The sequence below is a fragment of the Phascolarctos cinereus genome, unplaced genomic scaffold (assembly GCF_003287225.1).
Source record: "Phascolarctos cinereus isolate Bilbo 61053 unplaced genomic scaffold, phaCin_HiC Scaffold_4;HRSCAF=312, whole genome shotgun sequence".
NCBI lineage: Eukaryota > Metazoa > Chordata > Mammalia > Diprotodontia > Phascolarctidae > Phascolarctos > Phascolarctos cinereus.
Window position 1 is genome coordinate 358,312,151 of NW_027555847.1, and position 144,179 is coordinate 358,456,329.

General features: G+C 39.3%; 4 protein-coding genes across 9 annotated transcripts in view; 3 read left to right on the plus strand and 1 right to left on the minus strand.

Moving 5' to 3' along the window:
- Positions 1-2,888: 2,888 nt before the first annotated feature.
- AMACR (alpha-methylacyl-CoA racemase) lies at positions 2,889-18,894 on the plus strand. 5 transcript variants are annotated; one of them, XM_020995453.2, is made up of 7 exons: positions 2,889-3,092; positions 4,388-4,513; positions 6,233-6,506; positions 6,917-7,060; positions 11,744-11,904; positions 15,089-15,275; positions 18,230-18,894. In XM_020995453.2, exons 3-7 carry the CDS (start codon positions 6,263-6,265, stop codon positions 18,637-18,639), a joined length of 1,146 nt encoding a protein of 381 aa, XP_020851112.1. In that variant the 5' UTR covers positions 2,889-3,092; positions 4,388-4,513; positions 6,233-6,262; the 3' UTR covers positions 18,640-18,894. The 5 variants fall into 5 exon arrangements, 4 of the variants coding, with proteins under 4 accessions (XP_020851112.1, XP_020851102.1, XP_020851096.1 ...); XM_020995443.2 differs by lacking the exon at positions 4,388-4,513 and having other exon boundaries at positions 2,889-3,154; XM_020995437.2 differs by lacking the exon at positions 4,388-4,513.
- Positions 18,895-20,143: 1,249 nt separating this feature from the next.
- Positions 20,144-81,591, plus strand: SLC45A2 (solute carrier family 45 member 2). Its single transcript, XM_020995462.1, is given in 8 exon segments — positions 20,144-20,583; positions 21,433-21,594; positions 21,597-21,611; positions 45,891-46,231; positions 55,070-55,213; positions 67,560-67,683; positions 74,358-74,563; positions 81,344-81,591. Coding segments are annotated over 8 exon segments (1,596 nt in total). The 5' UTR covers positions 20,144-20,201; the 3' UTR covers positions 81,566-81,591.
- An 8,015-nt stretch (positions 81,592-89,606) lies between these two features.
- On the minus strand, positions 89,607-93,071 carry RXFP3 (relaxin family peptide receptor 3). Its single transcript, XM_020995420.2, has one exon. The coding sequence runs from the start codon at positions 92,259-92,261 to the stop codon at positions 90,858-90,860; it is 1,404 nt and encodes a 467-aa protein (XP_020851079.1). The 5' UTR covers positions 92,262-93,071; the 3' UTR covers positions 89,607-90,857.
- A 37,731-nt stretch (positions 93,072-130,802) lies between these two features.
- Positions 130,803-144,179, plus strand: part of ADAMTS12 (ADAM metallopeptidase with thrombospondin type 1 motif 12) — a 534,685-nt gene continuing 521,308 nt past the window's right edge. For both annotated transcript variants that reach the window (XM_020995368.2, XM_020995376.2), the window contains exons 1-2: positions 130,803-131,113; positions 142,739-143,109. In XM_020995368.2, the coding sequence (XP_020851027.1) occupies positions 130,987-131,113; positions 142,739-143,109 (498 nt within the window). In that variant the 5' untranslated portion in view covers positions 130,803-130,986. The remainder of the gene's footprint in view (positions 131,114-142,738; positions 143,110-144,179) is intronic.

The following is a 144,179-nucleotide window of genomic DNA, read 5'->3' on the forward strand; positions in this document are numbered from 1 at the left end:
TATTTATTGCCACCATTTTGCAGATGAAGAAACAGAAGGTCCAGAGAGATAAGTAATTTGGCTCAGATCACAGTAAGTTAATATCAAGGCAGGATTTCAGCTCAGCTCTTTCTGGCTCCAAAGAGAAGGGCTCTTATCTATTGCATGCTGTTTGTCTCTATGGCCAGGACAAAGGTCTCCTCATCCTTTAACCTTGTTCAGCCAGCTAGGTTATTCAACAGTTAAGGGCCTACTAGATGCAAGGTACTACACTAGGAGCTGGAGACATAAAACCAAACCCGTCCCTGCTCTCAAGGAAATCATATCGATTCATAGAGTTAGGGCTGGAAGGGTCCTCGGAGGTCACCTAGTCCAATGTTCTCATTTTACAGATGAAAAAAATGGGGCCCAATTAAGGATAAGCAACTTGCCCAAGGTCACACAGGCAGTAAGTATTAAAGGTAGAATTATTTATTTGTCTGTTCAGTCATTTATAGCATTCATTTTCTAAAATTTTGAATTCCAAATTTTCTCACTCTAGCCTTTCTCTACCCCTTACTAATTTTACATGTGAAGCCATGCAAAGCATATTTCCACATTAGCCATGTTGAAAAAAAAAAACCTAAAGCATACAAAGAAAATGGGTAAAAAAATGGGAAAAATGGGGAAAAAAAAGTACTGGCATACCTTGGCAATACTGCAGGTTTGGTTCTAGGAACACTACAGTAAAGTGAGCTGCACAAATTTTTTTCTTTTCTAATACATGTAAAAGTTATGTTTACACTATACTGTAGTCTATTAAAGTGCACAATAGCTTTATGTCTAAACAAATGTACATACATACTTTAATTTAAAATATTTTATTGCTAAGAAAGCTAACCATCGTCTGATCCTTCAGTGAGTCATAATCTTTTTGCTGGGGGGGGTCTTGCTTCGATGTTAATGGCTGCTGATGATTAGGGTAGTGGTTGCTGAAGGTTGTGGTGGCTTTGGCAATTTCTTAAAATAAGACAATAATGAAATTTGCTGCATTGATTGACTCTTGCTTTCACTTGAACACTTACAGGCAATTGTAGGGTTTTAATTGGCCTAATTTCAATATTATTGCACCTCAGAGAAGGCCAGAGGAGAGGAAGATCAAGAAAAGTAGGTTTCTATTCCCCTTTCAGGGGAGCAGTTATAATACACACACACACACACACACACATACACACACACACAAACACACGACATTTATCTATTAAGTTCATCGTCTTATACACCACAATTTGTGGTGCCCTAAAACAACTGCAATAGCTAACATCAAAGATCACTGATCCCAGATGACCATAACAAATACAATAATAATGAAAGAGTTTGAAATATTCCAAGAATTATCAGAGTCACAAAGTGAGCACATGCTGTTGGAAAAATAATACCAATAGACTTGCTTGATACAGGATTGCCACAAACTTTCAAATTGTAAAAACCACAGTATCTGTGAAACGCAATAGAGTGAAGTACAATAAAATGAAGTATGCCCCTATGTTTTAATCTGTACTCAGAGTTCATCAGTTTCCTCTCTGGAGGTGGATAGCATTTTTCATCATGAGTCCTTTAGAATTGTGTTGTATCACTTTATTGATTAGAACAGCTAAATCTTGCACAGTTGATTATCATTATAATATTGCAGTTATTGCGTAAACGTTCTTCTGGTTCTGTTCACTTTACTTTGTATCAGCCCATATAAGTCTTCCCAGGTTTTTATGAAGCCATCCACCTCACTTCTTATAGCCCAGTAGTATTCCATCACAATTATATACCACACCTTGTTCAGCCATTCCTCAATTAATGGGCATCCTTTCCAAATCTTTGCAATGGCAAGATTACATTTGACTATCTGTGTCACTCATTTTGGGATTTAACATACACCCGTAGCTGATATTATTTAACCATTTCACGTAGGTGTCTCATCTTCCAACCACACTGTAAATTTCTTAGTGAAGGGCAATTATCTATGTATTAAACCCTTACATCCCTGAGCATATCTTGTACAGTGCTAGCACACAGTCAGTTCTTGAGTACTGGTTGAGTTGAACTGATTCAAGATGAAGTATGGTCTAATAGAAAGAGAAGTGGATTAAGAGTCTGAGGCCCTAGGTTCATAGCCCACCTTTGCCACTTACTACCTACATGACCTTGAGCAAATCACTGCATCTTTGCAGGCCTTTGTTTCCATTTCCATAAAATGAGGGAGTTGTGCTAACTGGCCTTTAAGGTACTTTCCTGCTTTGAATTTATGATCTTATGAATTATGCCAATTACAAGTGTTCCTGCTCTGACAGTAACCAGCTGTGTAATATTGGACAAGACACTTGAGACTGAATAAGCCTCAGTAACTTCATCTCTAAGATGAAAATGCTGATTAGATGACCCCTAGGTACCTAACATGAACCCTTAAGTCCTCTCTACTATGGTTTAGTGAAAAGAGCTCTGGATCTAGAGTCATAAGACCTCAGTTCAAATCCCTCCTCTGATACCTGAGTGACCTTTTTAGCAAGGCACTTAATATCCCTGGGTCTCAGTTTCCTTAAATGTGAAATGGGGAAGGGTAGACTCTGAGATCCTTTCCAGCTCTAGATATATAATAGTTCTATTTCTTAGCCTTTCCTACACCCTTCCTTGTAGGACAAGATAGCACTCGATTTAAAATTTTACCTGATCTAACCGTTGCTCTTATGTCATATAACTCCATGTTATATGACTGTGGTGGCAAAATATAGGAGTGTCTCTGTACAATCTTGGATGTGGTTCTGATTACATAATTTTGAGAATAAAGCTTAGTCAGGAAGGACTATTTTGTTGGCAGTTAAGAAAAAAAAAAGTTGTGAAACCTGAACCTTTGACTTCAAAATCAAAGTCCACGAGAGTAGATAGGAACAGGGCTGTGCACTTTGGAAGAAGGTGCTCAGGCTTACGTATGAAGCAACTGAGTTCCAGCATAAATCTTGGATCACGATTGCTCTGAAGACTCAATCATCTCTTTGAAAAAGAAAAAAGATCTCTTCGGTCTTACATCTGCTGGACAATCTCCGGGAGTAATCCCAAGTCACACGAACTTGAGAAGCGACAAGGTAATGCTGACTGGGCACTACGTCATACTTGACATCAAACAAAACCTTATTTAACCCCCAAAGTAAGTAATGGTGAGGGGAGGGAGAGATATTGTCACAAACTAACTTCAGATCTTACACATCCTGTTAGACTTCCACGGTAGGAAAAAAACAACTCTAGTGAGACTCTTTAAGTAACTTGCACGACATATAGTAATGTATTCCTTAACCCTTTGTGCAGGTAGGAATTTATGTGTGTGGAATGTTGCTTATGTTGCCACAGACCATTGATATTTTTGTTTCACTGAAAATGCTGAAATGCTTTTATTCTCTTTTAAAATTTTGTTACAAGGGAGTACTCTGGATAGAAGGGAGAAGTATACATTCATAAATTAGTGAAGCAATAACAAAGATACAAAGTCTTTTTCTTTTTTTAAGGAATGCATTGCCCAGTATGATGCACAGGATAAAAGAAAAAACAGTTGTAGTTGTTAATAATCCTCTTGGCCATTTTTCATTAAGCAAAGTTTTAAGGGAGAATATGAAAAAAACTAGTTATTTGTACCTGCAGTTAAGTAGATACTACTTTGGTGAACTCTCATTTACCTGCATAATTTCTTCCCAATATTTTATAGTAGAGATGAGGTAGTATCATCTATGTTTTGTATGCATAGGTGGGGGGAAAATCCACACCAATGATGACAGAATCATAGGAACACGGACTTAGAGTGGCAAGAGACCTCAGATGACATCTGGTCCGACCTGTCACTTTACAGATGCCAGACCTGAGGCCCAGGGAAATGAAGAGAGTCAAAGCAGCTTCTCTGTGTGAGAGAAGGGAATTAACCAGAAGAGAAAGCTTGTGCTCAATAGCGGGGTGGGGGTGGGGGAACAAACAGATGGGCATGAGCAGAACTAGAGACTGAAAAATCTGACAAGATCAGGGAGAGGGTATATGTTTGTGGTCTCAGAAGCCGTAAATATGGGGTCATGATACATGATATGGATCATCTAGAAAGCAGACGGAGGAGAGAGGGAAAGAGAGAAAGGGAGAGAGGGAGCGAAAGAGAGGGAGAGAGAGGGAGAGAGAGGGAGAGAGAGAGAGAAAGAGAGAGAGAGAGAGAGAGAGAGAGAGAGAGAGAGAGAGAGAGAGAGAGAGAGAGAGAGAGAGAGAGAGAGAGAGATTTTCCTTAGTTGTGTTTGGACTAGAAAGGGTCCATCTTGTCCTTTCTGATCAAATATTTTAACCCCTCTGTACCTGTGCCCTGATATATGAGAGCTGTGTTATCACACTGTCCTTTGCTCTGATTCCACAGGATTTCACAAACCAATCTAGAAGAAAACTTGGGAAAGCCAATGGTTCTTCGCATGGGAAGAGGGTTGGTTATTGAGTCAGAGCAGCTGGGTCCACAGCCCTGTTCTTAGTAGAGGCAACATTTAAGGTGTGACCTTGAGCAAATAATTTAATCTCTGTAAGCCTTAGTTCCCCAACATATAAAATGATCTCCATATAAAACACATATAACATATAAAAACATAAAACAACATATAAAAACATCTAGCTTGGAGTAGATGACCTCTAAGGTCCCTTCTACCCAGTGACATGCTGAAAAATGTTTAACAACTAAGTCTCTGAAAAAATTGATATATAACTATAACACATTTTAGAGTATAATGTGCATTATTAACATTTTCTCCATGATGTCCCTAAATCTACACAATTGACAAAACAATAAATCAATTTGTAGCCCATATTTGTAGTATATGCTGAATTCTGAGATGCAAATGCTCATACTGAAAATTCAACAGTCAGGTAGCTGGCTCTAGCACACTCATGCTTCCACCTTCCACCACGAATCCTCTACTTTCATTCACAAAGAACAATCATAATTGCTATAGTGATAGGGAGTTTCATCTCTGCCCTGGGAAAACATGAGATTTGGGGAAGACCTCTGAGTGGAATGGATCACAGAGCAGATCTCTCTGAATTTTCTTCAATTTATCTGAATTCTCTCTTGTGTCAACTACCGAATAATTTGGTATTTACTGTGGTATGTCTGAGAATTACAAATCCAGCCAGCTCTTATTTATCTATGGCAACAGAAGAAGAGATAGCATGGTAAAAGAAAGCTTGCATTGACTATGAAGTCAAAAGACCTGGGGTCCAACTGCCCTCTGATGCTTTCCTACCTTTGTGACTTCCCTCATCTGTAAAATGAGAGTTATAAAGCCTCTGAGGACTCTTCTAGCTCTAGACCTCTAAGAGGTACTTACTGTTCCATTCCTACTCATGCTTCACTGAGTGACGTAGGTGCCTGATTCTGATTTATCTATGCTCTGACAAGTCATGCCAATCTGAAGTGTACTCCATGGCCATTGGACTATGGTGCAATTGTGCTAAGGGCAATGAGACTAAAGATTTTTAAATTTTAGGAAACAGCTTCTGACTCATGAAGTCATGTTGAGGTTTTGTGACTGGATTGTAATTGCATTGGTGACATAAGAACACATACGGATAAAATCAATGATCTTTTGAAGCAGAGACAATATAGCAGAGGTGACAGTACAAGGTCATGGCCTGGACTTGGCATTAGGAAGACTTTAGTTTGAATCTTGCCTCTGACATGCTTGACACTTGGAGCAATTCACTCAACCTCTCTCAGCCTCAGTGTTCTCATCTGTAAAATGAGGACATTCAACCCTCACTGGGTTGAATAAGATCCTTTACATATATAAAGACCTTTGCAAACCTTAATGTGATATACAAATTGTTACCGTTGAAGAAAACAACGGGTGTGGACAGCACCTGTGATTTCATTGGTATTTGAAGCTTCTGGTAAAGAATTTCCTCTAGCGATGCAGAAGGGCACCTCCTCAGAAACTTTTAGTTTTAGGGAGTTGTCTAGACTAGATGGAAGGGAGGGGAGGGGAGGAGGAGGAGGGAGGGGAGGATGAGGAGGGAGGGAAGGGGGAGTGGTTAGGGAGTACGTATACTCGACCTCTTCAGAATGGTATCTAGCTTGACCCGAATAAGGGCGCTGGGCTTCACTTTCGCCACTGCGCAGGCGCCCCGCCACTCCGCGCAGACGTACTAAGAAGGCAGTTTTGGCTTCATGCTCGAGAAGCCCCTCGGGTCGCTTAGGTGCTGCCCCTCCCGGCAGGAGGCGCCCTCGGTCCCCGCGAGGTCATCTATGGCTCTCCAAGGGATCCGAGTGCTGGAGTTTGCCGGCCTGGCCCCAGGCCCCCTCTGTGGCATGATCCTGGCCGATTTCGGGGCCCAGGTGATGACAGTGGACCGGCTGGGCCCCGGCAACCCAATGTGGATGGCCCGAGGGAAGCGATCCTTGGCCTTGGACTTGAAGCAGCCCAAGGGGGCGGCCGTAATGCGCAGGCTCAGCCGCCAGATGGACGTGCTGGTGGAGCCCTTCCGGCCAGGTGAGAGCTAGGGCTGCCTCCCTCCCCTCCTCCCCCCGCCTCCACCCGTCTCCTCGTCTCCCTCGTCTCCCCCCCACCCCACGCCCACCGCTCCCGCCCTGCTGCTCGTCCTCGCTTCCTCCCTGTCCCCGGGTCTCACTCCCTCTCCCGTTCCCAGCTCCACCCCCATCCGTGGGTCCTCCTCCCTCTCTACTCCCCTTTGGGCCCCTGCCCTTCCTCTGTGCCCTCCTTCCCCACCCCGCCCCCCACGCGCCTCTACTGCCCTGCCAGATAGGTTTCAAAAACTAAGTCTTTGGAAAGCTATAAATAATTTTTAGTCCATAGGGCTGAGCCAAGCTTGAGTAAACATAAATAACTGGTTTTTCTTAAAGTAGTTAAGCAAAAAATGACTTTGTTTACATTCTACTTAGGTGTAATGGAGAAATTTGGTCTTGGTCCAGAGGTTCTGCAAAAGGACAATCCAAAACTTATCTATGCCAGATTGAGTGGATTTGGTCAGTGTGGAAGATTGTCTAAAGTAGCAGGTCATGATATCAATTGTCTGGCCTTGTCAGGTATGTTCGGGAATATCATTCAATTTTTATTTTTTTACATTGTATTTACAACCACTTGAGGTCTGTGGTTTAGTTCATTTCAGCAAGAAATTAAAAATAAGATCAAGTATTAAATCTTCAACAGCCTTGATTAGAGAAATATTTGCTCAATAAGGGAGATTGATTTGACTTGTGAGATGACTAATTCCAAACTTTTCTGTAGGCTCCCAGGGCCATTGTTTTTTGTCTACAGGATTATCCTATTGGTAAACATTGTAGGGCATGAAATAGACACAAAAAAATTTCCTATTTCAGCATTTTGACAATTACTACTCTTAGATAAAAGTGAGTGCTGACCAAAGGAACTCTTGCATTCCCTATGATATCATATTGACATGTTCAGCTTTTGAGAGCCTGCATGCTCTAATGGAAAGCATTCCTTCTGGAGTTGGAGTTAGGAGGGCTGAGTTTAAATTCCAGCCCCAACACCATTGGCAGGTCATTTAACCTCTTTGAACTTCCTCAGCTTTCTCATTTAAAGTGAGGATAGTGATACTTACACTACATGTCATTTTATAAGAAATAGTGTGCTTGTCTTAATGTAAGAAAAGTACTCTATAAATCACAAGATACTATGTTAATGTGAACTGTTAATTAATTAATTAAGAATTAATTAAGAATTAATATTCTTCCCCCACATGCACAGTTTTCACATTTACTTTTACATTTGATCATTTTAATGTTTTCTGGTATTCATGTTTTGCGTCTCTTTTATAAGGAGGAAGTGATTATCCTTCCACTGAAATCTCATGTCATATCCTTATTGAGGCATGAAGTCATCCTTGGTTTTCAAAGGCTTAGACAAATGGACATAGACTCCTGCAGGTTCTACAAACCAAGAAACTTTAATAATAATAATAATAATAATAATAATACCTAGCATACAGTACATTAAGGGATGCAAATTGCTTTATACATATTAATTAATTTTGTTTCCATAACAACCCTGTGAGGTAGGTACTGTTATTATTCCTATTTTATAAATGAGGAAACTAAGGCAAACAGGGATTAATTTATATGCCCATGTTACACAGCTAATGTCTGATGCCATATTTTAATTCAGACTCCAGATGTAATGCTCTATTCAGTGTGCCACCTACCTGCCTCAGTAGTACAGGCTTAATAGCAGAGTATATGTCTACTGTCCAAGAACTACTCTAACAAAATACAGAAAAGGAGGTGGAGGATACTCAGAATTATATAATTCTTAAGACATCAAAAGAAATGTATTTAACTCTTGTGTCTCATAAAGTACAGTTTTTGTATACTTCAAGTAGACATGTTTCTGGATGCATTAAACTATATCCATTTTGACATTCTTAGTACAAGTGAAGTGAGAAAACATGAAGAATTTATAGCCAAATGAAAGGTCAACTCAACAGAACCTCCGTGGAAAAGCAAATAAAGAAGTTCACCTAGTTGATTTTATTTTATGCCCAGTTGAAACAAAATAACATAATTTTATTGGACATTTAATCCAATTTAGACATCTCATTTTGCATTTATTACTGACCATAAGCAGATGGATTATCCTGAAGATGACTGTAACTTATGTGCTATTATAGCAGAGGATGAATCGAGAATTTCTCTGAAAAACTTGATGAACTTCTCCAGACTAAGACAACAGTTACTTTTCTGCCTTGTGATTTCAATGTGAAAAAGAGTAGAAAGACAGTAAAAGATTTTAGAAAATATGGTTTATTATCAAGAAATAACTTTGAATTTCTATAGTGCTTTCAGGTTACTCTCCTAACAGTGATCCTATGAGATTGACTATAAAGGCATTTTATCTCCATTTTACAGATCAGGAAACTGATGCTTAGAGATAGGTGGACTTTTTGTGTGACCCTTGGCAAGTCGCTTAACCTCTCAGTGGCCCAAAGAACTCTAAGACTATACATTGTAGAATATTTGAAGGTCTGCATTGGCAGAAGGAATTTCCCCGTGAAGAGTGCCCTGTACCAGTGAAATTATAGGTCCAGGCCCTTTCTCCTATCCTTATGTGTTCTTGAAGAAATACTTCATTTTACTTTCTTTTTATAGTAGTAGGAGATTATCCATTTGCAAAAATCCTCTCCCAAAACCTTATTATGGCATAGAGATGATTTGAGGTGTTTTTGATAACTGTGCTTTAGAATACAAGTTGTGTCTGGTGTGTTCTACCAAGCCATAAAGGTTTCACATGTAGGCTTAACTGAAGCTTATGTTCACTGTCCAAAGACCAGCCCACAGAGACCCAGAAATTATTAGCTAGCACTCAGTCTCTTTGTTGAGTGAAAAGAAATGGCCACTTATGGCAGCATGATTTTTAGAACATGATGTTACTTTTAAAAAAATAGTATTTTTTCTCCTCAATTACATGTAAAAACAATTTTTAATATATATATTTTTTAAGTTTTGAGTTTCAAATTCTATCCTTCCTTCCTCCCTCCTCCCCTTCCTAAGACAGTAAGCAATCTGATACAGGTTATATATGTGCAATCATGTAAAACATTTCCATATTAGGCATTTTGTGCAAGAAGACTTGAAGAAAAAAAAAGAAAGTGAAAAATAGTATGCCTTAGTCTGTATTAAGATAACAGTTCTTTCTCTGGAAGCGAATATCATTTTTCATCATGAGTCCTTTGGGACTGTCTTGAATAAATTTTTCATTGTATAATATTGCTGTTACTGTGTGCAATAGTCCTCAGGTTCTGCTCACTTCACTTTGTATCAGTTCATGAAAGTCTTTCCAGATTTTTTTGAAATCATCCTGCTTATTATTTCTTATAACACGATAATATTCCATTACATTACAATCATGTACCACAGCTTGTTCAGCCATTCCCCTATTGATAGGCATCCCCTCAATTTCAAATTCTTAGCCACCACAAAAAGAGCTGTTATAAATTTTTTTTATAAATAGTTTTTTCCCCCCTCTCTATCTTTTTAAAATCTCTTTGGAATACAGACCTAGCAGTGGTATTGCTGGATCAAAGGGTATGCATTGTTTTTTAGCCTTTTGGGCATAGTTCCAAATTAATTAACGGAATGGTTGGCTCAGTTCACAACTCCACCAACAGTTCATTAGTGTCCTAGTTTTCCCACATCCTGTCCAACATTTGTCATTTTCCTTTTTTGTCATACATAATGTTACTTTTGAAACATTGTGGAGGAAGATATTAGAAGGCTTCAAGCAGTACTGGTTGCTTAATAAGAAGAGAAAACTGGTAGGCAGCTAGGTGGCACAGTGGATAGAGTACTGGCCCTAGATTCAGGAGGACCTGAGTTCAAATGCGATCTCAGACACATAACACTTACTAGCTGTGTGACCCTGGGCAAGTCACTTAACCCCAATGCCTAACCAAATAAAACAAAAAAAAAAAAAGAGAAAACTGTTGAAGAGAAATCTACTGAGAATTCAAATCAGGATTTGGTTAAACCAATCTTCCAGTGTTCCAAGGATCTATAATTTTATTGTGTGATGTCTGTTGATGGATACTGAATTTTTTGCACAGAACCCCTCTGTGACTTAATGGAGTCTTTGAGAGTTGCAGTTGCTTAAAAATTCATCACTTTTTTTTGCCATGTGTCACAGTTAGCTCAGGTAGTTCTCAGAAAAGAAACATAGGCTGGCATTAGGCCTCTGTACTCAAAGCGTTTCCAGTTTGACTAGCACCTGCCAGAATTTATATTATACTGCCATGATTCTTGAGAACTAAGTGGATCTCTACACTGTGATGAATCACTGGAGTGACACTTTTAATGAAGGAAGCTAACCTTGGAAGAATCATAACTACAAGCATATTTAAAGCCATGGGAAGATACATTTTAGGGTATAACGTATTACCAGTGATGAGAAGTAGAATAAAAAACATTATTGAAGTTATGGATGATTAAAAAGGGAAGTGGGCCCATCATATAAGAGTGAGGGTTCACAGTAGGACACTATCAGTGCTTCCTGGGTGTCCATGAAGTATTAAATCAAAAGAAGGCTGATTGTGCTTTGGCTCAGTACTCTGGAGGGGGGAAGGGAAGGGAACAAACATTTATTAAGTGGCTACTATGTGCTAAGTGCTTAATATCTCATTTGATCCTCACAGCAACCCTGTGAGGTAGGTGCTATTTCCATCCCCATTTACAGTCGAGGAAACTGAGGCATATGGAGGCTATATAGCCAAAAATTGCACACGAGGAGAAGTAGGGTTGTGAGTTACACCAGGAGAAATTTTAGTCCCTGAACCTATAAAATCATGGATTTGTCAAGATTACTACATTTGATCTTAGCCCAAATGGGCCAAGAAGTGAGGCTTTATCCAAGAAATGGAGATTTTCCTACTGTCCTATGGAATCTATGAGATAGTAATATTCATTAATATCCTGAACCCTGTGAGTAAAAACATAAAAGCATAGCAACACAAGCAACTGGATTAGGATTTGAGAAAACACAGGCTGATTTATAAGAAATGTTAGGAAAACTATACTCTACTTGTCTTTACAAATGTAGGAAAGAGAAAGTTTTCCCCTGAATTAAAAAAAAATCTATTTTTTAGAGGCTAAAATACTTTGGATTTTAAAAAGTTAAAATTTTGATTAAAAACAGGTCTTAAATTGATAGAGTAATTTATCTTAGTCTCCTGACTTATTTTCTTTTTAAATGTATAGGTGTGCTGTCAAAATTAGGCAGGAGTAGTGAGATTCCTTATGCACCACTAAATCTTCTGGCTGACTTTGGTGGTGGTGGTTTGACGTGTGCATTGGGCATTGTGCTGGCTCTTTATGAATGTACACAGTCTGGCAAAGGTCAGGTCATTGATGCAAATATGGTAAGTTTCCATCACTGAAAATGAAATACCTGCTAGTTGTTTTCAAGTGTATTTTTTTGACATTTGAAGCAATGTTCAAATTTCTCAAGATGGCCTCATGTAATTTGATATACGTGCTAAATTTATCCTGGTTAACATTCTGGTTAATATTTAGCTCTGGTTAACATTCTAACCACTTGACTCCCCTCATTTATACTTAGCACTCTAGCACTTTTCCCCCTCTTTGTCTCTCCAGATTAGACTATCAGGTTTCTAACTTCTAAATTAGATTTAAATCATACCTACCTTCAGAAAATGCTTCTTGACCAATTAGGGGGATAGAGGGTGTTTGTTTAACCAAATCACAACAGATTCAAGTTCTTCTCCACTATCCTGTTGGAAACATTAATCTTTGTCTAATATGTCTCTGTTCTAGGTAACTGTTATACAGTATTTTAATGTACTATTTACAGAAATCTCTTTATCTCTTGTTTCAAACTCCTGCTATTTTCTGCTTAAAAATGTTTTTTAAAGTCATTATGAGAAAAGGTATAGTTTTTTTTTAAAACTAGTTGACCAAACTATAAAATGATGTAGGGAAAGTATAAACGGTAATGAAGTTTAAGTATTTGATGCAAATTAGGTATCATAACAACTAGCTTCAGATGGAAAACAGCAATGGTTAAGAAAATATTTTTTTCCTAATTGGAGGAAAAAGTAATCATGGATACTTTATTAGTCTGTTAGGATTCTGAGACCATCTAGTCCAACCCTCTCATCAGTGCTTGCTCTTATTCTACCGTTTCTTTTTGCTTTGCCATAAGATGATTGGAATACAAAGAGTAAAGAGAGATTATCATGGAAGCTTCCTAGTTGATAAGAAATGTCAGCAAGGCTGAATAAGGTTGTTCCACTTATAAGCTAACAGGCAGTTAAAGGTCTGTTCAGCTGGAGAGAGCTCAAAGGCTGAGAGAAGCTTTTTTTTTAATAGTTGTCTTGAAATTATAAAGCTTATTTAGACCATGGATAAAACCCTAGAAATCTTCTTCAAGTTATATCACAGATATTTCCTAATGTATGGCTCCTTTCCTGCCAATGAGCCTTTCCTTGCCACAAAGAAAAAAACATATTTAAAATCGCCTGAGCAAAACTGTCCATCAGTGTATGAAACATTGTACACACCCTGGCCACCACTTCTTCACAGAAAGGGAGGTGCATTTTACCATTCTCTATGACGAAGATTCATCATTACAATTACTTAGGTCTTTTCCTTGTACTATTCTTTTCATTTCTATTACTGTAATGCTGTTTCATGGGAGCAACCTATGAAACAAAGAAAAATACAAAATGGGCCTTGATTCCCTTTCTGCTTCTACAAATGGCACAAAGAGTGCTAAGAATCCCAGAGTTTTTTAGACATTCTAGAAATGTTAATCTAACTATTGGTATTCGTGGTACAATAGGAAATGTGTTGGATTTGATGTCAGAGGACCTTTATTTGAATCCCAGCTCTGCTATGTATGTGATGTCTGGCCATTCACTTCATTTTTCTGGCCCATATCTTCCCTAACTATCAAATGAAGGAGTTAAACCTGATCGAGGTTCCTTTCAACTCCAAATCTATGATCCCAGGAGGTGATTACATGAATCTATTGGAGGGGATGGAACAGCCAAAGGAGAGAATACTGAGAGCAGAACCTTGGAGAATGCCTATGTTCATGTGAGGGAGGAGGTTGAAAAAACAGTGAAGGAGATGAAGAAGGAAGTTTAAAAACAGGCTGAGAAGGATGAGAATATGTCATAGAATCCAAAGGAGTAGAGATTACCAGTAACGACTGATATTTATCTAACACTTTAAGGACAACAAAGCATTTTTTAAATACATTATCTCATTTGATCCTCACAGCTCTACCAAGTCAACACTATCAATAATTTTCCTTATTTTATATATTAGTTAAGTTATTTGCCTAAGATCACAAAGCAAGTGAGTGTCTGCAAACTAAATTTGAACTCTAGTTTCCTAACTCCATTATGTCACAAATGAAGTAGAGAGACAAAGGAGGGTGAAGACTTGGAAAAGACCATTTAATTTGGCAGTTAGAAGGTCATTGGTGATCTCTGAGAGAGTAATTTCAGTAGAATGTCAGGGACTGAAGCCAGATGGCAAGAGGTTGAAGAGTGAGTGGGTGAAGAGGAGTGGAGGCAATAAGTATGTATTTCTTTGTCAAGACATTTGGCTAGCAGCAAAAGGGAGAGGAGATTGTGAAATGGTAGTTGGAGAGTGTAGAAGGGTTTAGGAAGTTTTTTGTTTATTTTTTTTTTAGGATAGAAACAGATGGAGGAAGGAGAAATGGAAGATAACAGATAGGGGATGATCAGTAGAGCAAGGCCCCATAGGAGGTAGGATGGAATATGATCATTGTCACAGGTAGGAGAAATACTTCTTCTGAGAGAGGATGAGTGAAGACATGGAAAAGTTTGGAGGTGTGGAAGAAGAATGTTGAAAGAATGAATTTGGAAGGTCTTGAATAAAGTAGGAGGCAAATTATCTGCCGAGAATATGGAGGTCAGAAGTGTGTTTGGGGACTCTGATTATTCATTGTTGGTATGAAGCTTCCCAGAGTGGCTGTATTGTAGGGACACCAATAACTTTGCTATAAGATTTCTTGAAAATTCAGGGACTAAAGTCATAACAGCTAAAAACATAAAGAGATGTTTAGGTTACCTATAGATAGCCTTTAGGGGTGTTGGGGCCAGGCGATATTCCTCTTTAGTGAAATAATTCCCTGGCAGACTAACCATAGCTTCATGATTCAATAAGGAGGTAATAATGCATGAGAGGCAGCACGGTGAAGTGAATAGGCACCTGGCTTGGAGTTAAGACCAAGATTGAATCATGCCTCTGACACTGTGGCATGTACTAGCTGTGGGACCTTGGGCAAGTCACTTAAATTTCTCATCTTAAGTTTCTTCATCTGTAAAATAAGAGGTTAAACTTGACCTCTAAGCTCCCTTCTAGCTTTAACTTTAAGTTCCATTAGAAAATGAAATCTGTTTTCCTAATGTGGAAAGTGTTTTTATACCAACTCTTGGGAACAACAACAACAAAAATCTACTGAAGTTAATTGTGTTCTTTACATTGTGAACAATCTGTATTAACTATTTAATTTGTAAACCAAATGACACTTGTTTTACTTCTTTCCAGGTGGAAGGAACAGCATATCTAAGTTCTTTTCTGTGGCAGTCGCGAAATGCCGGACTCTGGAGCCAGCCTCGAGGAAAGAATGTATTAGATGGTGGAGCACCTTTCTATGAAACGTACAGGACTTCAGATGGGAAATTCATGGCTGTTGGTGCCATAGAACCTCAATTCTATGCACTGCTGATTAATGGTAATGAGTTTTTGGAAGCCACTGCTTGCTTGTTTGTCTATTTTCGTAAGTGTGTTGGCAGTATAACTGAGATCTTCTTTTGAGTCTGGGATTATTTGGGTGACCTTTGAAATTTAAAATGTTGGTTTCCTGTGAGTTTGTATTCTGAGTAGCCAACATATGTTATAATTTACTTTAAAATTTAATATTATAGCTTATGTTTTTCCCAATGAAAAAAAAATCTACATTTGGTTCTTGTAATCTTTATAAATTTTGAAGGACATGTGGGTTAATATTAAGACCCTTTTAGGTACTTAAAATATCCTTCATTCAATTCAACATGCATTTATTACTTTTTCATTAGTGTGCTAATGCAGCAGGGTAGAAATACAAGCTTATCATGTGACTTCTTATACCCAGTAGATGCCTTTACTCTTTCTTTATAACTGACCCACTTCTTCAAATACCTTTAAACAATTCCTGATTTTATTTGGGTGAGTACCCTCTTTACCAACACATATCCAAACTCTTCCTCCGTGCCTTAGTAAGTCATAATATATGAGTTGTTGTGACCAAAAGGAAAATCATTACCTAGTAAGCAAGCTTTTGGTGGTCAACCTATCTGAATTTAGCTGGGTTGCTACTCAGATAATGGGCATGTAGCTTGTCACTTCATGCTAGGACTTACCAGAAATTATACCCTGCTGGCATTGGAATAGTATTGTAAAAGAAGTCATCTACTCACTTAAATATTTCCTATTCTTTGATAGACCCCTGGAAGTATTTGTAAATATGATGGTTCATCAATTTATAATCACGTATAGAATTCCAGTTACAGGATTTTAATAGTGGTACATGTCATTGTAGCCTTCTTGCAATTCTTAACAAGTTTCCCATTTTCTTATATTAGTAATCCTGTGCTCTTCAAATTTTGCTCACTAACTGAGTAATTGTGCTAAAGGTTATTTCATTCATATGTATTAGGATCTTTCTAAGTTAAATCTTGTTTCAGAGATAGATCAATTCAGATGTGTTTAAAAGGACTACACACTACAGTATATATAAGATGAGCTCTTTTTTAGCATAATGTATTTGTCTCTTTTAAATGTATGGCTTTAATATTACATTACATTACGGCACAGTGTATAGATTGCTGGGCCTGGAGTCAGGAAGACTTGAATTCAAATCCAGTCTCAGATGCTAACTAGTTATGTGACACTGGGCAAGTCACTTAACCCTGTTTGCCTCATCTGTTAAATGAGCTGGAGAAGGAAATGGCAAACCAAAGTATCTTTGCCAAGAATATGCCAAGTGGGGTCACAAAGAGTTGGACACGACTGAAACAACTGAACAACGACAGTGATAACAACATTACATTAGTTTAAAAGTAGAATATATGGATCAAAGTTATTAACTTGTAATCTGAGGAATGCCAGGGATCATAAAAATACTTTAAAACAATTGTTATCGCTACTAATTTGACCAGCTTCTAGATGAGAAATGCAAAAAGGAATATAGTAATTGGTGTAAGCATATGGAGTACTTTTCAGCAAAAACAGAACTGGAAATAGATCATCTTCATTTTAAATTCTAGGCCTAAACTACATTCCATCACACACTTTGGAGCCAAATGAATATTCAAATACAGTATATCTGTATTTGTGGCTCTGTAATTATTAAGATGTGCTATCAGTGTGTGTGTGTGTGTGTGTGTGTGTGTGTAGGTATGTAGGTATTCATTTGGCTCCAAAGTGTGCAATAGAATGGATTTATTTCTTTCTCCCTTTTAAGTCTTGATAAATGATTGTTTAGCAGAAAAATTTTTCTTTCCATTAATAGTTTTCTGAGAAATATTTTAAAATCAAATTTTTCTAAATATTCATTTCAAAATTCAATCTTTGTTAATACCATGGAGGGAAGAGATGTCTATCTATATCTGCCTATCTATCTATCTATCTATCTATCTATCTATCTATCTATATCTATCTATCTATCTATCTATCTGTCTATCTATTTATCTATCTATCTCTCTTATCTCTCTCTGTCTCTGTCTATCTGTCTTTCTTCTCTGTCTCTCTGTCTCTCTCTCTCTGTTACCAAGATTACTCCCCTACTGCCTCCTCAGAGAGCCATCACTTATAACAAAGAAGCTTAGAAAAAAGAAACCAAAAGAGAAAGAAGAGGGAAAAAATCAGCAAAACCAATCAATACATCAAAAAAAAATCTGACAACATATGCAATGTTCCACACCCATGGATACCACCATCCCTCCCATACATACTCCCCATCTCTACAAAGAGCAAGGTGAGGGTGGGGATAGGTGGTTTCTCCTCATATTTCTTCTTTGGAGCAAGCTTTTTCTTTGTGATTTTTCAGCATTCATTTTTGATAATTTTGTGGTGGTTCTTTTTATTTTACATTATTGTCATTAAGTATATTATTTTCTTGTCTCTTCTTCACTTTCTATCATTCATATAATTTTTTCCATTTTTTTTTTGCAATGTTCATAATTGCTTATACATTAAATTCTTGGACAACAGTTTGCTCAACCATTCTGGAATTGATGGAAATCTATTTTGTTTCCCTTCTTTGAATATTACATATCATTTTGTTAAATATCATTATACATATTAACTAAAAAATTTATACGAGAATTAAACCATAGACAATTGTCCTGTTACAAACAAATTTTCTTTGAAATTAATATCAAGGATGACATTTTACTTCTGCAAACAAAGAGAAAACTAAGGCTAGACCAGTTGAACACTATTCTTTTAAACAAGACATAATCATAAAATGTATACCGTTGGCTCTCTTGTCATTTACTATATTCTCTTGACCCACTTGAGACAATATATATTGAATCTTATTTGGGGTAGGGGCAGTCAGCTCATGGTCCATTTCCATTAATGATATGGCTTAATCACTACCAAAGCCTAGTCAGTGAATAAGAATGTCTTATTTTCTTTCATCAGGACTGGGATTAAATTGTGATGAACTTCCTGATCAGTTGAGTATTTCTGATTGGGAAGAAATGAAGAAGAAATTTGCAGATAAGTTTGCAGAGAAGACACAGGCAGAGTGGTGTAAGATTTTTGATGGCACAGATGCATGTGTGACTCCTGTGGTGAATTTGGAGGAAGCTGCCCTGAATGAACATAACCGAGAACGGGGCTCTTTTATCACCGATGAGGATCATAACGTGAGCCCCAGACCTGCTCCTTTGCTTTCAAGAACACCGGCTGTTCCCTCTACCAAAAGAAATCCACTGAAAGGAGAACACACTGAAGAGATACTTCAGGAATTTGGGTTTAGCAAGGAAGAGATTAATCAGCTTTATTTGGACAAAATCATTGAAACAAGTAAACTAAAAGCTAGTCTATAAACTCATAATTATAGAGCTTAGTAAGTTTGAAGAATTATGATACAGAATGATAATTAACACTTTATACATGGAGATTGGGAATTATGATATTACATTTGTTGGGATATCCTAATCAGGCAATAACTAGTAACTGAAAAATTATTTTGGTTGCACAGTCATGATAGATTTCACTACAGATTTTTCCATGGAGACTTTTGGCTTAAGAATGTTGTATTTTTAGGGTAATGCTCACAATAAATGATTGTGTGTAAGAGATGCCTTATAACTCATCTTTTGAATATATTTGTTAATGTTAGAACATGAAAGTGCTTTTAATGTTTTCAAGTGAATGAAAAGTCATTTTGTAAAATGTAAAAATCTTATTTAATAAAGTTCAGTGATACCTTAAGACAAAGGTAGAAGGAACCCTAGAGAGTAGTCCCAGGGGCCCCTGTGCAGTCTATTTTGCACCTGGGGCACCTTCCCTCTTTTAAAGTAACTGAGCAAAAAAAACAACAACAACAAAACCTACTCCATGAGTATGCAGAAAAGAATTCATAGGCTTTCCTTAGTTCCCACCATTAGACTCCACCTACCTGCCTAGTGTAAAGAGAGATGCCCTCAGGATGCTTTTCTACTACCACCTCCACTGATTCCTTCAAGAGCCTTCTACTGCCTCCTTGTATCACTTACTTCTGAACCCACCGTTTCTTGCCACCCCTATCTCCCACCCCCAAATACACATCTGCTTTTCCTTTTTTTTTTTTGGCTGCTCCTACAACTTCCTTACTAACCTGTACTTAATAAATACTGTAAACACTATGGAACCATATGCCATCTCATGGCATGTCTCTGTCTTGAATTGGAAAAAGCCCTAAGCTACAGACTGATGGCATACATGGTCATGAGAAAAACTTTTGGAGGAAGCACTTCACCAAACACAAAAGTTTAGTTCTCCAGCCATAATTCAAAGGTTGTCATGGAGATTATAGGAGAAGGTGATGGACTTCAGGGAGTACCATCTATTTCATTTTTATTTCTAGTTAACTATACTGACCTTTGTTGTTAGAAAGGGAAAATATTTGAGAAACCAACTTTCTAATGTTTCTGCTACATTTAGCCAATTTAGTGACCATAACTTTGAAGCCTGTAGTTGGGAAAACAATCCATTATTTGGTTTTTTTAGAGGCCTTTTAGCACAAAGTTAGTATAAGAGGAAATTTTTTTTTGGAGGGGGGAGGTTTAGGCATTTTGATTAACATTTTTCTTTTTTTAAGTTGGGAAGTGACTATAGGGAAATTAAAGGAAACCTTTCTCACGCTGTTCAAAACATTCCAAGGAGCCAGAGGGGGCTCGTTGCTACTAATCTCCGTCATGCTTCCCCACTCCCCCTCCCTTTTTCCTTGATCATAACTTGTGATCTTGGAGGCATGAAAGAATTTAAGCCCTTCCCCCATCCTGAGCATCTCCTCCTCCTACTTCCTAGCCAGCCAGGGTCCATGTCAAAAAGAGTCCGTTGTGCAAAACTGTGAGCTACTCCCAGGAGGTGGTGGTATTGTAGGGAGGTGCTTTATTCAACAGGCATGAGTGGCAGCAGTGGGCAGGCTGGGATTCAAAAGTACATGTCCCTAGCTAAGTTTGGCTTCTTTGACCATACTGAACCCCCTAGAAGATCTGTAGGCAGACTTATCATGCACAGCATGGCTATGTTTGGCAGGGAATTTTGCTATGCTGTGGAAGCTGCTTATGTGACCCCAGTGCTACTCAGTGTGGGCCTGCCCAAAAGTCTGTACAGTGTGTGGCTCATCAGTCCCATCCTGGGCTTCATGCTGCAGCCAGTGGTGGGATCAGCCAGTGACCACTGTAAATCCAGATGGGGCAAACGGAGACCCTACATCTTGACGCTGGGCATCATGATGCTGCTGGGTATGGCATTGTACCTCAATGGGGATGCTGTTATTTCAGGTAAGTGAACTCCATGATCTAACCAGGCAAAAATAATTCTGTATCTTATTGTGAAATGGCCATAACTTGTTTTGTGTGGGATTTAAATGAGACTTGGATCAGAACAGATCACATCTCCCAGGCTATGAGGAAGCTATTGTTTGGGGTGAAAAATTCTAGAGTTTTGAAAGTTCTTGATATTGTTTAATATGTCAGGAAGTTTTTCTTCAGAAAATGATGTGGATGAATCCTAAATAGAATTATCAGTTGAGTTTCCCTTTGAGCCTATTTTGTCTTTACCTCTGGTCATCTAACCAACTAAATCGAATATATATTTTCAAGCAAGCATTCTAGACAGAAAGTTACTAGTAATTATTTTATGTAGAGACAAGACAATGCTGGCAAATTGTCAGCATGTCAGTTCAAGGGGAAATTTTTACAACGGCACTAGGTGTATCTCTTTGGCCCCAATCATTACTATGCAGCTTGAGATATACTTTATTAAATGTTTCATACAATATTAAAATTGGAAGGAAGCTTACAGGTCTAGTCCCCCCTCCTCACTTTAAAGGGGAGCAGATGGAGACCAGAGTAGTAGACTTGCCCAAGGCCATACAGTTCCTAGGTGGCAGAACTGACACTTAGTAGTAGGCAGAAAGTTTCACAAAGAAGGCATTGGACAACTTAAAAACAGGACATATTCCACGCACTTACTCTTTTCTTTGGCTGGATGACAGGGAAATGGGAGGCAGGATGCCTTGGTGGGTATTTTAAATGAAAACAAGGCCATGGCAACCCTGGCTGGACTGTGTGCAAAACATCCTTTACTGAAAGCAATTGGTTGGAGAAATGCTTTTGATTCTTTTTCAGCTGTGATTACTAACCCAAGCAAAAAACTGACGATCTGGGCAGTAAGCATCACCATGCTGGGTGTAGCACTCTTTGACTTTGCAGCTGATTTTATTGATGGCCCCATCAAAGCCTATTTGTTTGATGTTTGCTCCCATCAAGATAAAGAGAGGGGTCTCCATTACCTGCACTCTTCACAGGTATGGAATGAAAGTGCTTTTTCCCCTCCTTTTTCTTTTATTATTCCATGAAGGGGAGAAACTTTGTGGGGGAGGAAGATAAATCGTGGTTGCAGTTTTATTTCTTGGCTTTGCTAATCTTTTTGAGTGAATAGATCAGTTGATCTGGTGCCGCTATCACGAGGACCTTGTCTTTGGGTCTATTTTTCTTGAGAAGGTCAGCTTGTGACTGGGGCTGTCAGATTTTCCAGGAGGAGACTTATACCAGGATGTCCATAAGTCATATTTTCAATGAAGTGAACAAAAAAGCCTTCTGCTTTTTACATGTGTTGTGTAAAGATACAATGTTTTCAGGTTCCTATTTGGATGAAGGGCATGCAAAAATTCCATACACTAGGCGAATACAGGCATATAACCTGCCTTTTTGAAACCTAGGTGTTCTCTTCCCTTCTGGGAGGTAGATATTCGTTAGTTTTCCTCTCTTCCCTTCCTCAGTTCTGGGTCATGGGAAATAGAACTAAACTATACATAAAATATTCTGGTCACCTCACTCATGTCACTAATACTTCTCACTAATACTTCTTTTGTACTGGACAGTAATTAAGAATGGAGAAGCAAAAACCATTTTGTAAGAAGGATATGTTCAGTTTTGTCTTCAAGGTCAACAATCTGGAAAGATGTTAAAACGTTGACAAGGATTCCAAGGAGTACATATTGATTGTTTGCCAGTATTTTTTTTTTTAACCAGCCTTTGCTGGCTAGGGAAAATGTACCAATGGTAATAATGATTAAGAAGCATTTATTGAGGAGCTTGCTGTATGGGGATGGGGTGGGGGATAATAAAAGGGAACAGGTCTAGAGGGACCCTGGTAGAAGTATAAGATAGTTCAGACCTGCAAGGAATTAATAGTCTAGTTGAGAAGATTCAATTCAATTAAGCAAATTTTTGTGAAATGGCTACTTTGTTCCAGGCACTGTGCTGATTTATGGCATTCACACATGGCATAGTCAAATCACACTGTTTTGTTCAGTCCTTTTTGGTGATGTCCAACTCTTCATGACTCCATTTGGGGTTTTCTTGACAAAGATACTGGAGTGATTTGCCATTCCCTTGTTCAGCTCATTTTACAGATGAGGAAACTGAAGGAGATAGGGTTAAGTGACTTGCCTAAAGTCACACAGTTAGTAAGTGTCTGTGGTTATATTTGAACTGAGGAACGCTAGTCTTCCTAACTCCAAGCAGAGCACTCCATCCACTGCTCCAGTAAGGGACTAAATAAATCCTAAAATGATTGGTGAAATGAATTGCTGTACAATTTCATTTGTGTGAGTACTTCCTCTACAGACACAGATGGTCATATTTTAGTTGACCATTTTAACATTAGCTAAAAATTTAATGCCTGAGGGGCTAATCTAGTGATCAAAGAGTCATAACTAATTCAGAGCTTTGCCCTAGCAGGCTGGGGGGGAAAGGAGGCTGGAAAGAGAGCTGATGGTAATGTCCCTGGTCCTATCCTCCAGGTCTTCTGTTTGATCTGCAAAGAGACAATAATTAAGCCCTTTGCAGCAAGAGAGAAGTTGTAGAGAGAAAGGAAAGAGGGTTTGAGGCACAATCCTGATAAAGCCATGCCTAGGGGCCAGAAAGAGAAAGATGATCTAGAAAGGAGACTAAGAATATAAAAATGGGAAGAAAGACAGTCTCCAGAAGGAGGGGGTGGTCAGCAAAGTCAAATATTAAAGAAAGGTCAAGAAGGATGAGAATTGAGAAAAGGTCATTGGATTTAAAATGAAGAAAGACATCCCTGATAACCTTAGAGAGAGCAGTTTCAATATGAAGCCATATTGAAAGGGGTTAAGAAGAGAGAGAAGGAAAAAAACAATGAATTTAGATAGTTTTTTTCTTTTTCGTATAATTTTTTTTCAATTAACAATTAGTTTATCATCTCCTTCCCTCTTCCCCACCCCCACTGGACAAAGAAAAAAGAAAGAAAAGAAAAGGAAAAAGAAAAAGAAAACCCTCGTAACAAATATGCATAGACAAGCAAAGCAAATTCCAACATTGGCCATATACACAAATGTATCTCATTCTGCATCTTGAATCCCTCACCTTTCCATTAGGCAGTGGGTCATATATTTGATCTTAAAGATTAGAAAAGGAGGGGGGAGGAATTGAAGAAACAACTTCTCAGAGAAGATGGGAGATAATAGATCAAAAGCACAAGTGAATTAGTTGACTTTGGCCAGAGGGACCCGTCTTCTGAGACTTGATGAGAAGAGAGAACAGAGACAACATTGAGGGGATTAGAATTATAGAATCATGAAGGAGAGGGAGCTTATGATGGTTCATCTCAACTTTCTCTGTAAAATATGAAGTAAGGTCCTCTTATGAGAGGGAGGGAAAGAAGATGGTAGTAGTGGTTTGTGAACAGAAGAGGTTTGGAACTGGAACTGTAGGAAGTGTGACAGATAGTCAATCAGGAAAGAGTAAATTGATTGGTTTGCATCACTGAGAACTCAGCTGAGATGAGATAGCAGACATTTTTAGTGGACTCAGCATGGGGACTTCCTCCAGCATCACTCTCTCATCTTCTTTACCTCCCTCTCATCAGAAGACCTTACTTTAACTTCACTGAAAAGGTGGCCAGTGAGAATAATCCAGTGTTGGAATTTGCAAGAGAATGACCAGTGATAGGTTAAGGGGGCAAAGGATCTGAAAGTAGGTAACATTGTAAAGTTGAACTACATAACTATAGCGTGAAAACTGAGGAGAACATAAAATGAGATCGGAGCAAGGAGACCTGAGAAATTGGGGAGAGGGGGAAGAGGATTGACTGGAGGTTGTGATGAGGATGAAGAATAGGTTTAGGAGAAGATTGTGGTCTGGTACTGACCTTTCTTGAGAAAAGTGGGAGAATTGAAGAGGAGGACAATGGATAGCTGTCCCCAGAATCTTGATAGGGTAGCATATATAATGGTGGAGTGAACCTCAAGGAAGAGAAGTTGATGAGTTTTGGGGGTGGGAGGTGAAGGAAGTGGCATCAAGACACATGAACTATGCCCTACATCTTGGAGAGGGTGGCCAAGGAGGTAGTGTCTTCTGGGAGATGTCAGGTTTCTCTGATTACAAGAAAATGGAAATTATGAGAGGAAGAGGTTAATAGGAAGGTCGTTCATTAACAATAGAATGGAAGGCAATTTCTGAGACTAAGCTGCAAAAGAAGAGCTCACCTGCTTTGGTAAAGTGAGTAGCCTCATGGGAAGTTCCCTATGTCATTGAAACCACAGGTCCAGTTCGAAGAGGAAAACAAAAAACAAAGAAAAGCAAAACACTAGTAAGGAGGGAAAGGGAGAAAGGATAAAGAATAGCATAAACAGGGGGGAAATAGGATGGAAAAGACACAGATAGTGATCATAACTGTGAATGTGAATGGGATGAACTCTGCGGATAGCAGAATGGATTAAAAACTGTAATCCTACAATATGTTGTTTACAGGAAACACATTTGAAACAGAGGGACACACACAGGGTAAAGGTAAAAGGCTCAAGTAGAATATATTATGCTTCAGCTGAAGTAAAAACAAAAAAGCAGGGGTAGCAGTCCTGATTTCAGAGAAAGCAAAACCAAAAATAGATCTTGTCAAAAGAGATAAGGAAACTACATCCTGCTAAAAGGCACCATAGACAATGAAGTAATATCATTACTAAACATATATGCACCAAATGGTATAGCATCCAAATTCTTAGAGGAGAAGTTCAGGGAGTTACAGGAAGAAATAGACAGCAAAACTATACTAGTGGGGGACCTCAACCTCCCCCTCTCTGAACTAGATAATCTAACCACAAAATAAACAAGAAAGAAGTTAAGGAGGTGAATAGAATATTAGAAAAGTTAGGTATGGTAGACCTCTGGAGAAAATTGAATGGGAATAGAAAGGAATATACTTTTTTCTCAGTGGTACATGGCACATACACAAAAATTGACCATGTACTAGGGCATAAAAACCTCACAATCCAATGCAGAAAGGCAGAAATATTAAATGCATCCTTTTCAGATCATGATGCAATAAAAATTATATGTAATAAAGGGCCATGGAAAGATAGACTAAAAAATAATTGGAAACTAAATAATCTAATCCTAAAAAATGATTGGGTCAAACAACAAATCATAGAAACAATCAATAATTTCATTCAAGAGAATGACAATAATGAGAAAACATACCAAAACTTATGGGATGCAGGAAAGCAGTTCTTAGGGAAGTTTTATATCTCTAAATGCTTACATAAATAAAATAGAAAAAGAGGAGATAATGAATTGGGCATACAACTAAAAAAACTAGAAAAAGAACAAATTAAAAATCCTCAAATAAACACCAAATTAGAAATATTGAAAACCAAAGGAAAAAATAAAAAATTGAAATTAAGAAAACTATTGAACTAATAAATAAAACTAAGAGCTGGTTTTATGAAAAAAACCAATAAAATAGATAAACCTTTGGTTAATTTAATTAAAAAAAAGAAAGAAGAAAACCAAATTACTAGTATCAAGAATGAAAAGGGTGAAGCTACCACCAAGGAAGAGGAAATTAAAACAATAATTAGGAATTATTTTGCCCAACTATATGCCAACAAATTTGACAATTGTAGTGAAATGGATGAATACTTAAAAAATATATATGTTGCCCAGATTAACAGAAGAGGAAGTAAAATACTTAAATAATCCCACCTCAGAAAAAGAAGTTAAACAAGCCATTGATGAACTCCCTAGGAAAAAATCTTCCAAGCCAGATGGATTTACAAGGGAATTCTATGAAACATTTAAAGAACAATTAATTCCAGTACTATATAGACTATTTGGGAAAACAGGAGGAGTCTTATCAAATTCTTTTTATGATACAAATATGGTGCTCATACCTAAACCGGGAAGAGTCAAAACAGAGAAAGAAAATTATAGATGAATTGCTCTAATGAATATAGATGCAAAAATTTTAAATAAAATACTAGCAAATGGATTACATCAACTTATCAGAAGAATAATACACTATGACTAGGTAGGATTTATATCAGGAATGCAGGGCTTGTTCAGTATTAGGAAAACTATCAGCATAATTGATCACATTAACAACAAAACTAACAGAAGCCACATGATCATCTCAATAGATGCAGAAAAAGCTTTTGAAAAAATACAACACCCATTCCTATTAAAAACGCTAGAGAGTGTAGGAATAAATGGAGTCTTCCTCAAAATAATAAGTATCATCTACCTAAAACCTTCAGCAAGCATCATATGTAATGGGGACAAGCGACAAGCATTTCCAATAAGATCGGGGGTGAAACAAGGATGTCCATTATCACCACTGTTGTTCAATGTGGTACTGGAAATGTTAGCTTTAGCAATAAGAGAAGAAAAAGAAATTGAAGGTATTAGAATAGGCAAAGAAGAAACAAAGCTATCACTCTTTGCAAATAATATGATGATATACTTAGAGAATCAAGTAAAAACTACTTGAAATAAACACAACTTTAGCAAAGTTGGAGGCTATAAAATAAACCCACATAAATTATTAGCATTTCTATATGTTACCAACAAAGCCCAACAGAGAGAGATAGAAAGAAAATTCCATTTAAATTACTGTAGACATTATAAAATATTTAGGAGTCTATCTACTGAAACAAACCCAGGAACTATATGAACACAATTACAAAACACTTTTCACACAAATAAAGTCAGATCTAAATAATTGGAAAAACATCAGTTGCTCATGGATAGGCCAAGCTAATATAATAAGAATGACAATTCTACCTAAGCTAATTTACTTATTCAGTGCCATACCAATCAAACTATCAAAAATTATTTTATAGAGCTAGAAAAAATAATAACAAGATTCATTTGGAAAAAAAATCCAGAATATCAAGGAACTAATGAAAAGAAATGCAGGGGAAGGTGGCCTAGCAATTCCAGATCTTAAATTGTATTATAAAGCAGCAATCATCAAAACTGCTTGGTACTGGCTAAGAAATAGAGTGGTGGATCAGTGGAATAGGTTAAATATGCAAGACACAGTAGTCAATGACTATAGTAATCTATATTTGATAAACCCAAAGACCCAGCTTCTGGGATAAGAACACTCTTTGAAAAAATGCTGGGAAAACTGGAAAAGAGTATGGCAGAAACTAGGCATAGACCAAATCTCACACCATATACCAAAATAAAGTCAAAATGGGTTCATGATTTAGATATAAAGGCTGATACTATAAGTAAACTGGGAGAGCAAGGAATAGTTTACCTATCAGATTTATGGAGAACAGAAGAATTCATGACCAAACAGGAGATAGAGAACATTAAAAAATCAAAATGGATAATTTTGATTACATTAAATTGAAAAGTTTTTGCACAAACAAAGCCAATGCAACTAAGATTAGAAGGAAGGTAGAAAATTGGGAAAGAATTTTTACAACCAGTGTCTCTGATAAGGGCCTCATTTCTAAAATATATAGAGAATTAAGTCAAATTTATAAGAATACAAGTCATTCCCCAATTGATAAATGGTCAAAGGATATGAACAGGCAGTTCTCAGATGAAGAAATTAAAGCCATCTATAGTCATATGAAAAAATGCTCTAAATCATTATTAATTAGAGAAATGCAAATCAAAACAACTCTGAGGTACCACATCACACCTATCAGATTGGCCAACATGACAAAACAGGAAAATGATAAATGTTGGAGAAGATGTGGGAAAATTGGAACACTAATACATTGTTGGTGGAGTTGTGAAATGATCCAACCATTTTGGAGAACAATTTGGAACTATGCCCAAAGGGCTATAAAAATGTGCATACCCTTTGACCCAGCAATAGCACTTCTAGGGCTATATCCCAAAGAGATCATACAAATGGGAAAAGGACTCACATGTACAAAAATATTTATAGCAGCTCTTTTTGTGGTGGCAAAGAATTGGAAATTGAGGGAATGCCCATCAACTGGGGAATGGCTGAATAAGTTGTGGTATATGAATGTAATGGAATACTATTGTGCTATAAGAAATGATGAGCAGGCTGGCTTCAGAAAAACCTGGAAAGACTTGTATGGACTGATGCGGAGTAAAGTAAGCACAGCCAGGAGAATGTTGTACACAGTAACAGCCATATTGTGCAATGACTAATGTTGATAGACTTAGCCCTTCTCAGCAATGCAAAGATCTAAGACATCTCCAAAAGTTTCATGATGGAAAATGCTGTTCACATCCAAAGAAAGAACTGTGGAGTTTGAATGCAGATCGAAGCATACTATTTGCTATTTTTTTTCTTCTGTTTTGTTTTGTTTCCTCTTTCTTGTGGTTCCTCCTATTAGTTCTAATTCTTCCTTACATCACTAATGTGAAAATAATAGGAATGTATATGTTTAGCCTATATCAGATTGTGTGCCATCTTAGAGAGGAAAGGGAGGAGGAAGGGGAGAAAAATTTAAAACTCAAAAGCTTATGGAAGTTATGGAAATAAATTAATAATTTTTTTTAATTCCCCAAAGACCATTGGCCTAGACTGGAATGAGCACCTTTGCCAGGCAATGAGCATCTTTTTATAGGGGGGAGGGGCTTATTAGGTTGTAATGGGCATTCATGTTCAGATACTGATTAGACTGGGTGACTTCTGATATCACTTCTACCTCTGTATAAGTCTAAAATGTTGATGCACAAGGCATTTTTTCTCACCAAATAACCTTGCTGCTACCTCATATCGAATAGAAAAGCACTTTGTTCAAAGTAATTACTTTCAGAGTTCAGAGATGCCTGAGTTTGTAGCCAATCATCTCCAGACTTACTGCTTTTTTCTGAAAGGCTCTGGGCAGCACTGCCTCAGTGAGGACACCATCTAGCACAGTGAGGTGCTTGTTTGCTGAAGGACTGACCTTCCTCTGATGTTAAAGGAGCAAATTTAGCAAACTTTGCATTGTTGGGACTTTCCCCATGCAGACCCATGACAGCACTTAAGTTGTGTCCAGAGAACAATTCCATTTCAAAGTGTCAAGGCAGACAGAGAGCATAATGAGAAAATGATCTGCTTAATAAATATGTGCCACAATCAACTCTGCTTGGTTAACTTGGTTAACTATCTACAGCAAAATACTGCGTCTCAGCTCAGTTTTCCTTAACCATCCACCCCTATGGGCTGCTTTCCTTAATATCAGGTGGTGTGTGTTCAGAAGATACAGATTCATTTTAATATCAAATTAGGCCAACAGAATAAGAGAGAGATCTGCTATAAACATTGTCATCATATGAGTTTAGTCCAAAGTCACTTTTTCTACCTTGCAGTTTGTTGTGAAGATCAAGTGAGATTAGCCATAAGAAAGCGTTCTGAAAACTGTAAAATGCTATACAAACGTAAGACTTTAATGTTAGCAGTAGTTTTTAACAAGAACAAAACATTTGGGGAAAATGTTTTAGCAACTACTCTTCACTGCTTTACAGAATATCCTCTCAAATCTTTAGAAGGTCGGCTCTGTATAGGACAGTTACATCAGACCATAGGTACAAATTTTTCTTTGGATTTCAGAGTAACTCTATCCATCACTGCCTGGATGAAATCGTTGCTGTTGAGTCATTTCAGTCATGTCTGACTCTCTGTGACCCCATTGGGGGTTTTCTTGACAAAGACACTGGAATGATTTGCCATTTCCTTCTCCAGCTCATTTTACAGATAAGGTACTGAGGCAAACAGGGTTAAATGGACTTGCCCAGGGTCACACAGCTAGTAAGTGTCTGAGGCCGGATTTGAAATCAGGAGATGAGTCATTCAGACTTCAGGCTCTGTGCTCCATCCACTGTGTCACCTAGCTGCCCTCGGGTGAAATTAAGCAGAAGTTATTACCTACTTCAGAGGACCATAGGGACACTGAGTTCAGCTGGTAAAGGACCTTGATGCAATTTAATCCACCCCTCCTTCCATTTCATAGATGAAGAAAGTGAGGTCCAGGGAAATTAAATAACTTTCCAAAAGTCACAGAGGTAGCATTGTAGCAGAGCTGGGATTCAAACCCAAGTGCTCTGACTCTCAGTCCCATGCTCTTTTCACTGCATCATGTTGCCTCCTGTACTAAACCTTGACCTGATCTTTCCTCCTTTGGTCTATCATCCCCGAACAAATCTATTCAAGAGAGATGAGCATCAATTCTGTTTTTGAGGACTTTTAGGGAAGGAGAGGGCAATTGGGTGGCATAGTGGATAATTGCCAGGCATGAAGTCTCATCTTCCTGAGTTCAGATCTGGGTTTAGACACTTACTAGCTATGTGACCCTGGGCAAGTCACTTAACCCTGTTTGCTTCAGTTTCCTCATCTGTAAAATGAGCTGGAGAAAGACAAACCACTCCTGTATCTTTGCTAACAAAAGCCCATATGAGGTCACAAAGAATTGGACAAATCTGAAATGACTACACAAAAACAAAAGGGAAGGAGATTCCATTACTTTCTTTGGTAAGCCACCCTAGGGTGTACTGTATTGAACTGAATCCTTTCTATTACATTTCTGTATGCCACTTTTCTTGTACAATTGCTCAGTAGTAGTATGTTGCCGTCTATTCATATCTAACTCTTCATTGCCCTTTAGGTAACCCATAACCATAGTTTTTCAGAGGCAAGTATTCTGTGAACCATAATATTACATCATCAGAAGACTAAGTTAAAAGATCGCACTTCCAGGGAGAAACTTGAGATAATTAAAAGCACTCTAAAATTTCCCAAGGAAAATCCAGCCTTCTTTCCTCTTACTGTTCTATTTTAAGTCTAGTTTATCCACCAAAATGTTTGCAAAAGATGTATGTACTAATTGAGGAGTTTTGTGGGTTGTCCATCCAACCACTTATCATAGCCTGGACAATAGTATTTCTTCATCCACTTGGTTCTTCTTGTGTGGATAGTTAGGCTGAATTATTTTGAATGACTGGATTTTATTTAGGGGGCTCTACGATATTCTGGAACTTGAGGCAATCAACACATCACATGCAAACAAGAACATGTAGAAGGCCCAACTATTTGTAATAAATCCTTCTTCAGTGTGGACTGTATACTGGATCTCCTCTAAAACTGTAGTGAAGACATTTGATGAGCATATGATGAATTCCTTGCTTGCTATTAATATTCAAAGCATCATCAAAGTTAACTCTGTGGTTTCTTTTTTCAAGGAACCTTGTAGCTTTTCATGTATGTAAGGGATACATTTTGTTGAAGTAGACAGCCTGTAAAGCGATGTTTTATTCTACCAAATCAAACATTTTTTATAGCTAACATACAATAAGTATAGTGGGGTCTGGTATTCTTTGTACCTTTTGAACAATTATTTGACTGAAAGGATGTGGTTTCTTGCAGAATATTTTTTGTGAAAGCCTTTCTATTCTCTTCTCATATCTTCATTAAAGATGCCCTTGATACATGTATCTTGTATAGATTTGGTAGAGATGGGAAAGCAGGCCTGTGAATTAAGTTATTAATAATTTCTGTCACCTTTTTTGATAATCATAAGATCTATGATCTTTCCCTAAGCATTTGGAGTCTTTCCCACTTTCAGATATCATGGGCATTAATCCCTCAATGCCCTCAAAACTGTGTTCACTTTCAGCACTATTCCTTCTCTGTGTATTCTTGGTCTAGTCTAGCTGCTCTTCTTTTATCAAGGTCATTTTTACTTTTTCATGCAACATACTGAGGACTGTGATGACAGAAGTCCAAATATAGTGACTTTCTATCACTTTCCTTGATGGAGAAAAAAGGTTATAAAAGTCTACATAGATAATTTCCCTTTTTAATCTGTTTGTTGTCCTCCTAGATTCATCCTTAAATGTCCGTAGCATGAAGATGTTAAGCATGGCTTAACTGAATTTCTTGCCCCGCTTTCTGTAAACTTATTTTTCCTCCACTGCTTCTTGCTGTCTAATGAAGAAATACTGCTCATGATCTTCCACCATCCTTCTCTGAAAGATTTTACAAATAAGCATACACTAACCACCTTGATTATCATTTTTCTCTGTCTGGCTAGAAAAAAGTATTTGCTGGCCAAGATAATTTCTTTGACTGTTTGGTTTCCTTGTTGTGGCAATTGATTTAAGGTAGTTAAATTTTGTTAGAAAGTGATGATAGTAGTCTATGTCAACAGTTATTTTTTCATCCATTTTTCTATTTTTCAACTTTAAAATCTTGTTTAAATTGGCCGTGTTGGAGTTACCTAAGTTGAATGCCATAGCTTGTCACTTGTATTCATTTTTCCAGTTTGGTATCAATTCCAAATTTTGCTTTGATAAGTCAGTAGTCTGATGATGCCCAATTCTGTGATTTGGAAATGACTCCTTTACCAGTTACCAATCATCCTGATGTTAGAATATAATCAAATTCTTTTTTTGTTGTGAGGAGAGAGGGAATATTATTTAGTATTCTTCATTTCTCACCCTGAAGGAATTATTCACAATAAAAGGGCCTGAGACTTCTGTAAGTGTCTCCAAACTTTTGGCTTCTCTTCTTCCTTTCTTTGGAGCCATGTTTTCTTGCATATTTTTTAATTGCCCTGCCTATACCTTTCTTTTCATTGATGTCATTTAGTTTTAAAATATATATTGATTTAGTTTGGAGGGTCTTCTTGAGTTATTCATAAAAAATTTCCTACTTCCTTATCCCCTATGACAGATGTTGGCTCATAAATTGGAGTTTTTTTCATAGTGGCCATTTTGCACATGTTTATCAAGAGCATTACAATATGAAGATCAAATACCCCATGAAATGATGTTTCTTATTGCCTTTGTACACATAATAAAACCAACTTCTCTAACAACTTTTATTTGCCTCTCCAAGAAAAACCCACAAGCCATCCTTACAGTTAGCTGCAACTTAATTTTATCTTCAGGTTTCATTTATGCTGAGAATGTCAATACTGATCTGATTTAATTTCAGCAATGAGTAAGTCTGCTCCATGTTCTCATATTTAGAGTAATAGCCATTAAGTAAATGTTTATATGTGGTTTAAAGACTGTGATGCCTTTTGTTGTTGTTTTTTGGAGGCAATGAGGGTTAAGTGACCTGCCTTGGGTCAAACAGCTAGTGTCTGAGGCCAGATTTGAATTCAAGTCCTCCTGTTTCTAAGACTGGTAGTTTATCCATTTCACCACCTAGCTGCCCCACCCTTTACACTTTTAGCAACCACTTTGCCACTCACTGTCCCTGCAGAAATAGAAGGGGGCCTCCTAGAAATGAAGGTCATTTTGTTCTTTGCTTTATTGGTTGTCAGGACCAAAGTGGCAGCCTCTCTGTACTTAGCTAGATTGGGCTTTAGTACCAGAGAGAATTTGTTGCCAGCGCTGCAGCTGAGACCTATCCAGCACTATAGAATGTTAGATTTTGTGCACTGCTAACAAATCCTTTAAAGACCCGAAGCTCCCTCTGAGCCATATGAGACACCATCGTATGTGCCCTTTTGTAGTTTCTAATAAGTTATTTTTGTGGCCCATACTTAGTCAGCTTCATAGCCATTGAAAGTATCTTGGTCAGTTATAGATAGATAGATAGAGCATTTATTAAGTGTTTAATATTTGCCAGGCACTGTGTCAAGCACTAGAGGCACAAATATAAGCAAAAAAGACAGTTCCTACCCTCCAAGAGCTTACAATCAAATAGAAGAAGACAACGCATAAAAGGGAAAACAGCTAGAAAAATGTGAATTTCAGTTTGATTAGATCTCTTTTATAAATACATACCCCATAAGATCTATATGGACTGATGCAAATGAAGCGAGCTGAACCAGGAGAACAGTATACAAGATAATAACACTATTAAATGATAATGAACTATGAATGACTTAGCTATTCTCAGTATTATGATGATCCAAGCCAATTTCAAAGGACATATGATAAATATGCTTTCCACCTACAGAGAAAGAACTGATGGAGTCTGAATGTAGATCAAAGCATATTTTACTTTCTTTATTTTTGGTTTTTTTTTTAAAGTCTGTTTTATTTCCCAGTGTGATTAATATGGAAATATGTTTTGTATGATTGCACATGTATAACCAACATCAAATTTTCTTGCCTTCTCAATGAGGGGGGACAGGAGGAAAAATAATTTGGAACTCAAAAATTTTAAAAAAATGTTAAAAATTGTTTTTACCTATAATTAAATATTTAAAATAAAGAAGTTTATAATAAAAAGGAACATTTAAAAAAGAAAAAAAATGCATGCTATAGGTCAGAAAAAAATACAATCAAAGAAGAATAGCTAGTATAGGTAGCTCAGTGCAAACTCATTTCCACCCCCACCCCTACCTACCCCAGCAAAAAATACCCCTACAAACAAATAAACAGCGTAAGGCTCTCATTTTATTGGCAGTGGTTCAGGAGTATTACTTTTGCATGTGAGAATGTGAACGGTCTAGTCCTGATCCTTAGGTTTTGCCAATCTCAATCACCTTCCCAGAGTACCATATTGAGACATGTTTTCTGAATGGTCAATGAATGTTAGAATAATTTTTAGACTTTGAGGGAAAGTGGTTGTAGACAAAAGGCCTTTTTGTTGTCACATGATCTTGGGCAGAGATCACATATCTAGGCCTGTTATGATTTTGTATTTTTTTTAAGAAGAAAATCACTTACCCTTTCTGAGTCTCAGGTTCCTTAGCTGGGGATAATAATAGTATCTACCTCACAGAGTTGTTGTGAGGATTACCTGAGATAATGTATGTACAGCACTTTGCAAACCTCATGCACTGTATAAATGATATATTGTAGTAGTAGTAGTAGCAGCAGCAGCAGCAGCAGTAGTAATAGTAGTAGTAGAAGGAAGGAAGGAAGGAAAGAAGGAAGGAAAAAAGGAAGAAAAGAGAATGAGTGTGTGGGGGTAGGGGTGGGAATTGGATTTGAATTCTCTGGTGGTCTAATCTTGTCCTTAAGATTTACAATTACTCAAAAAAAATCATTTGATCAGAAAAAGCTTTAACACAATTTGATTTAAATGGTAAAATCCATACTGTGTCCTAGAAACCCTTTATTTTGTTGACTAGATTCTGATCTGCTTTTCTGTCACCTCAGTTTTAACTATGCTACTTAGCTGGAAGTCACCTTTAGCCTTAAGAGAAGCTTATAAAAGATACCTTAAGAGGCAAATAGGGAACTAGGTATAACATGTCAGAGATGTATAGCAGCATGGTCTGACCACTCCCAGGGAGTGGGGTGGGAGATGGGAGGGGTAGTACAGTTGAAAAAGCAATGGCTTTGGACTCGAGAAGACCTAGGATCACATTCCAACTCTTTATTTACTATGTGTTTGGCTTTGGAAAAGTTACATTGATTCTCTGAGCCTTAGATCAGATTTCTCTCCTATAAAAGCTGGAGATTTGAATGAGTAATTTCTAAGGTTCTTTTCAGTTCTAGATCCTATGATAATTCATGGATTCTAGAATTGACTGGGGAGACCTTTGGTCCAAGGACCTTAACTTTTCACTAAACCTTTATTAAGGAGGCTAGAGTTGCTGAATTGTAGAGTATATGGATAGGAGTATGGTGGAGAAAGACTGGAAAGCCTTTTGTAAGCTAGCCCCAATCTCCATTTCTAGTCTTGTCAAACATTACCTTGCACAATGCAGTCTGGCCAAACTGGTCTTCTTGCTGTTCTCCATAAGGGCGCTCTGTCTCCAAGCCTTTGAATTGACTCTCCCCCTCCACCTCTTTGCATCTCTAATTTCTTTTAAACCTTAGCCCAAGCAACATCTTCTGTAAGAGGTCTTTCCTCATCCCTCCAGCAGCTAGTGCTTTCGTTCCCAAATCTGTCTATCTAGATATATGTATATGTATGTATGTATGTATACAGACACACATATATATATAGACATACACATATACATAGATTTGTATATATACACACATAGCATATATGAAATATTTATGTGCTTGAAATATGTGTCGATATGTCATATATACATATATATTTAATATACCTATAAATGTATGCTTTCCTGGTTGGTCTATAAGGTCCTTGAAGATGGAGACTATTTTGTATCCTAACCACTAAGCACAGTGATTGGCCTGTGCTGTACACAAGTCATATTATATACAGTTGTTGATTGACTGGTTGATTGATGGCTTTTGAAGGTCCTTCAAGCTTTAAATCCATTCACAGATGATTCTGTGACCATCCTGTGCCAGCAGCTGGCATGGGTGTAGGACAGAGCGGTGAAGAAAAATGGAGAAAAAAGTTGGGCTAGGTGAGTCTTAGAGGTTAATGCTCAAGACTAGTTTATTTCAGGACTTTTCTCAATATATACTCATAGAAAAACAACTTTGTTTCATGAGAAATGATTTACAAGTTCTGCAAAGCCCTGTCAATAACATACACAAACTAAGCAGCTAAAGATCATCTTTTTCTCAAGGGAAAGTAGTTACATTGCCAAAGTTCATATCTGTTGTTTTCCTGCCCAGTTCTTAGTATTGTCTACCACAAATCAGCCACGTGGCTTCAGAGCTGGTAGGGTAAAAGTCATATCTACAAATAATTCAGTCATGAGTAAGGACTTGGAACCAACAGACTGTAACAAGGACAAAGTGAGGCAAAAGTCAAGGGAGTGTTTGTCCTGAGGCAAGCCTCTGATGTACTGCTCCTTAAGTCACTAAGGGCTTAGAGATTTTACATAGGGACCCAGCTCCTGACAATCCTGACCATCCACAAGGATGAGTCCATCCATCATAGATGGAGTTACCTCAACACCTCAAGGATCCAGGATTTCAGTGTTCTGGGTAATTTCTCCATAGATGCAGACTACACCCTTGTTATTGTTGTTCAGTCATTTCAGTTGTGTCCCACTCTTCATGATCCCATTTGGGGTTTTCTTGGGAAAGATACTTCAGCTCATTTTACAGATGTGAAAACTGAGACAAATAGGGTTAAATGACTTGCCCAGGGTCACATAGCTATTAAGTGTTTAAGGCTGAATTTGAACTCTGTAACCTATAGCTCTCCCACAATTCTGTGGTACTAAAAAGAAAACAAACCCAACAACCACTGTTTATGAGATCTCAAGCTTCTGCTGCCAAACCTGGGGAGTTTTTCTGAGATGCTATTACATGAGCACAGACATGATCCAGGAGCTTTTGAGAAAACATGTGAGACACTGTCACAAAAACTTTCCCACAACTTGACATAAAGGACCCAGGGCGTCCCAGCTGCTGATCTGTACAAAAATGATGAGGCCATTAAGGGCTATACAAAAGGGGCTGGGGAAGCAGATACTTTGAGGTGGGGGCCCCCACTCCCCTTCCCCCCCCCACACTCAGCCTGCTTTACCTGGGTGGGCACTGGTGGGGGCCAGTGAGGTAAACAGGCTATCCAGGGCACAGGAACAGATGAGGCTGAGAATCTTTCTGACGTCAAGCCCCACAGTCTATCTACTGCCTCACCTAATTGCCCTAAAGACTATACTGTACCCTGTCCTTTAGTCCATGATCTCTATGAGTTTTTATAGCCAGGAAATTCTTCACCCTTTAGCCCACCTAGTGATGATCTTCTCAGAACTTACCTGAGTGGATCTTTGAATTACAGACACTGGGCCCATGTTCTAAGCTTCTCCAGCCTGGTAGAACCTGTCAGAACTTGAGCTCTGCTGACAGAGAGTATCCTAAGTCACTTGCACACAATAAAACATCCAACTAGGACTTTGGTGGAGGCATAGATGAACAACCTAAAAAAATTAAACAATCGTTAAACTCTAAACTATTATTATATCCTGGCCTTTGAGCCCATATAACTTCTAATTTATTTTAAAAACAAAAAAGAAAAAGGGATTAGAAATCATGTTTCATTGGCTTTAGATCTGGAAGAGACCATACAGATAAATCCAACCCCTGAATTTTAAAAGTAAAGAAACAGACCAAGAAAGGAGAAGTGGCTTGCCTGAGGTCACACAGCTAGGAAATAATAGGACTGCAATTCCAAATTAAATCCTCTGACCTTCAAATCCAGGCATTTCTAAAACAGTACATTGCCTCTCCAGAGCATACTGTTTGATATTATATGTATGTGTGTGTGTGTATAATATATATATATATATATATATATATATATATATATTATATATATATAATATATATAATATATATATTATATATATATATATTTTGGGGGGTTACAAATGCATATCTAGTACTCATTGTTGCTTTGGTTTTATTCATCAAGATAGCATCCATTTAAAAAAATGAGACACTGGAGCAAATATAACTTCTTAGTGCTTCTTTTAATATTGAATTCTTAGCCTAGCATTTCTAAATGCATTCCAGGTTAAAGTGATGACATCCCTGGCACAAATGTTCCTAAGTATATACATGCCTGTACTTTTTAAAAGCATGTGGAAATTTTGAATAAATCATATCCTATTCCAAATAGCTAATTCTATTACTTGTAGTATTGTCCTTTGAAACCTGATTGACACTCATGACACAATATGAGTACAGTTGGTGTCATGAGTTATTTTTCCAATGTCAGGGGGAGCTTTGTACTCATTAGTCCTTGTCCTTTTGCTTTGTGATTAATTTATAAGATGTCTGGCAAGGGTTAGGGAGGGATCCAGTCTGTAACTGTTGAACAGAATGAAATTATTTGGCCATCGCTGCCTGTTGGGAGGGGCAGATAGGTGGTGCCATGATGCATAAAGCACTGAGCCTGGAGTCAGGAAGACATCCCCTGAGTTCAAATCTGGCCTCTAATACTCACTGTGTAACCCTGAGCAAGTCACCTAACCTTGCTTGCCTCAGTTTCCTAATCTATAAAATGAGCTGGAGAAGGAAATGGCAAACCAGTCCAGTATCTTTGCCAAGAGAACCCCAAATGGGGTCACAAAGAATTTGACCAAACAACGACTGTTGGGAAGTTCCTCTCTCTATCTTAACTAATGCTATTCATGTTTCCATTTAAACCCATCTCTTCATTGTTGACTCTGTGACCTTGCTGTCATTAGTATCTTGCTCTACTCAACTAAACTGAGCTAAGTTTGACTGAATAATTAATATACCCTATATCCCAGGGGAATAATAAAGATGAATGATTTCATTTATTTGCCTTCCTGAGTTCTGTCTGAGCTGATGAAAGATTAATGTTCATTTGTAATGTTTGAGCAAGGGTTATGCTCTGGATATATTCCTGGAGGACCAAAGCCAACTCATTAGGTCAATCTTTAGATTCTATGCTCTACTGCCTTTTACTTTTTTATTCTTTTCTAACTCTTCATCCAGAATTGAAGCCCTGATTACCCAGATATTCAATCCTGAGGACTTTGAAGTAATTGAATAACCTCTACAGCTCATGCCCCTCCCCTAGAATTTCTTCTCTGGGACTATCAGAATATGGATCATCTTAACCATACCTCGAGGAGCTACAATTCAGCTCCTGAAGTATTAGGCTAACAATACATATTTAAACAGAACATATTTAACCAGAAAAGTAATGGCCGGAGAAGGGACTAGTTTTCCAACCCCTATAGCAAGGGAACCATTATTTAACTCACTTCCAGATGAGGGCCCTTTCTTATGACACATCCCCCACAAAAGTCTCATAACACCAAAACGGACAGGTGGTAATCTGAGTGTACTGCAGGACCTCACCCATGGCAGGTGCAGGTTCATTGTCTCCTCTTTGTCCTCCGATCTCCTCTTCCTACTTCCCCTGGGGGTGGGGAGGGCTGTGTGTGTGGGGGTGTCACTTCCATCTTACCCTTAGCCCTTCACCATAGTTGCTTCACCACATCGCTCTTAGTGAAGCCCTGGACATGTTTTCAACTTCATTGCACTTGTAGCAATGGGACTTTTCACCCAGCAGCCGTTGCCTCTGCTTTCATCTTCCAGAAGCATGTATCTTTTTCATGGTTTGTCCAGCAATCTAGGGTGTCCTTCAGAAGCCTTTGCTTCTCTCCTTTGTATCTATTCCTTGTCCCATGGCATCATAGGAGTGTAAATCCCTTTCCTACAAGTACATATACCTTCCTGCCTTCTTCCTCTGAACTTTATAGTTGGAGGTGGGGGAGAGAAAATGAAGAATGGCTCAAGAAATTGACTCTTAATCCTACTTGTTTCATTTTTTAAGAAAATATACTAAGTTTTTAGTTCAAATTGCAATGTTATCAGCATGAAGTTGTCATAGCTGATGACTGAAATGTGCCTAGGAGACTCTGGAATGCAGATTTCCAGCAGGAAGTAAACATACACATACTTGGCTAAAATCATGTCTACCACACAATCACAATTAGAGGAGTCCAGATATCACAAGTTGGGGTGGAGGGAGGGAGGGAGAGAGAGACAGAGAGAGACAGAGAGAGAGAGAGAGACAGAGACAGAGACAGAGAGAGACAGAGACAGAGAGAAAGAGAGAGAGAAAGGGAGGGAGGGAGATAGAGAGATACACATAGACAGAGACACTAAGAGAGTCAGAGAAAGGGAGAGACATACAAACACACACAGAAACAGAGAAACAGAGACACAAAGAGATACAGAGAGATACACAAAGAGACATAGAGGGATAGAGACAGAGAAATGGAGAGAAATAGACAGAGAGACACAGAGAGGGAAAGAGACGCACAGAGAGATCAACAGAGACAGAAAGAGAAACAGAAGAGAGAGACACAGAGAAATAGAAACACACACACAGACATAGATAGGGACACAGTGAGACGGAGGGACATATAAAGAGACAGACAGACAGAGATCACAGGCAGGCATCTAAGCATCCAGTGAGTTACTGAGTGGTACAGCTAGAATTGTAATCTTAGCAGTAGCCACTCCCTACCCCAGTTCCATACCTCATCACATTGAATGGAAGCATTCCGGCTCTTATTTTCTAGCATCATAAACAATTCTGATGCTGGCTATCTGACCTGTAGGTTTTCTTAGCTTGATACAAGTGCAATTCTATGTTAGTTATGGCTTTCACTAAATATCTATGGATTTCTTTATTTCTTGACTACTGCTTACATTCCCAAGGCCAGGCCACTTCCCTGTTATCAATTCAATTCAATCAACATTCATTAAGTGCCTGCTACATACAAGGTAATGTGGTAGGTGTTGAATACAGAGAGATTAAGAACCTTAAAGAGTTTATGATCTGACATCTGCATTCTGGTATTGGTTCTGCCATAAACCCACTTTGTGACCTTTGCCAAATCATTTAATCTCTTGGCCTCAGTTTTCCAATCTTTAAAATGAATAGATTGGATTAGATAAACTCTAAGGTCCATTCTAACATTTTATGTATTCATATTTTTGGGTCCAAGTATGAAAAATGTAGTAAAATCTTTAAGTAAGTAATAAATAAGAACTTAAAAAAAAAAAGCCTTAGACCTGAGGTCTAGAGATGGGCTGCTTTGACCAGACCAGACATGTAAGTGAAAAGGACTCTCTATTGAAGCCTTAGGTATCTTAGCCTTTAATCTTTCCTAGTCAGTTGAATAATTCTTTATGCTTTGTGGGTGCTTTCATTTTACAATCGACTGTTGTTTCAAGTCTTTGCAGAGAATGTTAATTTTTACTTTCCCTACTCTGGGGCAGCTCTAAGAGGATGTGGGTAGAGAAGAAACCAGAAAAAAAGAAAGAAAAGAAAAAGAAAAGACCTCACACTCTTGCTTCTTTTCTGAGTGACCCAGGGCATGATGCTCAATCTCTTCAAGCCTCCATTCTTTTCTTCCTCAAATGACAACAATGCTCCTATCACAGGATTTTGGAGCTGGATGGCTACTTGGAGATCATCTGGTCTGTTGTTCTTCATTTCATAAATTGGAAAACTGAGGCCAGAGAGACTTTCCAAAAGTCATGCAGTAAGTTTGTAACAGAGCCCTCCATCCACTATGTCATATTATCCCCTTGCAAACTTGAGAGCAAAATGGAGAAGGCAGTTACTATTTTTATGCCTAGTGGTTACCTAGATAGTAGGAAAGCAAGTACTTGAACACCGATCCTCTGATTCCTGGTCCAGTGTTATTTCTTCTATAACACCTTGCTTTTCATGTTCTCAGGGCTATCATGAGCATTAAAAGTTTTTTTTTTTGAAGTATTAGAAACGCACAATAATAAGCAATTTCAGTTCTTGATGAAATGTGTGGCTCCAATGCAAAATGAAAGCTTCTATCAATCCTATTAACTAAAAGGAAACCAAACCATAGACAGTCACATACCACCCTGGAACCAGGCCTGCTTGGGAGAAGGAAACATAGTCTTTTCTAAATCCTAAACTAAAGCAACAAGGAAAGGAAGCCTCATTTTTCTTCTTCTCCTTCTCCTCCTCCTCCTCCTCCTCCTTCTTCTCCTCCTTCTCTTCCTCTTCTCCTCCTCCTCCTCCTTCTTCTCCTCCTCCTTTTTCTTCTCCTCTTCCTCCTCCTCCTTTTTCTTCTCCTCCTTCTCCTCCTCCTCCTCTTCTTCTTCTTCTTCTCCTCCTCTTCTTCTTCTTCTTCTCCTCCTCCTCCTCCTTTTTCTTCTCCTTCTCCTTCTCCTCCTCCTCCTTCTCCTTCTCCTCCTCCTCCTCCTCCTCCTCCTCCTCCTCTTCTTCTTCTTCTTCTTCTTCTTCTTCTTCTCTTCTTCTTCTTCTTCTTCTTCTTCTTCTTCTTCTTCTTCTTCTTCTTCTCCTCCTCCTCCTCCTCCTCCTCCTCCTCCTCCTTCTTCTCCTTCTCCTTCTCCTTCTTTTCCTCCTCCTCCTCCTCATCCTGATGCTGACATACCAGGTAGTAAAGCTGAAAAATTAAGCAAATTAATATTGTTTCACAGTAATATACATAGCACCAGTTGATATTTTAAAACAAATTTCATTATATAGCACTTGAAACACCTTTGAATCCATCTCAGTTTAGTTGAAGATATGAAGAACAAATCTGGGCAAAAATATTTTTCCTAGACAAAAAGCCTCATTTACCTTCAAAGAGCATAATGTATGATGTAGGATAATTTAAAAAAACCCCCAAAAGTTCAAGACCTTCTACTCAACTAAGAATAGCAACATTTATGCAAATACTTAAATTAGAAAAATAACTTCTGAGGGGAAAAACCCAATCAAGACAATACATGCAGTATACTCCTTCTCACTATTTATCGCATTAGGCAGATGAGATTGATGCAGATACAAATGGTACCCTAGGGATTAAGCAGAATTTTAAGGGTTGCCTTAAAGGAGGCCCCTCCTGAGCTTGAGGGCATCTTAAAATCTCTTCCCTTTTTCTTGAAATACCATAAAACTTCCCCTTTTCCTGGATCATAAAATTCCTTGTCTCCCTCATCCTGAGTCATAAAATTTCCCATCTTCCTTTTCCTGGGTCCCCTATCCTGCATTACATCTTCCTCATCCTGTGTCATGACAATTCATTACAAATCTTTGTAAGCAACCATCTTCCTCATCCTGTCCCTAATCTTCAACCCCCATAAGAAACCCTAAAATTACATCATCATAGTACAGGATGTATAGCTTTCTATTTATATAAGCCTGATTCTTCCAAATATCAGAGCCTTTCATTAGCTTCTTGCTAATCTCAGGCCTGTGAAACTTTCTTGTAATAAAGCATCCCCACTGTCTAAGAGAAAGTCATCTAAGTGAATTCTTTCTCACCCAAACCTCTCTCTCAAATCTGACCTCAATAAGATGAGTCTCTGTTACATCTATTTCAATTCAAGCATTTATTAAGCACCTACTGTGTGTCCAAGGTATTTTGCCCAGAATATGAAGACAAAAGTGAAGGGAGTCCTGACTTTCAAGGTGCCTTGCATTCTCCTGGGAGTAAACAACAGGTACACATATAAGTAAATAGAAATGCATACAAAGTAATTTTGATGTGGGCAATGAGATCACTAATAAGTAGAGGGATCAGGAAGGGCTTCATATAGGAAATTGCTCTTGAGCTGAGACTTGAATGAAGCTAGGGATTCCAAGAGGCAGAGGTAGGAGGGAAGGAGAGAGAGAGAGAGAGAGAGAGAGAGAGAGAGAGAGAGAGAGAGAGAGAGAGAGAGAGAGAGAGAGAGAGGAGAGGGAAGGATTCTGAGCATGGCAGACAGCATGAGATGGAATGTCATACACTGGGGAAAAGCAGGTAGACCAATTAGGCTAGAATATAGGGTACTTAATGGGAGAGTAGTGTGTAATAAACCTAGAAATATAGATTGAAGCTGAAACTCTTTAAATGTCAGGCAGTGGAGTTTGTAATTTAACCAGCAAGAGAGAACCACTCAAAGCCTCTTAAGCAAGGAAGTTAACTTGTTCAAACCCATTGCTTTAGAAATATAAATTTAACAGCTTATATAGAGATGGATTGTAAGGCAGAGATCAGATGAACCTTTTCAGGCATGTATTATCCAGGACAAACATATGTCATTCACTGTATATCTGTTTGCTTTGTATTCCTTGGCTTGGCTTTATTGTATAAATTCTTGCCTGACAGCTAGAGCTGATTGCATTGTGACTGAGATTAAATGAAGAAAATTTCTTTCTCTCTTAAGATAAATGGTATCCTGGAAAGCTTAGGGGGTAGCCTGAGTTTGTTCTTCTTCAGTGGAGAATGGGTATCTTCTGAAGGAAGAAGGGACCGGCATCCTTTGCTTCCATTTTTTTCTTGTGATGGTAGAGATGTCAGAAGTATTACGTGATAATAGCACATACCTCACAGGATAGTTATGGGGATCAAATGAGATAGCACCTGGAAAGGGAAACATTATGTAAATGCCAGTGATTATTAGTATTTGACTCTAATGTTTCTCTATAATGCAAAGAAAATAGCATGGTAATATGTCCAATATTTCTTCCACTCCATTTTTTGGGGGAACAGAAGGAAGGTATCTGTGCCATGTGTTGAGTTGGGGTTGGGAGGTGGAGATGAAAGAATGTATTTGCATTTTTCTTGGAAATCCTTTGATCCTCAATAAATATTTGTTGAATTGAATTTAATGCTGAGTAACATATATAATCACTAAAATCAGAACCTGAGTGGATATTGCAGGTTGTCTTAACACAGAATCACAGAATCCTAGGCTGGAAATGAACTTGAGAGTTCATCTGGTCCATTTCTCACATTTTACAGACCAGGAAATGGAGGCTCAGAGATGGACAGTGACTTGCCCAAGGTCACAAAGCTACTTAATGAGAGAGTTGCAACTAGAACCCAGGATTTTGTGTTCCCCAGGATGATTCTTTATGTGTTCAAACCACAGCTACTCCTCTTGATGAATGTTGAATATTATGGAGAGATGAGTAAGACATGATGGAAAGTGAATACAGATGTATTCTTAATATCATCATGATATTTCTTCTTTTTCTTCCCCAGGTTTTGGAGGCGCTCTAGGTTACCTTTTGGGTGCTATAGACTGGGGACATTTGGAACTGGGAAGATTGCTGGGCACAGAATTTCAGGTCATGTTCTTCTTCTCAGCTCTGGTGTTTACCACCTGTCTCATCATACACTTGTGCAGCATCCCTGAAGCACCTCTTTGTGATAACCAAGAAGACAGCATGCTGCAGCACAACCCACAGGGCCCTCTGCTGATGCAAAATGGAGGCTATACCTATGGTTCTCTAGAGAAAGTCAAAAATACTTATATGAAAACAGAGCAGACTGAACTAGGCACAGCAAAACTGGGAGAAGCCAAGGGAAATAATGAGGAGCAGGTGAGGATGGATGTCCTCTTTTGTTTTAAACTGTGTTTTCTTTTCACTGGCCCTTCTACTTTTCTCTCTAGATGTAAAAAAGTTTATAAAGCCAAATGGGAACCTACAATGTCTTGTTATTTGGTACGAAATTGGTCAGCTGCGATCCTTGTCCTTTCCTGGATTAAAAATTGCCCAACTGAGTGAAAGTAGTGGCAATTTATCAACCGTAGTTTTTCCTTTGGCCATCATATTTCTTTCCTGCTCTAACACTATTATAAAAAGCTCTGGTTTGGGGGGCAACAGGGAAGGTGGTAATAGCTTTGAATGGCAAGATTAGGGAGAAGGCAGCATGGCTTAGAAGAGAGGGAAGAGGACAAGCCTTTATTAAAGGGCCTGGCTCATTTGATGCTCACAACAACCCTGGGAGGGAGGTGCTATCATTATCTCCATTTTACAGTTGAAGAAACTGAGGCAGGCAGAGGCTAAATGACTTGCCCAGGATCACACAGCTAGTAAGTGTTTGAGACCAGTTTTGAACTCATGTCTTTATGACTCCAGGCCCAGTGTTTGTCCTAAGGGTCTATAAGTAAATATAAGATTTGAAGAAGGAACAAACCCTAACAACTAGGGGTCAAGAAAGGTTTTAATGGAAGAGACAGAACCTGAGTTGTAGTTTGAAGAGAACTAAGGAACTATCCTATGTTCAAGCCCTTGTTATTTCTTGCTCGGACTATTGCAATAACTTTCTAATGGAGCTCTAAGAACACATCCTCTACAGTGTATAGAGTCTACATGGTTCTGGAATCTTAAGTCACAGGTGTGGTGATATCACTCCCTGCTCAAGAAACGTCTGATGCTTCTAGGATAAAATACAAACTCCTCTGGCAGTTCAAATTCAGCTTCAGATGCTTACTAGCTGTGGGACCCTGGGCAAGTCACTTAACTGCTCTCTGCCCCAGTTTTCTGATTTGTAAAATGGGGATTATAACAACAACTACTCCTGGGATTGTCATAAGGAAAAAAATGCCCTCCACTTCCAGTCTCACTTTCTCAGATAATGACTCATTATTCCATATTATGTAGTCTTTCTTTAAAAAAAAAATTAAGTTACTGTTAATTTAAAAAACAAACAACAATCACACATTTCTCAAGCCATAAAGAATTAATAAGACCCTGCAAGAAAAGAATCTTGACTTTTACTAAGTGCTGTATTTTGTTTAAATATATATTTAAATATGCATGTAAGTACATATACACATATGCATATGTATGCATACACATGTATCTGTACTTATCTGGGGAGTAACATACTGCTCTATTTTTGATCCCTAGCTGGGATAATGCAGGGAATATGAGCCTGGAGTAAGGAAGACCTGAGTTCAAATCTGGCTTCAGACACATGCTTGTCCATGACCCTGGGCAAGTCATGTATACTTTATTTGCCTCAGTTTTGTCAACTGTAAAATGGGGGTAATAACAGCATCTACCTCACAGAGTTGTTGTGAAGATCAGATGAGATAATATTTGTAAAGCATTTAGCAAAATGCCTGGTACATAGTTGGCATTATATAAATGCTTATTCCCTTCCTTTCCCTTTCCTTCCCTCATATCTCACACTCACAAACAATCCAACTTTCCTGCCCCTCCAAGTAGAATAAAAATACATACAGTTAGCGTTAGGTCAGGAAAACGAGTTCGAATTGAGCTTCAGATATTTACTAGCAGTGGGACCCTAGTCAAAGTATGTAACCATTCTTTATCTCAGTTTCCTCATCTGTAAAATGGGGATTATAATAGCAATTACCTCCCAGGATTGTTGTGAGGAAAAAATGAGATTGTTGTGAGGAAAAAATGAGACACTACTTTAAAAATTCTCTGCAAACCTTAAAGTGTCATATAAATGTTAGCTATTTTCATTATCAGCTGGTACAGTGAGTAGAGCACTGGGTCTGGAGTCAGTCAGATCTGAGTTCAAAGTTGGCCTCAGGAACTCATTGGCTGTGGGACGCCAGGCCAGTCACTTCACCTTATTTGTCTTACTTTCTCATCTGTCAAACAGGGATACACTGGAGATGGAAATGGCGAACCATTCCAGTATCTTTGCCAAGAAGACTGAAATAGCAACAACAACAATTATCATTATCACTGTTGCTTTAGCCAAAACAAATCAAGATAATGAAAATGCGTCTTGATCTTTACCTCTAGCCCATCACCACTCGATCCAAAGCATGTACTCTCTACTTTTCATGTGACTTGGCCTACTTTCTTCTCTCTGTACGCCAGTGGTGTCAAACTCAACTAGAAACAGAAGCCATTAATCTATACGTGAGGATCTCCGCAGGCAGCATATTGATTTAATTTTAAAATGTGATATTATCTATGTTCTGTTATATTTTATCTATCTTGCTAAATATTTCTCATTTATATTCTAATTGGGCCAGCCACACTCAGGACTGTTGTGGGTGGCATGTTGGATGTTTGGGCTATATGTGACATTCCAATCCTTGGCTCCATGCTTTTAAAGAGACCATTTCCCATTCCTGGAATATTCTTCACATCTGCCCTTGGAACTCCTAGCTACCTTCAAAGTTCAGTACATGTGGCAGTCCAGATTCTCCTGGCTGCTAGCATTCTGTATACATAAGGATCCCTGCAGGCAGCATGTTGATTTAATTTTAAAATGTGATATTATCTATGTTCTATTGTATTGTATTATATTTTGTTAAATATTTCTTATTTATATTCTAATTGGGGCTGAGCCCTACTCATGCCCCTCCATTACTTTGTAGTTCTTTTGTGTATCTTGTATTTACCTATCTGTGTATATGTTGTATGTATCCCGCCAGTAAAATGCAATTTCCTTGAAGGCAGTGCCTAGCACAGTGTCTAAGACATAATTGTTGTTCAGTTTTGTCTGATTCTTCCTGACCCCATCTGAGGTTTTCTTGGCAAAGATACCGGAGTGGTTTGCCATTTCCTTCTCCAGTTCATTTTACAGATGAGGAACTTAAGCAAATGGGGATAAGTCAATTGCCCAGGATCATACAGCTAGTGAGTGTCTGAGGCCAGATCTGAACTCAGAAAGATGAATTTTCTTGACTTTAGCCCCTGGATTTTACCCATTGCATCACTTAACTGCCCCTGAGATGTAATAGTAGCTACTAAATAAGTGTTTGTGGCTTCATTGATTGAATGATAGGTGGGGGTAAGGAGGAAGTGGATTCTGGACATATAGGACAGACTGAACAAAAAAAAAGGGGAGTAGGAAGTAAAATTCTGTTATTAGGAAATACCAAGGATGCCAGTTTGGTGGGAACATGGAATATGCAAAGGGTAGTATCGGGAAATACGTCTGACAAAGGAGGCTAGAGCCAGATCATTAAGGGCCTTTGATGCTAAGCTGAATACTTTATATTTTATTATAGAAGCAGCAGTGAGCCACTGAAGATTCTTGAGAAGGAATGTGAGATGATTAGACGTGTGTGCTCTAAGAAAAGTATTTGGACAGATGTGTAGAAGATGGGTTGGAAAGGAGAGATCCTTGAAACAGAAACCACTTAGCATTGTCCAGTTGAGAGGCGATGAGTGCCCTGACTAGGGTAGGCTGTGTATGTAGGCAAAAAGATATGCTGGCGGAAGAATTGGCAAATGATTAGATGCTTGTTGTAAAGGAGAGGAAAGATAGGGGCATGACTCTGAGATGGTGAGCCAGCAAGTTTGGAGGTGGGGTGGGCTTGGTCTGAGGAGATCATGGATGCGTTGAGTTTGAGATGCCCTGGGGACATCCAGGGGATGATTTCTAGCAGGTCAAAGCTTAGGAGAGAGACTAGAGCTGGGTATGCTGTATTTTATGAATCGCAATGGCATCTATATACATTTGAAAACTTTTATTGTTCTTGTTCAGTCCTGTCCAACTCTTCGTGACCCAGTTTGTGGTTTTCTTGGCAAAGATACTAGAGAGGTTTTCCATTTCCTTCTCTGGTGGACTAAGATAAACAGAGGTTGAGTGACTTACTCAGGGCCACATTTGAACTCAGATCATCCTGACTTCAAGCCCAGGCTCTGTCCACTGAGCAACCTAGCTGCCTATACATTTGAAAAATAGACATTTTTTATTTAGCTTACAGAAGATATATTTGCTTTTTTTTATATTACTGTGCCGAGGTATATATTTTGTTGGAGTTAAATAAGGCTTAAAATGGCAATGCTTGGTAAAATAAAAAAAAAGGCAAATAGAGGTCAGTCAGTACCTTGGTTATGGCAGAAATAAAAACATTGCCCCATCAATGAGATTGCTGCAAGTTTCCCCTTGTTCTTTATACTTTCTAGAAATGACATCATTAGTTGGCGTTCTTGACCAGCAGAAACGACTGAACAATAACAGCAACAACAATGACACTGTACCAATGGAAGTTAATTCATTCAAAATCACATAAAGCAATTAAGGAGACCTTAATCAAGTGCATACTGTTTACACACACACACACACACTCACACTCACATTGGCTGTGATGGACTGGGATGCTTTTGTATCATCTACATTTAAAAGAGCAGGACAACACATCTTTGGCCAAATGCCATAAGCTTTGGCTTCCAAAATAGAACTCCTGAGAAAGTCGAATTATTACCATATGGGAACCATGAGCCCAGAGCAATTATTTTTTAAAGCAGGTATTTTTTTTCACAACAAGAGTGTCTGTGTCATTTGAAAATCATGATCCCTTGCTTTAGAGTGGGGTCCTGAATTTTTTGAAGGTTCCTGCTAGATACCTTTAAATTTTATCTCCAATCTTAAATGTCCTTATCCAGCTCTTCAGTTTCAGGAGTGTGTGTGTGTGTGTGTGTGTGTGTGTGTGTGTGTGTGTGTGTGCTACATTCCCTTTTATTCCTGATACCCTGGGCTGGTCCATATAGAAGCCATTGCAACCTTCTTCAGACAGTGATTAGCAGTCTTTGTGAGACTTTAAAAGGTGCTGAAAACCATTGTAAAACCTCTTGTGGCTTTATCAAGGAAATTAGGGAACTAGTGAGAAAAGGGCAATTTCATTTTCATTTTCATTTTGAAAACCCAAAGGGAAGCTGAGAATTTTCATCCCTGACTCAGTGAAATAACAAGTCTAATTTGAAAGCTCATGTGGGTTTAAGAACAAAAGCAGAAATAGGTCTGGGAGAGAGCAAGGAAGTGGGCTGAATATTGTGCCTGAGACAGAGGCCTAAATTAATGACTGAAGAGGAAAGGAACACCTGTTGTCCAGTTTTAATCTTTAATATGTGCATTAATTGAGGAAAGGAGCTGGTTGTCCCTCATTTCATCTTGTGTAATTCTTACCCATCTTCTAAAGCTCAACTCAGGTATCACCTCCTTCACAGGCCTTCCTTGATCTATACCCTTAGTAATGAACTTCTCCCTTAGACTTCAGATAGCACTTTACATTGCATCTCTTTAATGTACCTGATCATGTGACCATTTCCATTATATCACCTATGCATGTGTCATCTCCCCGTACTACACTATTAATTCCATGAAGGCAGGAAGTATCTTCTCCAAATCTTGTATCTCCCCTTAGGGTCTTCTCCAAGTAAGCTCAGGGTACAAGCTGGATGAAGGAGTGTATGGATAGAAAAGGATTAGTTGGGATTCTCATGCCCAGGCTGTTCTTCCTCAATCTGAAAGCTTCCTTGAAATTCAGTTTTTCTCTTTTATAATATGAACCAAGATAATTTCTGAGTTTCCAGCTCTAACATTTTATAATTGATTATTATCTCCTCTATTTTCCCTTCTTCTTCTCATCTGAACAGGGATTTATCCTGGGGCTTATAAATACAAATGTGTTAACTTGTGGGACATCTTTTTTTTTTTTTTTGGCAGTTGGGGTTAAGTGACTTGCCCAGGGTCACATAGCTAGTAAGTGTCAAATGTTTGGTCTGAGGCCCGATTATTTGTGGGACATCTTGATAGTCTTGAGGAAGATAATTATAACCTTTCATTAACATACTGCCTAGGGACCTTCCTTAGAATAGCAAAGGTCTGGCAGGAAGGACATAGGAGAGCAGGGCATAAGCTGGTTCTTAGAATCAAGAAATTGAAGAATTATAACCATGCCTATGAATGGTACTTGTGGACTACTAGTTGTATGAATATGGATATTATTTAAAGTTTCTGAGAATTAGTTCACTCATCTATAAATAGGGATTACAATAACGTACTACCGATTTCACAGTGTTGTCAGGATCAAGTGAAGTAATACATGGAAAATTCTTTATACACTTTGAAAAGTGATATGTAAATATTACTTATTGATATCATCAGGTACCTAGGTAGTGCAGTGCACAGAGTGCTGGGCCTGGAGGCAAGAAACCTCATCTTCCTGAGTTCAAATCTAGCCCCAGACACTAGCTGTGTGACTCTGGGCGAGTCACTTTACCCTGTTTGCCTCAGTTCCTCATCTGTAAAATGAACTGGAGAAGGAAATGACAAATCACTCCAGTATCTTTGCCAAGAAAACTGCAAATGGGGTCACAAAGAATTAGACATGACTAAAAAGGACTGAACAACAAATTGACATTATCATAATTATCATCATCATCATCATCAGTCAGGGTTAGGAAGAGTTGGTGTGACATGCTGTCAAGACACATTGACAACCAATAGATGAATGTGCTTATGAAAAGCCTTCATTGTAAAAGGAGTTTACATACTTCTCATCCAACTGTGGCACCTTAAAAAAATTAAATATGTATTGGGACATTTAAAACTTTACCAAAAAATGCAGAAAGTCAGAAATATTAAACACATCATATTGTCCCTACCACAGGACAATAAAAATATGTTCAATGAAGGATCTTTGAGGAAAGAGTTAAAAATTCATTGAAGACTAAATAACCCCAGAGATTAAAAAGAACAAATAATAAAAAATTCTATCAGAGAAAATTACAACACTGAGACAATATACCAAAACTTATGATTCGACTAAGGCAGTCCTTATAGGAAAGTTTATATATTTAAAATGCTTTCATTAACAAAAGAGAGAAAGAACAAATCAATAAACTGGGAATGTGACTAAAAAAACTAGCCAAATCATGCATTTCCCCTGCACTGCCAATACTAGTGGATGTGCTTACAGGGTCCTGCCACAAGTGGGTGCTATAAAGCCACTTTTGTACTCATTATGTACTCATAATAACAATAATAACAACATTTTATGGGCCTTTAAGGTCTGCAAAGTGCTTTTCATACATTATCTCATTTGAGCCTCACAATAACACTTCAGGTAGGCACTACCAACTTAATTACTCTCATTTTGAGAATTAGTTGCTAATTGATTTATGAAATTGTGAAATGGGGCCAGCACGCCTGGGTCTTTGGATACTCACCAGGAAAGGCCATGATGGCAGAGGGGAATTGAGGCTGCGATCACACTTTAATAAGGCAAAGAGGTGCAGGAGGAGGAGCAGGCATGGAAAGTACAAAGACAAGCAGAGAAAAGGGTCACGGAGGCAGATGTGAGGGGACAGGGGATGGTGTGGTGATGGAAGGCAGGGAGGAAGGGGAAGGAGGAAGAGAATGGGAAGGGGATGAGTTAATTACATACTGGTGGATGGGAGTTCACAGCACTGGAGCAGTGTGGGCCCTTAGCTGATGGAAAATCACTCAGAGGGCAACAGTGTGAGGTCACAACAGTGTGAGGTCGCATTTTGGGTAACACACTAATACTTATCTGTGCCACCTTAGGGCTTCATTAACACATGCAAATCATTTCATACTTGTTGGTTAGACTTGAAATTTAACATATCCATGTCATCTCAGAGTTATTAGCACTATTTGATGTTCTGCTGGTATTACTGCAGATGTCTGGAACTTATCTGAATTTTTCATATCATGGGACCGAAAGACCCCGATAACAAAGCCTACATGGCTTCCCCTCAGCACATATTACCAGGCTGTGATTTTCAGTTAATACTTGATATATTTGTAAGTTATGCTCCTTTGATCTTTGGGATGGTCTATGAGTGACATAGATTCCTCTTTGCAATCTGACTTCCTACTATTGCCCCTTCTATACTGGCTACTTATAAACCTACTTATTATACTAACTAGAAGCAAGGTAGGGTGGTCAGGGGAACCAGAATAAGATACAATTTTAACACAAGAAGATGAAGAAACTGAGGTTCAAAATAGGTTCAAAGATTGATTCCTGGTCATATCACTAGTAAAAGTCAGAGGTGGGATTTCAACCTATGTCTCACCTGAGTGAGTCTAAGTTCAGTGCTTTGCCCACTACCCTACCTTGTCTCTTATATACTTGTGTGTGGGAAGGAGCCTTAGTCATCGTATGTAAAGCTTTGCTCAGCTTTAATCTTTGGGTCCCCCCTTCCATTTTACAGATGAACAAACTAAAGCCCAAAGAAATGAAATGACTTGTCCAGGGTCACGTAGCTAGTGTCTCAGGCAGGGCTTGAACCCAGGTCTTCCTGACTCCAAACTCAGTGTAATATATCCACTGTATCATGTGTCTCTCTAGGGAAGTTTCATAGACAAAAACGAGTTAATTAGATGACCAATGTCCAGGGAAAGTGCCTCTCATCCAAGTTAGCACCAGCACTTCTACTATACAGCATTCAATCCTCCAGTACCTAAGATTTCCAAAGCACAGTGTAGCACAGTGGAATGAGTTCTCGATTTAAACTCACATGACTTGGTTTGACTACTGGCACTACTACTTACTCTCTGTATGATCTTGTGTCTCAGTTTTCTCACTTGTAGAATGAGGGGACTGGCCTAGGTCCCTGTCAGCTCAAAATCGATGACCCTATGATCTTATGAAGGTCATACCTTTGTTTTATGTTTTGTCCTAGACTCAGAGCAAGATGACCATAAAGTCTTTGCTGAAGACTATTCTGAGCATGCCTCCTCACTACCGCTATCTGTGTGTCAGTCACCTCATTGGATGGACAGCTTTCCTTTCCAACATGCTCTTCTTCACGGATTTCATGGGACAGGTAACACTGTCATTCACTCACACAGACCAATCAGTCAGCAAGTAATTGCTGAATTCTTACAATTCTATATTTTGTTGGGGATATAAAACAAGATGTAAGAAAACAAGGCATAAGTCCTACCCTCCAGGAGTCTTCTGGGGAAATCACTTCAAACAACTCAGGAACACACTCAACAGTATTGTAAATAATCCATCCAAGGAACAAACATTAAATCCAGTTTGAGGTCAGTTATGAAGTTCAAATAGGTATCAAGAAATGAACTTGAATTAATGAAAGAATGAATGAATGAAAAAGCATATATGAAGTACTTGCGATGTTCCACATACTGTGTGAAGTGCTAGATACAGAAACACAAGCCAGCAAGACAGTTCCTGCCCTCAAGGATCTTAAGTTCCAATGGGGGAAAGACAATACATTATTGGTGGCCTAGGAGGAGTATTTTGAATAGCAATGTCACAAAAGTCATGTTGTGAGTCATAGGACAATTGATTTTACATGCCTTCCAGGTATTTATTCAATTACTGTCACAGAACTAAAGTTAGAAAATTAGGAGAAGAGCAGGAGAGAAGGGTATAGGAGTATGGCAGGTTGAGAATGACTGAGAAGTGGCCAATGTGTCTCTATGTAATTTATCATATTCTACGTGCTCAGTGTGCCTGGGCCCTCTATGTGCGATGTTAACCCTACTGCCTTGTTTTTCCAAATTAGTTTCAGCTGTGAACAGCTCCCAGCCTTTTCCAGGTTTTCCTACATGCAAAGTAGTTGAATCTGAATGGTGATAATCACCATTTCTCTCCACAGGGTTTTTCTTAGACTTTATGGAGCAGCAACAAGGGAAAACCCCTCCCCAGCTCCATGGTAGAAAAATGGTGATTAGAATCCCAGGTTTTCTCATTTGGAAAATATTCTTCCTAATCTCATCAAGTACTAGAGATAACCCCAGTGCCATTGTGAGTCTGAAATTTCTTTGATGAATGTGGGTATGCCCATTGATGACTTTTCAAGAGGACAAGATAAATCCTGATTGCTTTTCAGAAATTATGGCCATCCAGAAAGTGATGGCTATGGGGACTAAATAGGCTGGATTCTGGTCAGAGGAAGCTTGTCTCTGTATGACCTTTTCCTTTGTGTCTTCTTCCTTGTGTATAGTTAGAGGAGAAAAAGGATTTCTTTCTCTTTCATTCACTAATTATGCTAGGGATAGTCAATGATGACTTGAGAAAGAATTTTCCTAGCCTAAGAGATGACAGAAGGGATGGAGTTCCTGCAGGAACAGACATAACTGTCTACTGACCAGAAAGGGGGAGTTCATGGATAATCTTCCCATATACCAAACTCCTGGGTTGTAGTTGGAGAATTTTTATTCGATAGGCTATCTTGCTTATCTCAGAATCTAGTCTCCCATTCAGAGAAGGGAGATTTCCAGATTGACTTCAGTGTTGGCTGTTACCTCATAAGTAACATCAAAGTTCAAGAGGTCAAATGTCTGGCTTTCTAGAGAGAAGTACAGTCCCTGAGCAGCATTCCCCATGGAGAAAGAAGAAGGATTGCCCATGTGTCCTTTGTAGTGAGAGGATTAATAAGGGTTGAAGCCATATTGGAAGGAGGGGAAGGGGGATCAATCAATCAACAAGCGTATGTTAATTAATTGCCTAATTTTGTGCCAGGTACTGGACATACAAAGACAGAAATGAAATAGTCTGTGCCCTCAATGAGCTTATAGTCTAATAAGAAATTAGTAAATCAAGACCTTGCCGCGCTCCCCACTTAAACAGAGTTGTTTAGACAGTCAGTGCAGGTCTAGTGGGAAAGAGATTTACTTTCTAACAGCTCCAAAGTATGTTTTCCTTCTGGGGGTTATTTAGCTGCCCTAAAGTGTGATTGCCTTTTGGGGGATCTGAACCACTGGGCAGCTGTATGAGCCAGGGAGGGATTTGTAGGACTCCATAGGAAAGTGTGACTTAGCAGAATGTCAAGGGATTGCCCTACTGGCAATGCTTTTTTGGCAAGTTCTTTTCTGAGGAGAAGCTTATGGGCTATTTCTATGTGTTCTCATTTTGTTCATGGGCTCCTGTTAATTTTTTATACCTTCTGCATTTTCTCTGGAGTGAAGTAAAAGCCATTCTCTACCCATATACACTTGCTTCCTTTAGTACTCATATTGGAGTGTTTTTACCCATATTTGTGGAAAAAGAGACATAAATCTAGTTGGAGGTCTCTCTGGAAGAAATTCTGGGTGAAGACAAGAAGTAGAAAAGATTAAATGATCTTTTTGGGTAAGCTAAAGTGATCAGATCTAATCCTTGGGAACCCCAGAGTTCTGGCAATTGAAGTTATGACCAATAACATGACCTAGGCCGTGGGTTATGTCTGTGAGCTTCAACAGTCTTGAGGAGTCAGGAAGACCTAAGTTCAAATCTGGCCTCAAACACTTACTACTTGTGCAACCATGGACAATAACCCAGGGGTGGGGAACCTGTGGCCTCAAGGCTACATTGTGGCCCTTTAGGTCCTCAAGTGTGGCCCTTTGATGGAATCCCCACCTAGAGATTGAGTCAAAGGGCTACACTTGAGGACCTAGAGGGCCACTGGTGGCCTCAAGGCTGCAGGTTCCCCACCCCTGACTTAACTAACCTCTTTCTGCCTCAGTTTCTTCAACTGTGAAATAAAGAAAATAGGACCTACCTCCTAGGATTGTTGAAAGGTTCAAATGAATTAATGTTTATAAAGTGCTTAATACAGTGCCTGGCACATAGTAGGAGCTGAATACATATTTATTTCTTTCCTTCCATCTATACTTTTGATTCCTTAGAAGTTATAGCCGTGATTTGTAGCCATAAAGTATCAATAGTAAAACACTGTTTTTATAAAGATGGACTTTTGTGTCAGGGAGCATGTTGGGCTTACTGAAAATGCTGTTCAGTTTCCCAGATGTATTCTGGTTCACTGTTCTTGTCCTGTACGTGGATGGGCCCACGTTATTGCCACTTGTTATGCCTGTCTAAGACACATTATAGTGTAGGAGAATTCATACGAAGAGCACTGGCCCCCAGAGGTGGTTTTAACAAACTTTCTTGCTGCTCACAAGGGTCACAGCTGCCAGCAGGGACAGTTTCAGTGTCAGTCCATGACAGAAGTGAGCAGCACATGGTGGGGTAAAAGGAATCCATGCTCAGGGATCGATATAATATATCATTTGAGACAAAGAGATAGTATGATACCAATGGGAGACTGCTCTATTATCTCTAGGACCAGTAAAGAGAGAGTATTTTCTAAATTACCGACAAAAAAAAATTGATTGTGAGCTCCTTCAGGGCAGGGACTACCTTTTGCTTCTTTTTGTATCTCCAGTGCTTAGCACAGTGCCTGGGACATAATAGGCACTTAATAAATGCTTATTGACTGATTGACTAAAATAAGGAGGAAGGAATTCAGAGCAGGGAATTATGAATGAAGAGCTGAGAAGCAGGAAACTTAACCCTAACATTACTGTTGTAGCAAAAGGCTAAAATGGGGGTATTAAGGCTAGACCAGTTAAGTGAGTTTTCACTGGTTGACACACAACTGGAGGAACTCAGTAGGTTATTTCATATTCTAATCTGGGAAATAGAATTTCTTCATCCAATTATTTTTTTCCCCTAAGTGAACTGCTAGTAAATCTTTTTTTGAATGGTTACAGATCTTATTATGAAAGTCCTGCAGCGTTCCAGGCTTGTTGCAATCAACACAATGCTAACCACAAACAGAGCATCTGGACAAGCTCACTATTTTTTAATGGTATCCCTCTACCATTTAAACACTGTACAGGACATCTTCCATGACAGTGTGAGCCATTTTGGCAAGCATATGTCTCCCTGTTTTATGTTTCATTTGTTATTGCTAAATGGAGGATCACCAAATCAAGTAATTTCTGCAGCTTCGTTTGTCAGAACATCTTACATGAGTTCAACATATGCATGAAAGAGAATGGGAGAGACCTCAGTGGGGGAGAGCCTTTAAGTCTATGTTTTACACGACTGAGTTAAATATGTTTTTGTGAGCAGCAAACAAACACAGGGAGATCTTCTGTTCTCTATACCTCTTAGTCAATTGTGAGATCATGAAGATGGTCTACTATGGGGAATCATCTATGAAAACAGATCCCTTCCCTTCGGTTTTCTTTTTTTTTTTGGCTAGGCAATCAGAGTTAAGTGACTTGCCCAAGGTCACAGCTAGTAAATGTCAAGTGTCTGAGGTCAGATTTGAACTCAGGTCCTCCTGACTCCAAGGCCAGAGCTCTATCCACTATGCAACCTACTTGTCCCACCCCCCCCCTTCAGATATTTTCATCAAAGATTCCTTCAATGCTTACATAGATCATTCCTGTGAAATTTTCTAGAGATGTGAGTGTAGATACAGAGAAGATTTGAAAAGAAATTGGGCATATGGGTAGGTAGTTATAGTTTTTAGTAGTCTGTTTTGAGAAATAATACCATTTAGGATACTTTATGTTCTTTTAGCACCTCCCCCTTGAGAGATCTTGAACATCTGTCAAAAAAAAAAAAGAAATAAAATGTCTCTATGTTTTTATGTGTCACCTCAGTATGAATTTCTTGTGTGTGTATTTGGACAGGTCCAGCTACTTTTTCTATCTTCTCAGGTGTCATTTCAGCCAGGTGGCTTGGCAGATATAGCAATGAAGTTGGAGTCAGAAAGACCTGAGTTCAAATCCTGTCTCAAACAATTCCTATCTCTATGACCCTGAGTCAGTCACTGAACTGCCTTCTGCCTCAGTTTTCTCATGTGTAAAATGGGGATCATAATAGTACCCAATTCCCAAGGTTGTTGTGAGGATGAAATGAGATATTTGTAAAGCCCTTTGCAAATATCAAGGAGCTATATAAATACTAGTGTTTGTTGTTATTATTAATGTTTACTTCTTCATATAGCATATTGAATGTTCAAGTCTAAATGTGGTGCTGTTGAGAATAAGTTGCTGTAAAATCACTGGCAAATCTACTCCAGTTTATTTCTCCTTATTGTCTTCTTTCCAGTTTCATGCATAAATTATCTTGGCGTGATCTGGCTAAGTAAGTTTGAGTCTCCTGCCAAGTTTTCTGCAGGATCATTTTTTTCTTTCACTATTTTTGCTGTTTTGTAAAGTATATTGTTCATAATATTCTGTCACTCTCTTTGCAAATAAGCTTGGACTCAGTGCTGTTGTGTAGGGGAGAAGAATAGGTTGTGGGAATTCATTGATATAGGGAATTGTCGGGCATGAATACTCTCTACCAATGAGTGTTGGTACCATCTCTATCAGAGAAGTAGAGTCTTAGAGAGTCTTAGTGTGACTGTAGTCTTCAAGAGTTGCCTAGAGCACTGAGAGGTTGTGTCTAGCCCCGGGTCTGACAATCAGTATGTCAAACATAAGACTTAGGTCTTTTATTTCCAAGCTCAGATCCTTGTTATTTCACCTGCCTGTGTTGGAAATAGTCTAGATCTAAGGTAGAGTGGCCCATTTCTCTTCTGCCCGTGTGTGTGTGTGTGTGTGTGTGTATGTGTGTGTGTGTGTGTATGTGTGTGTGTTAGAGATACAGGGAGAGAGAGAGGCAGAGAATTTGATTGTAGGTGTTTAGCTACCATGTTAATAGTAAGTTGGGTCTATGTATGTGCATCCTGAGCTCGTTTCTGGTGGATAAAATCCATGAAGTATATCTGAGATGGGTTCACCATGAAATTGTCCAGTTCTACTAGCACCTGGTTGGGCAGGTAGGAAGGCTATATTCCAGCTTCCAGACAAGGGAGGCATGAGCTTATTGGCTGCCATGACAGAAAATACTTGATTGAAACACTGAACCAGCTAAAGAAGATTGCACTGCTGGTTTTATTTCTAAAAATATTGGATGTACTTCAGGTTCTTGTAATTAACTGGGCTATGATGGAATGCCAAAATTTCTCCAAGATGTGAGACCATACCTCAAACACCATCTTAATGGCTAACAACTCCTCCTAAATTTAATATTTTTGACCTGCTCTGGAGATTTTCATGAGAAATATGGGTAAGATCTGTGTGTGTGGGACAAGGGGCAGGAAAAGTAGGCTTATGATAGGATGGCTTGTATTGCTATGTCTCAGGCGTCATGTTGTGATGTTTAAAAAGTTGAAGAGATGTAATTTCTGGGTAACTAATCATTTTATTAATAATGCTAGCATTTTGTTAATAAGAGAGGTCAGCGGCACTCTCACATGCCAAAGACTCCTCATGATGGTAGGTTCACAGTTTATATGCCCTTGGAAGGGTAGGTATTCCTGAGGGTGGCAATCAACTCTGATTGGTTAACAATTAATGAGAGAATGAATATTACAATGAGAAGTGGGCTCACTCCAATGAGGGACTGAGAGAGTAACATTGTATAACTTTTGGACCAAGAGACTATCTCTACACCCAGACCACCCCTAGCCTTGGGCAATCTAGACAAAGGATCTATCTCACCCAAACTTACTTGAGTAGAACACAATGGGCAGGAATCCACCTAGATAAGATGGTCCAGGTGGGTTAAATTTTTGGCAGAGGTCAGTAATGTTCTTCAAAGGCTAGGCTTTGAACAAGGAAAAAGGACAGGGAAAAAGCCTGGATCTCTCCCATATTTGGTTATTCATAATCATTTCTGTCATTGTCAGTAAGTGCAATAAAGTACAATAAAGTAAGTACAATAAAAAGTTACAGTTACAACCAGCTTACATATGGCTAGGCATATCTGAATAAAGACTCAGGTGAACCATTGCTTCAGCTGCCTATGTTGCTCCAAACAGTTCCTTAGTACCTGAGCCAACTACTTTAAAATTTGTAAAAGCACTAGTAGGACAAGCTAGAATTCAGGAGGCATATAACAAGCTAGAGTAGAAGGAATAGATGGATAGAATGACACACATTTTCAACAACCAAAGACTCCTTTCTGTAGCAGGTATCTGATGGGTGTTTGAGTGAGTCTGTAATGGGGTGTAGTCAGGGAAGAAAAAGGCAAGAAATGGTGGTTGTAGCCTATGAGAAAGTATGGTGTGGTGATAAGAGTGCTGAGGTTGACAATAAAAAATCTGGGCAAGGTTCTCAACTCTGCCACTTACTACCTGTGTGCTACTCTTCTGTGGGCAAGTAATTTCTTCTCTCTGGGCCTCAGTTTCCTCATTTGTAAAACAAGGGATTTGAACTAGGTGATCTCTCAGGTACTTCCAACCCAACATACTATGATCTGATGAATCTTTAAAAAATATGACAAGTCCTTGGTTGTTGCAGGTGAGCCTCATTTTATCCATCCATTCCTTCCATTCTAGCTTGTCATGTGCCCCTTGAATCCCAGCTCTTCTTACTGGTGCTTTTATAACTTTTAAAATAGTTGGCACAGGCACTAGGGGACTGCTTGGAGCAACACAGTATTCTAGGCAGGGGCTTGGGAGTAAATTAAAATGTTCTAGCAGAATGTACCAAGTTCAGCAGGGTCATGATGCTCTGAGTGACACGGTCCAAGGAGCATCATGTGGTACTCAGATGATCTCTGGCTTGCCTGAAATATTGCTTTCCAATCTCCCCCCCCCCAGTAGATTCAGATAAAGTTGTAGATAATAGAGAATATTCCCCTAGAATATTATTACTAGAATAGAAATATAGTAGCACTAGAATAGGAAAACTCTCATCTCTACTCTTGGGTCCCCATCTCAAATTTGGTAAATCTCATGCTTTTGTTGGACAGCCTCATTTATAAGCCTTATGGTTGACTTTTTACTGACCACTAAAACACAGTAAGACAACTAGCAGCTAGGTAAAGTAAAGCAACTTGATGGCATAGCACAGAGAGTACTGGGCTTGGAGTCAGAAGGACCTAAGTTTAAATCAGCCTAACACACTTACTAGCTGTATGATTCTGGGCAAGTCACAACATTTCTTAGTCTTAATTGCCTAATCTGTAAAATGGGGACATTAATCACAACTATCTCATAGGGCTGTAGGCAGCATCAAATAAGATAACATATAAAATGCTTTGTAAACCTTAAAGTATTATATAAATTATTATGGTTGTTGTTCTTGTTGTTATAGCTATAGCAAAGCAAAAACAACAACAACAACTATTGAGAACCTTTCCAGTAGCCCTTGTAAATAAGCTACTTTGCCTGACTGATTCCCTTCCTCCATGCTTCTTCCTATCTATCAGATTAAGGGAGAGAATAAGGAAAGGGATGGAGGGTTTGGAGTTTGTCAAAGTTAGCCCAGCAAGCAAGTGATCAGAGAAGATGGATGAAAAGGAACCAGTGGAAGTGGGCAGTGCCTCCTGTTTGGTCTCCCTGTGGCTGGGGTTTTCACAATAGCTGTCAGGCCATTTCAGGCTCCATTTGGTCCTGCATCCCCCAAGATGTCTGATTCCATCCCTCTGGTCTTTCAGTGCATTAGTTCTCTCCCTCTGGATCTCAGCTGTGACCATCCCCAGCTCTTCAGGATCCACCCCAGCTTGCCAGTGACTATTCCCAGCTTGGGCTATAGGAATAATGCCAGCAGAGGTTGAGGCTGCAGTGCTTCAAAGCTGTGGCCCTGTCCCCACCAAGAGCCTCTCTGTTTCTGGCCATGTGGAACAGATGGCAAAGACTTTTTAACTAGAAGGAAGAGCACAGCATCTTGTCCCAGGAAAATCTCCCTCTCTTGGTTACAGAAGGATTTGAAAGGAGCACTGAGCACTTACCCACAGAATACCACATTTCAGCTGGAACTAGACTAGATTGCAACTGAGAATGGGGCCCTCAAGGGACAGATTCTTCCCTTTTGGGAGGAGAATGTCTAGCTTTGAGCCAGATGGACACATTCTGGTAGGGAGATCTGGCAGTTTAACAGGTACCCCATAGTGACCAAATAGGAGACAGTTCCAACTCCTGATCCTTCTTTTCTGCCTCTTTTTCTCCTGTTGCATGCTGGGCTGATCCTGGCAAGTTACAAACCTTCCATTTATTTCCTTATTCTTTACCCAAATCCACTAACTGGGAAGAGGAGTAAAGGAAGAGAGCCAACCATTCAGGCAAAGCGACTTCTTTGGCTACTTGTAAGCTTCTCTGTAGTTTCTTTTTAATTATGTTATACCTTTTTCAGTTACTTTACTTTAATAAATCATGTGTTTACTAAAAAAGTCAACCTATGAATGAGGTTTCCCAGAGATTTCACAAATTGAAGGTGGGAACTCAAGAGCAGAGATGAAATTTCCTACTCTACTAATTTTGGTGAATATTCTATTTTTATTTAGGTGTCTATGGAACCTGGGCAATTGCTGGGTACCAGGAGCAGTGTGAGCTCAGGTGAAGAGTAGTCTAAGAGTATGTAGGATGAATGCGCTATAGTGAGAAAAGGTGATACTTTAACCTTTGGGACTATAACTTTTGGAATCTTGTTGAGGGTGAAAGGCAGACTATCATGTGTAATAGTCCATGGTAGACCACACCTTTATGCAAGTGACTAAAAGGTGTGGAGAAAGTGAGACTTATTGTACTTATGGTTAGTTGACTATGTAAAAAAAGAACCAGAACAAAACCAAAACAAAATAATATTTGTTTTGGTTGAGCAAAACACCATATTGTAGGTTTTTCTCCAAAAAGTCTCTTGTATATGTCAAAATTATAAAGGGTTCCTTATAAGACTTAACAACTGAGATACATTTGTTTGGCAATCTTCTGATTTTTAGTGTCAGCCAAAACATACAACAGGAAGATAGATGTTCACCAGGGATGTTTGTCAGTATCGTGGAGGCCTAGTGCCAAAGAAGGATTTCCTATAGATGGTGAGACCCTCCAGGTGCTTCTCTTTGTAGATGATATAGTGCTGATTGCATCAATTCCTAGAATCCGGCAAAGCCTCCTAAATAACATTTGTAATCACTCAAATTTGGCCTAATTGTTTTCAGAGGAAAAGCCAAGTAAAAGAAGAATACCTGCTGTCTAGACTATGATGTACAGTTGACTAGACAGCTTATAGAGTTCCTTCATGTCTTGGATGGACACTGCAAAGGGACATTGATCTGGGCTTAGAATTCAACAGGAAGATGAAAGCAGGCTGGATTGTCTTTGGGAAAATGTAAAATTCTTTTAATGGATCCAACTGTACCTTTGAGACAAAGGTTCATCTTTTTTAAACATAAATATTCTTCCAATGATGTTGTATGAACAGAGTCATGGCCATTCTACTATAAGTCATGGAATACTTACAGTCTACAAACAATTGAAGATGAAGATCAGCCAAAAGGCAGTGGAGAGAAGGCTGCAATATATTACAAAGAATTGTACAGAAGGAGTGGTGCCGTAACAAGAAAAAAAAGATGGGCCGTAACAAGAAAAAAAAGATGGGCAAGATTAAGGCATAACCAGTGCAAAGTCTGTGTGCTCCATTGGCTTCCCTGAGAAATCAAAAGAGTATGAGGAAGGCCCCCAGGACAGTGTGGATTTCCTGTGATGAAGTTATGGGAGGACATGGACAAAAGGTATACAGGATCAGATGGGTATGAGTGAGCTGCATTCTGTATCACTGGTTGGAATGCCTGTGCTGATGAAATCACAGATGCATTGGAATATTAGATACTGGAAAAGCATGTAAAGGGTAGTAAGGAGCAAGAGGACTGCTCAGTTATCAAAGTAACAAATATGAAATACAAGGCAAAGGGGTACCATGCCAAGAAGCAATTCTCGGGACCAGAAGAGGACCTCAGCAAAGAAGCACCATAAGATCCATGGGGCAAGCTGAGGCCAAGCTAGAATTCAAGAGTTCCAAATGTTTGTCTGACAAGGCCTGAGTTTGAACAAAGTCTATATGCACAATGTTCAACAAGGTGAGCATACCGGTGTTCTCTTAAGCCTTAGGCATCATATTAACTCTGCTCTCCTTGTTTCTCCAAATGGCCTTCAATATGGATAGTTCCTAGCCACTGCCACCATTTCCTGCCTGAGAAATAGCCATGTCTGAGAGGGGATAATAGTAAGATGTACACATCAGGTTCTATCAGTAGGCAAAGCTTGACTTCTTGTTCAAACTAGCGTCTTGGTCTATTGGCTATTGGTTTGTTGGCTATAAGGCCTATTGGCTATTACCTATGGAATGCTATTGCTCAATAGAAGGTAAGGTTCTTGAGGGATGACTGTTTTATTTTCACTTTAACACCCCTAGTTGTTAGCACTGTTCTTCTCCTTCCCTTCTCAACACCCAACCCTGCCAAATGCCACTTTGTGTGTCTACTAAAAAGTATTTTTGTTTGCCTGGCAACAGAGTAGGTACTTAATGCTTGTTGATTGATTATAAGAACTGGAAGTGACCTTTTTTTGTTGTTCAGTCATTCAGTTATATCTGACTCTTCATGACCCCATGGACTATGGTCTATGCAAGGACCATCTGTCCTCCATTTTCTCCCAAAGTCTGTCCAAGTTCATGTTTGTTGCTTCCGTGACACTGTCAATCCATTGCATCCTCTTCTGTTCCCTTCTTCTTTTTGTCTTCAATCTTTCCCAACATCAGGGGCTTTGTCCAGTGACTCTTGTCTTCTCATCATGTGGCCAAAGTATTTAAGCTTCAGCTTCAGTATTTGACCTTTCAACCTTAGAGATCATCTAATCTACTCCCCTCATTTTATGCATAAGAAAACAGACCTAAAATATGAAGTGATTGGCCCAAGGACACACCTTGGGCAAGGTCACACACAATAAGTGCCCAATCCAGGTTTCAAATGCAAGTCTTCAGACCCCAAGTCCTGCCCCTGCCTTAAGAGTAGGTCCTTCCTAGAATTACTTCTTTCAGATTTATAACAACATAGATACATTTTAGATGTAACATACTAAAGACAATTTCTACTAATAGCAAGAAAAGGTTTCTTTCATCACATATCAGTCTGACCACTGTAGAAGGTGTATATTGGGGAATGATGGGAGAGAAGGATGAATAGTAAGGTGGGTGGACAGGTTATGATGGATCTTCCTTGAAAGGTAGGAAAAGGCATCTGAATTTGCTGGAGTAGCCAACAGGGAACTACTGATGGTTTTTCCAAAAGAGGGTGATGGAGATAATATTTCAGGAAGATTAATCTGGCAGCAGGATAAACTAGATAAGGGATGCCATAAAGGCAGCAAGGGCAGCAAGAGGGAAGACTCCAAGAACAGCTTCTTTCCCCCAGATATAGCCTACTAGGCAACATCTTTTATTTCTCAATGGTACAAGCTTCCCTTCCCCATTCCCATGGCCAGTGGGATAAACAAAAACATCTGAGTAAGATTTTCCAGTGTTCTTGGCTATGTGGATGTCATATATAACAATAAACATGTTTTACTCAGCAGTTCAATTAACTTTCTGTTTCAGATTGTGTACCACGGGGATCCTTACGCTCCACACAATTCTACCAGTTTTCTCATCTATGAAAGAGGAGTGGAAGTTGGATGCTGGGGCTTGTGCATCAATTCAGTGTTTTCCTCATTGTATTCTTGTAAGATAATCCTTCTCCTCTTCCTCTGCCCTTCCCCATCCCTTAACACTGTCAAAGGCAGAGACAGCCTGGTATATCTGTTAAGGAGTATTTTTGCCTGCTGCTTTTAAAACTCTGGAGACTGACATGAGATATTTAAATCATCTAGGTAAGGAAAAAACTTCAGAGCTTTTTAACTAAAATATCTTTCCTCCCTGTATCCTTTAAAATTTTTAATTTGTATTGAGGTCTTTTATTTTAATATTACTTTTATTTTCTGATATATCCTATTGTTCTCTCCTATCTAGAAAGTCATCCATTTCAGGGCTAGGGACTGGACCTGAGATTTCATCAATATAGGGATATAGCCTCCTAGGTAAGGCAACTTCTTTTTCCAGTGCAGATAAGCTTCTTCTCTGCAACTTTTAGTCTTCATGAGTTGTCTGGTGCCCTGAGAAGTCAAATGATTTGTTGAGGTTCACACAGCCAGTATGTGTCAGTGGTGGGACTTAAACCCAGGTTTCCCTGACTCTGAGGATGGTATACTTTATATAGCAGAATTTCAAAGTTCAGCAAAACAAGCCGATACATAAACCGAATCTGACAATAAATACAATGTTTCATACCCATAATCTCCCCACCCCTTCGCAAAAACAAAAAGACAAATCACCTCATATCTTTGTCTTAATTATGAGGTCTCAAAAATAATGCCGTATTTTTCTGGTCAGTGAGGAATTCGTCCTTTTGACCAGAGTTATCATGGTTAGAGTTAATCCCCTAAAAGAGATTCCACTTGTTTATAAGATGGAAACATGAGATCTAGACAGCAGCTCTGTTAGGTGTATTCATATTAAACTATAAACTAATGACTCTGTGTGGACTTGAATGGAGATCTTTACTAGATTTTGCTTCCTGATCCTAGATTGTTCAATATTTTGAATAATGAATTAAATGAAGCTCTATTATACATGTATGCCAAATTTGTAGCTGACACAGACCTGATACCATAGACTCAAGAAAGAGCATGGTGGCTGGTAAAGAACATAGGACTGGGTGTCAGATGCAAGAGTCCAATTTTGAGCTTTGCCATGCATTAACTGAATGATCAAAAAAAGTTACCTGAAAATCAGAATTTCAAAATTGGAGTAAGTTTCATAGGCCATTGTGTCCAAACTGTACTTGAACAAGAATGGTCTCTATAATGTATAAGAGAAGTAGTCATTCAGACATGGCTTGCAGGTCTAAGATCCACATTGGGGCCTTTCTCATTATTAGGAAGTTTTTCCTTATATCAAGCCTAATTTTCCTCATCCTAATGTTCACCTGCTCCTCCTAATCCTTCCCTCTGAGGGCAAACAGAGCAAGTCTAATCTCTTTTACAAGGCAGCCCTTTAAATATTGAAGGCAGCTATCATTCCCCACTCTTTCCCACCTCCAACTTCAACCCAAGTCTTTTCTTCTCTAGGCAAAACATCTCAGAGTGATCTTTTTATGACATGAGCTCGGGGTCCTTCCCCATCCTATCAGCTCTCCTCTGAATGTTTTCATTTGTATTTGTATTTTGTTTTTATTGATGCGCAAGGTTTAGGCTGAAGTTTATTTTTACTTTTGTTTAATATTTTTTTTTTACATAAAAAGTGTGAATTCACAAGATTTCCATGGATAGAAGTGGGTGGGGATACACATTTAAAGTTCCTGGGAAAATAGACTATAAGTACTCTCATGCATTTGAAATCCTTTCCTGTTCAGGTATGGGTTGGAGTACATGACCTAAGGTTCCCCTGACTCAGCAGTTTTGTGATTTTGATTCAATGAGATGTTTGAAGGGCTTTCAAGTACATGGAATAGGAATTAGATTTATTCTGCCTGGCTGTAGAGGTCAGAACTAGGGAAAATAGGTAATAGTTTCAGACAAGCAAATTTAAGCTTATTATAAGAAGAGTCTTTCTAATGATTAGAACTAACCCCAAGTGGAATGGACTGCCGGCCTCATGTAGTAGTAGGTCACAAGTTCTCTCTCACAGCAGGTCATAGGTTCATAGATTTGGAGCTGGAGGTCATGGAGTCCAACCCCCTCATTTTACAGATGAGGAATCTGAGGCCTAGGCAGATTAAGTGATTTTTCCCAGGCTCTTATAGACTAATAAGTGTCTGAGCTAAGATTCCAATGTATGTCTTCCAGACTTGAGGTCCGATGCTTCATCCACTATGCCCTACCCTACCTCTCTGAAAGGGGAGGTAGGATGACCATTGTCTGGAATGTTGTAGAGAAGTCTCCTATTCTTTTATTTTATTTTATTTTTTTAGTGAGGCAGTTGGGGTTAAGTGACTTGCCCAGAGTCACACAGCTAGGAAGTATTTTGTGTGTGAGGCTGGATTTGAGCTCATGTCCTCCTGACTCCAGGGCCGGTGCTTTATCCACTGTGCCACCTAACTGCCCCTGAGAAGTCTCCTATTCTGGCAGGGGTTGGGCTAGATGACCTCTCCAATGACCTTCCAATTCTGCAATTTGGACACCTTGACTGTTATTCAAAGACCATGACTGTTTTAGGATTCCCGTTTATATATGATAGTTGTCCTGTTCATTTCAAATTTTTCATTTATGAGAAATAAAACTTTGCTAGCCTAGTTTGAGTTACTATACACACACACACACACACACACACACACACACACACACACATTATTTAAAAATACACTTGGCTGAAGTCCATCTCATTGCAGTGTTCAGTATTGTTACTATTTTGACCCTCTCTTTATGGCTATTCTAATTGATGGCTTGCTACCTGGGCCTTCCTATCCCATTATCATGAGTCAGAGTGTTTCTTTTTTTAAAATAGTACTTTTTTTTTTCCAATTATATGTAAAGACAATTTTTAGCACTCATTTTCACAAGGTTTTGAATTCCAATTTTTTTCCTTCCCACCCTCCCCTTTCCTCTTCCTAGAGAATTTTTTCTTTTTTGAGATTGTCTATATTGACTTTTTGCTTGTCAACCCAGAAAATATAGCTTCATCCTAGGGGAGGAGCCACTGAGGCACAAAAAGAATGTGTGATTAAAAGAGGGACTTATGGCCCTTCAACGACCGAGCAAGGACTAGTACTAAGAATTAATGATTCCTCTGACAAATGCTCAGAAGGTTTGTCCAAGACGTCATTGCCATTGTTGTTTTTAACATAATGTCTTCCCATCTCCAAAATTCACTTTGCCCTCATTGGTGTTCTCTTTTCCTGGTCTCCTTGCCAGATAAATGTGTTTCCTTGGTCAAAAGGGATCCCAGATCCCACATGTTTGTCATCAGGGTACTTCAAATAATAGTGTACTTTCAGCTAATCTGATAGGAATCACCATCAACAATCACAACAACAACTAGATTAGTTTCATTTTTTTCTTCTGACCCTGGGGTAACAGTTTTGCATGTGCTATGTGAAATTAATGGAAGAAACACATTGTCAGTTTGTCATTTCTCAAGCCCTGGCTTCCATCAGAATGATCTGAAGCACTGTGACTCCAATCGAGTGAGAAACTAAGCATCTGGCCTCCTTGGGGGGGGGGGGAGCTAAGTGGTTAGCTGGATGGATATAGAAATTTCCATTCTAGAAAGGAATGGGAACTATTCAGATTTCTTTATTATTCACTGTGTGTGTATATGTGTATGTGTGTGTTTGTGAGAGTGAAAGAGAGAAGAGACAGAGGCAGAGAGACAGAGAGATGGAAAGGGAGTGTGAGAGACAGACAGAGAGAATGAGAAAGATAGAAAGTAAGAGAGAAAGCAGAGAGCAGGAGGGAGATAAGGAGAGAGAGAGAAAGAGACAGAGAGAGACAGAGACAGAGAGAGAGAGAGAGAGAGAGAGAGAGAGAGAGAGAGAGAGAGAGAGAGAGAGGTGGGGAGGGAGTGTGAGAGAGAGAGGTGGGGAGGGAGTGTGAGAGACACAGACAGAAAGAATGAGAAGGATTCAAAGACAGAAAGAGAGAAAGCAGAGAGCAGGAGGGAGATAAGGAGAGAGAGAGACAGAGACAGAGAGAGAGAGACAGAGAGAGAGAGAGAGAGAGAGAGAGAGAGAGAGAGAGAGAGAGAGAGAGAGAGAGAGAGAGAGAGAGGTGGGGAGGGAGTGTAAGAGACACAGACAGAAAGAATAAGAAGGATGCAAAGACATAAAGAGAGAAAGCAGAGAGCAGGAGGGAGATAAGGAAAAACAGAGAGACACAGGGAGACAGAGATAGAGACAGAGAGAGAGACAGAGAGGGGGGAAAGGAGTGTGAGAGACATAGAATGAGAATGATACAAAGACAGAAAGAGAAAGCAGAGAGCAGGAGGGAGATGAGAAAGAGACAGAGACAGAGACAGAGAGGTGGGGAGCTCTAGAGTAAAAGGAGGGATGAGTGAGGAAGGCTAATGTGAAGACCTGGTCCTAGCAAAAATCGATCTCTTTAGACTGGAAAGACAAAGACTGTCAAAATCCCGAATATAAGACCTAGGGGACACCCTCTTGGAGCTAAAAAGAAATGATTTTATGACCAAGAAAAAAAGTAGTATTTTATTAGAGGCAGCAGAGTACATGGGTAGAGGCTTGGACCTAGAGTGTGAAAACATAGTTCAGCTTACCTCTGGGACCTAGGTTTGTGACTTAGTCAGTTGACTTTCCCCTCTGAATTTCGACTCCCATCAGTAGAGATAATAGAAATACATGCTCTATATTTCTTACAGGACTTTTGTGAGGAAACTGCCTTATAAACCTTAAAACACAGAAATGGGAGCCTTTGTAGAGATGCAGCTTTCCGTGGTAAATAAAAGCTGGCTCTGAATTTCAGTTTCTTTTTCTAAATAGCATTTGTACGGTGATTTAAGATTCGTAAGTACAAATTATTATATCACTTGATCCCGTAGAACAACCCTAGGAAGTAGGTGCTGCTACTATTCCCATTTTATAAATGAGGAAGCTGAGGCTGATGCAAGTTAATTGACCTGCTCAAGGTCACACAGTATGTGGCTGAGGAAAGATTTGAACTCGGGTTTTCCTGATTCCAAAGCCCAGATCTCCATCTTCTATGCCATGGGACCTGCCTCTAGGAAAAAAGATAATTCAGGCCCTCTTTCCTCCATTCCAGCAGCCCTTTTCTCTGGGGGGTGGGGGAGGGGTGTGAGTTTTGCAAATCAGATGATCCAATATGGCTATTCAAATTCACATTCAAATACAAATTCAACAAATATTTAATAAACACTTACCATTACAGAGTGCCATGCCAGATCTAACAGAAATATAAACTTTAAATAGGACATGATTCCCACTGTCGTGGGGCTTATAGTCTAGTCTGAAGATATGATAAATATTCAAATAAATATAATGAAGAATTTTTATTGTTATTCAGTTGTTTCAGTCATGTCTGACTCTTTGTGACCCTATGTGGGGTTTCTTGGCAAAGCTACTGGAGTGGTTTGCCATTTCCTTCTGTCAATAATTTTACTGAGGAAACTGAGGCAAACAGGATTAAGTGACTTGCCCAGGGTCACACAGCTAGTATGTGTCTGAGGTCAGATTTGGATTTAGATCTTCTTGACTCCAGGCCTGGCGCTCTATCCACTGAACTACATAGTTGTGATATAATGCAAAATAATAATGTATAGTTTCATAAGGGAATTTGGTACAAGTTTTTTTCTTTCTTTCTGTGTTTTTTTCATTGGGAGGCCAAAAGGGGAGAGGGGCTAGCAATAGTGATAAACAAAAAGGTCATTCAAACATTTTTAAAATGCACAGAAAAGAAGAGGGGGTTCAGGAGGAAGCATAAATGATCAGGTTGGTTTTGAAAGTAACAATGAAATAATAAGATCTATAAAATAAAAGTTGAAGACAACATAAAAAATAAAGATGAAAAGAAAAAAAGAAAGTAACATGAGGAATTATGTACTTCTTTTTAAAGAGCAATAAAAATTTCAGCATTTAAAAAATAAAAACTTAGAGGCAGCTAGGTAGCACAGTGTATAGAGCATGGGCGCTGGAGTCAGGAGGACATGAGTTCAAATCGGGCCTCAGACACAATAATACTTCCTGGCTGTGTGACTCTGGGCAAGTCACTTAACCCCAATTGCCTCACTAAAAAATTAAATTAAATTAAAAACTTAAAAAAAGCCATTAAGTACATAAGAGTGGTCTCTGATAAGCACTATGTGAGGTCCAAGGGGAACTTCTACTCGTTATTCATCTCATTCAAATAGTTGTCAGATCTTCCCCTCACTTTGTGCTGGGAGCAGTTCCATGAAAGCTTGATGACTTGTACCCGACTATAAAGCTTGCATAGTCCTCCCCACCTCATCTTCAAGGTGGAGCTATTGCTGAAGGCACTGGTCCAGTTCCACCAGGGATGTGAGGTTCAAGCTTTTGCTCCAACCCCGCCCCATCCCACCTTCTTCCCAGCCTCAGTGTTCCTGTCTTCCCTTTTGTTTCTCAGTGGCTTGAAAACTCGTGTCTGGCCTTTCCTTTGAAAGACAGACCCAGCCTTGCAGACCCTTCTCTGTAGAAGAAAAGGTTGAAAACTGATTTTCAAAGCTGCCTGCTTTCAAAGCCAAGATAAGGCTAAGCTTTGATTCCTGATCAATTATCAAAGTGAATCTGCAAAGCAAAAGATTACCTAAAATCATTCCCTATTTGAAGGCCAGGCCACCTGTAATTTTTTTCCTTCTTTCTTCTTTCCACAGACTTTCAGAAAGTTCTGTTATCCTATGTGGGGTTGAAAGGCCTTTACGTTATGGGGTATCTGCTCTTTGGCCTGGGGACTGGATTTATTGGACTGTTTCCCAATGTCTATTCCACTCTGGTGCTGTGTGCCCTCTTTGGAGTGATGTCGAGCACTCTGTACATGGTGCCCTTTCACCTTATTGCTGAATACCATCAAGAGGAGGAGGTGAGTCTCTGAGTCTTAGCTGCTGGGAGATGGTTTTGAGAGGCCCAAAAGGCGGGGCTGCTTTAAAGATCAGAGGAGTAGCAGAAATCCCACCTGGCTAGTTTCAAACCATAGTGACTCAGATTCCTTACCTAGACATCCAGCAATGCTGAGAATGATTTTAACACCTTAAAACCCCTTGTTCACATGAGCAGTAGTCCCCATTTGTATAGCACTTTCTAGTTTACAAACCACATTGCATATTAATGCAATCTTGTTTGCACTTCACTACAACCCTGTGAGTTAGATGATACCTGTATTCTCCCCATCTGACAGATGAAGAAACAGAGGCTCAGAGATCACGTAATTGAAGACTCACAAGAGATGTCAGAGGTCATCTGCACCATCCTATATCTGAAAAAAGAAATCCCACTACATATTTTCAAAAAGTAGTCAGCCAGGCTTTTTCTAAAGACCTCCAATAAAAAGGAATCCCCATGATTTGGCTCATTATACTTTTGGATGGTGCTAATTGTTAAGAAGTTTTTGTTACATTAAGCCTTACGTTGACCTCTTTGAAACTTCCAGATATTGCTTTTAATTCAGGGGCCAAATGTAATTCCTCTTGCACATGAAGGATTTCCTAACACTTGCAGACTGTTAGCATGTAGCTCTGAATCTGAGTCTTTCCTTATTCAGGTACTATCCCAGTTCCTTCAATGGCTCCACTAATGTCATGAAGTCAACACCCAAGGACCTGGATGTCCTCCCCTGACTAGTTTACCAGCATCCTACCTAAAAGGTGGTACCCAGAACTTATTGACTCATTATTCCAGCTGTGATTTTGTACTGGTAATAGATTGGAAAAATAGAATACGGTTGGACTACCTGTTACTCATGGAAACTATACCTCTTTTAATGCAGATCGAAATCACATTAGCTGCCCAACGAGCCTATAGAGAGCCCTGTTACCAGGGAAGCTGAGGCTGGTGGAATACTTGAATTCAGGAGTACTGAGCTGCTAAAGGGCTGAAGCTAATCAGGTGCACTCAGTTGGGCACCAATATAGTACTCTTCTGTTGGAGTGGGGTGGGACTAAGCTGTCCAAGGAGGGACAAAACCAGTCCAGGTCAGAAACAGACTAGGTTAAAGTTTCTGTGCCAGTGGGCAGTGGGTTCAGGCCTATGAGGGGTGGGTGCACTTCTAACTTGGGTGAGGTAGGAAGACTAAGTCTCTTCAGGAAGGACAGAGTGCTAGACCTAGAAATCAGGGAGACCTGAGTTCAAATGTGACCTCAGATACTCACTAGAAATGTGATCCTAGACATGTCACATAACCTATTTTTACCTCAGTTTCCTCTGCTGTAAAACGGGAGCAATAACAGTACCCATCTTGCAGAATTATTAGGAGGATCAACATTTGGTATTTGTAAAGGTCTTACAGCGCCTGGTACATAGTTAGTCCTTAGTAAATGATTATTCCCTTCCACTCTCCTAGGGGAAAAAACCTAACTCGTTAGTTTTATGGCTGCCATGCCACAGTACTGACACATTTTGAGTTTGTAATGCATTCAAACACACATATTCATGAATACCAACAGTAAAAGCATCCTCAATATATTCCATAGAGGCACTATGGAGTAACTGACACAGAACTGTCCTTCCTAACAGGAAGACTTGCATTTAAAACTGTAGGTAAATCCCTTAACCTCATTCCTCCCCCCACCCTCATTCAACTGTTTAAGACTATAAGTTGTAGAATAGTGGTCAATCTGCATTGGTGGAAGGAGTTTCTTCACCACGGAGGTTCTTAGATAGATGAAATCAAAGATTTAGACAAGAAAAATACAAATTTATATATAGATAGGTAGAGAGACCATTTATTAAGACCTTACTATGTATAGACACTGTGCTAAGTGCTTAAAATACAAATACAAGCAAGCAAGACAGTCTCAGCCCTTAAGGGGCTTACATTCTAATGGGGGAAGGTAGCACAAAGCTGGAAAGGCAGCTTGGTGGCTCAGAGGATAGAGCACTGGGCCTGGAGTCAGGAAAACCTGAGTTCAAATCCAGCCTCACGCATTTACTATCTGTGTGACCCTGAGAAAGTCACTTAACCCTGTTTGCCTCAGTTTCCTCACCTGCAAAATGAGCTGGAGAAGGAAATGGCAAACCACTCCAGTATCTTTGCCAAGAAAACCCCAAATGGGGTCACAAAGACAAGTGAACAGTAACCAACGCAAAGGGGGACTATAACACAGTAGGGGGATAGCCGTAGAATGGAAGCCTGACTCCAAGCAAGATGAGGCAAAAGCTTTACCAAGTAGAGAAAGCTTGGCACCCCACAAGCAGAGTAGGCAGAGAATGAGAGATGTTAGTCTTCTGGATATGTGCAATTAGCTTTCTTCCCTCCTTCCCCGTGCTTTACCTCTACACCCACTTTCTATTCCAAGGTCAACATTTGGTAAAACTCAAAGAAAAAATTCAGACGTCATTTCTGTGACATCGAAGGGTCTTGGTGTTCTTTTTAGGAACAGTGCCACATTAGACAGTGATCTCATCATTGTAGTCCAGTTGTCAGAAACCAATAAATTAAAATACTCAGGCCTACTTGTAATTCAAGTTTAAGAAAGATTTAGCAGAACCAAAGAATGTGATGACACAAGAAAGGATTCATTGCCCCCTCTTCTGTGATCAGAATTCAATGATGTTTTGAAGTCTGCTGCTCACCTCATTAAGGGGATTGTCTTTTCTACTTGATTTGGCTGATTCTGACACTACTAAAGTTAATTTTATCTTGCGCCATGTGCAGTCCAGGACAGGATAATAAGGCCGCTGCAGCCAGCTGGTCACATCTGGTGAAATTCTCCAGTACATTACTCTGCATCACAAATCTATAATAACAAGCATGTAACAGCCCAATAAAAGAGAGGCACCTTCTATAGAACTAATCACGTAGAGCTCTGAAGTGTCAACTTACTCTGCAAAAGGGTGCTGTTGAAGGCCAGATTTTCTCCCATCCAAATGTTAGTATCACTTCATCTATATTTTTGTTTAAAATTGTAACCACAGGGATCATGAAAACTGCCTTTGCCTACCAGAATTTGCAAGATGTTTTAAAGAAACAAAATATCATCTCTCCCCATCTTTGAGGTGGAAATACACAAATTACTCATTTTTCTCATCCTCCCCTGTCCCCAAATATTTTCCAACTTTGCTACAAGTTGAGGTTGTTGTCAGGAGTTAGGAACTGCTCTGAGAGCTTGATCAAATCAGTGGAAGGTACAAAATCAACCCTGTTTGTTGAAAGTAAGAGTGTGAAAATATGTTTAGTAGGAATGTAAATGTATAGCCTGTATCAGATTGCACACAGTCTTGGAGAGGGAGGTGGGAAGGGAGGGGGAGAAAACTTTAAAACTTAAAACTCAAAAAAAGTAATAGTTGAGAAATCAAAATAAATTAATTTTAAAAAAAAGAAAGGAAGAGTGTTTGGCTACTCTCTATACTTAATCAACTGCTCTAACAAAGCCCTCAGAAGAAAAATTATATTACAACCAAAGGCAATGGTCATGTGGGTTCACCTTTATTTGAAAACAATTTCTATAGTATGAGAAATATTTGATATATTTTTCTTTCCCCTATTTTTAATAGAAACCGGGAAATAATTTGAGCATTAGTGCTCAATTTAATATTAATAATGATTGAATTTGAAATTAAAATTTTTAAAAAATGAATGTTAAAATTGTTTTTATATGTAATTGGGGGAAAATAAGATATTATTATAGTAAAAAATATTAATAATGATCATTCTATACATTCCACTAAAGACCAAAACTCAGAAATCTTTGAGTAGTTTGGGGGATATTTTTGAAATTCGTATAACACATACAACATGTTGTTATTCATAATATTCATGAATACCAACAGTAAAAGCAGGCTGAATGTAGGGGTCCTCACTTCTTCCTATGTACCATACAGACAGAGTGAAAACTTGGAGGAACTGCAAATGTCAATGTTAAACAAAAAACAAATCAGCCAAGACTGGGTAAGTTCCTCCTCACCAGTGACTCTCCCCTTTCACCTACTTCCTGAGCCAATTCTTCTGCTGTCTGATAACCTACAGAGAGAAACAGACAAACAGAGCTCTTGACTCAAGGTACCTGTGCCCCAGTAAAACATCAAAAGAAGGCTCCTGACATCCAGATCTAGATCGGCCAGTTGGACAGAAATAACATGGATTCCTACAAATAAACAGGAGATGAAAAGATGCTAATGCTACCAATGCAGAGGTCCTGGGTTTGAACAGATTCTTAAATAAAGGAACTCCTTCCCCTTTTTCCCAAGAAGCGCATTATATCTCTTCAACAATAATTTATTCCTAGAGAGTTGAGATATGTGAGGGTATCAAGGTGGCACAGTGGATAGAGTGTCAGGACTGCAGTTAAGAAGACTTATCTTCCTGAGTTCAAATCCAGCCTCAGACATTTACTAGCTATGTGACCTTGGGCAAGTCACTTAACCTTGTTTGCCCCACTTTCCTCATCTGTAAAATGAACTGGGGAAGGAAATGACAAACTACTCCAGTGTCTGCCAAGAAAACCTAAACCGGGGTCATGAGGAGTCAGACACAGCTGAAACAACTCAACAGCAACGACAAAATGACTAAGTCAAATCCAAGTCAGCCTCAAGTCTGTTCTGATTGCCTTTCAGAAGCGACTGGTTAAGAATGGAAACAATGAGTTGTGGACTGATTCAGAATTACTGTCACTGTATGCTCACTCCTATCTCCCTGAGCTCATGTGCATTTGGTACTACCATTCTGGCTTAGTATCTGACAGATTCTTTGTGTACTGTTGTGTGACAGGAGGAAGAGGGAAAGGAATAAGCATTTATGTAGCACCTACTATGTGCCAGGCACTGTACTAAGCACTGTTTTCAAATATTATCTCATTTGATCTGCACAACAACCTGGGAGATAAATGCTATTATTATCCTCATGATACAGTCGAGGAAACTGAGGTTAAGTAGCTTGCCCAGGACCACACAGCCAGTAACTGTCTGAGGCTGGATTTGAACTCAGGTCTTCCTGACTCTGGGTGTGGTGCTCTGATCCACTGTACCAGCTGCCTCTGAGTGAGCGGGATGGACTTCCCCTAAAAGGCCTTTGTTCTGCTTACTCCTATCAAAATCTTTTGAGGCTTATTGGGAAATTTAGCCATTACAGATACACTGGCACTGAATTGTGTAAGAAAAAGAACAGTGCGTTGTGGGATTTTGGGCAAGTCACTAAGCCTTCTCTAACTCCCAATATTGTCAACTTTAATATGGAGACATCTTCTCTCCCTTCCTTATGGGATTTTTGTGAGGATAACAGAATATACATGAAAGTGTTTTGTCATATGGAAAGCATTGCAAAAATGTAACGGATTACTATTATCATTATAATGACTGTTATCATTATTAAGCAGTTCCCTGTGAAGAACTTGAAGCTGATGACAAGCTGTGATTTTGGGATGAAAAAGTTGTCTCGGAAAAAGACCAAACAGGGTTTCGAGTTAACTTGAGGGCTAAATTGGCTTGACTCTTCGGTCAAGCCAAACAATTTTGTTGAAACTGGCTGTTAAGGAAGACAATAACAACAACAGGTTTTATTCAGTGACCTCTCACACTAAATGTTAAAGCTCAGAACTTCCGAGGAATACAGTATGCCAGCTCTGAGGTCAGGCTCTCTGAATCTGAGTCTTGGCTGTGTTGCCTAGAGCCTGAGTGACTGGACAAATCACTCACCTCATCTGGGCTTTCCCTGTCAAATGAGGGAGTCCGAATAGGTGGCCTTTAAAGTCTTTTCCAGCTTTAGGTCTTTGATCCTATGGATCTTTGGATCCCTAGTTTTAAAAGCAGACACTGCGTGACTCCATTTTATTTGGCAAATCATTTGAATAGCTTTTCTATCGGCTACCCATTCTCAATTGACACAGGTAAATTTTTACTTTTCACTTATGTGTTTGTCTATGAATGATTTGTTTTTGTGCTAGTTTTTGGGGAGGAGGCAGGAGGAAGGAAATGATGGAAAAAGTTTTCCTACATCTGCCTGTGGTGAAGTGTGACCTTTCCTAGGAGTATTAATATTTTTAAAGACCCAATACTTTAATGTTGTGAAATGAAAGGTACAAGTGATAATGAATTGATATTGTGAAATGTCAGCCAGTTTGGCAAACTTGTAGGAGAGATACTTTTTAATCAGGGAGATTCTTCTCAGAAGTCCTCAAATGGTACCATGCAGGCAACGACTTTTATCTCTGGAGGGCCCTGCTGCCAGTTGCCACTCTCTCTCTCTCTCTCTCTCTCTCTCTCTCTCTCTCTCTTCTCTCTCTCTCTCTCTTCTCTCTCCTTCTCTCTCTCTCTCTCCCTCTCCTCCCTCTCTCCCTCTCTCTTTCTCTCTTCTCTTTCCCTCTTCTCTCTCTCTCTTGTCTCTCTCCTCTCTCTTCTCTCCTCTCTCTCTTCTCTCTTCTCTCTCTCTTCCCCTCTCCTCTCTCTTTCTCTCTCTCTCCTGTCTCCTCTCCCTCTTCTTTCTTTCTCTCTTCTCTCTCCTCTCTCTTCCCTGTTCTTTCTCTTCTCTCTTCTTTCTCTCCTCTCTTCTCTCTCTCTTCCTCCCTCCTCTCTCTCTGTCTCTCCCTCTCTCTGTCTCTCCTCTCTCTCTCTCTCCTCTCTCTCTCTCTCTCTCTTCTCTCTCTCATACACCCCCCCACCCCCCCACACACTCCTGATGTGATGGAGTCTTGTTCTTGTGTTCTTGTTACAGAGGCAACAGGACACAGGGATGGCCTCCAGTGATGGCAGAGGGAAGGGAATCGACTGTGCGGCCCTGACCTGCATGGTGCAGCTGGCTCAGATCCTGGTTGGAGCAGGCCTGGGGTTCCTGGTCATCTCTGCTGGGAGTGTGGTTGTGGTGATGATGGTGGCTTCAGCTGTGGCCTTATTCGGCAGCTGCTTCACGGCTCTCTTTGTTAGATATGTGGGATAGAATAATAAAGAGACAATGGAATTGGATCAGTTTAACAGGCAATCTCATTTTTCTGGTTCTTTGTGTTTTGCTGCTCTGCCTAAAGAAGACTTGTGTTTTCTTTCAGGGGAACAAAAAAAGAAAGAAGACACAGTCCTTTCCCTTAATGAGATTACAATCTAGAAGGGAAGATAAGAAAGAGGCATAAATGGCCTGTTCATGCATCAGTTCTCAACAGGTCTCTGGAAAATAATCAGTATTAACTGAGACACCACTTGCTCAAGAGATAGCATGAAAGGGCTATCTTTTGGTGGAAAAAGTAACTGCGGGGTTTCTGACCTTTGTAGCTATGAAAGCATGGGCATGTCGGGGAAGGAGTCACATACTGGACTATATGGATGTGCCTAAATGTCTCCACAAAACGAACATTTTTCATCTCCTGTTTTTAGGTTTGTATTTTAAAGTAGAGGTTAGTTGGTAATTTTTAAAAATTAAATTTATTCATGTTTTAGGTTTTTTTTTAGTTAAATGAATACAAATAATGTACTTCATGGTTGAATACTGAACACATATTCACTTTAAAAAATTAAATTTCCGTATGTTCTCTGTGAAATGTGGTGTGTATGCATATGCCCACACAGCTTTTTCTGTAGCTCTGTCTTCCTGTCAGACATAATTCTTGTAGAAGATAAGAGCCCAGGCACTATGGAACTAATTGCCTTTATTTCCCCCCCTCAATTGTCTAGGAACATCTCACCATTGTCTCATTCTCTTTCTCCCTTGACTCCCTAGTCTCCTTTGGTTGGGATATTAAATGTTACTGAATGTATATGTTATTTTATAACCATTCACCACACTATAAATGTAAAGAGTTAGTATTGCCATTATGTTAGAAAATCTAACTAGGCCTTTTTCTGGGTGTGGGTTTGGGTAAATGTCCAGGAAATTAAGGTCACTTAGATGCCATTGATGCTGAGATGTCTGGTTTTTTGTTTGTTCATTTTTAAATTCTGGGGAAAAATCTTGGCTACTATATAACCATTCACAGGTTATTTGGCAGAGCCATCACTAGAAATTTTGGCACCTGGGGCAAGCTTCACACAAGTCACCCAGGACAAATAGCACAAAATGTACCCTTGAACCAACTTCTTAAGACAAATTAAGTTGGGGAGAGATAGTAACCCTGAAACACAATGTCCTCTTAGGGGAGAAATCCTAAAATACCATCAAGTGGTGGGAAGACAGAGACCCTGGGACACCAGCCATTATAGGTAAAGAATCTATGCTGATGGGGAGGTCCACTGGGGAGGTTGGAAGGACCTCACCTGGTTGCAGCTTATAGGTGGAAGGGGAAGGGAATAAACATTTATATAGTGCCTACTATGTGCTAAGCACTTTATAAATATTATCTTGTTTGATTTTTACCCAATGACCCTGAGAAGTGGGTGCTATTATCATTCCCATTTTACATTTGAGGAAACAAGAGGCAAACAGAGGTTAAGTGACTTGCCCAAGGTCACACAGCCAGTAAGTGTCTGAGGACAAATTTGAAGTTTCCCTGACTCTAGGCCCAGCACTCTATCCACTGCTCTACCTAGCTGGCAGCTTATAGGGGACTTTGGGAAAAGGGTAGTTTCCTGTTTTAACTAGATATTACGTTCAAGTGTTGCTATAGTAAGTGTTGGTATCTTGTGACAAAGAAGGATCTGACTATTTTCTAGGTTTGGGGAGGAGTAGGTAGTTGATGGAGGAATTGGAAGGGAAAAAGATAAAGGGATACAGAGAGGTGGAAAGGGCAAAAGGTTTTTGGAGACTTGCAATCCAATTCCTCATTCCTGAGGAATCTTTGAGTCTCCTTCTTAACTATCCCTCAAAATCTTTTCTTTTTCTCTTTGTAATATTTCTCTTTTTTTCTGTCTCTGCTCAAAATCCAGAATCATAGATGGGCAAAGCACAAGGCCAGAATAACCCCCTTCTTCTTTAGGCTCTAGGCACTGAACTTAAATTATATAGCCATAGCGAGTTTGCGGGTAGAAATGGGGACCATGGTCTAACTCCCAGTGAGAAGAGGAGGAACTAACATTCTTCCCTCTCTTGCTCTCTCCAATATATGACTATTCTAAATTACAAATTATTGAGGATAGATTGGGGCCATAAGGTTTTAAAGACTGAAGCACCTTCAGTGCTTATATCTAATGCTTATGTTCTTATATTTCATGCAAAGATTGTCTACTTTGCCTTCCATATCATTTCAAATGGTCCAGTGGTGCACCAGAGAAGATGTTGCCATTTCTGATTTACCAAAATGTAGCCTCCTTTATTCTGGGGCAGAAGCTGTGTAACTTTAATGCTTTGGATGAATTAGTGAATGTGAGAATGCTACAATTCTCACACCGTCGCTCACAATAAAGCCTCTAACTCTTCTAGGCCACTACCTATTTCTGTTTTTGTGCTCTTCTTCATAGCATATGCTAGGCATCTAATGGGATTTCACAATGCCATAATAGTTATGGCACCTATAAAGGAAAGATGCTGTGCCTCCTCTTTCTACCAATGTCACTGACTGGCTGAGATATCAATCAGTATAGATCCAGCCTGCCATGGTCTTAATTGGTTGTTATATGATCTGATAGAGGTGGATAGCTCAGGAAAGCAAGAGGATCTTAAATATGTCTTCCTTCACATGTACTTATATAGTACCCCAGCCACATTTATGTGCTCTCTTTTCTGTCTGTCTGTCTGTCTCTCTCTCTCTCTCTGTCTCTCTGCCCTCCCCCTTTCTCTTTGCCCCTCTCTCTTTCTCTGCCTCTCTGTCTCTGTCTCTCTGTCTCTCTCTCTGTCATTTATAAATGTCTTTAAAGGATTGCGAAGTACTTTACATACATTATCTTATCTGAGTCCTATGGAAATCTTGGGATGGAAATCAGCAAATATCTCCATTTAGCAAATGAGGAAACTGAGACTGTGAGAAGTTAAGTGACTTGCTGATGGTTATACAGTTAGTAAAGTGTCAGAGGAGGCAAGATTCAATCCCAGGTCTTCCTGACTCCAAGCCTTGTAATAATCTTGAACACAAGAAAAATGTGCAGGACAGAAGTCTGTCTTCTGGCAACACCAACTCCTCTGTGACAGCAGAGACAATTCAGTCCAGAGACCAATACTTTAGACTTTGAAAGTCAAGGAGAGGGGTGGGAGATGAAGAGTTAGTTGTGTTAATTGCTCTAGTTGCCCTATGGCTCTATATGGGTATATATATATATATATATATATATATATATATATATATATATATATATATACATATATACACCAGCCTGTTGAGAGGCTGCCTATAGTAACCTAGAAAACTCTTGGTTTTTGTGGCCTGTCTCTTTCTGTCCAGCGTGCTGCTCATTCCCTGTTCATGCTTCCTCCTCCTTTCTGCTGGGTTCTTCTCTGAAATCCTCCCATATTTAGGTGCCACTCCCACATTATATTTACTTATTTGTGTACATGTTTCCCCCAAATAGAATCTCAGTTCCTTGAAGAAAGGGACAATTTCCTTTTTGTCTTTGAGTCCTCAGCATTTAACACAATGTCTGGCACTTAATACATGCTTGTCACATGAATAAATGAATGAATGAAGAGGAAACTGTCCAAGTGTGGCCCATATGTCCAGAAATGAGGTGGTGTTCCTTCTAATGGGTACTCAACTCCCTGGACACTTAAAGAAATGAAATAAAATTGTCCACTGAGAAAGCTGGCCCAATTCCTTGGGACATCTTTGCTAAGGAGATACTGCTTCTTGCACCTTGGGTAAATATTGCAGCCTGATATTTAAAGTTTTGATTTATTGTTTATTTTAGCTTTTTAAGTTAATTCAATGTGTTAACAAATCAGATAGCAATTAATGGGGAATTATAGAATCCTATGAGTTTTTTTGAGGGGGGCTAGTGACTGAGGGGGTAGTCTATGGGAAGTGGGACCCAGTGAGTTAAGGAGATATTTATATTTTTAGTCATTTCAAATATATTTTAGACTAGACCTTCTAGACTTCCTTTGAACTGGGAGGCAACTTGATCAAAGCCTGGCCAAGAGCACTAGAGCAGTGAGGAGTGGGGACAGTATTCACAGGTAGCTAAAGTGGGACCAAAGAGTATGCTATGCCCTGCTAAATTGGCTAAGTAATCAACAGATCATATAATAGCTTACAATCTCTCCACCCATAGAAAGCAAAGAAGAAATCAGGGGTGGCTGCAGATACTGTTAAATATTCTTTTTAGCACTGAGGCTAGCATTCACCACTGTTTATACTCCAATAGTGTTTTAGAGCTTGTATCTTTTGCTTGTAGAAGCAATTCCATCCTGACCTGCAACACTTCATAGGTCGATGCTAAATCAGAACCACTCCCCCTTCCCATTAGTCTTGAGAATATATAAAAGCTGTCAGATCATGTCTGGGGCTCAGCCCTCTCTCATTACACCCTGAGGTCTCAACCATTCCACTCACTGGGGACACCACTTTCCTTGCCTATCACATCAGTAAATATAAAACATAGACAAAGTAAGCATTGTTGAGGTTTTTCCTTTGATGGTGAAGATTTCAACCAAGAACAACCAAGAAGAGAGTTTTGCCATGACAGAGGGTATTTTTGGTCTCACCAAGACAAAAGCCATAGAAAGCAAATGAACCAAAGCTGGGCCATCTCTTGGAAACAATAGGGAACTTACAGGAGCCGAGGCTGAGTGAGAGAGAATGACTCCTGTAACCATCAGAAGAGGGCAATAAAGAACATTAAGCTATGGGCTAGGAGTAGCTGGGAACAGCAGTGTATTAGAAGTGCTCACATAAGAGAATTTTAAGTGGCTAAGAATTTTACTTTGACCTTTGGGGAGATAGTTGCTGCTTTGAGGCTTTCTAATGTGTCTTCCTTTGCCTTTCAAGAAAACTTCTTCTGTAATACCATGTGCTTGCAAGTGGGGAGTTGGGTCACATACTGGGTAATATCTTCAGGAGATTTTCTTTCCTGGATTTCTTGTGTGGAAGAAAAATAGCCTCTCCCTGTGTTGAAGGTAGGGTCAGACCTATTAGAATCAAAGTTTTATTGTATAAATCATGCATTGGGAAGGACAGTGCATCCAATGGGACCAGAAAGATCAGCTCAGTAGGAGACAATACAGTCACGCAGGAAGGATAGTCACCTGAGGAAAGGCAGCTTCAGGTAATGGGACCCCTTCACGTTGGAGAGAAGTGCAGGCTGTGAACTTTACAAAGGCACCAACCAGAGGGGCCCACTAGAGACCTACACCTAAGGGAAACTTCATAAGAATGCTATGAAGGGAGAAAAGGACTTCCAGGATACAGGAGTGAGTAACTCCTTTGCCATATGTGTTTTTTGTACGTGTGACTTAGCATTTTATATTTTCAGTTTGTGCCCAGCATCCCCACAGAAAAATGTTTTTGTAATCACTATTCTTGTTATGCTCTCTCGGTAAAACTCCCCAGCCATCTCATTTCCCTCCAGCTGCACTGCTTGGTTTTAATGGCACCACCATCGTGCTTGAGTACTGGGCACCCTCCCTTCTCTATACTCCTTTCAGCTTCTTTCTGTGTGTTTTCTTCCCCCATTAGATTGAAATCTCCTCCAGGGCAGGGACTGTCTTTTTCTTATTTGTTTCCATAGCACTTAGCACAGTACCTGTCACATAGTAGGTAACTAGTAAAAGTTCATTGTAATGTAGTAAATGCTTTTGTTTAAAATCTTATTAAGTCTGAATGACTGTACCAACCAATACCTAAAGTTCTCTCTAGCCCTAACATTCTATAAAAGGAAGAGTAAGGAGCAGGGAGGACAAGAATGATAGAAGTCAGATGTAAAAGATTCTTAGAGAATAAGGGGGGTCTTTTTCTACTTTTCCAGTGGTCACAAGGTAAGCAGAAGGATGTTATTACTTGATGGTAGCTTTCGCCCAATATTTTCTGCCTTAGATAGAGGGCTAGAGGGGAGAACAAATCAGCATCCCACACTTCTCATGATATCAGGTCTGTGATGAAAGCAAACTCCACCACTTTCCCTTCCTTTCACCCCTTACACTGCAAGTCATTTGGCTTCGCTTTCTAATCCTATGGCTCAGAGGAGCAACGAACAGATTCTTAAAGGTGGGTAATTTACTTATCTGCAGTATTCATTCTAAGAATTATCAAAAGAAACTTAAAATGAATAGCTCAGTATCTTGTTTTAACCTCTTGCTAAGGAGAAATTATACTGGGGGGTCCATTCCTTTTACTGAATTGACATCTGCCTCTCTGAGATGTCTATCATGTTTCAAGTTCTGCTCACTGGGGATAAACATAACAAGTTAAATATCTCTTCCACATATAACCTCCATGCAGATATTTTGAAGACACTTCTCATAACCCCACTAAGACTTCTCTGATCTGGGCTGAACATATCCATTTCCTTAACTGACCCTTGTGTGGCATAGTTTCCAGTTCTTTTACCATTCTGGTCACTGTTCTTTGCACACAATAGGGCAGGTACAGCCAGAGCTAGGCATTGAATTCAGTCACCTCTTTCATTTCAGGGTAGCCATATACCAGTTTCTGAAAAATTGAATAGCGAGCTGTCCTTAGAACACTTGAGTTCAAGTGCCCTTCCCCCCAACCCCACATACTGTCTGTGGGATTCCCTCTCCCCCAGAAGGTCATTTCACTTCTCAGTGATTGCACCAGGCTACTCTCTAAGGCAATGTACTGCAGAGCAGGTAGGTGATGATTTGCATTGGTAGAGGAATTTCCTTCCTGGAAAGTTTCCTACAGAGATGAAATCACAGGTTACGCTGAATTATATTGAAACAGCTGTCAGAACTGGAGGTTACATCTGCCCAATGTCTTGTCTCAATTCATTTCAATCAATGGGAGGATTCTGGAAGCAGTAAAATGGAGAGTATAATTTAACCAGAACTTAGGCAAGATAAAGATTTGAAGTTAAATTATCAGCAGCAGTTATTCATCAAACTTGGGATGCAGGCTGATGTCCTGAGAGTGGTCTAGCAAATGGATGGTCTCTAACTCCTTAAATAACTGTAGCTGGAAATGGACTTTTACATATGCACAACATTACTGCAAGGCTAGGTAAAAATAAATATGATGTGTTTAAAGTGGTTTGATGTTTTGAAAAGAAAGGGAACACAAGGGAGAGCAATATTTGACAACCGTATCATTACAATGTATATCTTCAGTACTTTACCAATCCGAGAGAAGTAATCCAGTTTGGCAGGGAAGGGGCTGGTTTTTAGGAGTCATGTTTGCATTTGAATACTGGCTTTACTTACTTGCTAGGCATCTGGGTCAAGCTACTTGAAAATCATCAGGTCTTAGAGTTCACGTTTTTAAAATAAAGGTAATATTGCAGTTCTTACCTCACAGGGCGATTGTAATACTTTGTAAATCTGAACACAGTAGAGAAGTCTATTTATTATTAACAAAATCCCTGCTCTGTCCTCTGGGACCTGCACCTCAAGGGGTAGCTTCCTAGATGTATAGGGAAAGAGCTGATTTGTACTTCATCCTGGGGGCAAGTTATTTTTATTTTTATTTATTATTATTATTTTTTAATCAGAAATGAAATTTAAAAATGAGCTAAATGTTTCCCTTGGGAAACCCATTCTCTTGGCTAACATGGGGAGCATAATTTCTAGGGAAGGGTCTCTACACTGAGCTTAAAGAATGGGAACTCTCTTCTAAGGCTGTGGCCTCACCTGCAACTCAGTGGCCTTAAATGATAAGACTCGGGGGCTCGAATAGCGCGAAGAGGTGATGAGGCTGGGGGTGGGGAGCGCTCACCTGCAGTTCAGCATTTCACCGCGTGCCAGAGCTCCAAGCATCCTATCCCGTGATGCTGCTCTTCCCACCACGGCCGCCCTTCGCGGGGCCCTCCCCCCTCCCCCTCCCCTCGCCCTGGATCCAGAGTTCTTCCAGATAGAACTTTTCTCTCTTTTGTCCTATCCCAAAATAAAAGCTTACTCGTCTTTCCCCTTCATGTCCAGCTTCTCTAAGACATGCTGCGGCCCCGCCCAGAGATAATTTAGATACCGATTTATTTAAAAACACATACAAACAATTCCCTCTTCCACCAAAATCCAAACAAAATCAATGTCATTTACTCTAAGTTTTTTGCGTTTAAAGAGGGCCTTCACCTCTGACAAGCAAAGGGCAGGTAGGTATCTCTGGAGGTCTTAATAAGAGTCGGTGAGATTAAGGGCTCCCTGTTAAGTCCAAGTGCAGAAAGGAGGAGGTTCTGGCCCTTCAGCGCTCTCCCTGCTCCCAAAAGTCCTGCGATAGCAGCCGGTCTTACTTCCTCTTAGATTGTAGAAGCCCATGGTTAGGGGCTGGGTCCCCAGAGTCTACCAGGAGTGCCTGCCTAGCAAGAACATGGCGAGAAATTTCTGAGGATGTCTTCACGAGTCAACCCGGGCCAGGACTTTTAGAGTCCTAAATAATGCAGGGCTGTTCTTGACTGCTGTGAATTCCCAGCTTTACAAAAAGCGACAGTTCCTCCCGAAAAGATAGTGAAGTCTGTCCGGTCCAAAGGAAAGGGAATCTCCTCTACCAAGGAGAAATCGCTGAGTTCTTATTCTCCTCTTAGAACACCTGCTATTTCTGGGAAGGAAGGACTGCAGGCCTCCAGGCCAGCAGGACTGCCCTTTACCCACCTAGCCCCAGGGAGCAGGTATAGCCTTGGAGTTAAGAAGGAAAAGTGGAAGCACTTCTGAGGGGCTCAAAGCTTATATGGGTTTAATAGATTGAATTTCTTGCACCTTTCGCTCCCCACTCTGGCCAGTTCCCCTTCTCCAGAAAGCTTTCTCATCCCTCTTCTCCAGAGTCTAGACACTCCTCCCCTCTGCCCACAACCTAGTCTCAACAAGAATGGACTTGTTTAAGATCTGGAGCGATCTCTCGCCCAAGCAAAGTGAGGAACAAGGCAAACAGCACCACGATTTACCACTTGGCCTAACTTTAGGTCTCGTTAGCGGTTTTTTGTTTGTTTGCTTTTTTCATTTGTGCAGCCTGCCTCCTCAATGTCTCTCCCCTTATTCTCTGGAGGGTCCTCAGAGCCACCTTACCAGTTTGGTTCACCCTCCATCCTACACCCAATGCCTACTCTTACCGGTCCTCTTCGGTGCTACATCTGTTGTCTCTGTGTCTGTGTCTGTCTCTGCCTGTGTAGGTCTCTCTCCCCCTTCCCCACCCTGGTGGGAGGGGAATCATCTACTTCGCTCCACACCTCGGACCCTCCGCCCTCCGCTTTCCGTCTTGATGCGTCTTCCTACTTCAGCAGCGTTGCTCCGCTGAACTAGTGGGTAGCAGGTCATAGCGCCCTCCGTTGTAGACAACGACTCCAGGTGGGCAGTAGAGGAGATCGGGCTCCACCGAAGCATGCAAGGGAGCCAGAGTCTGCAGGGCCTGTTCCTCTGGCTCAGGTTTAGTAGTGGCGGTGAAGGGGCGCATGCTAGTGAGCGAGGGCGAGGCGATGCGCCACAGCAGGCTCTTAAGAGCCTTGCGAAACTCTCGGCGCATGAGACAGTAGAGAATGGGGTTGAGGCAGCTGTTAGAGTGGGCCAGGCACACGCTCACTGGGAACACGTATACCTGGCTCAGAAAGTACGCATGGCTGAAATGCACCACATTCAGCTTGATTAGGATACCCCAGGTAGTCAGAGCCTGGTTAGGCAGCCAACACAAGAAGAACGACAGTACGACGATAGTTACCGACTTGGTAACTTTAGAACGCCTCTTGGCGCTGGCTCCAGCTGCGCTGTTGCATACTTTTCCAGAAGCACTCGCAACACCAGGCTCAACGCCCGCGCCTCCACCTCCCCGGACGGGACGTTCGGAGATGTAGCGCACCAGTAGCAGGTAGCAGAGGCTGATCACCCCTAGGGGCAGCACGAAGCCCAGCAGAACCTTCTGTGTGTGGTACAGCCCTAGCCAGAACTGAGAGTCCCCTATCTGCGGCTTGTCCGGGAAGCGTACCAAGCAGAGCTCCTCATCCATCACCGTGGCAGTGGTGGAGAAGATGGCATGGGGCAAAGAGGCCAGCATCGCCAAGACCCAGATCAACACGCAGAGCGCCTTGGCTGAAAAGCACCAGCCACAGCCTCTGCCCGCCCGCAGGACTCGCCTCCAGCCACCGCCCCTACCCCGTCCTCTGGGCCTGAGGCTCTTAAGAGCAGAGGCCACGGAGTGGTAGCGCGCCACACTCATGGCCGTGAGGAAGAAGACACTAGCGTACATATTCATGGCTGTCACAGTAGCAATGATCTTGCACATGGCCTTGCCGAAGGGCCAGGTGAAGTCTAGTGCGTTCTCCACAGCCCAGAAGGGCAGGGTAAGCACGAACTGGAAGTCAGTCAAGGCCAGGCTGGTGACAAAGAGGTTTATGGAGGACTTACGCCAGCCCTGCTTGCTTTTCATCAGGTACAGGACCAGAAGGTTGCCCACCAGCCCCAAGGCACACACCACTGAATATACCACACTGAGGAGAATCCTCACCACCGCTCCAGCTGGGCCGTCAGTGCCAGTACTCCCGCGGATGCCTGAACTCGGGAACTGCCCTGCCATGCCGTCTGGTCTCTCCAGCTCCAGGCCTCGAAGCAGGTCTCTCATCATTAGCGAAGCGTTGCCACTTGCGTTTCCCAGTTCCAGCAGGGACCCCCAAAAGACAGCCTCCTTCATGTTGACAGTGGTGTCTATCCAGTTCGGGCCATGACCCAAAGACTAGGCTTGGAGCAAGTCCAACTTAGTCCTTGCACTGCCTCTGGGGCTCCCCTTCCAACCAGGACTTTCTCAGAGCAGCAGCCACCAAGTACCACAAAGTGATTGGCTAAGTGATTACCACAAAAAACGGTCCTTGGGGGCTTCTCAGCATAGACTTGCCCGAAACTGTTGGGCGCTGAGTCCAGGCGCGGGAAGAATAAATAGCTCTCGAGCTGGAACAGGGAGATAGCCGAGGAGAGCTATGGGGCTGAATGGCTGTTTGGCTAGGGATTGTCAAACTGAAGCGTCCGTCTGTCTTTTCCTCTCCTCGTTCGAACGTCAGCTGCCGCGAAAGTATAGAAAGATTTCTGGATTGCCGCTCGGATGCTCATGTAATTTCCAGTTTGTCTACTCTCTAAACAAAACAAAGCAAAACATAAAACAAACAAAAAGCCAAACAAACCTTTTTCCTGCTTGGTTCTTTACTGCCACAAGTTTTCCCGTGGATTGTTCTCTAAGGCGGAGAATTCGGTTCGGAAAGATCACTTCTCTCTCAATCACTCCCTCTCTCTACTGCACTTAACTCCCAGTGAGTTGTAAGCAAGCAGCTCTCTTCTGAGTTATATTTGCACCCACCGCAGCCTCAGCGACGGGCTCAGAAGAGCATGCGCACTCACCACTCACAGGAGGGGGAGCTTTCCGAGGTTCTGAATCAGGAGCTTCCACACCCAAAGTACCTGCAATTAAATCGGGGGCTGGGAGGGACGTATAGCTTCGGCTCTTTACCCTTAATTTTTTTTGGAGGAATTAAAATTTGACTTTTGATATTTTTGACTTTCCAGTTTGTCTATTCCGTCAAAATTGTATTTTCCTTTCTTTTCAACCCAATTCCCCCGTCCTTCATTTTAGAAATCATTAGAAAGAAGGACTAAGGCAAAACCTGCAAATTCAATCTTCTTCTCCTCCCCACCCCAACCCCTTACTATAGGTATAAGAATGATTTCTTTCCGCTCTTCAATCTAGTTTTGACCCCAGACCCTAATGGATATGCTGAGCCTCTATCCAAGGTATAAAAATCGTCTGAGATTTAGAAATTAACTTTATTTCTCTTTCTTTAATTACATGGTCGTTTCATCAGACAACTACAATTACCTGCTTATGCTAAGATAACAGGAAGAACTCTGAATACATCTCTTCATAGAGTCCAAGATCAGATGCTTTACAGAGGAACATTTCTACTACATCGTTCCTGGATTTTGAAAGGTGAAGCTTTGCAATTAGTTCAAAAGGAGTTTATATCAGATTCATGGAGCTTTTCCAATTATTCCATTACTGTCATTTTCCAGGCCCCTGTCACTGAAGGTTTTCCACATTTTTATGGATATTCTAGTTCTCTCCCTGCTGTTGCCATGGCCTTAGAGGACAAAACCTTGGAATCAATGGGAAAGAGTTCAAATTGCTTCCTTAATACTAATATTGGAGGCAAATTCAAGTGGTCTCCGTCCCTAGTAGGTTTACTCATCCCTTCAAAAATGTCATTGCCATAAGCTCCTCCAGCAGGGGGAGACTGGTATTAAAGGAATTTTACAAAATTCTTCCTTCCTTCCTTCTTCCTTCTTCCTTCCTTCCTTCCTTCCTTCCTTCCTTCCTTCCTTCCTTCCTTCCTTCCTTCCTTCCTTCCTTCTTACCTTCCTTTGTTCTTTCCCCCTCTTGCCTGCAAAATAAAATATTCTCAATTCTATTTAAAATTCCTATTTAAATCACTATATTTCTCTAAGTGTGAGATGCTTTATTATTATTGAAAATTACTTGAAACATATGTTGACTGATAACCCACATTTATGTAATATGTGTGATTTACAAAACACTTTACAGGCATTATTTTATCTGATCACCAAAATAGCCCTATGAGGCAGATAGTACAAGTGTAATTGTCCCTCTTTAGAGATGAGGACATTGGAGTTTAGTTAAGAGAACACCCTGTTACAGTGGAAGGAGTTCTGGCTTTGGAATCAGAACACTTGGGTTCAAATTTCATTTCTCCTATTTTGTCTGGTGTGACCTTAGATAAGTCATTTAACCTTACTGAACCTTAGTTTCCTCATCTGTAAAATGATGAGGTTTGTAGGGGCAGCTAAATGGCACAGTGGGTAGAGCATCAGTTCTGGAGTCAGGAGGACCTGAGTTTAAATCTGGTCTCAGATCAGACATTTGACACTTACTAGCTGTGTGACCCTGGGCAAGTCATTTAACTCCAATTGCCTCACCAAAAATCAATCAATCAATCAATCAATCAATAAAACAAACTAACAACAACAACAAATGATGAGGTTGGACTGGGTGGCCTCTAAGGTCCCTTTTTATTCTAGAGCTAGGATCCTGTAATTTATTCAAGGTCAAATAGCTAGTTGCAGAACTGGGACATGAGCTCAGGTCCCCCGACCATTCACATTTCATGCTCTTTCAATGATGCCATTGCAATTCAAACTTTAGTATAAACTGTACCTTTTGTTGGCACTGCTCCCAGTTCATGCTTATTCCCAGGCCTCCCCTATCCACTGGAAATGAGCAATCAGAAGAAATATTTTTTTAAAAATTTTATTAATTTATTTTGATATATCAATAATCACTTCTATATGCTTTTGAGTTTAAAATTTTTCTCCCCCTTCCTCCTCACCACTCTCCCCAAGACAGCACACAATCTGATATAGGCTATACATTTACATTCCTATTTTCACATTAGTGGTGTTGTATGTAAAAATTAAAACCAATAGGACAAACTATCAGAAAGCAGAAACAAAAATCAACAGAAGAGAAAAAATGGCAATTCAATTTTCATAGTTCTTTCTTTGGATGTGGATAGCATTTTCCATCACTAGGCCTCTGGAGATGTCTTAGATCATTGTATTGCTGGGAAAGGTTAGGTTTATCAATATTAGTCATTGCACAACATGGCTGCTATAGAGTACAATGTTCTCTTGGTTCTGCTCATTTCACTCAGCAAAAAGAAATCATTTTCACACATTACCTCTCTACCCCTCTTACTTTTGAGGTTGAGTGATTATAAGTCTCAGACTTCATTCAGTTTTGATGAAGTGAATAGAGATGAGGTAGAAAGTATTAACTTTGAATAGGAAGAAATAGAGTGAAGGTCTAAAAAATAAGCACATTCAGTAGCAACCTTATCTTTGGCACCTGAAACATAAAGTAGATAAAAAATTAGGATTGCAAAGGAAAAAATTGGAAAATTTAAAGTGGTAAGTTGAGAGTGCATTTGTTAGTTGGAGAGCACATTGACCGCTAGAGGGCTCTAATGTTTCAGGGAAAAAAAATAAAAGTCATGACAGGTTCTAAATCTGACAGGGGCAAGATTGAATCCCAGCCTTCAGAGTTGGCCTGGACACTTTTGGGCCCAGTAAAATATATTAGATATTAACTTTTAGATATTTACTTTTACCTTATTTCTTGGGTCAGGGATCCCAAGGGATCCTCTGGTTGGCACTCCTTTCTTTTCCTAGAAAAATGTGACATACAAAGGTTTGGAAACTTGGGGTTTTCCTGGAAAATCCTCTTCCCCTTCTCCATTTTACATTTCAAGTTTAAGTTAACAGCCAGCCTTTACCTCTCATTCCTTTTCTTCCCTTCAGTTTTATTTGTCTCTAAATATTTGGTCCATATTTGATCATTACATTGTCTTGATGGAATGAGGAAACTGCATTCCTTCCTCCTATTTCTGTTTCATAAGCAGCCTAATCAGCTTAATAACTCTTCTTATTATATGAGGAATATAGGAAATAACTGCTCTCTTTTAATGCTCAGCGAGAATGCTTTTGTTAATAAGTTAAGCAGAAAGGGACCAGAAAGTGTGAACATGAATAGGGTCTATATCATCCATGTGATTTGAGAGCAATGGACAGAACACCTTAGCTTCATATAGCTACGTCACTGGAGCTCCCAAGAATCTGAGAAGACTTTCAGATTTATACTGTTGGGGGAGGGGTAAAGGGAGAGAGTAAATTATATATACCTTAAGACTGGAAGGGGGAATAGGACATTCTAGGATCATATAATTAGATGAGACTTTAGTTAATTCAATTCACTTTTTACATTTTACAGATGAAGAATCTTAGGCTCATAGAAGGAGCAAAAGACTTACCCAAGGTAACATATCTATATAATTTTTTACCCTGATATATGTTAGTGGGCAAATATTTTGTTCCATTTCTTGTGGTAAAGGAAACAAAGGTAAAGAGAGCCTCCCAAGGCTAAATGAATTAACAAAGTTGAGGTCATGGGTCTGATCCCCATGTGGGTCAACTCCCTTTTTCTATTTGGTGGCCACCACCCTGTCATCCCCTGAATAGAGATTCCTGGCATTAAGGAGAGCAGGGCGAGTTAAGTGTGGATTGATCCATGCAAAGCCCGTTACCACTGTTGAAAACCCTCTTAGTTAGGAAGATACCTGAAGGCAGCACATCATTTCATTTGCTAGCTCTCACTTCATGATCTGATTTTAGCACCTTGGGGCAATTGTGCAATTTAAGATTTTGACAATAAAATATAAGCCTTATCATGTTGTTACTCATCAAATCTAACATCCTGGAGAACAGCTAATAAGGTTTAAGAAGCTGCTGCTAAATTTTTCTTAGGTGACTGAATGAACACATTTCTTCAGAGAGTGGAAGAGAGTTGGGCTTATATGTTATGCTTCACACCTGGGGCAGAAGCCTGTCCAGAGAAGTTGAGACCACCTGAACTTTTGCAGTACCTGATGATTAGAGACCTTAAGCCTGAATGTGAAACAGACAAGTGGATCCTTAATGCTCTCTTCCTTCATCATTAGCAATGTTTCTTAGTGCAGTCCTCCAACCTCAGAAACCTATCTTGTTTTTAGCCATCAGATAAGATGGCAAAGATGACAATCAAAGTATGGCATGATTCTTCCAAGTGTCTTCTAATTTTAACTAGGGGATTGTGAAGAGCAAAAAGAAGGTAGTAGAGTGCACTAAGTCAAGAGTTCTGCGTTGTAGTTTTACTATTAACTAGTTATTTTACCTTGGGCTGGTCATGTCACCTCTCCAGTCTTCAGTTCATTTATCTTTAAAATGAGGAAGTTATTTTTGCTGATCATCTGGATCCCTTTAAGTCTAAGAAAAACGTTTAAAACCTAAAAGAATGTAACTTTAATGATCAGGTTGCAGGATGAAAATCTATGAAATATTTTTGTGAAAGGAACTGTTATCTTACAGGAAGCTGACATCTTTGTGTACTTGTAGGGCAGACAGGCCTAGCACTCATTCTAAGGCATGTAAGAAGGACTTAAATGGCAAGATCTTTAGCTTCTAAGGTAGAAGTAGAAAGGTGAAGGGATAAACTGTAAGAAAGCATGAGAGGAGACTTTCTCTGGATTGGATATGTGCTTTTTTTGCATTTTACAAAGAGTAGAAGACATCCTTTCTAGTGTGTGATCTTGGCAAATTATAACTTCTCTGAGCCTCAGGTTCCATATGTGTGTGTGTGTGTGTGTGTGTATAAAACATGTGTATACACACACATATGTGTATATGTACATATGTGTATGTATATGTAATATACATAGCTATCTAGCTAATACATTTACAACTAGTCCACATGTGGCAAGGATAGATAGTTATTTGATCTAGGATCTGACCCATCCTATCTTCAAAGGAGAATGCCATTTCTTTCTTTATGGGAAGCAAAAGAAATACCATGGCTGGGGGCTCACACCTTAACTCTCTTATCTTCAAGAAGGGCATTGGGCTAGAATTATATCTATCTACTATGCATCAACTATTTTTAGTCTAGAAGTTTGGTGCTTTCTTTTAGGAGTTCAGAATAAAAGCCACTTTCACAAGTCACTCTAAAGGGAAAGGCAAGAGTTTGCTCTCATCAACTTAGTTCTCTCCCACCAAATGACTGGTACACAAAAACAATCTAAGATAGTAAGCAAACTGATTCATTGATTCAAACAGTAAATCAAAATTGGGAGTTATATAGATTAAACAAAAGAGTATGTGAGAGTAAATGAGCTCTGTAGAAGCAAGATAAATTCCCAGCTCAACTGAGAGAGAACAATTTTACTGAGGGAGTCTGTTCTTACCAGTCTCTGGTGAATAAGCACTGGGAATGAAGTGACATGTTGGGGGTGGGACAGATTGACTCTCCTACATGTTTGTAGCTTTGGGAAGAGCTTCACGCACCACCACATTCATTCAAAGCTTTCAGTATTGCCTTTCCTCTGTCTCTTTGACTCCCACTCTACCACTTCTCTCTCCAAAATTTCCACATATCTACACATTTTTTCATGCTCACAGGTCTCTCAAACACTCAGGAGTCACATTTCTTTCCAGGTATGAATCACTTAAAATTATTTTTACTTATTTTGTTAACTATTTCTCAATTTAATGTAAAATAATTTTTAGCATTTTTAAAAAAATGTGAGTTCAAAATTATTTTCCTCCTTCCTGTCCCTTCCCTCCCCTTGAAAAAAGACAAGCATGTTGATTTTGATTATACATGAGAAGTCGTGAAAAACATACTTCCATATTAGGCATGTTGCAAAAGAGAACACTAGCAAAATAAAACAATAAAAAACAAAGAAAGTCAATAAAAGCATGCTTCAGTCTGTATTCAGAGTTCATTCGTTCTTCTTCTGGAGGTAGATAGCATTTATTTTTATCATGGGTTCTTTGGAATTGTCTTGGATCACTGTCTTGATCAGAGTAGCTGAGTCTTTTACAGTTGATCACTTTTATAATATTACTGTTACTATGTACAATGCTCCCCTGGTTATGTTCACTTCACTTTGAATCAGTTCATATGAGTTTTCCCAAGTTTTTCTGAATGCATCCTGCTTGCTATTTCTTATAGCACAATAGTATTCTCATAGCACAATCATATACCACAGCTTGTTCAGCCATTCCCAATTGATGGGCATCCAATTCTTTGCCACCACAAAAAGAGCTGCTATAAATATTTTGTACAAAGGGGTCTTCCCATCACCCCTTTTAATCTCTTTGGAATACAGATTTAGTAGTAATATTTCTGGGCCAAATAGGCACAATTTTATAGTCCTTGGGGCATAATTCTAAATTGCTCTTCCGAATGGTTGGACTAGTTCACAACTCAACCAACAGTGTATCAGTTTCCCAATTTTTTCCACATCTCCTCTAGCATTTGCCACTTTCCTTTTCTCATCTCTGGCTATTATATCTAGGAAATGCTCTTTATCTCATCCTTGAACATGGGACTACTGCAGTAGGGGAAACCATCATATTCTTTGTTTCCTACTACCACTTCCATGTCTTCTTTCAACTGCTAGCATTCTAGAACCTTCCTTCCTTTGAAATTTGCTTAATTTGTCCATATCCTCCAGTTGATATCTTGTTCCTATAATCTCCTGGCCTGAAGTTAATTCTCCCTTTTTTCTCAAAGATTTCAGGATTTAGTTCAGTCTTCTCCTCCAAATTAACACCTGCTCTCATACTTGGAGACTTCAATGTATACTTTGATGTCACCTCAAACCTCTGGTCTCCAAACTACCTTAAGTTCCATGCCCTACATCTTCATTCCTACTTAGCCAGCCAAGGGGAATTTAATATTACCACCCAGATGGCTAAGGTGGAGTGAAGATGTAAGGAATGGGACTTAAGATCTCATGCTCACATATAAATGTGTCACCTTCATAATACGTAACTCTGAAATTCCTCTTTCTTATCATACTCTCTTGTCCTCCTTCTCTTCCTCTGCTTTGCTCTTCATAGCCTATTCTTCATTATGCCTACAACTTTCATCTCTCCCTCTTCTCAAAGTACATAAGCACTTCTCTGGTGTAATTTTTCTTTCTTCATAGTCTGAAACTTATGGTAAGCCAGTTCAGTTCCATACTTTTCTCTACATGAATCCCTGGATCCTTATCTTCATTTATTTTTTTAAATTATTTTTTTTTTCCTATTAAGAAGCATTTGCTTTTTCTCCCTTCCACCTTTCCCAGATCTGGAAAAAAAAGAAAGAAAAAGAAAACTCTCATAACTAAAACAATAATAACTAACATTATATAGCACATATTATATGCCAGAAGGGCAAGTAGGTGGCACAGTGGATAGAGTGCCAGGCCTAAAGTCAAGAAGATTCATCTTGCTGAGGTTAAATCTGGTCTCAGACAAATACTAGCTATGTGACCCTGGGCAAGTAACCCTGTTTGCCTTAGTTCCTCATCTGTAAAATGAGCTGGAGAAGGAAATGGCAAACCACTCTAGTATCCTTTGCCAAGAAAACCCCAAATAGGGTCACAAAGAATGAGCCATGACAGAAACAACTGAATGACAACAAGCTATGTGCCAGGCTCAGTGCTAAAAGCTTTCCAAATATTATCTAATTTTATCCTCATAACAACACTGCAAGGTAGGTGCTATTATTATCTCCATGTTACAGAAGAGGAAACTGAGATAAACAGAAGTTAAGTGACTTGACCAAAGTCACACAGCTAATAAGTGTCTAATGAGGTCAGATTTGAACTCAGGTCTTCCCGACTGCAGGCCTAGCACTCTATTTATGAAAAACAAAAGAAAATGAAAAAAACCTCAACAAATTCCAACATTGGCAATGTCTAAAAATGCATCTTGAGTCCATAACTCTTCTGTCAGGAGATGGGTAGATTCTTAGAAATCATTAGGCTGCTAAAGTCATAGGTATCACTGCATTGATCAGATTTCTTAAGTCTTTCAAAGTTGTTTATCTGTACAATCTTGTTATTGCATAATTATTCTCCTGGTTCTGCTCATTTTACTGCATATTAGTTCATATAATTTTTTCCAGGATTCCTTGAAGCTTTCCCTTTTATCATTTTTATTACATTCATATACTATAATTTGTTTAGTCATTTCCTAATTGGCAAACAGCTCCTTCCCTTCCAGTTCTTTGCCACCACAAGAAAAACTTCTGTAAATATTTTTATACATATATACAAATAATGCATATATTATTTACCTGTTTCTTTGACTTCTTTAGAGTATGGGTATAGTAGTGGCATCACTGAATAAAATTATGTACACTGTTTAATTGGGTTTTGGGTCTAGTTCTATATTGCTTTCTTGAATGGCTAGACCAATTCATAGCTAAATCAATCACATATTAACACACTTTTTTTTTTTTACTGAAGCTCCTTTAACATTTGTCATTTTCCTCTTATGTCAATTTTTCCAAACAGATGTAATTAAGGTGGAACCCCGGAGCTGCTCTAATTTATTTTTCTCTAATTATTAATGATTTGGAAAATTTTTTATATTATTATTGATGTCTTGGATTTTTTCCTTTGAAAAATGTCTCTTCATATCCTTTGACTATATCAGTTGTGGAATGGCTTTTAATCTTAAAAAATTCCTTATGTATCTTGGAAATGAGACCCTCATCAGAGAAACTAGCTGCAAAGATTTATTTTCTAGTTGTTTACTCCCTTCCAATCTTAGGTGTGGTATTTCAATTTTATTCAGTTGTTTAATGGACATAAATAATGTTTCATAAAAAGGAAACCAAAAGAGCCCCAGTACTTCAGTAAGTAAACTCTTGACTTAATTGCCAAGTCAAGAGAGATGATCAAAGGCAACACTAGTTAGTCCATCAAGCAATCAACAAGAATTTATTAAGTTCCTACTTTGTACCAGGTATTGTTCCAGATGCTGAGGGTAGAAATGCAGAAGTGAAGCAGACCCTACTTTCAATGAGCTTACCTCCTATTTGGCATATTCACTAGTAAGTAAACTCTATACAAGACAAATACACAGTTATGGGAGTCTCCCATAACTAGGGAGTAAGGAAGCTTCTTTTGATTTGCTCTGAGTCTTAAAAAGAAATAGGCCCTCAGCATGTCGGGTGGCTTCCTTCTACCTCCCACCCATTTTGGTAAACATATGAATGAACATGGATGACAGTTGCATATGATGGGCCAGCCTAGATGGGTTATGATCTACATTGTTGAAGGGATGTTTAAGTAATGAATGCACAGATCACCTTGAATATTTGAGTATCAGTGGCATGTTTGATTATTACTATGGATTAGCAAGTATGGCACAAGACACACTCCATGGTTTTTCAACTGAGGACCAACCTAGTTATATTCATAAAAGCCCATCACCTGAGTGTTAGACTACCAGGCAATTATATTTTATTTCAGAATAGCAATTCATGAAAACTCTATGCTAAGGCATGGAGAGTATGGTGTGATCAAAGTTGGTGGAAGGAGTCATCAATCCAATGAAATCAAAGGCTTTAAAATTATTGAAGTTTGAATAACCATTGAATGAAACACACATGACATGCCTTCCAGTTTGATTATTCTATGAATTTTTAACAGAGGTAACATATAATTAACTTGATTCTGTTCTGTTGCAGGCTCTGATTGACTGGTCACCATGGAATAAAAACACAAGGATGGAGTAAATAATCTGTGGGAATAATTTGGGCTCTCACATTTAATGCCATTAGACTGACTGAGGGAGGTTTGTTAAAACGGCGCTGTATAAATTCATGCTATTATGGTCAATTTTTTTTAAAAAGGAGCCATGCCATCAATGACTAGGTTTTTTTTTTTAAAACAATAATCCCAACTTTTAGAAGTGGAGTAGGGTAAAGAATAGTTTATTTACTTTTAGTTTTCAACATTCACTTCCACAAGATTTTGAGTTCCAAATTTTCTCCTCGTCACGTCCCTCCCCCCACCCCAAGATGGCATGCATTCTGAATACCCCTTCTCCTAATCTGCCCTCCCTTCTATCTCTCCCCTCCTTCTCTTATCCCCTTCTATTTTTCCTGTAGGGCAGGATAGATTTCTATATCACATTTCCTGGATATCTTGTTTCCCGTTGTGAATTGTGAAAACAATTTTTTTAACATTTGTTTTTAAAACTTTGGGTTCCAAATTTTTTCCCTTCTTCTCTCCTCACCCACAGTCATTGAGAAGGCAAGCAACTCAATATAGGTTATGCATGGGTAGTCATGCAAAACACTTCCAAAATAGTCATATTGTGAAAAACTAAGTATATTTCCCTTAATCCAGTCCCAGCCCCCATTTATTCTATTCTCTCTTCTGACCCTGTCTCTCCTCAGAAATGTTTGCTTCTGATTGCCCCCTCCCCCAATCTGCCCTCCCTTCTATCATCACCCTGCTCTCTTGTTCCCTTGCCCCTCTATTTTCCTGTAGGGTAAGATAGATTTCCATACCCAATTGAGTGTGTATGTTATTCCCTCCTTAAGCCAAATCCAATGAGAATAAGATTCACTCATTCCCTCTCACCTTCCCCCATTTCCCCTCCACTGTAAAATCTTTTTCTTGTCTGTTTTATGTGACATAATTTACCCCATTCTACCTCTCCCTTTGTCCTTCTCCCAGTATAATCCTCTCTCACCCCTTAATTTTATTCTTCAGATATCACCCCTTCATCTTCAACTCACCCTGTGCCCTCTATCTAACTATCTTATCTATCTATCTATCTATCTATCTATCTATCTATCTATCTATCTATCTATCTATTTATCTATCTACCTACATATAATTTTTCCATCCAACTACCCTAATACTGACAAAGTTCTCATGAGTTACAAATATCATCTTTCCATGCAGGAATGTAAACAGTTCAATCTTAATAAGTCTCTTATGATTTCTCTTTCCTGTTTACCTATTCATGTTTCACTTAAGTCTTGTATTTGAAAGTCAAATTTACTATTCAGCTCTGGTCCTTTCATCAAGAATGCTTGGAAGTCCTCTATTTCACTGAATGTCAATTTCCCCACCCTGAAGTATTATACTCAGTTTTGCTGAGTAGGGGATTCTTGGTTGTAATGCTATCTCCTTTGCCCTCTGGAATATCATATTCCAAGTCCTCCAGTTCCTTAATGTAGAAGCTGCTAAATCTTGTATTATCCTGATTGTGTTTCCACAATACTTGAATTGTTTCTTTCTGGCTGCTTGGAATATTTTCTCCTTGACCTGGGAACTCTGGAATTTGGCTACAATGTTCCTATGAGTTTTCCTTTGGGGAATCTCTTTCAGGAGGTGATTGGCAGATTCTTTCAATTTCTATTTTTCCCTCTGGTTCTAAAATATCAGGGCAGTTTTCCCTGATAATTTCCTGAAAGATGATGTCTAGGCCCTTTTTCTGATCATGGCTTTCAGATAGTCCAATAATTTTTAAATTATCTGTCCTGGATCTATTTTCCAGGTCAGTTTTTCCAATAAGATATATCACATTGTCTTCTATTTTTTTCATTCTTTTGGTTTTGTTTTACGTTGTCTTGATTTCTCATAAAGTCACTAGCTTCCAATTGCTCCATTCTAATTTTTAAGGAAGTATTTCCTTCAGTGAGCTCTTGGACTTCCTTTTCCATCTGGACAATTTTGCTTTTTAAGACACTCTTCTCCTCATTGGCTTTTTGGACCTCTTTTGCCGTTTGGGTTAGGCTGTTTTTTAAGGTGTTATTTTCTTAGGTAGCTTTTTGGGTCTCCTTTAGCAAGCCATTGACTAGTTTTTCATGATTTTGTTGCATCACTCTCTTTCCTCTTCCCAGTTATTCTTCTACTTCTCTTACTTGCTTCTCAAAATCCTTTTTGATCTCTTCCATGGCCTGGGACCAATTTGTATTTTTCTTGGAGGCTTTGGATGTAGGAGCTTTGACTCTATTGTTTTCTTCTGGTTGTATGTTTTGATCTTCTTTGTTACCAAAGAAAGATTCTATGGTCTTACTTTTTTTTTTGCACCTTTGTTTGTTGATGATCCCAACTAATTACTTGAGTTATAAACTCTTTGTTAAAGTAGGGGGTCTGCTTCCAGTGTGGAGAATGTACTGTCCCAAGCTTTGGGGGTTTTGTGCAGCTGTTTTCAGAGATACTTCTAGGGACATGTAAATTTTCACTTCTTCCAAGGTGGTATGATTAGGGGCAAGGTGTTAACTCCTTTCCTGGCCTGTGCTCTGGTCTATTAGTGACCACAAGCACGCTTTTCTATCTTGGAATTATGAAGACCTTTTCCTCTTCACCACCACTACAAACTCCACCGCTGCAGTACTCCTCCTTGCCCCAGGACCACCACCCAGAACTGTGACCCAGATCCAAGCATGAGCAAACCAAGAGAATCCTGAATCAGCAAAGAGATCTCTGCAATCCCCCTCTGATCAGTCACTCAATTCCCCCTCAGTCTGTGGGCCAGAATCTCTGGAAGCAGCCACCACCCTGCAGCCATGCACGGGGACTGGAGCTGGAACTGCACTTCTCTCTCATTACAGTCAAAGACTTTTCCTACTGACCTTCTAAGTTGTCTTTGGTGTTCGTGGGTTAAGAGGTCTGGAAACCGCCACAGCTGCCCGTGATTCAGTCCTCTGAGGGCTGCTCCAGGTTTGCTGAGGCCTGTTTTGCCTGCCCACCTACACTGAACTGTGTTCCTCTCCCTGCCCAGCACAATATACCTTTCTGATCAACCATCCAGGTTGTCTTGGCTGAAAATTTATTTCACTCTGTCTTTCTGTGGGTTCTCCTGCTCTACAATTTGTTTAGATCCATTTTTTACAGGTATTTGGAGGAGTTTGGGAGAGAGTTCAAGCAAGTCACTGCTTTTACTCCACCATCTTGCTCTGCTCCTGGAGTAGGGTAAAGATAAAGGGGGCAAAAGAAACCAGTAATAATAAAACACTAGAATTAAATATAAGAATTTATCTAAAAATAAATTATGCTATTGAATTAATTTTAAATTATCCAAAACCATTTTTTGAGATGTTTGGACTGGGAGTGTGATTTCCTTAGCACTGAGAATGGGAAAGTGAAGAAACTTCCTGCGCTAACACTGATCCACAACCATCTTGTCATTTAGAATTGCCTTGGCCCCTGAAAGGTTCAATGATTAATTATCAGGGTAACAACTCAAACACCCATCATATGGCTCTCCATTCACTATGCCATTCTGCCTGTGGGGATGAGGAGGAAGGAAACAAGCATTTCTTAAGCGCCTGCCTCCCTCAGTTGTTGTAAAGATCAGTTGAGATAATAGATGCCGAGTGCTTGGCATAGGCATTGGCACATTTGTTGTTTGTTGTTGTTCAGTCATTCAATTGCATCCAACTCTTCTTGACCCCACAGTCCACAGAACTCTAATGCTGTCTGTGGGGATTTCTTGGCAAAGATACTAGAGCAGTTTGCCATTTCCTCCTCCAGGGGATTAAGGCAAACAGAGGTAAAATGACTCACCCAGGGTCACACAGCTAGTAAGTGTCTGAGGCTGGATTTGAATTTGGGTCTTCCTGACTCCAGCTCTAGAGTTCTATCTACTGTACCACCTAGCTGACTTATCCGTAAAGGTCAAGAAACAGGTAAGTAGAGAACTTATTGTATAATCAAAAGTCATTATAAAGCAGTGAAGCCCTTCTCTATATCCATGATTCTAACTGACTTGCTATTGAAATTGTGAAAAATCTTATTCTCAAAGAGAAAGAGGACATGCTCTTTAATATTATACTCATTTTGATTCCCCACTTTACCTAGAAGAATGGAGATCCAAATGGCATTAAGCAATCGGGATGGCACAGAGCCACACACCATTTGCTTCTATTTAGAGAAAGTATTTCTTTCATTTATTTTTATTTTTAAGTGTCTTATTGATGGTTCCCTTAGATGGCCCTCCATACCCCAGTCTACATCTCTCACCTTGCAATCCTTTTCTGTGTAGATTCCTTGGATTTTCCATGAGTACTTCATTTCTGTTTTGCAGCACAATACATTATATGCAGAGAAAATGCTACAAAGATCTGAGATCCAATGAGAGTCTTGTTTCAATTGTATACAGCAGTAAGTTACATGCTGTTAATTTCTTAGAGGTAGAGGGAAGTGATGGTGAGGGGGTAAAATAAAGAAACAACAATGATAATGATAACAAAAGACCAGTAATTAGAATGAGAACTTGCATCCAAATAAACTTTGCTTTTGGCTTAAATCTTCCAAAAACATGTCTGAAGCTGGAGACTAGTTCAAAGTCAGAAAGCATTCGGGTGTATTGAAAACTACACTGGATTTATGAACAGAAGATACATTTTGGAGTCCTGCTTTGTCATTTACAAAAATGTCTTGGGTTACTCATTATACCCCTCTGGGTTCTCATTTCTTCTGCAAAGAAGCTGAGGAGTCAGAGGACCTGGGTCAAATTCTGATCCTGATGCTTATGTGTCCTTAAGCACTCATCTCCATGGACCTTAGTTTTCTCATCTGGAAAATGAGTAGGTTTGACTAGATGATTTTGAAGTTCCTTCCAGCTCTAAACCTGTGATCCTATGATCTTCCATGTATTGGGAATTATAATAACCTTTCTATGTTCTTCATAGGGTAATAAATAATAATATAATGTTAAATATCTGTTGACTGATTCACTGACTGACAGGATTGCAGTAAGGATCAAATAAGGGAATGTATGTGGCCAGTGCTTTATAATCATGTTGTGCTACATGAAGCAAATCATTCCACTTCACTCGGTTTCTTGATTATCATGGAGCTTTATACATCTTTGTTGAATGAACAAATGATTTGTGATTTTTTAATAGTTCTTTAAAAACAAGCTTTGAATTTCTAAATGAAAGATGAGTCTTTGAATCACAGTAGGATAAACTGATACTTTGATGTTAGAACCTCTTAGTACTTAGAACCCAACTGTACCACTCTTCTAGTGCAGTGAAGTGTTGCTGAAATTTGTAAGATTGGGAAGGTTGATTGATTTGTGGGGGAAGAAGGCAGAAGCTGATAGTGATAGTCTTAATGAGAGCACCAGATTTGCTCCTAGTTTGAGGTTGCTGGTCAGAAGTATGTAAAAGTGGAGGATCTCTATCCCTGGAAGTTTACTTGGTGAAAGGGAGGAGGGTAAGAGAATCAGGATTCATTCATTCATTCAGGTATTTATTTGTGCATTTACCCACCAATTTATGTATGTATATATCTAATTCGTATTATGTATTTATCTATCAGGTTATTCATTCATTTATGTATGCATGTATCTAACTATAGCCATCCATTCATTCGTTCACATCTTGTGGCAGAACAATGTGGCTCGGGATCATTTGGTTACAGATATGCCTTGAAGAGGCAGTGTGATACAGTGAAAAATCTGCTGGTTATGGAGGCAGGGACCCTGGGTTGGAATATTTTGTTGTTCAGTCATTTTTCAGTCATGTCCAACCCTTTGTGACCCCATTTGGGGGCTTTCTTGGCAAAGATACTGGAGTCATTTGCCATTCCTTCTCCAAATAATTTTACACATGAGGAAACTGAGGCAAATAGGGTTAAATGACTTGCCTAGGATCACACAGTTAGTGTCTGAAGCTGCATTTGAATTAAGGATGATAGTCTTCTTAACTCCAGGCCCAGCACTCTATCCACTGCACCATCTGGCTGCCATCCTACTTCTGTCATTTATGACCTGTGTGCCCTTAACCTTTCTGGGTGTCAGTTTTATCATCTGTAAAATGAGGGAGTTAGACTAAGTAGCCTCTGAAGTACCTTCCAGCTGGCATAGTCCTGGCGATGAGAGGGATGTCAAAGGCTACTCTACAACACTCTCATTTACAGATGACAAAGCTGAGGCCCATAAAAGTGAAATGACTTGACTAAGATAATGCAGATCATAGTAGCATCAGAGGCAGAATTTGAAGTCATGTTCCCTGGGGTTTTTTCTGTTCCCCTGTATTATTTATACCCACGAGGAAAGTCTTGCTCATTGAACCATGTGGCAAACAAACTTCTTGAGATCTTAGGCACAGAATATACCGAAGGACTAGGAAATAGACTCCGTGCCATGAGGTCAGTGACAGAGATTTCCTTGCCTTCCTCATAGTGCTTAATAAATATTAATTGAATTGAATCAGCAATAGCTCCTGAACTTTTCCTTAATTTTTGTGCTTTTATTCCCTCGACTGTGTCAGAGTTTGTGGGATCCTGGAAGTCATCAGTTATCATGACCCTAATGATAAAGTTGTTAAGATAGGCATCACTTATTCTGCCATTTGTACTCAAATTGCTTTAAATGTATTCTAATGTGTGATTTCAGCATGGAAAAGTTAAGCCTCAAAGGAAAATATAAAGGGAATGAGATTATACCATTTCATTGATTGATGGGTTCATTCATTCATTCTCTCATTCATTCAACAAATATTTCTTAAGTTCTCTTATGAGCCAGGCATTGTTCTAGAATCTGGAAATACAAAACCAAAAATGAAACAGTTCCTGCCCTCAAGGTGGTGGTGGGTGGGTGGTGGTGGTGAGAAGGAGGGAGGTGAGGGAGGAGTGTTGACTCATCTTCTCCCATGTAAGCATAGGGAGGTGCCTAGTCTGTTTAATTCTTATATCTGGACCCAGATCTGATTCTTATTTACAAATTATCCGGCTGAACCAAAGAGTCAAGTGGAAAAAGGAGAGGCAAGGAAATATTTGTATTTGGCGGTAAATTTAGGTTTACTTCAAATTGGGGTTGGGGGAGGCTTTGGTTGGGTGGAAGGTATATAGAAAGGAGGAAGCAGAAAGGAATCTGATTAATTAGGAACTAGATATAAGCGAGAATAATAAAATTCAGATACCTAAAGTACACATAAGTAATTAGCACCATCGGCTGAACATCCTCAGCTCCCACCTAAGACTGAAAATGCTTCATGAGCAGTAGGACTTAGTAACCAGAAGACCTCTTACAGAGAGAGCTTAAGACCAAGGTACTCTGAAATTTCTGAATTGTGGAAACCTGACTGGCTAAGTTGTCATGCCCTTCCCTGAGAGAACATCAAAGAAAATGTTCAAAGAGGGTCTATTGATAAGATTTCCTCCTGAGTAGTAGGGGGTATGTTTATCTGAGGGGAAATGTGCTTCTTGATGTTTATTTCACACTTATTTTACTTAAGAACTTTCTGCAATGTTAGTCATGTTCCTACTCAAGGCTCTGAATCAGTTAAAGGAAAGTAGGCTCAATTTTTCTGAAATTCTTTTTGAAGTCACTTCTGAGAGGAAGGGAGGTTGCCCAATCAGAAATAACAGAGCCAAGTTCACCATCTAGTGGTAAAAAAGATAAAAAAAAAAGGCATTGCCCTTTTATAGAGCCAACTGATTCCATATTGGGGATTACACAAAATAAAACAAAACCTAACACATATTAATGCTTGTTTCTGTTAAGCAGTTGCAGGAGATCTAAAGTTTACAAAGGTACTCTCAGTCCCCAATGTACTAGGGGGTTAAGGCTACAAAGTATTGTGAAGGAAGCACTGGATTAGAAAAGCCAGAGGACCTGGGTTCAACGGAGCTCTGTTATACATTTATGACCTGTGTGATTTGGGCAAGTTGCTTTCCTTAGTGTCCCATTTTCCTCATCTGTAAAATGAAAAGATTGGATCTTTAAGATGCATTCTAGGTCTGAAGCTATAATCCTGTGACATAAAGACATCAATAAAGATAGCATAGCTTTACATCAGAAATGTAGCCCGAAGGTACAAATTAAAATTCAATGTGAGGTCTAAGTGGAACCTTAGCATGGAAAGGAAAGGGTCAGAAATGACTTCCTAGAAGACTTGGCATTTGTGAAGGTAATTACAGTCTAGGTAGTTCAACATACAAAAGTTGGGAGGGAGTTTTTTTTTAATCTTTTTTTAAATTAAAAAAATAGGTTTTGTTAACATTCTTTTACATCATTATAGTTGTCCCTTTACCTCTTTCTCCCAAATAACAATCCCACATAAAAATAGTATTTTTTTTAAAAAAAGAAAAATAAAAGAAGAGGAAAAAAATCAGCACAACTCCATCCCTCATGTAGGCATGGAGCATTGAGCAATCAATCTCTACCATTGAGAAGAGTTTCATAAAAATAAGCTTTGAGACTTGGGTTACAAGTAGAATACTAAGAATATTTTAGGGTTTTTATATGTAGCACAGGGATGTGTTATCTGCTATTTTTAAAGGGTAGTGAACTTACAGGGTATAATTCTAGTTTTATTAACAGTAACAATCATTATCACAACACACTCTTGCGATTCTTATTTCATGAGATTGTTGAGGGGACTGCATTTTGCAAAGCACCATGTAAATACAAGTTCATCGTAACAGCATAGGAGATGAAGTATTCTTGGCACTTTTTTTTTTGTGGAGGTGGCTATGGGTTCTTGAAGGCTATCCCAGTAAAACACAAGCTCTGGAAGGCTCTAATACACTGGGAGGAAATGTTTCAAGTCCTGGCCTACTGATGGGTTATATGCTTGTCTAAGGACCAACCTAAGGTTAGAGAGATGCATCACTGTGTTGGTCATAGGCTGATGAATCTTTCAGTCATAGCTACTCATGGGTGGCATAGTGGGAAGAATTCTGGTCTTAGAATCTAGTGACATGGGTTTGAATCCCACTTCAGACATTTGCATGTGATCATGGGCAAATCAATTAACATATCGGAGTCCAATGTTCCATGTACATAAAATGGGTAGGTAAAAAAATGGGTTTGCTAAGCTTTCCACACTTACTTTATAAAATACAGTCTCTTGTGTTACTTTAAATATTCAAAGTTCACTTTGACTCATACTGGAATTCCACTTGAGATTTTCTTCTAACCTTCTGACCTCAGTTATCCTAATAATAATAGCAAACATTTATATAGTGCTTTAAATTTTACAAGGCACTGTACAAATATTATCTCATTTTAATGGCAAAATAATACTGACAGATAATATACTCATTATACTACTATATTATTATACTATACTATAATATATGCATTATACTATTATATCATTATATAATTATATTTATTTTATATATGAGGAAACTGAAGCATACAGAGGTTAAGTGACTTGCTCAGGGTCAGGGGTCACACAAAGCTAATAAGTGAAGTCACATATGAACTCAGGACTTCCTGAGTCCAGATCCACTATATTCAAACATTTCAGAATACACAATATCAACAAATGATTCAAGATTATAGAGGGCTTTAAAGTCCAAGCTGAGGGTTTTTATTTTATCCTAGACATAGTAGAGAGTTGGTGAAAATTCTTGAGTAGGGTAAAGACACGGTCAGATATGTGTTCTGGGAATATCAATTTGGAGGGTATGTAGAAGATATATTAGAGAGGGAAAGGGCTGGATATAAGGAGGCTTTTGCAGGAAGCAATTTGAGACGGGATCAGGACCCAAACTAGAGTAGAAGTTGTGTGAATGTGATGAAAGGAATGGATATGAAAGATGTCAGAATAGGACTTATAATACTTGGAAACTTATTGGATATTGGTTGGGGGTGGGGAAGCGAAAGAAGAGAGGGAAAGAAAGGAAGCATGACTTCATGGTCATGAACTTGGGTGACTCGAAGGATTTTGGTACCCTCAACAGAAATAGGCAAGTTTGGAGGAAGGGCTAGGTTTTGGGGAAAATATAGTAAATTCTGTTTTAGGCCTGTTGAGTTTGAGATGCCTATGGGGCATCCAAACAGAGATATTAGTAATGTAGGACTGAAATTCTGGAGAAAGATAAAAACTGGATAAACAGATTTGGGTGTTTTATGCATAGATTGGATGATTCAACCCATGATTGCTGATTAGTGTACTGAAACAAAAGCGAGATAGATCTTTCTAGGACAGAAGCTTTGGGGATGCCTATACAATGTATAGGAGTGAAATAACTGTGCAAAAGAGATTGAGGAGTGGTCAGACAAGTAGGCAAAGAACCTAGAGAAAATATATTCTGGAAGGCAAAGGATGAAGGGGTGGTCAATAATGTCAAAAGCTGTAGAAAGATCAAGTTGGATGCCAGAGGAAAGGGCATCATATTAAAGTTAAGAGATCATTGATTACCTTGGAAAGAGCAGTTTGATTTGGACAATTGTGTCAGGAACCAGACTGCAGGTGGCTGAAAAATGAGTGGATGTGTGGAAAAGGAGGCAATCGGAAGCCCCTTTCTAGTCTTTTGGAGACTGGAGACAAAGGATGATACCCTGGAGATAGCAAGCTCTAGTTAAGATTTTCTAAAGACCTGGGATCCTGGGGCATGTTTATAGTAAGACGGAAACTTGTGAATAAGGATTGATTGAAAATGAAGGAAAGAAAATAATTATAAAGGAGCCAACTCTTTGGAGGAGATGAGAGGGGATAAGATGAAGAGTATAAATATAAGAGTATAAACTTGGGGACCAAGATGGTGAATTAAAGGAAACTGTAGAGCTCAGATTTCCCCCATCACAAAACAATAACTTGATTACCACACAGCTCCCCTCTACCCAAACAAGGGTACATATAATTTTAGAAAATGATGAAAATGAAAGTGAAAGGCTTCCTGTGAAGAAAAAAGCCTCAGTGGTAAGAAGTCTCCAGGTACAGGGAGAGGGAAGCAGAATGAAAGACTTCAGTGCTGGAGGCTGGGGAACAGCAAGAAAGAAAAAAGCCTCAGTAAGGTGGAGAGAGGGCTTAGGTAGTAGTGGAAGAAAAGAACTTCTTCCTATCCTTCCCGGTAAGGAAAAGGCCTCAACAGAAAGATCTATTCCAGCAGAGAAGGTGCAACCTAGGATTTAACAGGGAATTAAAGAAAAGGGCTCTCCTTCCTTTCTCTCCTTATCCCAAGGAAAAGGCTTTAACTAAGTCAAGTCACAGAAGGAGGTGGGTAATGTTGGTGTTTGTGGCAAAGGAAAAGGGACAGATCAAAAGAAGAGATCTTAACTTTATCTGATGATGGAGCAAAGGGGAAGTCTGACCTTAAAAAGAAAGATCACTGAACAAAAGAAAAAACTTCAACTTGATCTGATTGCTAAAGTAGGGGAGACCAAGAATTCATCTCCTAAGGCAAGAGAAAAAAGAACAACAAAAGGACTTCTATGATACAAGGGATGGCCAAGACACATACCCAGAAGAGGAGAATAACTCAAAACCACCTGCAATCAGAACCTCAAAGCAAAAAAAAAAAATAGCTTGCCCCCAGGACCAATTATAATTCTTCAAAGAAATGATGCAAAAGCTTTAAAAGCATATTATAAAAGAAATTTGGAGGAAAGACTTGGAAAATGAATTAACAATTTAACACAAGCTGTATAAAATCCTACCCTGGTAACAAACTCTCTAAAATTAGAATGGACCAAATAGAAGTTAATGCCTCAAGGAGACAGCAAGACTCATTAAAACAAAATAAAATACTGAGAAAATTTAATTAATATTTTCCTAATTACTTAGGTGTATCTTTAGTCCTGCAAACAGTTGTTTATAATGTATATATAGTTCTTTTGTATATCTTAGAGGATAGATTTTCAAATATTTTACATATTCTGAGGTAATTTTAAATTTCATTTCTTCCTGCTGGATTTTATTGGTAGCATATAGAAATGTTGATAATTCATGTGGATTTCTTTTATATCCTACAAGTTTCCTGAAGTTATTGTTCCAATTAATTTTTAGTTGACTTTTTAGGGTTCTTTAATTATAAAATCAAATCATCTGCAAAAAGTGATAATTTTGTTTTTTCTTTACCTGATTATTATCTCACTTTTTTCTGATCCTATTGATATAGCCAATATTTCTAGTACTATGTAAAAAAGAAGTAGAAATACATTCAACTTAACAGTGACATAGATAAGAAGAGAAGAGGAGAAAAGGGAATAATAGGGTAGGGTAGATTCAGGGAGGGATTAGTCATGAGAAAAACAAACCTTGAGCTTGAAGTAGGGATAAAGATATAAGATTTAAATGGAAAAAACCTTGAAATAAAATATAAATAAAATAAAATAACTTGAAACAGAAGAAGAGGTGTATAGAGAAGAAGAACATGGAATACAGGAAAATAAAAAAAAATTAACTATCATAACTGTGAATGGGATGAACTAAACCATAAGACAGAAGAGATTAGCAGAATAGATTAGAAAGTAAAATCCAAAAATATTTTGCAAGAATTTTACAGTTTTGTTGTTTATAAGAAACACATTGGAAACATAAAGACTTGAACAGAGTTAAAATAAAGGGAAAGAGCAAACTCTCATGTCTCACATGAACACAAAACAAGAGGGGTAGCAATTATGATTTAAACAAAACAGCAGCAAATGTAGACTTAATTAAAAATAAACAGGGAAACTGCATTTTTGCTTAAAGGTAACAGAAATTGACTTAATTTAAGTTCTTAACTTATAAGTACTGAATGTCATAGTTTCAAAATACTTAATGGAAAAACTAAATGAATCACAAAGAGAAATAAACAGCAAAATTAAAATGGTGGGAGAAATCATTGTACTATTTTCTGTTCTAGATAAATCTAACAAAAAATAAATTTAAAAGAAGTTAACGACCTGAAAGAATTTTAGAAAATTTAGACAAAATAGACCTTGGGCAATTACTAAATGGGAATAAAAAGGAGTATACATGTTCCCAACTGTGATGGCACCTTTAAAAAATTAATCATGTGTCAGGACATACAACTTAACAAATTGTATTATGTGGAGGTAATTATCAGAACTATTTGGTACTGGCTAAGATATAGAAAAGTAGATCAGTAGAACAAAGTAGATATACAATACACAGTGGTAAATGATTTTAGTAACCTTGTGTTTGACAAATGTAAAGATTTAAGCTTTTGGTATAAGAATTCATTATTTGGTAAAAATTGTTGGGAAGACTGGGAAACAGTCTGGCAGAAAATAGTTATAGACCAACATCTTATACCATTTACCAAGATAAGGTCAAAATGGATATATGACCTAGATATAAATGGAGATATCATAAGTAAATTAGAAGAACATGGAACATATTACCCATCAGACTTATGGATAGAAGAATTATTTATGAATAAACAAGAGATAGAAAGCATTGTAAGATGTAAAATGGATAATTTTGATTACATTAAATTAAAAAGGTTTGTACAAATAAAACCAATGTAGCCAAGATTAGAAGGAAAACAAAAAAAGGGAAATTTTTTATAGACAGTTTTTCAAGATAAAGGTCTCATATCTCAAATGTAGAAAACTTTGTCAAATTTAGGAGACTATGAATCATTCTATAATTGATAAATGGTCAAAAGATGTGAACAAGTAGTTTTTTGACAATGAAATTGAAGCTGTAATCGTATAAAATTAATTAGAGAAATACAAATTAAAACAACTTTGAGATATCATCTCATATGTATCAGATTGGTTAAAATGATAGAAGGGGAAAATGACAAGTGTTGGGAAGGGATGTGGAAAAATTAGGACACTAATACACTGTTGGTGGAACTATGAGCTGATTCAACCATTTTGGAGAGCAGTTTGGAATTATGCCCAAAGAGTTATAAAACTGCATATTCTTTGACCCAGCAATAACACTATTGGGTCTGTTTCCCAAGGTGACCAGGGCAAAAAGGAAAAGAACCTATATGTTCTAAAATATTTATAGCAGCTCTCTTTTTGGTGGCCAAGAACTAGAAATTGAAGGGATGCCCATTAATTGGGGAATGGCTAAACAAGTTGTGGTATATGATTGTGATGGAATATTACCATGCTGTAAGAAATGATGAGCAGGTTGATTTTAGAAGAACATGGAAAGTCTTAAATGAAATAATGGAGAGTGAATGAACAGAACCAAGACAACATTGTAGACAGTAACAACAGTATTATTTGAAGAATAACTGTGAACAATGAAGCTATTCTGAGTATTATAAATATTCAAATGATCTATAAAGTACCTATGAAGGAAGATGCTATCTACCTCCAAAGAAAGAAGTGATAAATAGAAGTATGCATAGTATGGTTTTACATATACACATACATACACGTATATACACATATGTATATAGATACATATATACATACATGTATCTGGAGGGGTGTGTGGATATATATATATATATATATATATATATATTGCATAGTATGGTTTTACATATACACATACATACACATATATACACATATGTATATAGATACATATATACATACATGTATCTGGAGGGGTGTGTGGATATATATATATATATATATATATATATAACTGTTAGATGATGGCCTTGTCTAGTGTGGGGGAGGGAAGGAGGGAGATACTTTAGAACTTAAAATGTTACTTAAAATTAAATTTAAAAAATTTGATAAATCCAGAAAAGCAAAAATAGTATATACAAATAATTTACTATGCACAATGCAATAAAATTCCATTAAATAAAGTGCTGCTAAAAAGTATTAAAATTATCTGGAGATGAAATTATTCAAAGAATTAGTGAATCAAAGAATAAATACAATTAATAGATAATTCCTTTAATTTTATTAAAAATAATAACAACAATGAGATAATATGCCAAAACTTCAAAGATACAACCAAAACAATCTTTACTGGAAAATTTATCTCTCTAAACACTTTTGTGAACAAAAAAGAGAAGAGATTGGCAAATTTGCAGCTGGATGGTACAGTGGATGGAGTGCTGGACTTTGAGTCAAGAAACCGGAGTTCAAAACCTTTCTAAGATACTTACTAGCTGTATGACCTTGGGAAAGTCACTTGACCTCTTTAAGCCTCAGTCTTCCCAACTGTAAAATGAGGATAACAGTACTTAACTATCAGGATTGTTATTAGGCTCAAATGAGATAACCTGTGAAGCACTTTGCAAACCTTAAAATGTTTTAAAAATGCTAGCTATTAAATATATGTTTCCTTAAAATTATAAATTATATATATAATAGGCATATGCTTATATATGTGTATACAGATATAGTCATATATCCAAAGAAAGTCAACTAAAATTAGTTGAAACAATTATTAACTTCCACAAAATTGCAGGATATAAAATGAATTCTCTTGGTTCTGTTTACTTCATATTGCAACAGTTCATGTAAGTCTTTCCAGGTTTTTCTGAAATCATCTTGCTTGTCATTTCTTATTGCACATTAATATCCTAACACAATCATATACCACATCTTGTTCAGCCATTCCCCAATTGATGGGCATTCCTTCAATTTCCAATTCTTAGCCATTACAAAAGAGCTACTATAAATATTTTTATACAAATAGGTCCTTTTCCCCTTTTTATGTCTTTGGGATGTAGACCTAGAAGTGGCATTGCTAGATCAAAGGGTGGGCACAGTTTTACAGCCTTTTGGGCACAGTTCCAAATTTCAGCTCTCCTTTTAAGAAACATTTGGTTCAAACAAACAATCACACACCAAGCAAACACCTCCTCTTTGGAGTCATAACTAGAAAAGTTATCATTTCTTCTCTTTTTCTGTCTCTCTCTGTCTCTCTCTCTCTCTGTGTCTCTGTGTCTCTGTCTCTCTGCCTCTCTCTCTCTCTCTCTCTCTCTCCTCTCTCTCTCTCTCTCTCTCTTTCTCTCTCACACACACACACATTCACACACACACACACACACACACACACACACACACACACACACACTCCTGGACATGCAATTTCCTTAATATAAGCAACTCCCAGGATGAAAACTCTAGGTTACTTGCCATCTTAGCAAATTACTTTGGACCTTGCTTCATTATATATAAGTTGCTCATTATTATCGTGCCAGAATGTGTCAGAGGTATGGCTTGAAACTCAAGGTGAGCTAGAGCCAGCTGATATTGGTTTTCTACAGGCTAAATTTTCAGTGTGAGCATTTGTATTTTGGGATATCAGCTAATGCTACAAATCAGGGCTTGATTTATTGTTTTGCTGGTAGTTTAGAATTAAGAAAGTGATAGAGAAAATAGTAATGCAGATTAAACTTTAAAAAGTAAGTCATAAATACTTTTTTTGGATAGTAAGTTGTTAAACATTTACCAGCATACTCCTGCTTGAATTCCATTTGTCACTGTTGTTATTGTTTGTCCTGCATTCTCAGAGAGGACCAATGACATCCCCAGTATTCCTGACTCTATGGTATATGTCACACTGCTCCTTAGTACTATCATTCCTTCCCACCCCCTACACACCTCCAATGTCAGTGACTAGTGTAAAGCCTGGGAAATATTCTTCTTCTTCCAAACATGTATGCATGTACGCATACATGTATAAACATACATATATGTATACACACTACTTCTGACTCCTTCAGTTTGTCTAAATACTTTTTATAAAAATCATCTTTATCATTTACCACTTCCATCACATCAATATCCTCATCCCAACCTTTCACTAATTTTCCATCATCTTATATTTATATTTTGGGGCAGCTAAGTGGTGCAGTGGATAGAGTGCCAGGCCTGAATTCAAAAGGTCTCATCTTCCTGAGTTCAAATCCGGCCTCAGACACTTACTAGCCATGTGAAACTGGGCAAGTCACTTCACCCTGTTTGCCTCAGTTTCCTCATCTGCAAAATGAGCTGGAGAAGGACGTGGCAAACCACTCCAGTATCTCTGCCAAGAAAACCCCAAATGGGGTCAGGAAGAGTTGGACACAACTGAAACAACTGAACAACAAAAACCCTCGTGGTAAATGAACGTATATCAAAGTGTACAAGGGTCATCCACACCTCTTGATTCCTGCTCTGATTGCTTTCATCATGATTTACATTAACAATATTAATGCATTAACAACAATTTACATTTATAGGTTGCCTTAAGGTTTACGTATTGATTTTCCTCTGCAACAATCCTGGGAAGTAGGTATTGTTAAGTTCAGTTATCCCCATTTTACAGATAAGAAGACAAAGACTCAGAGAAAGTAAATGACTTGTCTGTTATCACATAGCAACTAAATGTCAGGACCAGGAATTAAACTAAAATCTCCAAATTTTCAAGTTGAACATTCCTTAATCTAAGTAGGCTGGCTAGATGGAGGGCTAGCCTTGGAGCTGGTGGAATCCCAATAAAGCTGCCCCCAGCCCCAATATTCTAACTTCCTTGGGCCCCACTGAAACAACAGGCATGTCCTGATTTAAGCACACAGTCTGGCTTTAACCACACCACAAGCCACAAGACTCAATGTAGCCACTTCCCCTAGCTAGCCATTGCCCCCGGATCCAGTTCACGTATTTGAACAGGTGCATTCTTGTACTCAATCACAATAAGAGCATCCATTTAGCCCAAGACGGGGCCTCAATACCTAACTATCCATCTTGATCAGACAGGACCACAATCTAGCGAGCCGATCAGAAAGCAGCACGACCAGGATGTTTGACCACCGTACCATAGAAGGAATCCTCCCCTCTTACCTAATCCCTTAACAAATCCTTTCTGTCCTTCTAATATTCAAAATTTCTGTTATGTAATTGTATCTTTACCGTATAAAAATCCATCTTGCTTTCTCTGAAGTTGCTGGTTCTTCTTGGAACTTAGCTTACTGCATAAAAGGCATCAATTTCAATAAATTCCTATACTTAGATTAGAGGTGGTCTGACTCTGAATTCTTTGAGATGATCCCCACAACACACATGAAACCACAACAGAGGTAGGAAGAAATGAGTTCAAAACCCACTTTAGATACTTTCTAGCTGTGTGACCCTGGACCTTTTCTCTGCTTCAGTTTTCTCATCTGCAAAATGGGGATGATAATTGCTCCTACTTCAGAGGTTTTTTTTTGTAAGGATCAAATAATACACGTAATGTGCTTTGCAAACCTTAAGCACTACACAAATGCTAGCTATTATTGTTGTTGTTGTTGACGTTAATAACAATAGACAATAACAATAACAACAATATTGTTAATAACAATAACAATAGACAATAGACACCTTGGTGGTGTAAATCTATCTCTCTGCTGATGGGAAAAAGGACCTATACTTTAATGCTTTTAAAACATTTTTCCTGTGGATGGCATCAGCACAAGCAGTAGCTCTGCATATAAAGCATAGCTCACTAATGAAAGCTTTTTGGTGCCCACGTGAATAATGACCTCAATACCGTGAGGGCATATTTCCATACTCTCATTGCCAGACCCATCATCAATGACACACCAGAAGTTCAGGCAGAGGTCATTTGGAGGGGCTTGTTAGCATTTACTATTTTGGGGACTCCAGGTGTTTAGACTACACATGTTTCCCAGGATTCAGACACATAGTTCAGAGAACTAAGTGGAATGTTTAACCAAACATCCCCCTTCCAAAGCCATAAGTGGTTGCTAAACAAGAACTGTCAAGGAACAGACGTCATCTCTGATAACTGTGTTGATGTTCAAGTATTCTGACATCCCCTAGATGGAACAAAATATAGCAGAAGCAGGTCTTGGCAGAGAACAAAAGAAAACTTACAAGGAAGCAAAGAAAAGATGGACAGCTCTGAACACAACACATAGTATTTATTATATAGGCTTTCTTGAAATGGAAATTTATTGCTGTATATTTTGAATCCTCTCATGTTCTGCTGTGCACATGACAATGCTTTTTTTCTTTTCTCCTTTTGTATTTGTTTCAATATTTATGCTTATAATATGTTTCTTTTTCTTTTCATATTGCGTATTTATGTTTTCCCACTTAAGTTTTTTAAAAAACAGGGAACAAGAAAATAGGCCTTTTGGACAGGACACCCTTGTAGTTAAAAAATAACCCCCACGCGACACTGCCATTCTTTTGCCCAAAATGAAATTATCCATCCCCTGCCCTCCCCCCTGGACTTTCAAGCAATGATGAAGCTATAAAATCCCAGGGTTTGCAGAGACCCTGAAAGCTCATCAATCTCAACCCCTTGCCTTTAGGCAGGGTCTCATTTTAATCCTGCAGGCGGATGATACTTCTCTGTGACTCTCTTTTCTAGGAAAAATAACTCCCTGGGGAAGAAATGTATTTCTTAGGTCTAAGAGTTTTCCCACTGCAGCCACAGGTCATTAACTCATTCTTTTCCCAGTGTTCTGTTTCCAATGTTCCATTCTCGTTGGAAATGGAGAACTATTGCTCATCACTGTGATCAGAGGAGATCTGATGGCTCTTCTGGCTCATCCTTTGGGGACTTTTCATCACAAACGATGGTGTGTTTGTCATCCTGAACAACAGTGACCGAATACAGGCGAGCCCCACTGATCTCTGCAGGCTTTGAGGACGTCTAGTATGACAGCAAATGGAGTGACTAACAACCATGAGTCACTGTGTTATATGCATCCCTCTAGTGGGACTGGAAAGTAACAAAGATGGCCTTCTTATCATCCAAAGGAGGAATGATGCTCCTAAGGACTATGATGGAGATGGATCGTGGAGTACAAAGATGCTTTAGCTGCTCGTGCTTCCAGAGAATCAAAGGAATGAAGCCACACGTCTTTCTGGTGGTGAAGATAACCCATGTATCTCTATTGTGAAGCTCAGGGCTGGTGGTAGAGCCAAACTCAATAATGCCAATAAAAGACCCTTTCATCTTAATTCAGAGTGTACTTCAAAGACTGGTTTTGATCATTTAAATTTAAATTTAAGTAACTTTATCCCAAGCAGAAACACAGTTCCACTTATTGAAATGTAGTTATTACACACTTAGAGGGTCGATACACTTTACCAATACTAGCGAAACTTATTAGTATCAGTCAGAAGTGTGTATCTGTCCATCTTTTTTAGGATTAGGAATCTTTTATCTTCCCCTTCCACTACTGTTTATCTTCTGTTTGAATACCCAAGAAACAGTGAGTATTGGCTTTGCTTCTCAGGGCTGGAATGATCATAGAATAAGAGCTGGATGGAGTCTTAGGGGATATCTACTGCAGCCACCTTAATTTATAGATAAAGAGACTGGAGAGGTTTGCCTGAGGTTACAGAGGTATTGTCAGAGGTAGGATCTGAACCCAAATTCTCAGCCTCCAAAACCAATGCTGGCTTTCAACTCTGATTCTAGAATCAGTCCTTTGTAAGGATCAAATAATATATGTGAAATACATTGCAAACTTTTAAAGCACCATACAAATAAATGCTAGCTAGTATTATTGTTATGATTGACAATAATAACAATAGACTATTCTTCCAGATGGGGTAAATCTTTCTCTCTCTCTCTCTCTGCCAATGGAAAAAGGCCTTAAAGCATTTGTCCTGCTGAAGCATCAGTGCCAGCAGCATCTCATCATAGCTTTCCATTGTGTTCTGCTGGGGACAAGAGAAGTCTAGCTGACATTCAAGGCCTTATCAGGCTCATGTAGTATGGTATGGTGTGGTGTAGTAGAAGGAATGAAGGTTTTAGAATTAGAAATTCTAATTTGGAATTCAGAATTTTGAGTCCTGCCTGGTCCTGATACTTGCTAGGTCTGTGGCCACAGATAAGTCACTTAACATCTTTATGCCTCAGTTTTTCCATCTGTAAAATGGATATAATACTTGTACTACTTCCCTCACAGGATTGTTATGAGGAGAACAATCTGTAAAGTGCTATGTAAGTGTGAGCAGTAATTGTCTTCCACTATTCCCTTACATAAAATATTCTGTTTAAGCTAAAAAGATTTCACTTCCTGGCTTACAAACATATGTTACATCTTCTTACCTCTGTGGCTTTGTTCTAATGTTTTCTCTTCTGCAATGTCCCTACATGGAAGTCTCTCTCCTACCAGCCCCCATTCCCCTCTACCTAATTGAATTCCCTCTTTCTATCAAGGTCTAGCCCAAGTCCCACTTGCTCAATGAAGCAGGAGTTCCCCCAACCTTAACTGCTACAGGTAAGATAATTTATCCCTTGTCTAAATTCATCTCATTCATTATTTAAATTATATTTATGTGACTCATGTAATGTTTCCTCTGAAGCGCTTAATATTAATAGCTATAATAGCTAACATTTATACGGCACTCTTAGGTGTGCAAAGTGCTCTACAAATGTTAACTTATTTGATTCTTACAACAACCATGTGAGGTAGGTACAATTATTATCCCCCCATTTTACAGATGTGAAAACTGAGGCACAGAGAAGTTAAATTACTTGTCCAGGGTTGCATAGCTAGTGTCTGAAACAGAATCCAAACTCAGTTCTCATCACTTCAAGTTCTGTGCTTTATCTATGGCATCACCTAACTGACCAACTTGTGCTGAAACTGAAAGTCAGATCCCCTGAGGAGTGACTACTACTTTTAAGTGCTCTAGGGGGTAATCCTGTAGGTAGCTATTCCTACTACACCAACTCACAGGCCCCTACCATTGTGCGTCCCATTGATAATCAGCCAGTAGAAATTATTAACTTTCAGCAAAGGTATTTGTTAAGATGGAATAGTAAGAAGAGCTGGTACAAAAAATAATTCCCCCAAATCTGAGGTGCTCTCTTCCACAAATACATACAATGTCCACTAAAGAATGGGATTAAATGGGGGCAGCTAGGTGGCACAGTGGATAGAGCACTGGCCCTGAAGTCAGGAGGACCTGAGTTCAAATTCGGCCTCAGACCAAACACTTGACACTTCCTAGCTGTGTGACCTTGGGCAAGTCACTTAACCCCAATTGCCTTAAAAAAAGAATGGCATTAAATGACAATGGTAGTGAGATATACATGTAAGATATATATGTGACAAAGGGTAATTCAACTCCTGTTACTAGAAGTACTTTCTCTTTTTGTAGGATCCTCACTTATTTCCCCTTGGTCATAGTTCTCTGCTGGGAAAACTGCTCAGCTAAGTTCCCAGGGTTTGTTCTTTCTTCAGTCTATAGCCAGCACTTCTCTCTGCCATGATGAGTTATACTCTCAGAAGTTTCCTTCCCCCACAAGTGACTGCTTCTCCAAAGAAGCTCTTGGCTGGATAATTTTTTTTTTTTTTACTGGTCTAATAACTCAGATGCTTTGGCTCAAGGCCAATGGAGGAAGAAGGAGAAGAAAGAAAATCCCTTTTCCTTGGCCTTGATGCTCTCTGGTATAGGTGAAGACGTTTGATTGTGGGGCTCCTAATCTTCATCTCCCAGACTTGCTTGCTATTTTTACTTATAGACCCAAAAGGAATGACATTGTCTTAACCAATCACACCATTCTCTTCTTTAGCCAATGAGAGAGGAAGTCACTTCTGATCGAAAGATTAGCTCTAGACTATCATTATGAGTGATTACCCTAGGGTTAGCCTTATGATCGAATTGCGGGCATTCTGTTACTGACATTAATTGAGGTGGGATAGGATTCCATACTACCATATGTACTCATTTAGTGATAATCAAGCGTTGCTTTCTGATATTTACTGTATTTTTATTATTGCGTTTTTGTGTTGTTTTATTGTATTTTAATGTATTTTTATATTGCGTTATTGTATTTTAATGTAATTCTTGCAGTGTTATTTATATTTTATATTTTGATACCCTATTTTTCAACTGAAATTAAATCTTTTTGAGGCAGGAAACATGTCTAATCTAACCTTTGTATCTTTTATAGGTTACTTAAACATTTGTTGAATTGAACTGAATTCCAAGATGATCCGCGTAACATTTCAGACTGAGCAACATTTCAGATATATATGGAGAGAAAATACATTCCATTTTATTTAGTAATTTATAATGTATGTAAAATGCTTTGTAAAACTAATAATGCTACATGTCAGCACCTAGCATAGTGACTTGAATTTAGGAGTCATTTAATACATGTTTGTTGTTGTGATCGAGTTGGTAAGTGAGTAGGCAATGATTCTAAATTCATTCATTCTGTGTTTGTTCTCAAAGAATAAAATGTTTTGAGGGACTCAGCAAACATTTTGTTACTAGAGCTTATGATGCTGCCTTCACCTAAGCAAAGATTATATTTTAGGCGCAGCTTTCTTTTCAGTAAAGTAAATGATCTCAAAAGAAAGGTGCCATAAATACAATACTACATTATTCAGGGTATTTGTACCCCCAGAATTTGTTCACATGGAAGAAGTAAGATTTTTCCAATAAGACCAGCATGGAATAAAAATGAAAGCCCTGAAGCAAGAGTCTAGAAGATCTGGATTCAAATCTTGTCTCAGACACTCATGAGTTTTGTGACCCTGGGTGAGTCACTCAGCCTTTCTAGGCTTCAGTTTCCTCACCTGTAAAATGGGGGTAATAACAGCACTTAACTCATAGGGTTGTTGTAAGGAATAAATGAGATAAAGTATCTAAGGCACTTTTCAAGTTTAAAACACTTCATAAATGTCAAGTATTACTATGAATGGAGGGAGGGGTAAATAGTCACTTAACCTTCTAGAGCTGGAGGGGGTATAGAAAGGTCTCTCTATTCCAAATATCTTTACCACCAGTTTGCCACAGAGTTTTCTTTCCTTCTATGTGGCCTGAAATTCTTAGCATTAATCATTATTTGGGGCTTAATAAAAGCTGGGATTTGTCTCCTGAAGGCCACTATTAAAGTACATGCACAATACCTAAGAGGTAAGTGAGATCAGGGCATTAGCCCTTTTCCATTAGCAAGTTGTCCTCAATGAACATGCTGGCATAGTTTAGTTTATCAAGTAATTAGCTACTATTGTGGAAAGCAAAGATAATGTTTAGAAAAGAACAGGCTATGGGAAAATTAAGTTTTGATAAAGGGCAAACAGGAATAGATTAAGACACTGTAATCTTTTTTTGGGGGGAGGAAGCTTTTTTCTGTAATTTAAGCAAATTGATGATACCATGCTAAATTTAGAGAAGAGTAGCTCTAATGAAAAATAAACAATTATTCTGTTATTTTATTTACAAGTTTTCTTAAGTATTTTAATATCAGAATATAAAAGTAAGCAATGCCATTAATGCTACTTTATTTTTTTAGAACACAAGACTTGTGAAGTTGTCAATGAAAAATTACATTATACTTAGATATGCAAATATGTAAATGAAAATGGAACAAAACTAGAGCAAAAAATGAAGTCAGAGAAAATGAGAACAGCTTACGACCATCAAATCAGACAAAATGTTGATAAAATAATGAACCAGAAGACAAAATTGACAGGATTTGGCAACAGATCGATTATAGAACGGTGAGAGAGAATGAAGGGTAGAAAATGCCATCAAGGTTATGAGCCTGTGTGACTGGGATTTGGTATTGCCCTCAACAATGTTATCACTGTCTCTTCCTTGAGCTCTGAGAGACCACCGGACTCCAGCATGACAGGTAGGCTAATTAGCAAATACTGGATATGGTAGAATGACTTTCAACTCTAGGCTTCTAAGTAAAGCCATCCCTGTTTCCTCTGACTCTTTTGACCACACTCCAGCATGCCATTCTCAGAAATACACTTAAGATCAAAGCTGTGCTGGAGCCAGTTCAAACAGGCTCCTAATTATTTCATTTTCAGTGTGATCATTTACCTCAGAAATTGGTCCTATAAATCAGGGTTTGATTTATTGTTTTGGGGATTGTCTAGATTTAAGAAAGTGATGGAGAAAATGTTAAAGCAGACAAAGCTTAAAAGTATGTCATGATATCATGCTACATCCTTCCCTCATCCAAAAAAAGGGATGCTTGTTAAACATTTGCCAGCTCACTTTTGGTGGGCTCTCAAGGACAATTGACTGAGAACAATTTGGCCAATAGCTGCTTTTCTTCCAGAGTCAGTAATGAGTCAATGGTGAGACCACGGCCAGGGGCTAGTGGAAACAACAATGACACCTGAAAGCTTTAGATCTTTGAAGTTAGGAAAGACACAAGGTACGAGAGGGATGGGGATTTTTAAACCCAGGATTAGGATGTATACTTGGGCATGGGACCAAACTCTTTTCTCCATTTGAAACAAAGACTATCTAGAGAGACTATACAAAGTCAGTTCATTTATACAGGATTTGGAATCAAAGGAGCTGAGTTTGAATTCTGGCACTCAAATTTATCAGCTATATGACCTTGAGTGAGTTACTTAAGCTCTCCAAAACTGAGTTTCTTCATCTATAAAATAAGAATAAGAATATTTGGATAATTTGCACCTCACAGTGTGCATTTTTGGGGGGTGGTAGTGCAGGGTGAAATGCTCTTTAAACCTGAAGACAGTAATAGGAATTCAAGTTGACATTATTATCTATCAAACTTATACCCAGCTCATATTTCTATAGTGTGCTGAAATTTAGAAAGTATTTTCATTATAACAAGTTTGTGACATATGTTAAGTATTAAAAATTATCCCAATTTAGGAAGCTGTGCCTCAGATGGAATGACTTACTCAAGGTCACATGACTAATAAATTTCTCAGCTGGTTCTTCAATTTAGAGCCTCCATTTCTAAGACCTCTTTCCACTCTACCTCAGGATCATAGCTAAACCAATATAGCCCAGCCTCTAAGGTCGCTTCCAGCTCTGTGTTTCTATCATAGGATCTTGTTCAATTTGTATGACCTCCAGGGAACAGTTTACCAGTTCAAAGTTAACCCAAACCCTCTTGATCCTCAATACACTACAGCTGTGCTTGCTTTCCTAGAGTTTTGCCAATCAGAGTGGATACTTTGGGCAAGCTCTGATCTCTGCTGAAACACACTAGCCATGGACCTGTTGTTGTCGCAACAGATGCTACAGCCCAGTCTTGGCCTTTTCTAGACTTACTAATAATTTTCAACATCTAAAGATGTTGGCATCTTTAGATAATAGTTCATACTTCAGTTGGTAAATTTAGAGCTGGATGGGAACTTAGAGGCCATGTAGTATATTCCCTCATTTTACAGGTGAGGAAACTGAGTCCCAAAGAGGTTAAGTGACTTTCCCAAGGTTAATGGGCAGTATTAAATAGCAGAGACAGTATTTGGGCCTGATTCCTCTGACTCTAGACCTAGTGGTCTTCCTAGTATATGAAGCTACTTATTTCTAGGGTCAAGTCCAATATTATACTTGAGAAAGTAAGGCCTCTCTCCTAATAGATTTACATGAGGAAGCTAATACACATATATTTGCTGTTCAGTCATTTTTTCAGTTGTGTCTGATTCTTCATGACCGCATTTGGGGTTTTCTTGACAAAGATACTGGAGTGGTTTGCCATTTCCTTCTCCAGCTCATGTTATAGATGAGGAATTGAAGCAAAAAGGGTTAAGTGACTTGCTCAGGGTCACACAGCTAGGAAGTATTTTTTTGTCTTCCTAACTTCAGGCTCTGTACTCTATCCACTGTGCCACCTAGCTGTCTATGTTTACACACACTTATGTATATATACATTGATACCCATACCCATGCATGCACATATATAGATATATAGATATATATGCCCACATGCGTATATCTATCTATATACATATATACCCACACATGTATGTATATACATATATATGCACACACATATGCACACACTATCCCCATTTTACAAATGAGGAAATTGAGGCTAACAGTTCTGTGAAATATGACACATCCTTGCTATCACTAATGCTAAGAGTTAATCAGCAAAAGCACTGAATTATATTGCATCTCTTTGTCATAGGCCTTATGAGAACCACTGTTACTAGGGCACCTTCTAGGAGAAACAATGGATGATATTGGGAATTTGGAGTTAAAGGACCTGGGTTTGTATTCTAGCTTTGCCACTTAGTACTAGCTTAACTTTGAGCAAGTTAGTTCATTTGGACCTCCATTTCCTCACCTGTAAAACGAGATAAGACTAGACGGATTCTAAGGTGTGTGGGGGGGGGCAGGGCGGGGGATGGGGATCAATTAGACTGTTCCTCTAAAGTCTTTCAGCCCTAAATTTAAGCGCTTCTAAACTTGAGTTCTCTCCCCATTGCCTTGAGTGGGAGGTCGTCCTGCCCATCCTGTGCTACACAGTAGACAGCTTGCAGGGCATGCTGCAGCTCAGGTCAGACAGGACTCTTCCAGGGCGTAGTGAGTCAGTTTTTCAGGAACCAGGCAGCCCAAGCTCCAAAAGCCCTTTCTCTTTAGGGGCTGAACTACCTTGCTTTAGGCAGCTGGCTAACTTCTCAGGCATTTTGGCCACCAGTTAGATAAAAGGCAGGACTCAGGCAGGAGGTGGGTGAAATGCACTCCATAGGTGAACTCAAACAGCTAATGCTTTCTGGTATATTTCAACCTGGTTTAAGCTAATTAGTCTCCTGGTCAACTCTTTTTTTTTTTTAAATATTATTATTCCCAGCTGTAGCCTTTTAATTTAGTCTCTATTGTCCCCTATCTTCTGCAGTCTTTCTGAGGCATCGCTGAAAGAAAGCTGCCCAGTTCTCTGTTATATACGGAATTCGAGCCTACCAGGGATAGTTTGAGATAGGAGAAATCAGACTGGTTGAGGAGAAAGGTGAGGATGTGAATAACGCTTTAGGGACCTCTTGGGGAAAAAGCATCAGAAGCGGAAGAGAAAGTACCCCTTTTTCTCCATACCTGCAGGGTTGCCCCCTGATCCTAGGTCCAAAGGCTCGCTCTTTTTCCTGTCCTTTCTTGCCCAGCAGAACCCTAACCTTTCCCCAACCCGCCTCCTCCTCCAGCCCTGGGTAACTTTTAGCCTCCCCTATTTGGTTTGGATCCGTCAGCTTCTCCAGAGCCTCTGGGCGGGACTGAAGGAGTTCGGGGGAGGGGAGCCCCAGGGAGAGATGCAGAGGCAAAGCTCTGGGCCATGCAAATGGTTGCGGGGCGGGGGAGCGGCGGGGTGGCCCTGGGCGTCTCCCTCTTGCTGTGACCCAACCCACGCCCCTAAGAAAGCAGACACTGTTGGCTTGATCACTCCCCTTTCAGGGAGGGAGTGGGGGAAGGCGGGGGGGGGGGCTGTAGAAAGGTAACTGGCCCCTCTCTGTGCAAAAAAAAAGACAGTCTTTGCAGCTCACACTAGCTTCTCGCCCACCCTAGGGCCATGTCCCTCAGACTCATTCTGCTCCAGACATATGCACGGACTTTATTCTTTAAGCTAAGTGCAAAACTTAGTAATACCGCTTTTCCTTTCTTTCTTTTCTCTTCTTTCTTTCTTCTTCTCCCCTCTTCCCAACAACTGAATCATGCCATGGGTTCTGAGGAACTGGGTCGGGAATATTTTTCTTGTGGTCCAGTTCCTCGACTTTCGGGCGCTGTGCAATGATAGACAGTCTCAGCCAGGCGCGTTTTCCTTTCCGGACAAGAGGCAAGGTTAGTGACTTTTCTTCTTCTCTGCAAACAATGGTGCTTAGAAATATGAAAGCTGGGCAGCTTGTACTCGCGCTCTCCACCCCCATCCCCGGCCAGGCAATTCCCGGCTCCCCCCCCCCCTCCATCCAGTCTAACTTTGTGCACAAAAAAAAAGTGGGGGAGGAAAAGGGGAATCGCTGTCCCTGGGTTGGAAGGCAGGCTGCAGCTATTTCGGGGTGGGGGTGGGTGAGGGGTAGCAATCTAAGCTGCCTCGAAGTTGTGCCTGTAAGGGATCATTAATGACCACCCGAGGCTGGAGGGGAAGCAGTTAACATCCTGACTCCAAGCACACCCGTGACAATGTAATCCTTGAGAAATCGACGGTATGGGAACCTGGCCTCTATTTTATTGCCGCTCCTTTGAATGCAGCACTATTTCAAAACCCAAATTCTTCAGACTCTGAATACGGAAAATCATCAGATTTCATGGAGAATCATCCCACCGGCAGCTCTCAGCTACTTCTTTTGCAAACTTCATATCAGGGTAGTCCAAATATAATCCCACCCCTGCTGAGCAAGCTTGGGCTGTGTTTTGCTTTCCTGGAAAGAACTGGTCTCGTATGTGTGTATAAAAGTACACACACACACACACACACACACACACACACACACCACACCCCTTACCTCCCCCACCCCTTTCCGGAGAAATTCCTTTCCCCACCGTCCCAGCTCTCCCACTTTTGCCCTCCTTATCACAGCTGATCCATTTCAGAAACTTTTTGTCCTCGATGTTTTCTGACACTTGGAGGAATTAGGTGTGGACAAAATGTATAAAGGATAAGGCATCAGCTGGTGCGGATCTTTTCCTTCTGCATTTCTCTAGGCTTGTAACTTGCCTCAGAAGTCCTTAGGGTGTTATTGTCTTGCTTAGTGATAAGTAAGAGATCATACAGAAGGAGATTGAGCTCTGCTGAAGTATTCTCTCCAGTTTCCAGATGTCCTCCGTTTCTAGAAGCACCCGGGGTAGGGCACTCTGATGAAGTGCTGGCTCATCTGTCTTCATTTAGAATTTCCGGAAAGATTGCCCTGGCCTAACGGAAAGTTCAAACTCAGCTGGAGGATCATCTGCTTTGGTTTTTAAGAGGGATTAGCCGAAAAACTCAATACTTCACTAGGAATCAGCACGCCCTGTTGCAGGGGCACAGATGTGGGTCAATAAGCCACTAATTTTAAAAATGGTCAAGATACCCATTTTCCACCCCACGTCTAAAATAGCAACATTAGCTGTTCTTTGAACAGTTTTTGTACCGCAGCAACACAAAGAAATTCAGAAAGTGTTTCCCATGACATTTGGATATGGTTTGGTTCAAACGCACATCCCTCTTGGGTTTAGATTCCAGCTCTGCCTCACACCCATTTTCCAAACCTTAAAGCAATGTGTCTAAGAGGTATAGCTGCTGCTAATAGTAGTACTACTTACTACTTTTGTGTAAGCTGGGTATGATACCTCTTCCTACTTCCTCTGTAAAATGGGACTAAGAATAATAAATAGCTCCCCAGTCTTCCTTATAGCAATGCAGAGTGAATTTGATTTTGGAAAATATTTATGAACTTTTTTGAGCCTCTTGGAGGAAGAAAAGGTGATTATTTTGTGCTCTTTTGTGCCATTAATTTCACACACACGTTTATTTCTTAATCAATTAGTGAATTAATCGCATTTTCTTCTCAGTGGAAAGGAGCAGAGTTGCCAAGACTTGGGCATATGCAGATGAGTTAAATCTAATACTATTAGCATAATCCTATCATTCCCTTATTAACTATGTAGCAGTTGTCTAGGGCTGACCTTAGTCAAGATTGTAAAGTAGAAGTTTGTTTTCCCTTTTAAAATCAAACATCTTTTTGACTCTGATCCCCCACCCCAGGGATATAGGTATAGTCATCTTTGGCTCTCTAGGCCTAGCTGTTTTGACTTGCCACTTGAGTTTGGTCTCTTTAGGAAAGGTCTGGATACATTCTGATAATGCGTCCTTTTATCCATTCCCAGAGCACAGCTCTCAGTTTTACATTATGAAAATCTAGCAAATCTAACGTACCAATCTAAGCTATTATTAGGAGATGAGACCCTCAGCATTTCTCCTTCCCCCACAACTAACATATGTTCATTTAAACAGTGGCCTTCTATGGACAGTATAGTCTCTTTTTGTGGCTTTTTGATTTTGGGATTTTTTTTCTGGTGGGGAGGAGAGTGGAATACAGCACAACTTTTACACCACACCACAGAAAATACAAAAATGACATAAAAGATTCATAATGGCTTCATTAACAATCGATTACACTTTTCTTCCTTCTCCAGCAAATACCCCCTTCTTCTAGGGCCCTACATGGTCCACTAGACTCATAGCCTCATGCTTGTGGTTTGGATTTCTATCATTAAAAAAAACCCCAACAACTTGGAGTTGATAAGAGTGATTATAATCTCTCCTTTGTTCTGGTGGGTCCTACTTTTGACCCAGAGACCTATCTAGGCATCGAGCTAGCCTTATAGCACTTACTGCTCTGAGGGCTTGGACTCCCCTAGGAAGGGAGTAGCTAGATTATCAATTTCCTTTCCATCAGACTTGCTCTGGCCAAATAAGATGCAGTAGTGAAGGGGCACATTGAATGATTTTCTGATGTTCAGAAAATCCCCATATTCTGTCTCTAGAAATCTGGATTTCAGGATTCTCTTCAGCCTCCATTACGTAGGTTCTACCCAGGTACTTCCTCCTCTCTCTCAAAGTCTGGATACTTGTATTCGAGGTTGCTAGAGAATGGGAATTCTTCCATTTCTCAATGGAAGGCTGGGCTGCAGAACTCTTAGACTCTGGGTCGTTAGAGGGGTAATTAAGATTCTGGTGCTGTTCAGGAACCCCCTTCTGTAGAATGGGGATCAAGAACTGACACTTCTTGGCCACATGGTCCCCCCATTATGTGATTGTATAGTTGAGAACATAGATGTCTCTCCAAGGTTGGGTCCTGGCATTAAGAATCCGTGAACTCTACTCATGCCTACTGCTCTGGCTGCTGCCATCTCTTGAATTTAGGCATTGTTATGTCTGGGGCTGAAGCAGAGGGTGAAGTGGTTGATCAGCTCTTGGGAAACTTTGCCAATATGCAGCTGACTCCCCAACCCGGAACCAAAATCTAGTCTTGTGTTTTTGGTCTCTGACCATTGCTGAGGCAATAAAAATTAAAGGCAAAAGGTATCTTTGATTTTTTTTTTTTGTCTCACGGAAATTATTTTAGTGGTGGGTGTTTTAGGCCAGGTAGGAGAGGAGGGCGATGTTGCAGCAGGCCATGTGGGAGAGATGTTTTTTTGTGTGTGTGTGCCTCTTCAAGGCACAGACTAGTGGTTACCTAGTCTACCTACTCACAGGATCAACTCTGATTGAGGATGGTCTTTGGTATGAGCTAAAGATATAACAAACCAATGTGCTGTGGGAAAGCTATTGGATGGAAAATCAGGAGACATGGGTTCTAAACCAGGTTCTGCCAATAAATAGTTGTGCAACCTTGGACAAGTCAGTCATAGTTGTTTTCATTTAGAAAAGACCTTTACTACAAAATATTTGACAAGTGGTAATCTATGCTCTGCTTGAAAACCTTTAACGAGGGGGAACCCACCATCTCTGTTCCAATTTTGGATAGACCTAAATGTAAGGAAGAGTTTTTTTCTTCCCTAGCAACGACCCTAAGTTTTCTTCTTTGTAATTTCCACCTGTTACTCCTAGTTCTGTTCTCTGGGGACAGATAGAATGAATCCAATTGCATTTCCAAATGACAGTTCTCAAAATACTTCTACACAGTTAAGGTGGACTCCTAAATCTTTTATTCACCAGGCTACACATCCTCACTTCTAGACAATTCTCAAATGCTGCAGACTTAAGCACCTTTACCATTCTGATTTCCTGCCTCTGAATATCCTCTTGCTTACCAATATAATAAGGTCATTAGAGCATAGATTTATAGATGTAAGGGACTTCAGAATTTATTTAGTTGGCACGCCTCATTTTATAGGCGAGGAAACTGAAGTCCCAAAGGATTAACAGACTTGTCCAATATCATAGAGGCAGTAGGTAGAAAAGCTGGGATTTGAACCCAGAGCCTCTGACTTCAAATACAGGAATCTTGTCATTGTACCATATTTCCTCTTAAAATGATCATTTAGACCTTGGATCTTTGTTTCCTTGTGTGTAAAGTACAAGATTTGGACTAGGTCATCCCTACCAGTTCTGGATTTTTATTCTACAAAATTGGTCAAAATTCAGTGTAAATAAATGAACATTCCATAAGTACTGGTGCTTGTAATTCTGAGGCAGCTTGCCACAGTGGAGAAAGAGCTGGCCTCAAGGAAGGAAGGGACACCTGGTTCAAATCTTACCTCTGAGACATCCTGGCTGTGTGCTCCAAAGCAAGTCACTTCATTTCTCCGTGCTCCCAGGCAACTCTTTATGACTCCCAGTTGTACAGCTGTTGCTAAACTGTGTTTGGTAGATGGCGTTTCTTCACTAGGTGCTCACCATACCTTTGAAATAAAAAAAGTGGGTCATTCCCCCCTAACTCCTCCTCCTCCTACCTTAAATGCCTCCAATACACTGCAAGGTGCTGAATGACATACGAAATTTATAACATAGAGTTCTTGCATTCACAGAACTTACAGTCAAGTAAGAAAACATAGCTTATGAATAGATAGCTATAATATACAATAACTTTCATTTCATTATTATTAATAGATAGCTGTAATATACAATAACTGGCTTCCATTCATTATTGTCTTATTATATTCTTCCTTTCAAGCAAAGCAGGAGAAAATTGTCTCAACTCAGACTGTTCAAATGCTCTACATTCCTTATGTTCTCACCCTTGTAAGATATATTATCACCTCCATTTTTGTAGGCGACAGAAGCTAAACTAACAAAATTAAGCAGCAGGTTTAAGGTCAGTTTAATCCAGGCTGTGGGCAGACAGAGTCTTTTCCTGGGTTGTCTCTTTTTCTGCATTCTCCTTCTTGGTGACCTTAAAGCTCCTGTGGGTTATAATCACTATACAAATGATTCCTAGATCTAGAGTACCAATCCTGGTCTCTCTCTTAAGCTGTGGTTCTGCATTACCAACTGCCAATTGGACATTTCAGACTGGTTGACCCAGGAATCTCAAACTAAACCCACCCAAAACAGAATACTTATTTTTCCCTTCCAAACTCACCCCACTTCCTATTTCTATTGAGAGCATCACTATCCTTCTAGTCACCCAAGCTCAATTCTTCATTCTTCCTTACCCCACGTATAATCACTTGCTAAGTCTTGTCAATTCTATCTCAGCAATGTTTCTGAAGTAATGCTTCCTCTTTTCTCCTTTTGCATGTTCACCTTCCTAGTTCAGTCTTACCTGGATTATTAAAAAGTCTAATAGACCTTCCTTCCAGTTTTTTCCTTCTCAAATCCATCTTCCACACAGCTACCAAAGTAATTTTGTTAAGGTATAGTTGTGATTATGTCACTTTCCTACTCAATAAACTACAATGGTTCCTCCCTATTACCTCTCATTCTGATATTCAAAGTCTTTTACAACCTGGCTCCCTTCTCTACCTTTCCAGACTCATCTTAGAGAAGATCACTCGCTCTCATGTACTACATGATGTAGCCAAGCCTTGCTGTTCCCTACGTAGGACATTTCATCTGTCACCTCTGTGCCTTGTCAGCCTCTGTGCTCTTCCTGAGCCTGAAATGTATACAACCTCTTAGAATCCCTAGATTCCTTCATAGGATGCAATCTGCATGAAGTTTTCCCTCATTTCACCAGACATTAATGCCTCCCTCTGTGGGAAGTTACTATTTATCTATAATATATGCATAGTATATATTAGTATATTAGTGCATACTTTACATACACAGCTATACATACACATTACTATACTATATATAACAGTTATATATACTGAGAATATATTACTTTATATATATAATATATGGTGTGTGTGTGTGTATGTATATATATATATATATATATGTATAGTAAAGACATACATTTTATGTACATGTCTAGCCTGATGGAATATAATATTATTGAGGACAGGGACTATATCTTTTTTTTTTTTAGGCAATTGGAATTAAGTGACTTGCCCAGGGTCACACAGCTAGGAAGTGTCAAGTGTTTGGTCTGAGGCCAGATTTGAACTCAGGTCCTCCTGACTTCAAGGCCAGTGCTCTATCCACTGCGCTGCCAAGCTGCCCCAAATGTATCCTTTTGTATTTGTATCTCAAATACCTAGCATAGTGTCTGATGCCTAAAATACTTGTTGACTGATTGTTTGATTAAACCAGATGTCTTATTCAAAGAGTTGCATAGTTAAAATAAGCCTCTAGCTAATAATTTGGTTTCTAGTTCACTTTTTAAGCAAAGGTGAAACCAATGAAGGATGGAGAATAGCTTTTCATTAAACAAAAATCACTTTTTCATTCCATCTCAGGTCTCTTCTAAGGGAGCCCCAAGCTAAACACAATTTGATTTGGCAAAGACATGGAGTGTTGTCTTCTGAAGCACTAAGTAATGTAATACCTTCCTAATCTGTCTCCCACCTCTAATCTCTCTCCTCTGATCCACCCTATATCAGCAGATGAAAGTTCCATAAATGCTAATGGGTCTTCCTACCTTCCTCATGGCTAATCTGAGAGAATTTAATTTGGGGAAATAACTATGAACTGCTTTGACAGCTCTGCTATCAAATAGAGGGAGATAGAGGAAATTTTCATCACATCATTTCCTTGGTGTAATGCCTTCATGGGTTCCCCACGTGGGATCAAGTACAGGCTCTTTAACCTAGCATTCTATGACATTGACAATCTGTACACAATCTAAATTTTAGGTCACTTTAACAAACAATTATTAAATGCCTATCTGCATATCCGAGTGCTAGATGCCAGATAGGGAGGGTTTAGGGCAGTGATACGAGTTACAAAGGTAGGATTTAGTACTGGAAGGAACCTGAAAACAGCTTAGTCCAACTTTTTGTTCTTTTATTTTTACAAATAGAGGCAGTAGTGGTAAAGCGCTATTTCATCAGATTCTTCTGCTTTGAGCTAAACAGGTATTATATGCCATGGTAGGTAGAGGGATATACTTAGACTCAGAAAGCCTTAGGTTTGAATTCTGCCTCTTAGACTTACTTGCTCTGTGACCATGAGTAAGTTCACTTAGCTTCCCCAGGTCTCCATTTCCTCACTTCTGAAATGGGAATAATAATACTGTTACTAACTACAAGTTTGTAAGGCTCCAATGTGATAGTATATGCAAAGGGTTTGCAAACCTTCAATCACCATGTAAATAACTAGAAGTTGTTGTTATTATTATTGTTATTATAGAAAAGGCAACTGAATTTTTAAGTGATTTGCCCAAACTTGGAAATAGATAGTAAAGTCAGGATTTGGATGCTGATCACATGACTCCAAATCCTCTAGTGTTTCCCCTGTGCTGCTTTTTGGAGCAGGATCCTGTGGGGGCTAGAGCTGGTTCTCAGGCCACAGTCTTCTGACTTAAAACCAGAATTCTTTTCTTCTCTCTTACTCTATTTTGTTCAATATGGTGCTCTCGGACAAAGTCAAATAGAAAGACAGAATAATTATAATAGTAACAGCTAACATTTCTATAGTGCTTCCTATGTGCCAGACACTGGGCTAAGTGCTTTTACAATGCTTGTCTCATTTGATCCTCACAACAATCCTGGGAGGTAGGTGCTATTATTATCCCCATTTTTGCAGATGAGGAAACTGAAGCAGATTAAGTGACTTGTTGAGGGTCATACAGCTTGTAAGTGTCTGAGGTCACATTTGGTCACATGAGGTCTTCCTGACTCTGGGCAGTTAGATGTCACAGCAGATAGATAGAGTGCCAGTCCTGGATTTAGGAAGACCTGAGTTCAAATCTACCCCGAGACATTTACTAGCCATATGACTCTGGGCAAGTCAGTTAACTCTGTTTGTATCAGTTTCCTAATCTGTCAAATGAGCTGGAGAAGGAAATGGCAAATCACTCCAGTATCTTTGCCAAGAAAACCCCAAATGGAGTCACAAAGAGTCGGACACGACTGAAAAGCCACTGAATAACAACTACTTCCTGACTCCAATCCTAGTGTTCTTTCCACAGTGGCCACACATAAGGATCCCTGTGGGCCTCAGCATATTGACTCAGTTTTAAAATTTAGTGTTATCTATGTTTAATTGTATTTCTCTTCATTTTATTAAATATTTCCCAATTACACTTTAATTTAGTACGATCAGTATTTAAGAGTGTTGCGACCTCATGTTGGCTGTTTGATACCTCTTGTCTAGGGCAATGTGTTTGTGATAAGAGCCAGGAGAGTGTTCAGATGCAGGAGCCCAACCAGATCTGGGAAGAGACTGCTTGGTCTCTGTGGTTTTATCCAAATGATCGGCAAACTTTCTACCGATTACCACGTTTCTGTTCACTTCTTCTTTATGCTTCCCTCAGTTGAATGAGGTTTTTGCTATAGTTCAATTGAAAATGACTTCCATCGTGTTACTTAAGAGCCCCTTGCATCTCACCTGTACAGGAAACCACTCCAGCCCACACTGATTTCTCCTTTTTCCGAGGTTCTGTAGCATTGACTCTTGGTGTTTCCAGGAAGCCTCTTTAGCTTCCCCTGGTCTGCAATGGCATCTACCTCTCACCTCACTTAGCACTCTGCATTTCTCTAATACACAAAAACACCATATAAAATTACCAGAAATTCTGTATTATAGTTAGCTTGTGCTTATGTCAACTCCCCTCCCCTTCCTCCTCCCCCTTCCCCACTAGACTGTAAATTTTATATGTATATGTATATATACACACACACACACACATATATATACACATATACATTATATATATTATATTATTATTGTTATTGTTATTATTATTATTATTATATACAGGCTAGGTATCAGGTCTTAAACTTTTCATCTTCCCCATGCCTAACATCATGTTGTACATTCAGTATATACCTAGTATTTTTTGAGTGAATCACTGATTTTAATTCAACCCTATGCTATCTATTTTAAATATTCTTCATCATCTTAAGTACTAACTATGGGTATATGTCTTGTTGTCCTAGTTAGACTGAGCGGACAGATCTTACCATCTTTCTCTCTTCCATATAGCATAGCCAGCACATGGATGGATACCTAAAGGACTTCAAGAAATAGGAATACTAACAATACCTTACATTTATAATGCACTTTAAAGCCTACAAAGCATTTTACTTATGTTATTTCATTTGAACTATAACAATGTCAACAAACACAACTTCACGAAACTTATGCAATAACTAAGTTTATTACTAAGAGAAACGAACATGCGTGTGAACCCAAAGAGTTCACAATCCATACAGAAGTTTGCATTTTTATCATAGTAGGACAAAGGAAGGAAGAAGTACCGGAAATTTCTACATAAAGGAGCATGGTGTGGGAGGGTGAAAGGTGCAGTAAAGTTGGAAAAAGAATGAAACCCCTCCTGAAGGGGGGGGGCAAGGCAAAGACAAAAGCTGAATTTGTTTCCCTTGTGAACTGCTCAACTATGAAGATAGAGGGTCTACTTATCTACAAGGGTCCCAGCTGCACAAGCAGTTTCTCAGCCTAGTGCAGATTGACTGGCACTTATCTTGACTCCTAAGAATGCATAGGGGAGTCCAGCTTGAAATGCAAACAACAAATTATGTCAGCTGGGGCTAGGGTGGGGCTTTATCCTTGACACATTCAAGGCCTCCTGCATTCTCTGGATCCAGTGTTTCTGGAAAATATGGCAACTTTAAGACAAGTTTAGAGAACCTCATAGCAGTTCTTAACAATAAGTGAGGTAGGTACTGCAGGTATTATTATCCCCTTTAAAGATGCAGAAACCGGTCTTAGAGAGATGAAGCGATTTGCCCATAGTCGCAAAGGTAATCAATGTCAGAGGTGGGTTTGGAATCTGTCTTCTTTACTTTAGGTCCAGTAGTCCATTTGCCCTTATATATCTCCTGATAAAAAGTAAAGAAGAATGAGGAAGTTTATAGCTTAGTAGGGGAATATATTTGACACAAGAGAAATAACTACAGCTTTCAATATTACAATGATGAGAGCATTGGAAAGGTTCAAAAGGGCTGGGATTGGGGGAAAAGGTTTGGAGGAGGTGGCATTTGAGTTATGTGTTAAGTGCAATGGGTAAAGAGAGAGGAGGGGAGGACAGTCTCGTCACAAGGGTTATTGTGTGCAAAGGCACTGAGGCTAGAGAGCCCAGAATGTGTTAGGGGGAAAGAAAGCAGTCATGTTTGGATGGAGTTCTTGTCTGCAGAATGTCAGGTAAGTGAGTTAGAACTTCACATAGCAGGCAAAAATATTTGCACTAAAGCGTGACATGATCACATCTGGGCTAGAATATCCATACCTGGAAGATGGAGTAAGGGAAAGAGGCTGGAAACTGCCAAAAGGCTATTGAAATAGGCCAATCCAGGGATAAAGAGGGTCTCCTGGGGTACTAACAAGGGAAGAAAGAAGGGCATGATTTGAAAAATCTTGGACTTCTTCCTTTGGTATACACAGTTATTGCTTCATACCTTCCAGGGAGTATGGCACGGTACTCTTGTACTCTGGCCAAGTCTGTCTTAAGGGGAGACGCTCAAATGGCCTTGTGGTTTTTCTTAATGAAGCCCTCCAGATAAGAAACTGTTCTGTTCCTGAGGATGTTTGCCCGAGGAATGGCAGATCTTGATCCTTTCCCTCTAGCATTGCTTGTTAATTTTCCCTTTTAGAGCATGTTAGCTCTGCCCCCTGATTGCTGGTGTCAAGATCCTGCATTCTCACTCGGGACTGAAAGCCAGTTTCTTTTGACTTGGAAGATGATAGAAGTTGGTAGTGCTTACATGGCAAAAACAGCCAATAGGTCTGGGAAGGACTTTAATTTTCAAGTCACAAATACAGAGTAGGGGAGGTGTAAGACTCAAACTCTCATATGGAAGTAACTACAGCTACTCAAGACTTAGCAAAGAAGTTCTCATCACCAAAGTCTTTGGCATTGTCAAATGGTTCAATAGCAGGGATGGGTGTGGATCATCCAGGAAATGACGTTAAAGAAGAGGCATTACCATCTGCACCCTAAGGACCATGGGGGCATTCCATCTGACTTGTAGATAGAAACTCTGATATTGTTGTCTCCCTCATTACAATATGAGCTCCTGGAAAGAAGAGACTGCCTTGCTTTTCTGGTTGTATCTCTTGTGCTTAGCACAGAGCTTTGCTCCTAATAAATGCTTAATAAATATTTTTCTGTTAATTCACTCATTAGTTTTCCATACCATGAAAATGACACAATGGATAGCAAGACAGCCTTGAAACCAGGAAGATCTGGTTCAAATTCTCCTTTCACACATATAGTCTGTGTTACCCTGGGAAGTCACTTAACCACTCGATGCCCCCAAGCAACTCCCTGAGACTGGGAGTTGCAATTAATAGAGGAGTTGCCTATACCGATGAAATCATGGGTCCAGTTCCTATCCCATTTATCGAATCAGAATTAATTTCCATCTCTACCAATTCCAACCAATTTTATTTTGTGTTCTTCCTTTTTCTTCCAGAACACTTTATCAAGACTTTGCCAGAGTATCATGTGGTGGTTCCTATCAAGGTAAATGCGACTGGACATTTTTTATCGCATGCTTTGCACCATCATGCCCCCAGTGTGGGTAATGCTAGGAGGAAAAGAGATCTGGAGCACCAAGATGACCAAGTGTATTACAAAATTGCTCATGAGGACAAGGAGCTGTTTTTTAATTTGACAGTCAATCAAGGATTTCTTTTCAGTAACTACATCCTGGAGAGACGATATGGAAACCTCACAGGTGCCCAAATGGAATCCCATTCAGGCTCTTCCTGCCACTTCCATGGTACAGTGCTGCTATCAGGAGTTGGAGATGGCACTGCAGCCCTTAGTGCCTGCAAGGGACTGGTAAGGGGGCAGTTAATTCCATCTCTACATTTCCCTTGTGTCCTCAGCCTTTACCTCACATGGTTTGTTATGTTACTTGTGCCTATGACCATTCACTCAACAAATGTATTGAGTGCCCATTTTTATGGCCGCCAGGATGAGATGACCACCAACTCTGGGTCCTCTGGGCAGAAGAGATGGTGGCCGTCTGGAAGAGTTTTCCACAGAGAAAGCTGTAAGGCAAAGTCCAGAAGTGGAAAATATGGTGGCATGTGGGAAAACCAAATAATATGGAATGTGGAACCAGGATGAGCAAGAGTGATACCAACAAAGTGGATTGAGATGCCGGAGAAATTCAGTCACTGGGAAGAAATCAGAGTGGGTGGGGTCCAAAGAGCCAGGGTTAAATAATTCCAATTAGAGCCATTCATCTCTAGCAGCACCTAGTGTGGCTGCTTCTCTTTTAGTTATGAGTCCTGTGATTTATTAGTAGGTTTCACCTCTTTTGAAGGTGTATGCATATGTAGATGTAAAACACTGATGGACCCCTGCATGTACTGCATAGTACTAGATATAAGGGGATTCTGAAGAAATAGATATAAAAGTAATTGTGTCCTCAAGGATCTCACACTGTAGTTTGAGAAATAAGACCCATACGCATGTGAAAAGTTAGTGGCATCCCATGTTTTCAGACTTTGAAATGTATTTGATCAGTTTCTCTTCCTTTTTTTCCTTAATAAATATTATTTGTTGTGTGGGATGGTTCTCTGGAAGAGGGATACTGGGGAAAATTTTGCTGATTTAAGAACAAGATATCAATTTTTTTGAAAAAAGAAAGTTAGAAAATGCAAAAAATTTGCAAAGCAACATATAATTGGTGTTGTGCTATGCTATAGGGAGGCAGCATGGAATAGAATATACGATTGAGAGTTAAAAGACATGGGTTATAATTTCAGATCTTCACTGATTGCCTGTGTGACATTGGGCAAATAATGAAACCTCTCTGTCCATCTGTAAAATGGGTATAAAAATGTTAAGTGATTCTCTGAGATTCTTTTTAGCTCTAAATCTATGATCCTAGGAATTTCTTT

What these genes read in the sequence shown, in the direction of transcription:
- AMACR (XM_020995431.2), top strand. Translation starts at nt 6,185, where the DNA reads ATGCTCGAGAAGCCCCTCGGGTCGCTTAGGTGCTGCCCCTCCCGGCAG. An exon ending in CAATTGTCTGGCCTTGTCAG is followed by an intron (nt 7,061 to 11,743) that starts GTATGTTCGGGA and finishes TTAAATGTATAG; the next exon opens with GTGTGCTGTCAAAATTAGGC. An exon ending in AGGTCATTGATGCAAATATG is followed by an intron (nt 11,905 to 15,088) that starts GTAAGTTTCCAT and finishes ACTTCTTTCCAG; the next exon opens with GTGGAAGGAACAGCATATCT.
- RXFP3 (XM_020995420.2), bottom strand. Translation starts at nt 92,261, where the DNA reads ATGAAGGAGGCTGTCTTTTGGGGGTCCCTGCTGGAACTGGGAAACGCA.